This window comes from Carassius auratus, unplaced genomic scaffold (assembly GCF_003368295.1).
Source record: "Carassius auratus strain Wakin unplaced genomic scaffold, ASM336829v1 scaf_tig00216618, whole genome shotgun sequence".
NCBI lineage: Eukaryota > Metazoa > Chordata > Actinopteri > Cypriniformes > Cyprinidae > Carassius > Carassius auratus.
In genome coordinates, this window is record NW_020528664.1 from 313,762 (window position 1) to 422,214 (window position 108,453).

General features: G+C 37.8%; 6 protein-coding genes and 1 long non-coding RNA gene across 8 annotated transcripts; 4 read left to right on the forward strand and 3 right to left on the reverse strand.

Moving 5' to 3' along the window:
• Positions 1–20,525: 20,525 nt before the first annotated feature.
• Positions 20,526–22,133, forward strand: LOC113098701 (GTPase IMAP family member 4-like). The gene is made up of 3 exons (XM_026263728.1): positions 20,526–21,053; positions 21,168–21,233; positions 21,409–22,133. The coding sequence occupies exons 1-3, from the start codon at positions 20,762–20,764 to the stop codon at positions 22,059–22,061; spliced, it is 1,011 nt and encodes a 336-aa protein (XP_026119513.1). The 5' UTR covers positions 20,526–20,761; the 3' UTR covers positions 22,062–22,133.
• Positions 22,134–22,253: 120 nt separating this feature from the next.
• LOC113098697 (myb-like protein X) lies at positions 22,254–31,449 on the forward strand. Its single transcript, XM_026263723.1, has 2 exons — positions 22,254–23,003; positions 29,063–31,449. The coding sequence occupies exons 1-2, from the start codon at positions 22,415–22,417 to the stop codon at positions 30,931–30,933; spliced, it is 2,460 nt and encodes an 819-aa protein (XP_026119508.1). The 5' UTR covers positions 22,254–22,414; the 3' UTR covers positions 30,934–31,449.
• Positions 31,450–48,436: 16,987 nt separating this feature from the next.
• LOC113098719 (GTPase IMAP family member 5-like) lies at positions 48,437–55,875 on the forward strand. Its single transcript, XM_026263757.1, has 4 exons — positions 48,437–48,632; positions 52,344–52,967; positions 53,133–53,946; positions 55,821–55,875. The coding sequence occupies exons 1-4, from the start codon at positions 48,437–48,439 to the stop codon at positions 55,873–55,875; spliced, it is 1,689 nt and encodes a 562-aa protein (XP_026119542.1).
• Positions 55,876–58,736: 2,861 nt separating this feature from the next.
• Positions 58,737–67,973, reverse strand: LOC113098720 (GTPase IMAP family member 8-like). The gene is made up of 6 exons (XM_026263758.1): positions 67,394–67,973; positions 66,571–67,197; positions 65,421–66,184; positions 63,344–63,410; positions 60,426–61,239; positions 58,737–60,164 (listed from the first exon to the last, which is right to left on the reverse strand). The coding sequence occupies exons 1-6, from the start codon at positions 67,941–67,943 to the stop codon at positions 59,372–59,374; spliced, it is 3,615 nt and encodes a 1,204-aa protein (XP_026119543.1). The 5' UTR covers positions 67,944–67,973; the 3' UTR covers positions 58,737–59,371.
• Positions 67,974–68,048: 75 nt separating this feature from the next.
• On the reverse strand, positions 68,049–78,125 carry LOC113098721 (GTPase IMAP family member 7-like). Its single transcript, XM_026263759.1, has 3 exons — positions 77,791–78,125; positions 70,676–71,359; positions 68,049–68,080 (listed from the first exon to the last, which is right to left on the reverse strand). Exons 1-3 carry the CDS (start codon positions 77,804–77,806, stop codon positions 68,049–68,051), a joined length of 732 nt encoding a protein of 243 aa, XP_026119544.1. The 5' UTR covers positions 77,807–78,125.
• Positions 78,126–84,181: 6,056 nt separating this feature from the next.
• Positions 84,182–88,805, reverse strand: LOC113098714 (uncharacterized). Of its 2 annotated transcripts, none has more exons than XR_003289179.1 (4): positions 88,750–88,805; positions 87,674–87,827; positions 87,432–87,501; positions 84,182–84,671 (listed from the first exon to the last, which is right to left on the reverse strand). It is a non-coding gene; the product is annotated as an uncharacterized LOC113098714 (long non-coding RNA). The 2 variants fall into 2 exon arrangements; XR_003289178.1 differs by lacking the exon at positions 88,750–88,805 and adding an exon at positions 88,153–88,731.
• A 10,435-nt stretch (positions 88,806–99,240) lies between these two features.
• On the forward strand, positions 99,241–102,577 carry LOC113098699 (gastrula zinc finger protein XlCGF52.1-like). The gene is made up of 2 exons (XM_026263725.1): positions 99,241–99,371; positions 100,723–102,577. The coding sequence occupies exons 1-2, from the start codon at positions 99,323–99,325 to the stop codon at positions 101,946–101,948; spliced, it is 1,275 nt and encodes a 424-aa protein (XP_026119510.1). The 5' UTR covers positions 99,241–99,322; the 3' UTR covers positions 101,949–102,577.
• Positions 102,578–108,453: the final 5,876 nt, after the last annotated feature.

Here is a 108,453-nt window from a genome sequence, read left to right on the forward strand (position 1 = left end):
TTAATATTCATGTGTTTCCCGGACATGCATGTGGAACTAAGCATTTTATTTCATGCAGGTTAAGTTTCAGCAGGTTTAAGAGAAAAAAAAATATATTTTCAAATATGATTTCATCCCTGCTTAACCGATAATCACAAGATAATGTAATCAAGTAAAATAGTAATGAAGAAAAATAATAACAAAAATAAAACAAGCAATTGTAAAACTTTGGAAATTATTTGAAAATGGAATATTTAAAAATGTTAAAAATAGAAAATGATTTGACATAAAATACAGTGAATACGTAAAATACAGTGCAATCATTTCGGACATTGCACAGTGCTCATTTAATAAATGCACAGGTAAACAGATGAGTTTTAAGTCTAGATTTAAATGTGACTAGTGTTTTAGCACATCTGATCTCTTCTGGAAACTGATTCCAACTGTGGGCAGCATAGTAACTAAAGGCGGACTTCCCTTGTTTTCTGTGGACCCTTGGTATTTCTAATGTACTCGATCTACTAATGATCTGAGTTTTTTGGTCTCTTAGGACCAAAATGTATTTTCGATGCTTCAACAAATTCTAACTGACCCTCTGATGCCACATGGACTACTTGGAAGATGTTTTTCTTACCTTTCTGGACATGGACAGTATACCGTACACACACTTTCTATGGAGAGACAGAAAGCTCTCGGACTAAATCTAAAATATCTTAAACTGTGTTTCGAAAATGAATGGAGGTCTCACGGGTTTGGAACAACATGTAGGTGAGTTATTAATGACATAATTGTAATATTTGGGTGAACTAAGAATTGGCTTACTAGTCAAGCGTGGGGTCCTGAAGATGTTGTCATACAGGAGTTCTGCTCCGACTCTGCTAGGGTGCAGGCCATTAGCCCGAAAAAGCGTAGGATGCTCCCAGAAAAGATTCCAATTATTAACAAAGAGCAGTTTCTGTTCTTTACATCATGACAATAACAATTCACTTTCGTGTCCTCGTCGATACGTGGGTAGTGGTCCTGACACGATTATATTATCACAGCGGGCATTGTACTGCACACTGTTTTAATCAGTCTACTGAACTGCTCCGGGGCTCTCGTCGGCCTTCAGGATTGCTGGTATCTTTACAGAAACACTGAGAACACAAGCACCAGGGAAACATTGAGTGTGCATTTTACCTTTGGCTTAAGTAGTACGTAGGTGTCAGACGATGCAGTCTCTGACAATCACTGCGTCGCGTTCCGTCTTGTGGAGAGGAGCAAAGTGGTTCTGGATGTCGAAGACTGGAGGGGAAGAAGTTGTTGCCCAGGTCCTAGCTTGCGTCCTCTGCTCTGTATGCACCCAGGTGAGTTGTGTCCTAGCCCAGGAGAGATGGACATCTGGAAAGATTGTATCCTGGGTGCACCGGGCCTGTGCAGAGAAACACATGGAGTAGAAGTAGTGGGACTGTTAGCAGCGCACAGTATACTTACTTACGGTATACTTGTGAGCATCAGCCCGGGAGGTTTCCAGCGCGGTTCTCCGCTCTCTCAGCTGGGACTGCCTCACCTCCAGGTCGCGAATCCGCTTCTCTACAGCTTCTAGCTCCAGCTGCACTGAATGAAGCTAAAACGTGTCCTCACCGGCACTCATAGGTAGACATACATCCGCTATTAAGATCGTAACAGTAAGTAAAGCAATGGTAATGTGTGTGGATAGAGTATTATCAATGCACGTGAGATTAGCGGCAACCATGCTGGCAATGCTAATGGGCTATAAGATAATAGCGACTCAGGAAATCAAAATAAAACTAGTAATAACAATGCACTCTTTTTTGTAGAATATGATAGAGGATATATTCACATGTTATAGAAACGACAATGATGGTGTATAATCTATGCATGAATACATGAATTATGAAAGTTCTATTCTCCAGGCCATCTCCATCTCTATTCTCCACCTTATTCTTCTCCCATCTCAATGCCAACAAAAAACTGCAACCCAGCTCCAACAAAGGCAACCTAAATTGAATTCAATTTTTCCACAAGCTCATGTTCGGCTCACCCTCCCCAGAAATCTGCTCATTTGAAAGTCATTTTCAAAAGCTGAAGAGATTTTCTTGTTTTATTAGTTAGAATAATCTTAATATTTTAACCATTTGCAAAAAGTTGAATAATCAACCAGTCTACTGATTAATCAGTGAGTAATCTGTGATTCTGGTTAATCTGGGATAGCCAGTTCACGAGTTCACGCTTACATATATTTAGCTGAGGTATGGTATGCGTGTTTGGTGTGCTGCCTGGGGAAGGGCTGCGAACTTGGGAATGGCCCGAACCTAGAGTACCTCCCCTTCCCCATCTATTTATGAAGTGTACTCGAAGTGAGGAGATGGGGTGGAGGAGAGATGCTGATAAACCATCAATGGAAAGAGATAAGTCAGCAATATTTATACTGTGGTATTGATTACTAGATTGTGGTCCACCTGTGTTGATTAGGCTAAGTATCTGACACACCCCTCCAGTATCTTGTTACGAGAACATCATTTAATCATTCTAATAGTGGTTAGATTATTCAATTAGTAAAATAAATATAGCTGCAAGCAGCGATGGCGGGCTCAAGCCACCAATGCCATCGCCACCCCGGTGGCATCAGGTAAACTGTGCCCAGCGGGCACATGCATTCACAATATCCCTCTGGCAGTGACGTTTTAAAGGATATGGCGGTTAAAGGGTTAATCCGAATCATCTAGACTTTAAAATCACATTCACAGAACAATATATATATATATATTCCCCAAACATATATATATATATATATTTAGTAACACTTTACAATAAGATTTCATTTATAAACATTATGTTAACATGAACAATATTTATATAGCATTAATTTATGTCAGTTAATATTCCAAACTTAAACATTAAAACATTGTTTTATTGTGATTTTTTTCCAAGCACATTTTACCAATTCCAAACCATATCAATCTTAATAACTACCATTATTTTTTATTTAATCATTTATGAGTGCTATACAATATTCCAGGAAAGCTGGAAGAGAAAAACTCCTTATATTCATGTGCAGAATTATTAGGCTGTTTTCTTTTACAGATGAAATGCGCTAAAAAAGAGTTTTAACTCAAACTGTTTTAACTCAAAGTCGAAAATTATGAAATACCCATGAGAAATATCAAACACAAATGCAATACAGAAATGGATAAGTTAAGACTTGACCATTGTACAAAAATGCTGACTGGGTCATGAGGTCCGAAAAGAAGAAGAAAAAAAAACAGGTCAAGAAGAACTGACAAAAATAATTGCAAAATAATTAGGAATTAATGTGAAGATTAATTTTTAGTCAATTCTGCAAGACAGACTTTCAGGAAAGGAGGTGGAATAAAAATGAGCTCCTAAATCTTAATCCCGGATTCTGGAAGATATATTCCTCAAACCATCGGACAAGAGGAGGTGGTGCTGGTCCTTCACGAGTCACTCTAATCTGTTCATAAAGCCTATATATAAAGTCTTAATATATAGTATTTCACAATACTTCATAGTATTCTAATCAAATCATTTTTTGGAATCTTAGATCTCTCAGAACCTGACACCGAGTAATTTTGAGACTCCAGGAAAGTGGCAGTTCTGTAAAATGTTGGCGCTGGAGACTAAATGCTCCCTGATAGTTTCACACCTAATTCACTTAACACACACACACACACACACACATACACACACACACACACACACACACACACACACACATTACCCACAGTGACAGAGGGACAGAGTGACATCAGATGTATGATAGTTTTTTAATTTTCTATCATCCATATAGTGTTGTATAGTCATGAAACTATGCATATTTCCTCAGAATGACTTGTCTTCTATGTGTACATTTTTTTGAAGTGTTTAGAAGCTGCACTTAAAAAAATAAAAGACATTTACTGGTTACTTTTTTACTGTTATTTCAAAAAATCACCACGACAAAACCATTCAAGCTATTCAAAATTCATCCGCACCTGTACTGTAAGATACATTCTTTAAACAGTGGTAAAAGAGGATGTGGTGCTGATCCTTCAAGAGTCACTCAAAACTTATCTGTCCATAAAGCCTATAAAGAATTATTCTTAATATACAGTTCACAATACTTCAGCATGTTGTTCTAATTAAGTGAGGGTCATTTTATCAGTAAAATACATAAAATTCATATTATTTTTCTTTGAAAGATTTCTATAAATGATTTAAATCATACTTGTTTCTACAATAATTATTTAAAAGTGATCCTATAGCTCCATCTGGTGGCCATTATTGGTACTAAGAATTGCCAGCTTGATTTATATGTTATGATAGTTTTAATTTTATGCTGGCTCTTGAAAATGATAAAGCTATGAAACTTACTGTGCTTCCTTCAAATGATGACTTCTAGGTATATAAAAAATTATGAAGAGTTGGAATTAAAAATTTTAAAGATATAGTAAAATAACTATGGTATTTTTTTATGTTACTTTAATAAATCTCTATGGCCACACCATTTAAGGTATCCTAAACCCATTCGCAATTTAACATCTTCAGTATATGGCTTCATGTTAAAAAAGTTCGGTGTGAACTACTTGTGTCTTCTTGGAGGAGAATGAATTCATTTACAGGCTGAGTTTATCATAAATCCACAATAACATTTCTGAGTTCTGTATTAATCAGTGCTGTTGTTTGTTTATTTTTATTTTTTTATTTTTCATAGGAAGATAACTGACCCTTTACTCTCCTTTTTAATAAATGAGCTATTTATAGCTGTATTTATAAACTGCTTACTACTCACTATTAATATTGGGACAAGGTTTTATGAAGCATGAACTGACTATTTACTAATGAGTGCAGTTATTATAAAGTGTTATCAATGCATTTGCTAATGTTAACAAATTAGACATTATTTTACAGTGTTATCAAATCCCTTAAATGATTTGTAAGTGTTTTGTAATGATTTTATTGACCTAAAAGCATTTGTGAAAGTTCTGCTTTCATTACAGCTTAGTCTTGATCTGTGAGCTGAACAGATTTACTGTTACATCCATGAGATTATGTAAATTCAAATAAATATCATGTCACAGGATGTCAGAGGTCAGTATCAAATTAGTTTGAAATTATTATTTGCAGCACAAATAAGGTTTTTTAGGATTTTTAAAAATCCCTAAAACTGTCAGAAAAGGATAAGGCCTAAGATTTCTATGTGAGTGGCTAAATTTGTTTGTTTTTATAACTATAATGCATAAACTATGAAACTATACAAAATGTATAAAAAAGTACAAGTTATTCTTTTCCAATGTTTTTTATTTATTTACATTTTTTTTTTTTTGGGGGGGGGGGATTTACATTTTAAAAAATTAGCCTATGGCAATCATTCTAAACAGCTTGAATAAAACCTGTTAATATTTATTATAGACCACTATAACTGTGTATAATCTAACAAACGAGTTTATTATGAAAATAAAGTGTGTACACCAGATAAATTGGACGATAAAGAAATTGCTAACAATAGTATAATAGAGCATGTTTTAGGTTTTTAGGCGTTTAGATGCAGAAATGGACAAATCAAATGTAAAATCAAATGTAATTGATTTAATTAAATATAGATTAAGTCTTGTTAGAGCAAAATAATAAATAAATACGTACACACATTAAAAAAGCAGCCAAGATGAATGAGTTTAATTTTTTATATAGATTAAAATTGAAGACAGAAGCAGCTGGTATATGCGGTCACTTAATATTAAAGTCCAGTAGATCCACTTCAGATTTATTTCTTAACAGTTTATGTTAACGTGGCTGTTTTCGTTTATATTAGCCAAGCTATTATGTATTTTGAAATAATCTTGTCCGTGATGTCTTCGTTCTTACGACGAAAGGCACAATCCTGCAGCTCGAGAGAGAAATGTTATTCTGCCAGTCGCGCTTTCAAATAGTCTTGCGCACTTAAACGGGTCACAAACACCTGCATTTAGCTCGTGTAGTGTTATAATGGATGTATTGTGTGCATTTATGGCAATAATTTATTTTGAAAAGCTCTTAAACAAGAATAAATTCGTTTGTTTTGAACTTGTGACACTGTGCGCGCTGATCGGAGGCAGTGATTTCATATAGGCAGCCGCGAATATTTCATTTTCACACAAACAGTTCAAAAACATCTTAATTTAGCTCTTGGTGTGCTCTAATTGGTGAATTGTGTGATATCGCTGCAATACTTTATTTTTAATAGCTATAAAACAAGAATAAACTCGTTTTTTTCTGAGCTCATCATTCCACACGCTCCTGCTCAGAGCGGTGATTCATCTCTCGTGTTTCTCACGTATCACTGACCACACATCAATTATTAATGAGCCCTGACCTTATAATAATCATATATGTTGGTTTAGCTTGTCAGTGTGAATTAAATCCAAGTATTTATTTGTATTTTAACCGATTTAAAAGTGAAAGTAAAAGTCCGGGAATTGAACCTGTAGGGGCGCTATTTCTCTCAGACAATGGAAGTCTGAAGCACATATACTCAAACAGAGGGACAGAGTGAGATGAGATGTCTGACAGTTTTTTAATTTTCTGTTATCCATACAGTGTTGTAAAGTCGTGAAACTATGCATATTTCCTCAGAATGACTTTTTCATCTGTATGAAAAAATTATTTGACGTGTTTGGAAGCTGCAATTTAAAAATACAATAATGATTCCCTTTGTAAGGTCATTTAAAAAAATCACCACGGCAAAACCATTCAAGCTATCCAAAATCCATTCACAATTTAAGTTCCTATCAGAAATACTGATGTGTGTTCAGAGTTTTGTGAAATTCTAAGTATGTTATTTGCCTCAAAATCACCTGAGAAGTATTCCAGTTTGACATGTTGCCACGCCAACAATTTTTTAGATATCAATATCCCCCTTGCAGATTTATATCGGCTGTGTTTTAACATTATTCTGATTGAGTTTGAAGCAAATCGAGTAATAATAAGATGCTGAATTCAAATCATTTTGAAAATGACACACTTCCTTCTGCCAGTTGGTGGCGCTATAACTTTGACTCCTAATAGTCACATATATGCGATCGACATCATACAACGAATAATCTGATGAAGTTTGATTAAAATCAGGAAATGTATGTGGACGGTATTAGACACTTCCTGTTTCTCATTTCTCGCCATAATTTCAACGCCTCGCCACGAGCAAACCGTTCGAGATATCAAAAATCCCCTGGCAATTTTTCATCCCCAGTGTCCTGAGATCATGTTGACCAAGTTTGGCGGCAATCGAGAAAAAAACCTATGACAAGTATTTCAAATTCCAGAGCATGCGCTTTTTACATAACTCTAAATAGCTGACTTCCTGATGGGCGGAGCCTATGACATGCAATACGAAAGTTGTTCGGCACGATGAGATCTATATGTGTACTGAGTTTCATATGAAAATGTGCAAGTATGTGTGAGCTATACATCAACATTTCTGACTGTGTTCCAGGGGGCGCCGTAGAGCCCCTGTGCCACGCCCGGGTCCCAGCCTCTGCAGGCTCCTAAAGGCCACAGATTCCAAAGTGTGCGCAAATTTTCAAGAGTTTTTGAGTATGTTAAGGACCCCAAAAGCCCCCACAACTTTGACGAAAAATTTGAATACTAAACCCTAAAATATAGCTGCAAGCAGCGATGGCGGGCTCAAGCCACCAATGCCATCGCCACCCCGGTGGCATCAGGTAAACTGTGCCCAGCGGGCACATGCATTCACAATATCCCTCTGGCAGTGAGGTTTTAAAGGATATGGCAGTTAAAGGGTTAATCCGAATCATCAAGACTTTAAAATCACATTCACAGAACAATATATATAACTTTAGTGACACTTTACAATAATATTTCATTTATAAACATTATGTTAACATGAACAATGTTTATATAGCATTCATTCATGTCAGTTAATATTCCAAACTTAAACATTAAAACATTGTTTTATTGTGATTTTTTTCCAAGCACATTTTACCAATTCCAAACCATATCAATCTTAATAACTACCATTATTTTTTATTTAATCATTTATGAGTGCTATACAATAGTCCAGGAAAGCTGGAAGAGAAAAACTCCTTATATTCATGTGTGCAGAATTATTGGGCATGTTTTCTTTTACAGATGAAATGCGCTAAAAAAAGAGTTTTAACTCTGTAAAGCCTGTGAGAAATATCAAACACAAATGCAATACAGAAATTGATAAGTTAAGACTTGGCCATTGTACAAAAAATGCTGACTGGGTCATGAGGTCAGAAAAGAAGAAGAAAAAAACAGGTCAAGAAGAACTGACAAAAAGAATTGCAAAATAATTAGGAATTAATGTGAAGATTAATTTTTAGTCAATTCTGCAAGACAGACTTTCAGGAAAGGAGGTGGAATAAAAATGAGCTCCTAAATCTTAATCCTGGATTCTGGAAGATATATTCCTCAAACCATCAGACAAGAGGAGGTGGTGCTGGTCCTTCACGAGTCACTCTAATCTGTTCATAAAGCCTATATATAAAGTCTTAATATATAGTATTTCACAATACTTCATGGTATTCTAAATAAATAATTTTTTTGAATCTTAGATCTCTCAGAACCTGACACAGAGTAATTCTGGAGACTCCAGGAAAGTGGCAGTTCTGTAAAATGTTGGCGCTGGAGACTAAATGCTCACTGATAGTTTCACACCTAATTCACTTACACACACACACACACACACATTACCCACAGTGACAGAGGGACAGAGATACATCAGATGTATGATAGTTTTTTTTTAATTTTCTATCATCCATATAGTGTTGTATAGTCATGAAACTATGGTCATGAGACCAGTCATTCTGAGGAAATATGCCTCAGAATGACTGGTCTTCTATGTGTACATTTTTTTTTTTAAAGTGTTTAGAAGCTGCACTTTAAAAAAATAAAAAGACATTTACTGGTTCCTTTTTTACTATTATTTCAAAAAACATCACGGCAAAACCATTCAAGCTATCCAAAATTCATTCACACCTATTCTGTAAGATTAATTCTTTAAACAGTGGTAAAAGAGGATGTGGTGCTGATCCTTCAAGAGTCACTCAAAACGTATCTGTCCATAAAGCCTATAAAGAATTATTCTTAATATACAGTTCAAAATACTTCAGCTTGTTATTCTAATTAAGTGAGGGTCATTTTATCAGTAAAATATATACAATTCATTTTTTTTTGAAAGATTTCTATAAATGATTTAAATCATACTCGTTTCTACAATAATTATTTAAAAGTAATCCTATAGCTCCCTCTGGTGGCCATTATAGGTACTAAGAATTGCAAGCTTGATTTATAAGTTATGATAGTTTAAATTTTATGCTGGCTCTTGAAAGTGATAAAGCTATGAAACTTACTGTGCTTCCTTCAAATGAGGACTTCTACTTATATAAAAAATTATGAAGATTTAGAATGAAAAATTGTAAAGATATATATGTAGTATGAGTAAAAGTAGTATGAGTAGGAGTATGAATTCATTTGCAGGCTTTATCATAAATCCACAATAAAATTTCTGAGTTCTGTATCAATCTGTGTTGTTGTTTGTTTATTTTTATCTTTTATTTTTCATAGGAAGATAACTTACTCTCATTTTTAATAAATGTGCTTATAAACCAAGGACAAGCTATTTATAGCTGTATTTATAAACTGCTTACTACTGACTATTAATATTGGGACAAGGCTTTATAAAGCATGAACTGACTATTTAATAATGAGTGCAGTTATTATAAAGTGTTATCAATGAATTTGCTAATGTTAACAAATTAGACATTATTTTACAGTGTTATCAAATCCTTAAATGACTCATAAGCATTTGTGAAAGTTCTGCTTGCATTACAGCTTAGTATTGATCTGTGAGCTGAACAGATTTACTGTTACATCCATGAGATTATGTAAATTAAAATAAATATAATGTCACAGGATGTCATAGGTCAGTATCAAATGAGTTTGAAATTATTATTTGCAGCACAAATAAGGTTTTTTTAGGATTTTTAAAAATCCCTAAAACTGTCAGAAAAAGGTTAAGGCCTAAGCTATTTCTATGTGAGTGGCTAATTTTATTTTTGTTTTTATAATTGTAATACACAAACTATGAAATTATACAAAATGTATAAAAAGATAAATAAATAAATACGCACACATTAAAAAAGCAGCCAAGTCGAATGAGTTTCCTTTTTTATATAGATTAAAATTGAAGACAGAAGCAAGTGGTAAATGTGGTCACTTTAATATTCAAATCCAGTAGATCCAGTTTATGTTCACGTTTTCGTTTATAGTCGCCAAGCTATTATGTATTTTGAAATAATCTTGTCCGTGATGTGTTCGTTCGTACGACGAAAGGCAGAATCCTGCAGCTCCAGAGATGTTATTCTGCCAGTCGCGCTTTCAAATAGTCTTGCACACTTAAACAGGTCACAAACACCTGCATTTAGCTCTTGTTGTGTTACAATGGGTTTATTGTGTGCATTTGTGGTAATATTTTATTTAAAAAAGCTCTTAAACAAGAATAAATTCGTTTGTTTTGAGCTGGACACTGTACGCGCTGATCGGAGGCGGTGATTTCAGATAGGCAGCCACAAATATTTCATTTTCACACAAACAGTTCAAAAACATCTTAATTTAGCTCTTGGTGTGTTCTAATTGGTTGATTGTGTGATATCGCTGTAATAATTTATTTTTAAAAGCTTTAAAACAGGAATAAATTCGTTTTCTCTGAGCTCTTTACTCCAGACGCTCGTGATCACAGCGGTGATTCATCTCTCCTATTTCTCACGTATCTCTGGCCAGAAATAATTTATCCATGAGCCCTGAACCGGTAATAATCAGATATGTTGGTTTAGCTTGTCAGTGTGAATTAAATCTAAGTATTTGTTTGTATTTTTAACCGATTTAAAAGTGAAAGTAAAAGTCCGGGAATTGAACCTGTAGGGGCGCTATTTCTCTCAGACAATGGAAGTCTGAAGCACATATACTCAAACAGAGGGACAGAGTGAGATGAGATGTTTGACAGTTTTTTAATTTTCTGTTATCCATACAGTGTTGTAAAGTCGTGAAACTATGCATATTTCCTCAGAATGACTTTTTCATCTGTATGAAAAAATTATTTGACGTGTTTGGAAGCTGCAATTTAAAAATACAATAATGATTCCCTTTGTAAGGTCATTTAAAAAAATCACCACGGCAAAACCATTCAAGCTATCCAAAATCCATTCACAATTTAAGTTCCTATCAGAAATACTGATGTGTGTTCAGAGTTTTGTGAAATTCTAAGTATGTTATTTGCCTCAAAATCACCTGAGAAGTATTCCAGTTTGACATGTTGCCACGCCAACAATTTTTTAGATATCAATATCCCCCTTGCAGATTTATATCGGCTGTGTTTTAACATTATTCTGATGAAGTTTGAAGCAAATCGAGTAATAATAAGATGCTGAATTCAAATCATTTTGAAAATGACACACTTCCTTCTGCCAGTTGGTGGCGCTATAACTTTGACTCCTAATAGTCACATATATGCGATCGACATCATACAACGAATAATCTGATGAAGTTTGATTAAAATCAGGAAATGTATGTGGACGGTATTAGACACTTCCTGTTTCTCATTTCTCGCCATAATTTCAACGCCTCGCCACGAGCAAACCGTTCGAGATATCAAAAATCCCCTGGCAATTTTTCATCCCCAGTGTCTTGAGATCATGTTGACCAAGTTTGGCGGCAATCGAGAAAAAAACCTATGACAAGTATTTCAAATTCCAGAGCATGCGCTTTTTACATAACTCTAAATAGCTGACTTCCTGTTGGGTGGAGCCTATGACATGCAATACGAAAGTTGTTCGGCACGATGAGATCTATATGTGTACTGAGTTTCATATGAATATGTGCAAGTATGTGTGAGCTATACATCAACATTTCTGACTGTGTTCCAGGGGGCGCCGTAGAGCCCCTGTGCCACGCCCGGGTCCCAGCCTCTGCAGGCTCCTAAAGGCCACAGATTCCAAAGTGTGCGCAAATTTTCAAGAGTTTTTGAGTATGTTAAGGACCCCAAAAGCCCCCACAACTTTGACGAAAAATTTGAATACTAAACCCTAAATAGCCAACTTCCTGTTGGGCGGAGCCTATGATATGCAATACAAAAGTTGTTTGGATTGATGAGATTTATATGTGTACCGAGTTTCATACGTCTACGAGCAAGAATGTATGATATATGGCCCTCCATATTCCAGGGGGCGCTGTAGAGCCCCTGTGCCACGCCCGTGTATCAGTCTCTGCCCGGCCCTAATGGCCGCAGGTTCCAATCTGTGTGCCAATTTTCAAGACTTTTTAAGCACGTTAAGGGCCCCAAAAGCCCCCGAGACGTTGGAAAAAATAATAATAATAATAATAATAATAATAATAATAATAATAATAAAAAATAATCCTAAGGAAAACAATAGGCCTCTCGCCCTTTGGGCTTGAGCCCTAATAAACAACTTCCTGTTGGGCGGAGCCTATGATATGCAATACAAAAGTTGTTTGGATTGATGAGATTTATATGTGTACCGAGTTTCATACGTCTACGAGCAAGAATGTATGATATATGGCCCTCCATATTCCAGGGGGCGCTGTAGAGCCCCTGTGCCACGCCCGTGTATCAGTCTCTGCCCGGCCCTAATGGCCGCAGGTTCCAATCTGTGTGCCAATTTTCAAGACTTTTTAAGCACGTTAAGGGCCCCAAAAGCCCCCGAGACGTTGGAAAAAAATAATAATAATAATAATAATAATAATAATAAAAAATAATCCTAAGGAAAACAATAGGCCTCTCGCCCTTTGGGCTTGAGCCCTAATAACTTGTTACAGCCATACACTCAGGTTGCTTTGTATCCCCAGGGCACAAAATGTTGTTAATCCAGGCTTGTCTGCAGTTCTCTTTCAATTTTGATTTGAAGGTGTTAAAATGGCATCACGTTCAGGTAAGAATCTAATTAAATACAAATATTTTCAATGATTTATGAAGTATTTATAAAATATTACCCAATAGTAGACAGTTTTTTACTTTTTAGTTTATTAAATTATATTTTATTGATCTCTTGTTTAAAAGGGACATTAAAAACCTGGAAGAAACCAATAATCTACATAAGAGGCTATGTCACATACATTTTTGTACACAAATAATTTTTCAATGCACATCAGATTTGTTCACTGTTCACTGCTTTATTTGTTCATTTTCTCATGACAATTTAAATTTTACCAAATCTGCTCCCAATCTTTTGTGCTAGTTTATTTTTGTGTGTGCTTGTGTTATTACAAACGTTCTGAATTCACAACTTTTCAGTGCACAAATGTAATTTGTTTATAATGTTTAAACAGTCTGTTCTCTCTCTCTCTCTCTCTCTCTCTCTCTCTCTCTCTCTCTCTCTCTCTCTCTCTCTCTCTGTGTGTGTGTGGTGATTTTATTTATTTATTAATTTATTCTATAGCAGATGGAAGGTGTCTGGAATCCAATTGTCCTAACAGAAAGTAAATCACTGGCAGAGATGTTAAGAAACTTTTATGTATTTTCTTTTATGAAACAACATGCGTGAATCTCTGAAACTATGTTGGGGTTTAACAGACTTCCGTATCCTGTAAAACAGGTCTCGTTGCTTCCATATTATTATTTTTTTTGTTCTCTATACAAGGTAATCAGCTAACCAAGCCAGCTGTTGTTATTGTTGCTGTTTTATGCTTTTTATTTACTTGACCTATACGTCACATTTAAAAAGGTCTGTCCCACAAGAACTATATTTTCCCTTTCAGTTGGGACATTTTTGTCATCCAACCTGCCATGAGCGATCTCTCATGGCCTCTAGTGAGATGTAGTCACCCTGTGGCACAGATCATAACCATCAAAAGTTCCTCATATGTGGGGCATGCAGGCTAGGAAGAATGACCAGGTTCTACACCCTCCTCAGCCACATCCCGCTCTTCCTCCAGCACTGTCTGCTGGATCAGATGATGCAAGGGATATCGTGTACTGATCAAGTAACTCGCTCGAGAAAGATCCATACCTATTTTCAAACTCAAACTGGTAACCCCCACAATCCTATTCTCCACCTTACCTCAACACTGCAAAAAGAGATGTGTTCAAAATGACACGTGGTGAGTGTGCTCAGGGACAACACATGTTGTGTCAAATTTAACACAATTTGTGTACTAAGATGGATCATACATTTACTGTGTAATGTAATTTAACACACAAAGTGTCATTTAAACACATTGGGCCCTATAATACACCTGGCGCAATGCGACGCAAGGCGCAGCGCAAGCTAGTTTCAGTCCGCATTTTCCCGTTCAGCGCCACGTTGTTTAATTAGCAAATGCAATTTGTGTTGTGGGGAAGATCAGATGGAATCCACATAGAAGAGGGTGATAACAACGTGAAGGCACTGGACTACCAGTTGAAGCATTTTATATCGACCACAAATATGTTACCTTACATTCTAAGTAAAAGACAACGGCATTCTGGATAGAGATGTAAATGAAGTTGGTGTCGTGAACCCTTGCGCATGCATAGTAAAAGTATAACCTGTGAGGTAAAAAGCATTATAAACCTTATTTTGGGACAAAGTTATCAAACTTGTTCAGTGATTTTTATAATAAATGACTGCGGTTTTCTATACATGCAGTTTTTATGTCCCGGTGACCAGTGAAAGTGCAGTTCTGACTCTCTGCCCATTCATTTAGATAGGAGCCTGGTCTTGTTAGTCTGAAATAGAGCCCGGAGGCGAGTGGCACGACTTGCCTAAAAGGACTTTGGTGTTACTCACACCGTAGAGTAATGGGGAGAAGAAACAAAATTCTTGCCATGTCACCTGCATACACAAGCACTGTGAACACACCTGATGCAGCTAGGCAAACGCTCTACATTAAATTGTTCACTTCTAATCCTCTTTCAGGTGTTTATAAAATGATCTGGTGTGCTAGAAAACTTATTTGGTCATGCTTTCCTGTTTCAGCATCTCTCTGTTTCCTGTTATACGCTCTGCCTTGCTAACACTTTTCACTAACGGCATACTGCTCAATGCACATCTCCACTTTCCAACTAATTAACAATGTACTTGGTAGCTATTTCCATGATTGAGTTTTGCAGCTCTATGCATTTTTAAAGAGTATATCAGCTGTAACTAGTGATGTGTCGTTCGTGAACGAATCGTTCTTTTTGAACGAATCTTTTAGGTGAATGAATCATTATCGTTCACGCTATCCACTGACTCATATTTCTCGTTCAATGAAGTTCCTCCCTCCGCTGCAGCGCGGCGCTATAAGCAGCGCATGCGATGCTCGGTGAACCAGGTAACAAGCATTTCATCCTGACAAAGAATTACTCAACCTCGAGCCAATAGCCTTCGAGTATGAGATGTGACAGAGTATGTGATTTGCTCAATGTAGTGAACGAATATGCCCTTCAATGAACGAGTTTCATATGAGTCTGAAGTAGATCTAGAGATCTTATCGTTCGTGAATGAAATGACTGAACTGGCACACATGTCGTTCGTGCATGAGTTGAATGATACATCTTGTTCGTGAATGAAATGACTGAACTGATACACACATGTCGTTCGTGAATGAAATGAACTGGTACATTATCTCGTTCGTGAACGAAATGAATGAGAGTAAACCGGGTTAATCTGCCATTTAGCATGTCAATCTGGCAAAAATGCAAAGCGCAGTTATAGTTACTGTGCACATACGCTTGTTTTGATATTTAGCAATTCCACGTTTAATCCACGATTTATGAATGTGAATATATAATATACAAACTGTCTGACCAAACAATTAAAATGCTAATTAGGCAAGAAAACCTTGTGTTTTGTTCATCTGAACAACTTAATTAGACTTTATATATTGAATGCGATTATACACACATTTTAATAAAGCCAGATCAGTTTTTGTAACAAGTGAATACGTTCATTGACTTAAGACATAACACATAATACACCCTATTTTGCCACTTGCTGGCTTATTTTGTGTAATACGAAGAAATGGTCACTGAACGAATCAGTGAACGATTCTGAACGAATAATTTTGGTGAACGAACTGAAAATGAACGAATCTCTAGAAAGAATCATAATTTCCACCACTAGCTGTAACATATGGATAGATCTGAGTCCGACAGCATTGTGATTCAAATTACTTGCACATACAAGTTTATGTGCTATAAAAAAAATAAAAAAAAATTCTATCTGTGATTTTGTTCTGTCACTGTCATTCTGTTGCACTGCAGAAGCTTCTGTCACCAAAACACATTTCTTGTATGTGTAAACATATATGGCAATAAAGCTCATTATGATTCTGATTCTGATTCCCCTCAAACCAGGCAAGCCAGAGTGAAAAGAGTGGGATCTGCCACAGTTTAAAAAGACAAGAGGCATGGCATGATTGGCAGACAATAAATAGCTGTTAATAAATTGTTGAATAAATTGACACATTTGATGTGCTCCCATATGAAATATATGCATTGTTTTTATTTCCATAAACATATAAACACATTTATTGTGCAAATCTATCCAAATCTATCCAAAGGATTTAAAAAAATGTGATAAACACAACATGTGTCAGAATGCTGTCAACAGAACCATGTGTGTTGTTTTTTGACACATCTCATTTTGCAGTGAAGGGTTTTGAGCAGCAGGGTTCAGATCCTTGCCCCATTTCCCTCACGAAAAGAGACAAACATGAACACAGATTCTTCGCTGAAAAATTCTTGCAATTAGCACATTCCTCCCCTTCAAGGACTGAACATGCATGCTCCTCCCCCAAGTACGTTACTTGCAAGTCATGTGTCCTCAGGCATTTTAACATGTGATTCAGATACTGGTCATGCTGGAAGCATTCCCCGTAGTGTCTTGTCAGATGACTTGTCAGGGAACCAGGATTACATGTTCATCAAGGTTTTCCCCTAGCGCCATTTACCTGTTTTCCTGCTTTATGCCAGAGATGGGCACTCAAGTTAGTGACTTGGACTAAAACAAACATGCCCCTACCCCAATGCAGCTTTGTCCTCTAGTATTTTTATCTAAAGCCAAACATGCTTTATGCAAGCCCTTTCAGCTCTGTGTGCATTATCTATCTCTCTCCGGACACATACACGCAAACACACATACACACTTCTCCTTTGCCGAGATAATCCACCCACCTCACAAGATGCTGATTAGACAGCATGATAATTGCACAGGTGTAACAATAAAAGGACACTCTAAAATGTACAGTTTTACTGTATTGGGGGTCCGGTGGGGGCGGGGGGAGTTGTCAGTATCTGGTGTGACCACCATTTGCCTCACGCATTGCAACACATCTCCACATAGAGTTGATCTTGTTGTTGTTTGTAGCCTGTGGGATGTTCGTCTACTTCTCTTCAATGGCTGTATGAAGATGCTGGATATTGGCAGGAACTGGAACACACTGTCATATATGCCGATCCAGAGCATCCCAAATATGCTCAATGGGTGACATTTACGGTGAGTATGCTGGCCATGCAAAAACTAGGATATTTTCAGCTTCCAGGAATTGTGTACAGATCCTTGCAACATGAGACCGTGCATTATCATGCTGCAACATGAAGTGATGGTCACAACACTGGGCCTCAGGATCTTGTCACGGTATCTCTGTGCATTCAAAATGCCATCAATAAAATGCACCTGTGTTCGTTGTCTATAACATATGCCTGTCCATACCATGACCCCACTGCCACCATGGGCCACTGACATCAGCAAAGAAATCACCCACACGACGCCATACACGCTGCCTGCCATCTGCCCTGTACAGGGAAAACCAGGATTCATCCGTGAAGAGAACACCTCTCCAAAGTGCCAGATGCTGTCAAATGTGAGCATTTGCCATCTCAAGTCAGTCACAACGACGAACTGCATTCAGGTCGAGACCCTGATGAGGATGATGAGCATCCAGATGAGCTTCCCTAAGACTGTTTTTGACAGTTTGTGCAGAAATTCTTTGGTTATGCAAATGATTATTGTAGCAGCTGTACGGGTGGATGGTCTCAGATGATCTTGGTCGTGAAGATGCTGGATGTGGAGGTCCTGGGCTGGTGGGGTTTCACATGGTCTGCGGTTGTGAGGCCAGTTGGTCTCCAAAGGCATTTCAGAGAATTTGGCAGTCAAATTATCTGAAACGCCTTTGGAGATGGCTTATGGTAGAGAGATGAACATTCAATTCACAGGCAACAGCTCTGGTTTATTGTGGCAATTATCATACCGTGCAATTATCATGCTGTCTAATCAGTATCGGAATATATATATACCAATGCATTATTAACATGGTACATCCATTCTATTCCAAATACAGATGAATAAATCCTTTTCATTTTCAAAATTATTCTTTCCAAATGCACAAGCAAACACCATCAAGTTTACTGGCATTTGTGACTTAATGGTTGGAAAGATAGACTTGTTATCCAAAGGTCATGGATTCTGGTCTCAGTGCAGGAAGGAAATGTAGGTGGTGGGAAAGAATGTACAGCACTCTTTTGCATGCTTGTAACTCACAACTGAGATGACCTTGAGCAAGGAATCAACCCCCTTTTTCAGATGTAGCCTGTGCATCAAAACAGTGTGCTATGATTTTAGTCCATGAACTGGATCTCACTCAGGACGCACATTGTTTGTGGAAGTTTGGCCAGGACTAGTTCAAGAATAAAACACTTTTTTGTCCCATCCATTGCATCACTTATATTTAGAGAATGAATCCGGCATAATTCCTGAAACTTTGCAGCATGTATGTGTCTGAAAAACAAAAGTTTCATTCAAATTCTGAATGGATTATAGTCTTGAAAACACGCAAAACCCGCTTCCTTTATTATCAATAAAAGAATCAGTTCACATCGTTTCCGCACTTAATAATTAGTTATGAGATGATTCACGAGTGTGCAAAACTCTAACTCTTTCAGCAGTGAGTGAATTCTGAAAACTTAAATGTTTCTGATTGACCATTGTGTTGAAGAAATCAACAGATATGTCTTTGATTGGCTACATTGCTCAATACTGCAAAAAAAGGTTAGATAGTTTCCCAGATCTTTTAATTGCATTTGCTTTTATTTGAGAGTATTAAGCACCATCAATTACCCCCATACAACCGGGCATGGATTGACATCTGGGATTCTATGACTGACCCTTGACCCTTTAACCTGTTAGCCGGCACCCCCCATTATGGGACTCACAGCTGAAATTGCTCTAACTAACTTATAATTGTAATAGTTTCCTACTTCAGTGTGTTACAAATATAATTGTGGTGTCTTTAGAAAGAAGACCCTTTGGGCTTCACTTTTTATCAACCAGATTTGCTAATGCCCAAAAATATTAAAAGTTATAGACACTGAAGTGCCTTGAATTTTTTTTTTACCACTCTTAAATATTTTTTTATTTGATATAAAAATACATGAAATGAGTCCTGGAGCAATCTAGAAAAGTAATGGGTTGAAATATAATGAAAAATTTGAATAATATTGAAGGCTTCTACAAACTATTTGGTCAGTGAACATACCACTGCATAGTTTTTTTCAATTATAAAACACTAGACAGAAACTTAGACATCATATAAATGATTTATTTGAGCACTAGAAAATACAATAAGAATAATTTGAGTAAGAAAAATAAGAATAAGAAAACAACAAAAAAAAAGATTTAACTTTGTTTGCCAATTATAGAACATCCTGAGATTGCCAGAGATGCATATTTTACAATGAATTACGATGCAAATAAGTGCTGATGTGGGCTGATTTGCACTCAAACAGATGGTAATCATGCATATACATTCACATTCAACATAAAACACACTCTCACATATATAAAAACTGTTTAAAAATAAAACAAAGAAAGGAAAAGACGATCGCTGTAAGTTCCGCCTCCATCAGCTGACAGGTGCATCAGAGCGCGTCACCAGCTCCCAGGAGGGAGCGCCAAATTCAAATAAACTATCTTCCGCCTATTTTCATTCATTCTTTTTTCCGGTGGATCGCCTCATTCTGTTTGTGACACTGTACGCTGCAAAACCATTCTGTGTTTTAACTACCAAGACGCAGTTTCCGACCGTGAGGTTTAACATTAGAATAAGCTGCCAGGTAAAGTTGCTAATGCTTACATATTTTTAGATGATATGCCATATTTAAGGTCGATGAATGATTGGTCTGAATGTTCTGTCTGATGTAGGCTAATGTATTACCATATAGCTGTCTTCTTCATGAACTGCTTGACTTTGTCTATGGATTTTTTTTTCTGCGACTAAGTGACTGAAAATTTTGTCTAACAATCCTCTTCTGGTTGACTAACGATTACTTGACTATTAGGGGGCAGCCCTAGAAAATAAATTTTGCATGGTAGAAAAATCATTGTCTTTGGAATGTCCCCTTAACATGAAGACCCAACATGTGTTTTTGTGCTCTTTTTCAGTGAGTAATCTGAGAATTCTTCTCGTAGGAAAAAATGAATTAGAAAACAGCCGATTGGAAAACATTATATTGGATACAACAGAATTCCACAGTGAAGATCCATCTTATTTACAGCAGCACAATGTGAGAATCGATGGAAAGGAGGAGAAAAGACACATCACAGTCATCAACACTCACCTGCTCGAGCCAAATCTCTCACATCATCTGATAATCCAGAAAGTGAGAGAGTGTGTGTCTCTGTCTGCTCCAGGACCTCATGTGATCATACTCGTACTGCAGTACAAAGACTTCAGTGAGAACGACAGTCAGAGAGTAAAAACTGTGCTGAACCTCTTCAGTGAGCAGGGCATGAAACACACTATAGTGGTGACTACTGATGAAGAGACACATTGGTACATATTGACTTATAGGAATAATGCTATTCATGATTTAATAAAGGAGTGTGGAGGAAGACATCTTCAGTTTGATACAAGAAACCCGGGATGGCGATCAGAGTTGTTCAGAAAGACAGAGGAGGTTCTCATTGGTAACATGTATGAGGATGGAGTTGATGGATCATCAGTGGATTTAGTCAGAGATGACAATGAAGAGGAGGATTCTGATCTCAGAGAGTGCACAGAAACAGGATGTGATGGAAGAGGTTTGTTAAAGTCTTTTTCTTTTCATGAATGACTTTTGTCCATTAATACTGTGAAAGCAGAAATTGAAGCATATGGTTGGTAAAAAAAAAAATAGTGGCATTTGTTCTCGACAGAAACACTGTTAAAGGCACCGATGGAAAAACTGCGGAAATCATTTCATATGTGGTTTCAGTCACAAGGTAATGAGCAGAAAATCTGCATGTATTTTAAGATAAAAATAACATTACATGCAGAGTTTGGAAGAAATAATATGATAATATAAAACATTATACATATTCTATGATGACGTATAATTGACAATATTAGCTTGAAATTCAATTTAATGTTTTTAATATTTATTTGATCTATCCTTAGCTTCAAGAGAAAGAGAAGATGAAATAAGGATTGTGCTGCTGGGAAAAACTGGAGTCGGGAAAAGTTCAACAGGAAACACCATCTTAGGAAGAAAAGTGCTTAAATCAGACATTTCTGAAACATCTATTACTAAAGTGTGTCATAGAGAGACAGCTGAAATCAACAGCAGACACATTACTGTGATCGACACTCCAGGACTGTTTGATACTGATCTCAGTAATGAAGAAATCCAGAGAGAAATCAGCAACTGCATCTCCATGATCCTGCCTGGACCACATGTGTTCATCATTGTGCTTAATTTAGGACAACGATTCACTCAAGAAGAGAAAACAGCAGTGAAGATCATCCAAGAGACGTTTGGTGAAAACTCTTTAAAGTACACGATGGTGCTCTTCACCAGAGGAGATGATCTGAATGACAAAACCATTGAACAGTATCTGGGAAACCCTGGATCTGCTTTAAAACAGCTGATTGGTGTGTGTGAAAACAGATATCATGTGTTCAATAATAAAGAGACTAGAGACCGAACACAGGTGACTGATCTACTGCAGAAGATAGACAACATGGTGAAGACAAACGGAGGGAGTTACTACTCGTGTAAGATGTTCAGAGAGATGGAGAGAGAAAACAAGAACAACAGAAGAACATACTGATGGAGAAAGTGGAGCAAGTAATCAGAGAAAGAGAAGAACTGATGAACAAACATAAAGAAGAGAAAGAGAGGATGAAGATGAAGATTGAGGAAGAAAGAAAGAATCATGAGAAAGAGAGAAAGAGAAGAGAAGAAGAATTTATTGAGAGAGAAGAACAATATAAAAGAGACATCAAAGAAAGAGAGGAACAAGAGAAAAAGATACGAGAGGAGCTGAAGAGAGAACGAGAGGAATGGGAGAAACAGAAACAACAGGAAAGACAAAGAAGAGAAGAAGAGGAGGATAAATGGAGAAAGAAAGAGCAGGCAACATGGGATGAATGTAACCAGAGACTTATAGAAGAGAGAGAGAGAATGGAAAGAGAGAAGGAAGATCTCCAATACAAACATGAAAAAGAGAAAAAGCGAATGAAGCTGATGATTGATGAGGAAAGAGAGACTCATGACAAAGAAAGGAAGAGAAGAGAAGAGGAATTTAGGGAGAGAGAAGAACGATATAAAACTGAGATGAAAAGAGAACGAGAGGAATGGGAGAGACAGGAACAAGAAGCAAAACGAAAAAGAGATGAAGAGGAGGACAGAAGGAGAAAGATAGAACAGGAAACATGGGATGACTATTATCAGAAACTTAAACGAGAGAGAGAAAGAAGACAGAGAGAAAGAGAAGATCTTCAGTTCAAACATGAACAAGAGAGAGAGAGAATGAAGATGATGGAGAAAGAAAGACAAAATCATGAAAAAGAAAGAAAGAGAAGAGAAGATGAATATATTGAAAGGGAAAAACAATATAAAACAGACATTAAAAACATAGAAGAACAAGAGAGAAAGATAAGAGAGGAGCTGAAGAGTGAACGAGAAGAATGGGAGAAACAGAAACGAGAAAGAGAAGAAAAGGAAGAAGAAAGACAAGTATTTGAGGATCTTTACACAGAAAGTTCTGAGGGTCAGTATACAAACAAATCAAAACAACCAGTTAAATTAGCAAAGAAATGGTTTATACTATGGTCTATCTGAATACTCAATTCGGATTGACTGGCCGGTATGCATTAAAACAGTCTAATGCACAGGTAGTTCAAAGCCAGTTACATTACAGTTTTATATTAATGTGCTGCTTTCATTGACACAAACAAACAAACACACACACACACACACACACACATACACATCACTCACACACAAACACAGAGAGAGAGAGAGAGATTGGAAGATCACGCTGCACAAATTCAGAAACATTCAGGAGCACAGAAGCTTGTTGTCAACTTTGCCTTGTTGTCCTGCAACAATAATTAATAAAGTAGCTCTTATACAGTGGATCACTACATTATATTTCTCAGCAAAAAGGAGGTAAAATCACTGTTTTGACTTGACTTGACTTGACAGACTTTTATTGTCATTCAGTATACAACAAGAACAAAATTTCTTTGCATAGGCCACAGTTTCAGTAAAAAGTGTTTAAGTGTTCAACAGTCTGATGGCTTGGGGAAAAAAACTGTTATAAAACCTGGTGGTCCTACACCGCATGCTGTGGAACCTCTTTCCGGAGGCCAGCAGAATAAACAGACCATAATGGGGGTGAGAGGAGTCGCTACAGATTTTTTGGCCCGAGATGCACAGCGGTTCTCTGCAATGTCCTGAATGGAGGGGAGAGAAGTGCGATGATTCTCTCTGCTGTCCTCACCACTCTTCTCATATCCTTCCAGTCAGAGGCACTACAGCCTCCACACCACACTGAGATACAGCTGGTCAAGATGCTCTCTATAGTGCGTTTGTAAAATATGGTGAGGATAGGTGGGGGCAGATGGGCTCTTCTCATCCTCTGTAGGAAGTACATCCGCTGCTGTGCCCTCTTCACCAGTGATGCAGTGTTTACAGACCAGGTAAAATTGTTTGTCATAAGCACCCCCAGAAACTTTGTACTGCTAACCACCTCCACGGTTATGTTGTTGATGAGTAGTGGAGCATGGTTGGGCTGGTTCTTCCTGAAGAGAACAATGAGTTCTTTGTTCTTGTCGACATTCAGGATCAGGCTGTCATCTCTGCACCAGCCCACCAACTGCTCCACCTCTTCTCTGTAGGCCAGGTCCTTGTCATCCCTGATGAGGCCTACCACTGTTGTGTCATCCGCAAATTTCACGATGTGATTTGTGACATGCCTAGGAACGCAATCATGTGTCATCAGGGTGAACAACAAGGGACTCAGGACACAACCCTGAGGAGAGCCTGTGCTGAGGGTGATGACGCTGGAGGTATTCTGTCCAACCCGTACTGACTGAGGTCTGTCAGTGAGGAAATCAAGCAGCCAGTTCCGCAAGGGGGTGCTGAAGCCCAGAGGTTTCAGTTTGTCTACCAGATGTTGAGGGATGATGGAATTAAAAGCTGAACTGAAGTCCAGAAACAACAGCCTAACATGCGTGTTCTTCTCCTCCAGATGTGCAAGGCTCAAGTGTAAAGCGGAGGAGATGGCATCCTCAGCGGAGCGATTTGGCCGGTAGGCAAACTGAAAGGGGTCAAGCGTGAGAGGGAGTCTATAGAGATGATGTAGTCTTTGACCAGCCTTTCAAAACACTTCATTATGATGGAAGTCAGTGCAATGGGCCGGTAGTCATTTAGAGAGGTGATCCGAGATTTTTTTGGCACTGGGATGATGGTGGTGGTCTTTAGGCATGATGGCACTATGGCTTGGTCTAGCGAGATGTTAAAAATATCCATCAGAACACAAGCCAGCTGGTCTGCACATTCCTTGAGCACTCGCCCCTGTATGTTATCAGGGCCTGACCTTCCGGATGTTTACCCTCCTCAGAGACTTCCGCACATCAGTTATGTCCAGGCAAAGTGTATTTTCTTGTTGATGGGGAACTGCTTTCTCAGCACGGGTGCTGTTTAGTGCCTCAAACCTCGCAAAAAAATATTTAGTTCATCGAGGAGGACAGAGTCAGCTTGACTTTCAAATGGAGGAGTTACCTTGTGATTGGTGATAGCCCGTATGCCTTTCCACATGTTGCTGATGTTGGTAGAGTCATGGAACAAGTCCTGGATTTTTTTACTGTGAGTACGCTTTGCCAGCCTGATGGCACGGTTCAGATTTGCCCTTGCTGTTCTCAGAGCCTCCACGTCACCAGACTTGAAGGCAATGTTCCATGCTTTTAGCATCTTGCGTACTTCTGCAGTCAGCCAGGGTTTCTGATTGGCTCGGGAAATGATGGTCTTCATGACGCTGACGTCCTCTGTGCATTTGCTAATGTAAGCTGACACTGATATGGCGTACTCATCAATGTTCGTATGACTGTTGTAGGTGGCAGCTGTCTTGAACATGTCCCAGTCAGTGCAATCAAAACAGTCCTGGAGTGCCTCCATAGCCCCCTCCGACCATATTCTCAACTTCCTCAATGTAGGTTTCCCTCTGATGAGCAGGGGCTTGTATGCAGGAATAAGCATAACAGATAGATGGTCTGACGAGCCAAGTTGGGGGCGGGGGGCTGCTCTGAATGCACCTTTGATGTTTGTATAGGCCTTGTCCAATATGTTCTGCCCCCTAGTTGCGAATTCCACATGCTGGTGGAAATGTCGGAGAACTATTTACATGTTGGCCTGGTTAAAATCCCCAACAACAATGAAGATGCCCTCAGGATAAGTGGATTTCAGCTCACTGATGGTCTGATAGAGACCAGACATAGCCACCTTAGTGTTAGCACTGGGAGGCATGTACACAGCAGTGATGATAACACAGCTAAACTCTCTGGGTAGGTAGACTGTTCTGCAGATTATAGTCAAAAGCTCAATGTCCGATGAACAATGTATTGAGGCTGTCCTAGCATTTTTACACCAGTTGTTATTAGAGTTCGCGACTCCTGTCGGCACGGAATATAGCTAATCAATGCTAACAACATTATCAGGGATTGATGTGTTTAGCCATGTCTCTGTCAGAATTAAAGCACAGCAGTTCCTAACCTCTTGTTTTGATGTTAATTCCAGCTGCAGATGATCAATTTTTCCATCCAGGGAACGGACATTTGAGAGAAAGATAGATGGCGCTTCTGCCTCCAGTCACACGGCCTCCGCTTTCTCCTCTGTCGGCTTGTATTGGTAGGCGGGTCTGCTAAACTGTCGGCTGCTGGATCTTGCCGGTGTAACACTCCCAGGCTACTTAGACACTCCTGGGATCTTTTGTCTAAGAACCCGAAGTCGCTGTATGGTCATAATTCCAGTAGATGCTGCCGATCATACACTACCTTATGTTGAGTGGCGGCTATTTCCGTCATCTTAGACAAAGTAATTTGGTCAGAAAATCCGAAACTGTCATGAGCCCATGCAGCCGCAGCCAAACAGGGCGCCGCCATTTTTAAACGTTTTAAAATCACTGTCATTAAAATTGTTTAATGCAAAGCTAGACGTGCATCATCCCTTATGTAAACAACACCCTGCTTTTATTGCACTATACTGTGCCTTTTTAAACAGTTTTTGTAGTTGCTATATTGCTGAGGAAATACATAACTCATTGCATATTTAGAATCAGCAGTCACAAGACTCACAACGAATGCCATTTCGGTGAAAGTATATTTTCATATTTTATATTATCAGTAGTTATCGCCGTTAACATGCTGCGCTAACGGGAGACTCTTATCGGGCGATAAAAAAAATATTGCCGTTAATCTATTCTCAAAGGAGGGTTGAGAATTCTGTGAATTCACCACATCAAACGTGACGTGCTAACATGGATGCAGCTGAAGCCGCCGGGTTAGCTTCAGGGAATTTTTTTAAGAAGCTTCTCAATGGAAAACTCGACAAGACGCATGCCTATTTCACACATACTCTGTCTGCAGTACGTATGCAGTCCGTGTTCATTTCGTATGTGGTGCAGAAGCAGCACGGACTCATACTCATTGTGCTTTCACACAGGATGCGTTTGCAGTCCGCTACTCGGTACGGGGACGATCGCTGTACTACTGCAGATGCACCACTCCTGGAATGTACCGACGGACCGCAAACGCATGAACGCTGGAATCCGTTAACATGGGTGCATAAAAAAATACGAAACACATATGCACTGCAGATGGAGTATGTGTGAAACAGTCATAAGGTTGTTTGAACCTTGCGCAATGTGGAATTAGTTTACAGCTTTCTCAAGCACGTTGTGATGTATTTTGGAAACAGGAGATGAGCCATTTTAATCTAGATTAATTCCAAGATTACAGTGAGATTAATCTAGATTTTAAAAAATTAATCTATGCCCACCACTAGTATATATATGTTTGAGTTCTAATTATTAATTAGTTATAATGGTTTCTAATTAGTCCACATCTTTTACCTGTTCTGCCATGAAAATTGAGGCAGAGTAATTGCCAGATGCTAATTTCATTTTGGCCACACTCCCTTGGCTGAGGTGCACAATAAAAGCTGGAGCTTGAATTATTTAATATTATAAATTATTATGTGGTGAGCCAAATGAGGAGGTGTTTGCAATATTGTAGTTACTGCTGGTCCCACCCACTTTCAAGCTGTCAAAATCATCACTTGTTCAGCACAGTTCCAAATGTTTATCATTCAGTACCAAATCTACCTCACTGCTGCTGGGCTCACCAAGAACCAAGACTCCTTCTTTGCCACTGACCTTATCCTGTTGTTTTTTCTCACTGGTCATGTTCTGCTCCAAGTCTCCTTTGTTACAGTTCATCTCACCCAGCTCTAAGTCTTCTTTGTTGTTGCTGGTCCCACATAGCTCCGAGACTCCTCTGTCACAATCAGTCCTGCTCAGCTCCTAGTCCCCTTTTGCCATGTGTCCACCACAGGAACTTTATCCAGGAACTAGGGACTTTGGCCTGGTACTCGGTGTGTTTCCGCCGCAGGAACCGGGGACTAAATAAAGTTCCGGGTAAAAAAATGCCCCCCAGAAAGTCCCTGCTGGCGAGGTAGTACTTCTTCAGAGTTCCGGAACTTTCGGGGGCATGACTTGGGCACTAAACATCCTGATTGGTTGAGTTCATGCAGCATTGGTTTGGTTCAACCACAATTTATTTGGATTATTTTCAAAATATTACTATTATTGTGTCATGAAATGTGATTTATTTATAAAGACAGCGCCTATTTAAAAATGTGTTTCGCCGATCTCGGAGACGGTGAGCTCCACTCGATCAGCAGGAGCTCTGTCCTCATGTATCCGCTGAGAGAAAAAAAGTTCCTGGTACAAATGTTCCAGGTAATTTCGGTGGAAACGTGGCATTTGTTACTACTCGTCCTTCCCAGCTCTAAGTATTCTTCGTCAGTGCCAGTCCTGCCCATCTTCAAGGCTCTTTTTGTCACTATTCCTGTCAAACTACAAGTCTTCCTCATTGTTGCTGGACCTGCCCAACTCCAAGCATCCTTTGATGTTAATGGTCCCACTCAGCTCCAAGAATCCTTCTTCACAATCGGCCCTGCTTAGCTTCAAGTCCCCTTATTCACTGCTTGTCCCACCTAGCTCCAAGAATCCTTCATCACAATCTGCCCTGCTTAGCTTCAAGTCCCCTTATTCACTGCTGGTTCTGCCAAGCTCGAAATCTCCTTCTTTGTCTCTGGACCTGCCCAGCTACAAGTGTCCTTCATTGTTGCGGGTAAATTTCAGTTGGTCCTGCTCAGCCCCATATCTCCATATTCACCGCTGGTCCCACCCAGCTCCAAATATACTTCATCTGTGCTGTTCACACCCAGCTACAAGTCTCCTTTGTCACCATTGCTCACACCCAGCTCCAGTTGCCCTTTGTTGCTCTGGTTTCACCTAGCTCTAAGTCTCCCTTTTCACTGCTGGAAAAGCTCTGGCTTTGCCTCTGCCTTCCAGCTGTACCTTGCCCCCTCACCCCTCTGGCTCTGCCAGACCCCCCATCCCACCCCCAAAGTGACCTGTATAATGGTTAATGTTTGAGAACCTACTAAGTAGACTGATAACATTTTATTAACAGTTTACATTTCCGATTTGAGTTTAGAACTTGTTGCTAAGGATCATATGTAAACTCTTATTGTCATTTTCAGATGATGACGATTCTTCATCAGATTCAGGATGTTTGAGAATCTTACTGTTTGGGAGGACAGGAAGTGGAAAGTCTGCAACAGGAAACACTATCCTTGGAAACTATGAGTTTCACAGTGAAGCCAGTTCACGTTTGGTGACCACTGTTTGTCAGAAGGGAGTTGGTGAAGTTGATGGTCAGTCAGTATCTGTTATTGATACTCCAGGACTCTTTGACACAACACTGACAAAAGAACAAATGCAGGAAGAAATATTGGAATGTGTTTCACTGTCAGCACCTGGACCACATGCCTTCATCATTGTGCTGAGTGTGGAACAAATCACTCCAGAGGAGAAAGACACTTTAGACATGATCAAGATGATCTTTGGCACAAAAGCAGCAGATTTCTGCATTGTTCTCTTCACAAGAGGAGATAATCTGAGAGGACAAACGATAGAGCAATATGTAGAGAAAAGTAAAGATGCTGATCTCAAGAAACTGATCAGTGACTGTGGAAACAGATTCCTGGCTTTTAACAAAACAGAAAATCATGATCAGACACAAGTTACTCATCTGTTAAATATGATAAAAGAGATGAATCAAGGCCAATACTTCACTAATGAGATGTTTTACGCAGCAGAGATCTCCATAGAAAAAATAAGGGAAATGATAATAGAGAATGAAAGACAATATCAGTCTGAAGTTAAAGAATTAAAAGCCATATATGATATGCAATTTAAAAGCATGAAAAAAACACTAAATGAGAAAAAACAAAAGATACATGAGGAAAAACAGAGGCTGAAGAACAAGTTCAGAGAACAAGAGGAAACCTTAAGGAGAGAATTTGAGGAGAAAGAAAAATCAGATCAGGAGAAACAAGAGACGGAGGATCAGAAACGATCAGAAGAAGAGAAACAGCAAAGACATGAATATCATCAGAGAATAGAGAAGATGAAGAAAGAGATTGAAGATCAGAGAATACAGTATGAAAAACAGCAAAAAGAAAGAGAAGAAGAAGAAGATAGAATGAGAGGAGTAGAGTTTAAACAAGATCAAGAAAAAATGAAAAATGATCATGAACACATCATGGTAGAGTTAAGAAAAAAACAGGAAGAGGAAATAAAAAAGAGAGATTTCGCGGAACAAATGAGGAATGAACAAGAAGAGAAAGAGAGAGAGGAATGGGAGAGAAAAATAAAAGAGACTGAAAGTGACAAAGAGACTCAAGAGGAAATTAAACAACAGCAGAGAGAATGGGAAGAAGAGAAGAACAGACAGATGAGAGAACGAGAGGAAGAGGAAAGAGAGTCAAAAGAGAGACACATGAAACAACTGAGAAAAAAACAAGAAGAACTGGAGAAGATAAGGAAGAAATTTGAAAACAACAGAGAAGAAGAAGAACAGATGATAGAGGAGGAGAGAGAGAAACTGAAAAGAGAGACAGAACAGAAGAAAAGAGAATATGAAGAAAAGATAAATGAAATGGAGAGACATTGTGAGCAGCTGGAGCGAGAGAGAAAAGAGGAGTGGAGGAGAAGGAAACGAGAGGATGAAGAGAGACGAGTGGAGAAGAGAAATAAATGGGAGAAAATGATAGAAGATCTGAAACAAGAGCATGAGGAGGAGATCAAGAGAAGAGAAAGAGAGGAGACAGAAAGAATAGTCAGAGAAGAAAGAGAGTGTGATGAAATGAAACAGCAACAGAATGAACAAATAGAGAGGATGAAGAAGAAACATCAAGATGAAGCCAGAAATTTTAATGATTTCAGAGAGAGAAAAGAACAGCACAATCAGGAGCTCAAGGAGAGACTTGAAGAGTTTCAAAAACAACAGAATAAAGTGAAAAGATTAAGAATGGACCTGGAAGATAAATGGTCATGTCATGTCATGTGAAAAATTATTGATCAGCCAAATGAATGGCAACTTGACTTTTGTAGTGAATTTGAAGGGTTATTCGGTCTTTCTCTTTCTTTCTTCATATAATCAAGGTTATTCCCACATGCTCCTGAAGGCTCACTGTCATGCAGATTTTAATCACTTACTGAACATACCAGTTATTATTAAGAGATCATGTAGACCTTGATGAGTGGATTTTAATAGACCTGAATTAAAATGATCATACAAAATACATTTTTTGGTAGATTAAAAAAAATGATGAATTATAGCAGATCATAAAAGATAAAAAAAAAGATAGAAAACTGATGTCAGCTGTTCATGGACTGTAAAGTCTCTCATGCAGTAGATAAAACCTAAGATGCTGATCATAATAATACCATAACTAAAAAGTGTTAAAGGAAGTTGTGATGAGTGGGGCGGGCCGAGGGACGTGGGAACGAGGAGCGAGACCGGTGAGTGTCGCAGGTGTTGCTCGTTCCCACGTCCCTCGGCCCCGCCCCACTCGTCACAGAAGTTTTTATTTACTTTGGGTGTTTTATTCAATTATTTTTGGCATCATTTTATTCTGAACATTATTCTGAAATCTTTCATGTTCTGTTATTTACTGGTGACTAACACTAAAAATAAATTTCCTCATTAACACATACCATGTGCTTCTGTTAGTGCTTCATTACTGAAATGCTGAACAGTAACAAATTAAGATATTTTTTACAAACCATTTACAAAAAAAAAAAAAGTAAAAACTTGAAAGCTTATACTGTGGCAGGATAACTACATTTAATCTATTAAAGTTACCAAAGGCGGACAGAGTCCACGGCTTCATTACTTGAGTAAAAGTACAGATACCCCTTGCTAAATTTTAAAGTACAAGTAAAAGTACTACAGTCGGATGTCGACTTAAGTAAAAGTACTGAAGTACTTGTTTGTAAAAGTACTTGAGTATCAAGAGTACAAGAGTAAATTTTCTAAATATTGCATTACTACTGCCACAGTACTTACATTACATGGAGTTATGAAAAATGTTAATGTTAATACCATGTAACTAAACCCCTGTACAGAGCCTGACTCCACCCACTGACAATATTTGAAAAATGCTGAAAAGTGGGCAGATCACAGCGGAGATAGAGGGGACGAACCAAGGGCGGGGCTGAGCGAGAGCGGTGTGAACCTGAGACCTGCAGTGATGGATTGATTGACAGCTGCCGTCAGAGACGCTAAAATGGAGAGTGACTGTAATGACGCAAGTAGCTTTGCAACAGAGCGATCATTTGAAATAGAGGACTTTTTCTCCCGCTGGCTCAAACTGCGCTTTTAACTCCCGCACCGCGTCGCTTTTCAGCGCGAGCTGTGTGGAGAAGCCCATTTCCACCTCCATTGCATTGGAGAAGCAATCCCATGTAAAATGCAGTTTGCACACTGCAGCTCTAAGCGGGAACTCTCGGTCTTCCAGGCCAAGTGCATGCAACCACTGGCACCCAATTTTAAAGTCTGCTGGTAAACTATGCGGTCCAGCAGGGCTGTTGCAACTAGCAACACACCTCTGTACCATCCTGACAACTGTACTAAATACAGATAAATCTACGCTAACTTGAAGATCTAAATAACTATATAATTGCTATGCTAAATAGATGCTATAATAGTCTATCCTGGTTGTTATCAATACTCGCAATTCCAACTCCTGACTCACTACAGTGATTTTGACGCAACAAGATGGTTTTATACTGCCAGGGGCGTGGTAGCTCGTACCAAGGGGCGTGGTGAGCTGGAAACTGCTTACGTCACCTACCACCGCTTACGTCACTTGCCACCGCAACATCCAATAGGAAAAATCAACTGCAGTAGCCACCGTTCAACCTGAAGAGGGCAGCACTCAGACGTTTTTACACCATATTTTGTAGAATTAAAACACTTTATACTCAAATGTCAAAAAAGGTACTCTAATCAATGAACAGCACTAATAAAGCCCCATTCTTACAGATCATTGACTAAAAAAAGTTGGTTTAGGGTTTAGTTACTCTTTAACATTTCTCACTTGCCCACAATGCAATAGCACAATGGCAACACTCTGACAAACCTCTGTTAGAGTTTTAATGGATTTGTTTTTGCATCCACATTTGAACCTGACTGTGTTAAAGACACTGCATACTCAAGAACATCAAAGCAAATGCTCAGCTTACATTAATGTGTAATATCAGAAAAGAAAATTCAGCATACAATTGTGTCTTCATGTGAGTTTTAGTTTTTTTCATCAATCAAATCAATAAACCTAAACCAGCAAAGAAGGCAATATAGTAATGTTCTTACACACCTCTGAACCTGACCGTGTTATACACACAGCATAGAAGAGAAAATAATAATTAATAATGATTAAAGAAAATCAGCTAATCAGCTGTTTAGATCAGCGTACAAAGAAGGAAAGATAAAATTCAGCTCATTTGAGTGACAGTATTAAGCCCCTTCCTCTCACATTGACGTACTCAGAATTTGTGCTCTGCATTTAACCCATCCGAAATGCACACACACCAAGCAGTGAACACACGAGCACACCCGGAGCAGTGGGCAGCCATTTATGCTGCGGCGCCCGGGGAGCAGTTGGGGGTTCGATGCCTAGCTCAAGGGCACCTAAGTCGAGGTATTGAAGGTGGAGAGAGAACTGTTCATGCACTCCCCCCACCCACAATTCCGTCCGGCCAGAGACTAGAACTCACAACCCTTCAATTGGGAGTCCAACCCTCTAACCATTAGGCCACGACTTCCCCATTAACTGGTTAAGCCCTGTCATGCGATAGTTATGATTTTTCTGAGTTGTAACTTGGAAATGTTTTTGTAATTAATGTTCTCAAATAGAGTCATGAGTTTGTAACCCTACCCCTGACCAGGTCATACACTTTATGACCCAACTGGGATTCTTGTAAGAAAAGAGAAAAGTTCCTTTTTAAAATGTATTCTAAATTTATTGACTGTATTGTCTTCCCATATCAAATTGTAATATCTGCAATTTTATCGTGTGTTAATCAAACTTTAAATGTGTGTTATTCTGCATATGAATATAACTTTATATTTCCATAATTTTTACCTGCCATTCTTGGTATCTATTTAACCGTCTTGTTTGACTGAACCATTCACATATAGGAAATGTATGTAAAATGTATTTATTCTGGAATTACCATCTTGCTGGAATATAACTGCTGAATTCTAACAACACCATAAGTTACGCGAGTGGGTGTTTTCCCAGAGACAAAGGAACTTTTTCCCATTTCAAATCGCGGACATTCATTGGTTGTTCACACGAACAGAGGCTTGAACCAGTGGCTCCATAAGAGAATTGACCCAGGAAGTTCTCGTGGCACTTCATCGGGTACTTGGTCTCAGCACTGTGTCTGAGAGAATGCCTGTTCTCATAGCTCCTTAGGAAGCTTTCATGTCCGTTTATTCTCATATTCGCCTCTCCCTACACGAGGGAGACGAACTCTGAATCATTTAGTTTGGTGAACCTTTGAAACTTCGCACGAGTCTGCCAGCCCCGGAAGACACGAGAGAACACGCCCAGCTCCAAAAGAACGACACGCACACTCATCTTTAACAGCCACAAAAAGACCCACATGCAAGTATTATTTTCTATAGAGATTTAAATGCTGCTTAAAGGTTGTCTTTTCCCTTTTTAAGGTGATCTGATTCCTTGTTGTCTTTCAAAAGGTTACTGTCTTTTGAAAGACTGTTCGTGGTGGAGGTGTTGCAACAATATATAGTGATATTCTCAATGTTACCCAGAAAACACGATACAGGTTTAACTCTTTTGAAATACTTCTGCTAAATGTTACTCTGTCAGACATGCAAAAGAAATCTAATGTATCTCTTGCTCTGGCTACTGTGTATAGTCCACCAGGACCGTATACAGAATTCCTAAAAGAATTTGCAGATTTCCTCTCAGACCTTCTAGTTACAGTTGATAAGGCGCTAATCATGGGAGATTTTAATATTCACGCTGATAATACAAATGATGCATTAGGACTTGCGTTTACTGACCTAATAAACTCTTTTGGAGTGTCACACTGTCAGTCTCTGTTTTCCTGGGTGTTCCCTAGTGAGCTCACTTCTCCTTAGGCACTTCACCATAGGCACTTTAATTCCTCTAGTCTGGTCATGTCTTCACAGTAATTGCACTCCAATTAAATCGCACAGGTGCTGACAATCCTTTGTCATTAGTCTCCCTATATTGAGCTGTCCTTCTCTGTTGTCTGTATGGAGTCCTTACCCTATGTGTCTATGCTCTCGTCTCCCGAGACTTCACCTACCTTCTCGTTCCTCCGAGTTCCTGTTTTCATCCAGTTCCCTTTTTGGTTTTGTTTGTAAATAAACCCATACCTTGCTATTGGATCCTACCCTCTCCTTGTGTTTTTCCCAAACCCAACCGTCACATGGAGTCAAGCAAAATGTCACCGGGCCCACTCATCGTTTTAATCATACACTAGATTTAATTATATCGCATGGAATCGATCTTACTGCTATAGATATTGTACCTCAAAGTGATGATATTACAGACCATTTCCTTGTATCATGCATGCTGCGTATAACCTATATTAACTATATGTCTCAGCGTTACCGTCTGGGCAGAAATATTGTTCCAGCCACCAAAGAAAGATTCGCAAATAACCTGCCTGATCTATCTCAGCTGCTATCTGTACGCAAAAATACACATGAATTAGACGAAATTACTGACAACATGGGCACTATTTTCTCTAATAAATTAGAAACTGTTGCCCCCATCAAATTGAATAAAGTTAGAGAAAAACGTACTGTGCCATGGTATAACAGTAATACCCACTCTCTCAAGAAAGAAACTCGTAGTCTTGAACGCAAATGGAGAAAAACTAACTTAGAAGTTTTTAGAATTGCATGGAAAAACAGTATGTCCAGCTATAGACAGGCTCTAAAAACTGCTAGGGCAGACCATATACACAAACTCATAGAAAATAACCAAAACAATCCAAGGTTTTTATTTAGCACAGTGGCTAAGTTAACAAATTACCAGATGCCACCTGATTCAAATATTCCACCAACGTTAAATAGTAATGACTTTATGAATTTCTTCACTGATAAAATCGATAACATTAGAAATACAATAGCGAATGTAGATTCTACAGCATCTAACACTTCAGTTTCATCCATCGCACCCAAAGATAAACTGCAGTGCTTTACAACCATAGGACAGGAAGAGCTAAATAAACTTATCACTGTATCTAAACCAACAACATGTTTATTACATCTTGTACCCACTAAATTACTGAAAGGAGTTGTTACCTGTAGCCGAAGAACCGCTTCTCAATATCATTAACTCGTCGTTTTCTTTAGGTCACGTCCCAAAACCATTCAAGCTGGCGGTTATCAAACCCTCTTATTAAGAAACCAAAACTAGATCCTAGTGTACTGGCAAATTATAGGCCTATTTCAAATCTTCCATTTATGTCAAAAATTTTAGAAAAAGTTGTGTCTGCTCAATTGAGCACCATCCTGCATAAAAATGATCTGTATGAAGAATTTCAGTCAGGTTTTAGGCCCCACCATAGCACAGAAACTGCACTTGTTAAAATTACAAATTACCTGCTCCTTGCGTCAGACCAAGGCTGCATCTCATTTCTAGTTTTACTTGATCTTAGTGCTGCGTTCGACACCATAGATCATGACATACTCATAGATCGATTACAAAACTATACAGTTATTCAAGGGCAGGCTCTAAGATGGTTTAGATCCTACCTGTCCGATCGCTACCATTTTGTTTACTTAAATGGGGAGTCATCTCATTTATCATCATTAAAATACTGGACTATTGTAATGCACTTCTAGGTGGTTGTCCTGCTTCATCAATAAACAAGCTACAGGTAGTCCAAAATGCAGCGGCTAGAGTCCTTACGAGGTCAAGAAAATATGATCATATTACCCCAATTTTACAGTCTCTGCACTGGCTACCTATTAAGTTCCTTATCAGTTACAAATTATCATTACTTACCTATAAGGCCCTAAATGGTTTAGCTCCTGCGTACCTAACTAGCCTTCTACCACGTTACAATCCATTACGCTCCCTAAGGTCACAAAACACTGGACTTTTGGTAGTTCCTAGGATAGCAAAGTCCACTAAAGGAGGTAGAGCTTTCTCACATTTGGTTCCTAAACTCTGGAATAGCCTTCCTGATAATGTTCGGGGTTCAGACACACTCTCTCTGTTTAAATCTAGATTAAAAACACATCTCTTTTGCCAAGCATTCAAATAATGTATCTTTTTAATTGTGAGTGTAGTTGCATCTGATCAAAGGTGCATTTTTATTCATTAGCTTGGGTTAAACTAATTTTACTTTGTTGGATCATCAGCTATGCTAATGATGTCTCTATTTTGTTTCTATGTTTCGCCATGGGATTTACATCCCGTGGTAACTGGGATTTACCCAAGCTCCAGTCTGGATCCAGAACACCTGAGAAGAGATGATGCTGACCCTCAGAGGACCTCAGATGATGCTAACCCTGAATCAACAACAGAACTAACAAATATTGCTAAATGCAAAAATCCTGTCAAATGTGCACAAACTACTAGCTACTACTAAATATTGTAGAAACATAATTTTCTGTAAAGTTGCTGTGTAACGATTTGTTTTGTAAAAAGCGCTATACAAATAAACTTAAATTGAATTGAATTGAACACACACACACACACTCTCTCTCTCTCTGTCTCTCTCTCTCTCTCACACACACACACACACACACACACACACAATGAAACATGATGCCAAAGTCTTTCTGTATGTTTTAAAAATAAAAATAAAAATATTGATTTTGCTTTAAATCTATGCTGAGGAGCGTGTTTGTTTGTCACAGCATAGACTGTGAAGTTTAAATGAAGTTAATTTATCTTTTAGAAGTATTCTTTCAGAGAAAGACCCTCGATCATATTCAGTCATTAAAGATGGTTCAGGACAGATGGGTTTGCGGACCCAGGCATCCTAGAGATGTAATTTGAGAACTGTGCTTTGCTATGGTCGTAAACCTTTCACATATCTATGGTACTTTCAGACACAGAGCAGGAAAGACATTTTGCAGGTCCTCTGTTTAGCCGTTCCAAAATACCTCCATTTAAAAGCAAAAATAAAATATTAAAATGACCACCTGTACATCTAACGGCTGTAGTTCTACTTTATATATTTTATATTAAAAGTATCCTTACTATCCATATTATATTCTTTATTTAAAACAATATATTTAACTGGCAGTATCCCCCCAACGTGTGTTTTCCATCAGTTGTTTGGCCTTCAGCCTTTTTACGTAGTGCTTTTAATTTACTGTAAGATTGCTTTACACTAGTGTGATTAAAGTTAACTTTTCTTAAAGTTTATAGTTGTATTGTACTGTATCCGCATCCTTCTATCCTGTAGATTGTATGCGTACTGTAAAATAACAAATATACATTTTGCTTAAAGTCAGTAAAATAATTACACCTACAATTTAAAACGTGTTTAAACACATTGTGTGTCACTAAAGCAAGGCACACCTTCTATCGTCTTATTTTTTTAAATAACCTGATGACCAGCATTGTTTCTTCATATAATGTATACTTCTCTCACATGAGTAGAAAACTCTTTCTCTTTTGATGTGTTTGGCAGAAACATAATTTCTACATCAGAATTTTTTTTTAAATGTATGACTGAAGTTTCTGATTAGACAGAAATACTATTTTCAAATTATTTCAAGTTATTTACCCGGCCTGTAAAACTTGGTGTAAATGTTCTTACCTAGAACAGAAAACATACACTCTGACTATTTTGTAGGCATCGTGTAATGTTAAATGGTTAATTAAAAAATTAAAGCACCAGCAGCTGTGATTTTCAAAATGAAAGAAATGTACAAGCTAAGGATGTTTCAACTATTATCATCATTTCATTATGACCCAATTAATTTTCTATGCAAGTGACACAATATACAGTTCTCATACTATTTGTGTAAATAGCTGTGCTAAAACATTTATGACTATTTTTGCATGGCAACAGATTATGTCATGGGTGTTTCAAATCTAAGAATCACAATGTTTTGTAAATGACATTTTTCTTACACATTGAGATTTAGGCGTATCAAGATTTTGGACAGCTATTCACAATTTGTTTGTCGGACCGTATGTTTTTAGGCGATCTTTGTGCGGTATAATCGTAATAGGAATAAATGAAAATTAAGAAATTAAGTTACAGTTTTTCTCTTTGAGATATTTCTTTTAGTGCAACTTTGTGTCTGTCCAAAAAGTGTGATCGCATGAAGCATCGACACAAAAATGAAGTCTAGCTCTTTTACACTTAAAACTATTACAACCTAAACAAATCAAACGGTTCCGCCGAAAGCCGCACACTCGTTTAAGTTTGAGCGTGTTAAAGTTTCCACACTCTTGTTGAGATACATTTTATCCATAACCTTTCGTGTATTCAAGCGACCTAATCACTAAGAAAGAGAGTATAGCAAGAAAACTAACGTTTACAATGCATATAGAATTCAGAATACAATTGTTAAAGTATTTTTTTTTTTAAATGTTGATTTGTAAATTATATTTGTATTACTCCATTAGATTTAGTCGTCGTGTTCAGATAGCAGATGACACAATTCACATTTTGTTTTAAGACTCCTGTAAGTTCATGCTAACTCTTGAATGGGAGAGAGAGCGGGTGAGCACATTCTATTCATTTAAAAAAAATTATTAAACATTTGCCCGAACTTTTTTTATTATTTTGACAAAACACAACACAACAACATTAAAGAATGTTATCAGTTCCTACGGACATCTTCTTTGATTCAAATTAAACAACATCTCTGGTGTACGTGTTTGTGCTAAACATCTTTGTTTCTCCACTTCAGACAGATTTGTTAGATTGTTAGCTACTCTTGTAATACAAACACATTTGAGAACTATGATGTTCTCACTTTTGTAATGGTTATAGAAAAATTTAAACATAACATTTGCATACGGATTATCTGTGAGCAAAACTGACAAAAAAAAATCACTGAATTATGAAATGCAAAAGTGTGTACGGCATTTGGCAAAACAGGATTTTAGCTGTAATGAGCACATAAGACATTGTCAAAAAAATTGTCAATGTGTGACTTGTAAACATGTATAATTTTATTTATTTATTTATTTTTACCAGAGATAGTCGACTGATCTGTTTACACGTTGTTTTGCAATTTTCTGATGAGAGTTTTCTCTGACTGTGGTCAAACATACAGTGCCTGTTCATAGGAATTTTTACAGCATAACTACGGCAAACAAATATTGCCCCTACATCTAGAGCTCTTGTTCATATAGCCGATGACCACGTTCGCATTTTACTCGTCCTACTTATTTGTTTATAATCATACTACTTTTACTTTTAAAACGACACAGTGTGAAATTACGGTCTTCGACAGCACGGGCTCTGAAATGTTGAAGTATATCTTTATCATTTTCACAAAATATCTAAACATTTATCTATCTTAAAATATTAGTTATTACGTGTTTACAAAGTTGTCATGTCCGACTTTTTCATTTTAAGAAAATTTGATGTAGTTCATCGGTTTTTTTTTTACATTTTATAACATATTTCACCAAACCTTAAGGCCTGAAAATAGGGTTAGCATCAGTCCACATTTCACCCGTTAGCCAGAAAATGCAAGCGAGCCGAGATTTCATTACTGAGATAATCTACATGATGTGAAACTAGCTCACAGTAACATTAGAGTTTTGGGTTCTAGTTTATGTTGAATAGTGTTTTGTCACTGTTCCACATGTTTAACGCAGCATTACTCCATTGTGAAGAACAACCATTCACGATATATATACACTGGCTAAAATGTTTTGAAATCACTTGAACCCTACCTGTTCGAAAAAATACAGTCTCTGACTGTGTCATTTTCAGTCTTGGTAAAGTTTAAATCCCTGCCGCAAAGATGCTCCTCTGTCGGTCACGGACTATGGAAAGTGAAACATAAATCTATAGGGGTTGGATTTATTCACAAACTTTAGAATATTAATTTGAAGCATCCTCTTTTTCAGATTCTTACAGCTTTATAATAATAGGCTGTATATTAACTTATTGGGAGAAAACTGCTAGTTCAATATGAAATCAGACATTTCAGCTCCCCATAGTATATAGTCAAAATGGCATAATCTACAACACCCTGTGAATATTCAAATATGAGATTGGTAGTCGAATCAGGCTCCTTGAATCAAAGTATCGATTCATCGACTATTTGCGGTCACTTCTATCATAGACAGTGTTCAATAATCGAAGCTGTCTAATCAAGGTCAAATCAGAATATTAATTGTAAAAATTGTTTCTCACAGCTGTCAAAACAATCTATATTTTTTTTTTGCTGTGATTTATGAATAAATCTTTTTTTTGTTTTTACATCCGCCCCTCTTGTTTGTTCACAAATCGCACCCTGTATATGCGCACACACAACTTGACCACTATGTAGAAAAATTAGGAAACTAATGATTATATCCTGTGTGTGCACAATTTATTTATTTTTTTCCCCCTGCATGCCATGTGTGGGACTGAAAAAAAATCTAAAGAAATTTCTGCCACTAGTTTTTTTTTTTTTTTTTTTTTTTTTTCTGTAGTTGTCCTGCAGTGAGCAAATGTTAGAGCTTATTAACACCAGTGTTAAGTCCTACCACTTCAAATAATGACTCTTTTGTGCCCAAAGACTTTGTGGTCATTGGAGACTGATGGTGAGAGACATTTGAAAGATCCAGCACAAGGTAAACAACAATAATCAGTTTTTTCTGCTGCTCGGGTTGCTTATGTGATGAAGAAAGTCGATTTGATGAAGCATAAAAATATCAGTGTTGTCGGAGTTAATTATACACAATTTTTTAACCCAAATGCTGGGTTCAGCTGAGTTACAGTCCGTTTTCAAGCTTTTTGCGTCCTCTATAGGAGAGAGTCACCAGTTTGGTGCACTTCTCCAGCAAAATAAAGGTTTGTATTCATTTTTTAAAATTCTTTACTGTGCTTAAATTGTATTGTTTTACGCAATGCAACCTATAAACGAGATGCCAGTCAGATGGGTTTGCAGCGATTGTTTCGCATGATGGAACTGCCTATTGCCTTGCATAGCATAATTGGATTTTAATTGTTATAATACTTTCTTATATTAAGTTTAATTTAACTGGATGTTAAAATGTTCTTTTATCTCCCTTTATCACTGTTTGCCTTTTGTTGCTGTTGCCTCTAGGTCACCGCCCACTTTTTCTTTTTACCTCTAGTAATTATGTGTGTGATTTTTATTTTAAGCCATCAAGATAATAATTTTTAACCCTTGTGGATTGTTCAAATTCACTACCCTTTCGAGTTGTTCGGGATGAAAACATCCACTCAATTAAACTGCTGTAAAAATGTATCAGATTCATATTTTTTTTTCCTTTTTTTTTTGTTGCATAAATCTGTTAATCAACCTCAGTCCTGATCAAAACTACCAAATGTTTTTTAAAAAATCCAAGATTTTAACTCTTTAATTGCCAAGTTCATAAATGATGTCACTGATTTGGGGGGGGGGGGGGGGGACACACAAAATGACTTATTTTAAATATAAAAAGTGATTGTGGACTGGATATGTTTTACCTTTTATAACAGTCTTGGGCATGTCAAAGATTAGTAGCAACACTTTGATGCATTGTTAGTTTTTGTGCAGCATTAGATTTACATTGTGAAGGGTGGGACCAACTGGGCCAGATCAGGCAAAATATTACATATATAAACAAGTTGCATATTATTTCTGTGATTTTTAATGAAATAAGGATTTTAAATAATGAAAATGACTTTATATCTGCTTATTCATCAGAACACTTAAAGAAGAAACCACATCTTCCCTATCTCATTTCTGTTTTAAAGAAAGAAAATGAATGGATACAAGCAGTTTCATTTCAACAAACGCAAAATCACTTTTTCAAACCTCTGATGATAAGTGTTTGTCTTTCAGAGTTATTCTTTTGAATTTTTATTTTAAGGCCTATGTGTTAAAATGGCATCAGGTAAGAAAATATTTACATACATCAACATTTTCTTATTGATTTATTACGTATTTATGAAATATTAGCGAACAGTAGGCAACTTGGTTTACTTTTTTTGATAATTAAATGACATTTCACTGCGCTCTTATATTTACAATTAAAAGTGGCACTGAACACCAAGATCTGTTGAAACTTTTTAACTAAACTTCTGGGTGAGGCTTCCTCTTTTAATCTGCAATTCTTTACACTTATCTTTGTTGATTTGTGGAAATAGTCTATTTATCAGAGGTGGACGAAAAAAAAAAAACTTTACTTCTCTACATTCCAAAGCATAATGTCATACTTTTTACTGCACTAAATTTCATAAATTAAAGTTGTTGTTGTTGTTTTTACCTTTAATACTTTAGAACATTCAAAAATGTATTTTTTTTAAATTACTTTTACTTGTGTAAAAGTGAGGAAGTAATAGATTTCTAATGTAATTAAGTATTAAATTATATTTAATATGAAACGTAGTGCAGTAAAACGTACAATATTATGTTTTGAATTAAAGTTTTCTAAAGAAAAGCACTCTGTTGAAAATTACTAACCGTGTAAATTACTGACACTTTAAAAGTATTTTACTGCAGAGTAAAAATACTTTACTACTATCCACCTCTGCTATTATTAATATTTCTATTGCCGCTTTAGATCATTACATATGATCTGAAGTGTAATTTTGACACTGTAGATTTTCTGAATATAGGGAAAGTCATAATTATTTTTTTTTGTTGTTGATTTGTGTATCTTCAGTACACTGTTCTGTACTCAGCTCATATGAATTAGTAATTGCAAACACAAAAATTTTGCACAAATTGCTGCTAGTTTATAATGGCTAAACCATCTGTTTTCAATCTATGCCTGTGATTTATTTACTAGTGGTGGCATGTAGAAGTCCAGAAGCTGATTGTCCTTACAGTAAGAAAAGAAATCACTGGCAGTGATATTATGATGAGTCAACTTGAAACATTTGTTCATTCCTTTTATAAAGCAACTGCAAATCTCTTTAATTATATACTGTACAAGTTATGTTATGTAAATAATATTATCATTGCATTTTGTATTCTGAAACCATTTGCATTAGATTTGTGAAAATGTATATTTTTGCATGTCCATAGTTAAGAAAACATTTGTGATTATCATGATTATTAAAAGATGAGGTCCAAGGTCATGGTAGGTTAAAAAACAGTTTTTCAAAGTGAATTAGTTTTGGGGGGCTTTTTGCATTTATATTATTATAGAACGGTATATACTGATAGGGAATTGGTTTGTGAGAGTTAGGGGAATAGGGTTGGGACATGACCACAGGGCAACCTAAGTTTTTAAATGAAAAGTGCAGGTTGGGTTATAAGTAGCTTTGATCATTTATTGCCTTCATGTTGTGTGATGCTAAACTCACATTACTATTTTATAAATAAAGGCCCAATCCCATTGCTACCCCTTAACCCTTCCTGTTTCAAACACACAAACACATATCAGAGATCGCATTGCTCACACATCCAGAAGCAAAGAAACTTGCCAATGCTGTCCTGCGACTTCTATTAGTAACAGTTTAAATACTGAATCGCTACATTATATTTTCCAGCAACGAGAGGATAAAATCTCTGTTTTTGAAATAAACTCACTCATTGTAAAGCGGGACACTCAGATGCGTGTAAAGGCCCTTAGTTTGAAGTGTGATCTCGAAAATCTTCGTTTAAAGGGCTATCTGGGCCTTCCCCCTACCCTTCCAATCAAAAGAGAATCATGACACCACTACCCCTGCACGTGAATCCGCCAAAAGGAGGGGTAGGGGAAAGGGGAAGGGCTAAAGGGTAGAAATGGGACTGGGCTTAACTATACGAGTCATAATGAAGAACTAAACTAGACAGAAGTGAAAGTAATCAGTAACTGTGGACATAGGAACAAAAGAAAACCATATCTAGGACCAAGGAAAAAAAGCAACATACAAACGAAAACTTAAGCAACATGATTATATATGCTCTGTTCTATTCAACACTTATTATTGTAATGCATATGTAAAATTGAAATAACAAAATCATCAATCTGTGTTCTGTACATTAAAAAAAGTCTAATGGCGCTTTTCCAACTGGTAAATGGCACGGTTTGGCTTACTTTTTGTGGGGTTTTCCACTGTGCACAGTACTAAAAGCTGTTACTTTTTTCATACTTCCCTGGTTGAGGTTTCAAGCAAGCCATACCGATATTAAAATGTGACATGTAAACAATGCAGATCACTTTTTGACCACCACAAGCAACTTGTATCATGGTCAGCAGATGAGGAGGCAGTGCAGCTGTAATGATCAGTCTATAAACCCACCCACTTTGAATCAGTACTAAACTGAAGTGGAAAAGTAAACTGAGCAACAGTAAAGTCTGTTTCACACTAAGCGCGATGAGAAAAAATGAAGCGAATCGCAGACGAATGTTGCTTTCACACAGAGTGCTAAACGATTGATTGCCTCATGCTAATTCACGTCTGCATGCTAGGTGGCACTGGCAAACAATACATTTTTCCTCAGATAAGTATCTCACATGTTGATTTTGCATCCTCCACTGTCCTATATATACACAGCACTAAATTAATCAGTCTCTCCAGGCATTTAGCTGTCCATCCATGGTTTATGGTTTAAAAACAAACAGATGATTACTACTGGTGACACTGTCAACACAATTTAGGTGGCATGTCCACCAAAGCATTTTTCCCCAGAGGCTAACATATGTTTTTAATTGTTCTCTATGGGAATGACATTTTTTTTTTATATGGCAGGAACAGGCCAAGGTGTAGATTTTCGATTTTTTCGCTCATCACTGTCATCACTCTTTTGGCAGCGGGGTTACAATGGCAGAGGGGTGGGGCTAAAACCACACCAACCAACTGCCATACCCTGCTTGTACTATGACTGAACAATGTAGAAATTAATATTGCTTGTCTCCAAGTATGTCTTTACCAGATGGAACTCCCGCAATACCTCGATTGGTGTCACAAACACAAATAAATAAATATTTATAAAAAAACTATTGCTTTTATAGCCTAAAACTGTTACCGCATGCCTGGCAAGGTATCCCAAAAAGTAACATAGCAACAAAAGTCTAGTAAGTTGCTTTGAACTAAAAAACACCTATAAAATATCCACATAGTTTGAACTTGCTGCTTGCTCACAAATACTATCTTCAAAGAAGCTTTGCGTTCATATATTTTAACTCAAATCATTATTTTTTTATCTAATTAGATTGGATTAGATTAGATTCAACTTAATTGTCATTTCACATGTAATGCGCATGTAAGCAGGATAATGTACATCCAGCCAGTTGTTATCACAGAATATCCCTTACTTACACAACATTTTAATTATTTAAATTGATTTTCATTGGTCATCTTTAAAAAAAAAAACTCTCTAGCAGCAACAAACACTGCATCTGGATGGAGAGAGTTCATATCATGCAACTGTTTTAGTGGCAACTTAGTGTTGGCTTTTGTTTGTATGTAAACTGCCATGATTTAAAGACTTCCCTAAAGAATTCCCTTGGTACGTAAAAAGGTCTGAATTTAACAAATAAACTCTGGTTTGGAACAGCAGAGACTGTTAATGCTAAAAAGACAGAGTTTGTGCACCAAGAGTTGTTGATATAGATACATAATCCTCCTGATTTTCATGTGTCAACCGTCCACTTTCACGCACAACATCAAATGGAGTATAATTTGAAGGCTATGCGTTCGACTGTACACATACAAAAAACTAACTAACTAGGCATAGTTCATAGATTACACTAACATAAGCCTGCTTTTAGCCTTACCCTGGGAGTGGTTCACTTTCCACATATGGTATTGCACCATGATCCTGTTACATTATGAGTGCTCTGTGTGCTTAGAAAAAGCTGTAAATTATAACAACATAATGTAATTAATTATTATTATTATTATGTTGCTAGTACACAGTCATTATCACCCTTCACTGGATGTATTTCAGAGGTAGTAATATTGTAACAAATTATTTTTAAATTACATTAATTAGCAATATATAATTTATTACATTTTGGAAGTAACTTGCTCTGTTTTTAATTGTATCACTTCAATTAGTATGGGGAGAAAATGTCCGTACTAAGATGGTGATATTTAAAATCCCTATCTTTGTGGGGACATTTTTTTGACACAGTTTGTACAGTAAAAAGCCATTACGCCTCTTTTTCAGCGAAACAACTGAGGATTGTTCTGCTGGGGAAGAATGGATCAGAAAACAGCAGAGTGGAAAATACTATACTGGGTGCAGAAGGATTTCGCAGTGAATCTGCAACTAATTCACAGCAGCACAGTAAGAGAATCAGTGGAGCTGTGGAGGGGAGACACATCACAGTCATCAACACTCCTCACCTCCTCCAGCCGAATCTCCCATACCATCTGACAATCCAGAGAGTGAGAGAGTGTGTGTCTCTGGCTGCTCCAGGACCTCATGTGATCGCACTCATTCTGCAGAGTAAGGACTTCAACAAGGAGGACAGACAGAGAGTGAACACTGTGCTGAACCTCTTCAGTGAGCAAGCCATGAAATGCACTACAGTGCTGACTACTGATGAAGAGACACGCGGCTCAATATTCACTAGGAATAACGCCATTCATAATGTAATAAAGGAGTGTGGAGGAAGACATTTTAGGTTTGATACAATAAACCCTGGATGGCGCTCAGAGATGTTCAGAAGGATGGAGAAGATGCTCAAGGAAAAACACGGAGAATATCTAATCTGCAACATGTATGAAGAAGGAGGTGATGGATTTCATTTTTTTTCTAATTCCCTATTTTTGAATAAGGAATTAAGACATTGACATGGTTGCCTTCAGTTTACTAAATAATAAAATATTGCAATCTAATCATACTGTATCATATAATGTATTTGTTGTTGCTAAGAAAATGTACATTTGGTACCAAAGCTGATCTGAGTCTGCTGTCTCCATTGTTTTCAGTGAGGACTACTGGAAAAACAAAGCTAAACATTGTGCTGTGTGGAAATAATTCAACACTCAAGAGCATAGTGTCTAGAATGTTTAGAGGGACAGTAATTAAACCAATGAATAAACTTCTACCACAGAAAGAGATGAGCAGAGTGTGTCAGAAGAGAGAGGGAACGATTCATGGACGGCAGATCAGTGTCCTGGAGCTTCCAGCTCTGTCACAGCTCTCAGAGCAGGAAGTGATGCAGGAGACTTACCGCTGTCTGTTTCTCTGTGATCCTGGAGTTCACCATTTCATCCTTGTTACTCCTGTCTGTCCACTTACAAAAGAAGACAAAGCAGAAATGGAGAATATTAAAAGAATATTTAATTCTAATGAGCACTTCATGGTGCTTTTCATTGCTGAACTCGCTGTTGACCAAACTGTGATAGATTATGTAGAATCCATAGAATCTCAGAAGGCTGTGAGTCTGTATGGGAGTTGGTACGATGTGATGGGTTTAAAGGACCAGAGAAGCTCCCAACAGATCTCAGACCTGTTTGATTGTATAGAGAGCATGAAGACTGAACCCTATTCTCTGCAGACATATATGAGAGCTCCAGAAAAGAAAGTCAGACATGAGCTAGAGGAGAAGCTGAGAGTGAGAGACAATGAAATCAAAGAATTACAGATGAAGATCAAGACGCTGGGTAAGTGTTATTTACATTACAGTTCATCAATAAATACAATTTTTACATATAAGCTACTAAAAAATGGGATTAAATGTATAATGTTAAACTTTTTTCTGAGCTACATAGTTGAATCTTTTGCAAATAGTGACTGGTCAGTAATCTCTAGTGTAACACCTCCCTTTTTTTTAAGATGTTACTCTGAGGTAGTTCAACAGAAATTCGACCGGTACTGAAAGATAAAACCACTTCACCAAACAAATATAATTTTTTTCCCGTATCTTATTCCCACAAGTACATACACTCTCTCTCTCTCTCTCACACACACACACACACACACACACACACACACAAACACACACACACACACATATATATATATATATATATATATATATATATATACAGGTATCATGATCCAGTCTTTGAACTGCCGTTAATTCACCACACACACTTTCACACTGCACAGTACACCCTGGAGAACATTTCCCATGATCCATTGCACGAATCACAAGTTCACCTGATAACAGTCATACCATGCACTTGTGAACAATTACACACACACACACACAAACAGCACAATCATCAGACACACTCTATAAGCATTGGACTTCTAACACACTGCCAAGTATTGTTCTGCACATATCCCTCTCCTAGCAATAGCTGAGATACCAAACCATTCTTTGTTTGTTTTCTTTCTTGTATTGTTTTATAGTTTTGATAGTCTTGTTTCAGTTTATAGTTTTGATAGTCTTGTTTCAATTTCCAGTTTTCATAGTCTTGTTTCAATTTATAGTTTTCATAGTCTTATCTTAGTTTATAGTTTTCATAGTTTAGTCTTTTTCCTGCCTTGCCCTTTTTCTCATGTTTTGACCCTTTGCTCTGGATTCTCTACCCCTCTTGCTAAGCCCTTTGGGTATTGTTCGTTCATCGAAGACCCACACTTGCCCTAGAAATATTCTCTTTGCCCTCTGTATATCTGTTTGCCAGTGCTTGACCCATGCCTTTTATGACCACGTCTCTGTTCAATAAAAGCTTCAATATGGATCCACACATGTCACGTCTCATCGGCTCCAATGTTACAGAAGGTGCATACATACAGGTGGACACAAATTCACAAATAAACAAGCATACAAACACTCTTTGTCTCTGTGCAGATGAGTCAACATAATAAACTTATCATCAATGTCCAGACTTTAGATGAGCTGAAATGATGATGGTGATGAGATGAGATGAGTATAAATCCACAAGGTTATTTGATAGCGATGCAATGATATAATCCAGTAATAAAATGAGTGAGAGGTGAAGATAGTCAATGGCATTCAGTGATTCACTGACCTTAACGCTGCGTTGATTAAGGACACATGCCATAGCCTCGCTTGCTGCCGGCAGCCTGGGATGTGGAGGGGTGGCTGCCATCCACCATGAAGGGGAGGAACAAGGAGCAGAGGGACTGGAGGGGCAGAGGATTATCAGGCCATCCACTAGGTGGCAGAGGAGTATCGGGCCATCCACTAAGGTCTATCCAGTGTCACTGCCAGGCATCATGGAAGAGTTTACCCAGTTTGGTGGAGGGCCGAGCAGCAGTGTGTCTGGGAAGTGGAACAAGATTTTTTTACTCTAAGCTCTTTCGTCTCTGTCTTTCATCATTCTTCTATCTCATTTTTTCTAGCCTTGTTTGTCTGTCTTTACCCCCAAGTATGCCATGACCCCTGTGATCAGCTCCCCTGGTGTGGGTGGCAGGGTGTGGAATAGAGAGAGGACTCAGATGCAGAGTAGTAAAATGAGAATCTGTATTCTCGCCACAAAACACAAAATAGCATAAACAATAATTAAATGTTGCTAAGTTGAACAGAGATCCCAGAGCTGGCCGGCACACTGCGGACCACTCGAGATGTCTCCATACTATGGGTCCTTGAACATTAGAACAGTGGATAAGACACTGAAGCTTGGACAACGCACAAAACATGGGCAAGGGCAAAACAATCTACTCACGGTGACAGACAGAAAGGCAGAGACATTTAAGGGAGTGGGGGAATAAGTGACAGATGGAAGAATCAGCTTGTGATTCATGCACCACCGCTAAGATAAGCGCTGATTGCCCAGACCATGAGCTACCGAACATGACAGGACAACACAGACTGCTGGGGAAGCCAAGATGACACCCTGCACCGTGACAGTACCCTCCACCTCAGGAACGCATCCTGGCATCCCCGGAAGATTCACCACGATGCTGATGAAACTGATTGATGAGAGCGCAATCCAGAATATTGTGAGCCGGAATCCAGAATCTCTCCTCCGGACCATAACCCTCCCAGTCCACCAGATATTTGTGACCACTGGTTGTTGGCGAGTGCCTGGAAGACTGCCGGGGAGTTGGAAAGCCCAAACAGCATAACTAAATATTCAAAATGCCCCATATAGATGTTAAAAGCGGTCTTCCATTCATCCCTCTCCCTAATCTGAACCAAGTGATAAGCACTGCGGAGGTCCAACATTGCAAAGATGGTTCCCCCCTGTAAGAGCTCGAAGGACGATTACATCAATGGCAAAGTATAACAATTCTTTACCATAATGTCATTCAACCCCGGTAGTCAATACAGCAGTGATCCATCTTTCTTCTCAATGAATAGGAAGAGACTTGCCCCAGCTGGAGAGGAGGAGGGGTGAATAATGCTTGCTACCAGAGAATCGTGTATATACCTCTTTATGGCCTCCCTCTCTGGACCAGACAGAGTGTAAAGTTGGTGTGACCCTATAACACTGGAGCGGTGGGCAAGTGAATAAGGAGAAATCAAATCTCCTCAGAATGATTAACAACGAAATTTAATGTAGCAAACTTGGTGGCGTGGGTAATCCAAATAGGTTCAGCCAACGCAATGGCCGAAATGTTGCCAATCTGGAATCAATGAAGTCACCATCTGCTCCAGAGTCGATTAATGCTGAAACTTTTTAAACAGCTCCCCCAAACTGTAATGAAACCTGAAATTCTGAACAACCACCAGGTGGCAGTTGAGTGGTAGTGACACTTACCATGGCCTCTACCTTGTGTTATAAGCGTCACCCCACCACAGGGCACGCCGCTACCATATGACCCACCTCACCGCAGTAGAGACAGAGTTGATTGGCCAAGTGAGGGCATCACTCTCCTATGGTCAGCGGTGCTCTCCCGACTTGCATAGGCTCATCCTCCAGGAGGATGGGTGCTGAGACAGCATGTCACATGCTGCTCCAAACTCAGCCCCGGTGAGGTGCTCATGGAGAATCCCCCTTCTTCAGTACTGGGAATGGAGGGAATTACATTCATTGACCCAAATGGTGAAGACTGATAAGCCCATCCTAGCCAGAAACAGCTCCAGAGAACAGATCTAGTCCTTCACATGGTCAGCCAGGCTTTGGAGGAAGTTACTGAAATGACCAACATGAGTTGGGCTCACCCAAGTATGGAGCGGGGAGATTAAGACGCGGTTAGCTGGTATTATGTTGTGTGGTGTGTAGTGAGCGCACTGATGCCTTTGCCCTGTGGCTGCCATGGCATCATCCAAGTGGATGCTGCACACTGGTGATGTTTGAGGAGAGGATTATAATTATAAAATTATTATCTGAATAAATTACTATACACTGATAAAAAAAAAGCATGAAAATTAAAACGCACAATTTGCATGTGAGGATCTAAGGGTCCTTCAATGTGAACGCAGTATTATTTCATAACATGTTTATTTTTTGTTCCAGAGGGTGTGAGGCTGAATCTGGTGGTGTGTGGGAGTAACAGAGAATTAATATCCTTCATATCAAACCTGATCCTGAAGCAGAGCGAGAGCAGATCAGAGCTGAGCTCAGAGTGTGTGAGGAGAGACGTGGAGCTTGATGGACGTCTGGTCAGTCTGGTGGAGCTTCCAGCTCTGTTCAACACTCAGCTCTCAGAGGAGGAAGTGATGCGTCAGACTCACCGCTGTGTGTCTCTCTGTCATCCTGGAGTTCATGTGTTCATCCTCATCATTCCTGATGCTCCACTTAATAATGAAGACAGAGCAGAAATAGAGGAGATCCAGAGGATCTTCAGCTCTAGAGTCAACAAACACATCATGATCCTCATAAAGCAGGATTCAGATCATCAGACAGCAGAACTCAATGAAGAAACACAGTCTGTCATTGAGAGATTTGGAGGACGACATAATTTCATTGGTCCAAACACACAAGCATCTGTGTTGTTGGAGAAATTAAAGCAGATGGTTGAAGAAAATAGTGGTGATTATTTCTCCACAGACACATTGATGGACGAAAAGATGGAAAATCTGCAGAAATTTGAAATAAGGAGAGCAATTCATTCATTAGAGAAGTGGTTTCAGTCCCAAGGTAATGATCATGATTCATGATTGCTAAAGTCTTTGCAGAGATCAGAAGAAACCATATGACTAGCATATGGTGTTTTGGTATAAATTACACACATAGCATTCTCTGATTATGTAGATAATTGACAATCTTCACTTCAAATGTATTTTTTCTTTGATTTATCTTTAGATTCAAAAGAAAGAGAAGATGAACTAACGATTGTGCTGCTGGGAAAAACTGGAGTTGGGAAGAGTTCAACAGGAAACACCATTTTAGGAAGAAAAGTGTTTGAATCAGACATTTCTCAAACATCTATTACTAAAGTGTGTCATAGAGAGACAGCTGAAATCAACAGCAGACACATTACTGTGATCGACACTCCAGGACTGTTTGATACTGAACTCAGTAATAAGGAAATCCAGAGAGAAATCAGCAACTGCATCTCCATGATCCTGCCTGGACCACATGTGTTTCTCTTACTGATCCCAGTGGGACGATTCACTCAAGAGGAGGAAAAATCACTGAAGATCATCCAAGAGATGTTTGGTGAAAACTCTTTAAAGTACACCATAGTGCTCTTCACCAGAGGAGACTTTCTAAAGAACAAAATCATTGAACAGTATCTGGGGGAACCTGGATCTACCCTTAAAAACCTGACTGAAGCATGTGGAAACAGATTCCATGTGTTCAATAATGAGACTAGAGACCGAACACAGGTGACTGATCTACTGCAGAAGATAGACAACATGGTGAAAGAGAACGGAGGGAGTTACTACTCATGTAAGATGTTCAGAGAGATGGAGAGAGAAAAACAAGAACAACAGAAGAGCATATTGATGGAGAAAGTGAGGCAAATAATCAGAGAAACAGAAGAACTGATGAACAAACATAAAGAAGAGAAAGAGAGGATGAAGATGAAGATTGAGGAAGAAAGACAGAATCATGAGAAAGTGAGAAAGATAAGAGAAAAAGAATATAAAAGAGACATTAAAGAAAGAGAGGAGCAAGAGAGAAAGATGAAAGAGGAGATGAAGAGAGAACAAGAGGAATGGGAGAAACAGAAACAACAGGAAAGACAAAGAAGAGAAGAAGAGGAGGAGAAATGGAGAAAGAAAGAAAAGGCCATGTTAGATGAATATTATCAGAGACTTAAACAAGAGATAGAGAGAATAAAGGTGATGGTGGAGAAAGAAAGACAGAATCATGATCAAGACAGAAAGAGACTTGAAGAAGAGCATGAAAGAAAGAGAAAGAAAGAAAAGGAAATATGGGATGAATATTACCAGAAACTTGAAAAAGAAATCGAGAGAATGAACATGACAATGGAGGAAGAAAGGGAGAATCATGATAAAGAGAGAACAAGGAGAGGAACAGTATAAAAAAGATACATGAAGGTCACTGAGGAACAAGAGAGAAAGATTGGAGAGGAGCCGAAGAGAGAACGAGAGGAATGGGAGAAAGAGAAGCAAAAGGAAAAAAAAATAAATAGGAGAAGAAATGCAGATAGAAATTAAAGCTGCAAGCAGCTAAAATGGGCCCTCGCACCCGGGCTCACCACCAGCGAGCTGGTTTAAATTTGCATTTAAAGTCATAAATATATGTGAAATATGTCAAAGTCATTTATATGTGTCAATCTTCCTGTTGCCAGCTATCATTATAATGGAATATTTGCCTTCAGATGTGTTCAGGCCAGGACTCTTATCGAACATGTGAAGTTTGGGGCAGATTGGACATTGTATGTCTGAGTTATAGCAACTTCATTTTTCATGGCGAATCATCAAAATTCGCCAGGCTGTCACGGACACACCCTTCGACGAAAACTCAAGATCTTCGCAATTTAACATCGCAAAGGCCTTTAGATTAGGCATACCAAATTTGGTGTTGATCTGAATAAATCTCTAGGAGGAGTTGGTTAAAGTACAATGCACGGAAATGACAAAAATTACACAAAATTTGCTCATAATATTAAAAATAACCAACTTCCTGTTGGGTTTAGAATTTTGCTCCAAGAGACTTTTTTGTAGGTATTGGTGTGTTACATATGTGTGCCAATTTTCATGCATGTATGTGAAACATAGCTGGAAGGCTGTTGATTTTCTTGGTATAGGTGGCGCTGTCGACCCATTTTGCCACACCGTCTTCTGAATCCTATATCAGACGAAAATTGTCACCAGGTTTGACGCGTGTGCAAAGTTTTGCAAAAATGTGATTCATTTGGGAGCAGAAGAAGAAGAAGAAGAAGAATAGACAAAGCAGATACAAGAGGGTCCTCGCACCATTGATGCTCGGGCCCTAATAACAGGCAATAAGGGATTACAATAATCAGAGACTTGATGGGAAAAAGAAGATCTTCAGAGTTCAAGCATGAAGATGAGAGAGTCTAGATGAAACACAAATACACTTGAGAAATGCACTTAAGTTGCTTTTTTATGCACTTTACATTTTTAATTGTACTGTCTCATTTTAGAACAACTTAACATATGTTCAAGTGAAAAGGATGACCTATGATCATTTTTGACTGTCAGCTACCTGCAAAAATCCATACCAATCGTTTTTCAGGTTGTGTCCTTTGCTGGAGCAGCTGAGAGAGGTGCACTATCATTACACTGTATGCCTCTAGAGGCGAATCACTGACACTTTGTGTTGTTTGTTTTAACACGTGAAGCTGTGCACTGCAGAGGCCTGGACACTAAAGATGCAGATTTAACAAAAAACAAAGTAACTGTATGTATACTTTATACTAGAGTGCATGTCTTCATATCATTATAAGTCATTGATTTCTTGAATAGATGCTGCATAAGTGGAGAAGAGCAGTATGTTTGCTGTCAAGGCTGAGAAAAATTTTCAGCAAAATGTTGTTGTTGTTGTTTTGTTTAGTTTTTTGCAATTTTTAAGCAAATCCGGCTGCAGTGTTGAACCCATTCCCAAATGAGATTCTTATTATTAACCTGTCTTCTTGTGCATTTCTCTAACATGGGCAGCCAGCCTTTTCAAGAATTTGGATGAATTAGTCTAATTGTACAGCTGCAGTGTTCTAGAAATAGAAAATTGGAACGACCAACTTATTTTGTGATGACTGAAAGTCATCATCTGCAACCTTGTGTTTCAGGGTTTCAGTCACCTTAGAGTGGCCTGTCATCTTGCAATTTCAGTGAAAATTATAGAGGAATGCTGCCATTTAAATAGGTTCTGTCATGTAATTCAGGAAATTAGCATCAGTTGCCAGATTAACACCAATAACCGATCAAAGTTATTCTTCAGATATCTCATTTAAGTTTTTATACTGTGCTTCAGAATACATTCAATTGATAAAATATCCTTAAAAAAACTGCCCTTCTACTCATGTTAGGATCATTTCAAATAGGACTAAGCGGTGACTTTGATGTTTTAACATTTTCATACAATAAATAAAAAAGAAATCAAATATTTGGCTAACACTTTATAATAACTGCACACTATTAATCAATAATTAAGCATTAGTAAACACATAATTCATAATTTATAAAACATTAATAGACAGTAATAAGCAGTTTCTAAATACAGATATAAATGCTTTGTTCTTGATTTAAAAGCATATCTATAATGTGTTTAATAATTGTATTTTCATACTTTATTCATGATCAATTTATCATTTCTCAATGAAGTATAGCAATATTTACAAACCAGTTATTTAGGAGTTGCCAACGATTCATAAGATCACAAGAAATGTAGTAAATTCAGGTAGTTATAAAGCATTTAGTAGTGGTCAGTTAACTATTTATGTGAGCTCATCTAAAGAGAGGACTAGTTATGCCTTGTAAAGCATTTATAAAGGATACTTAAAGGCTCAGTTATCTTCTAAACAAAAAACAGAAACAAACACAACACAGTGATACAGAACATATAAATATTAACAGCCTTTAAATCTCATTTGTAAAAGCTTTACAAGGCATAAATAGTCCTCACTTTATATGATCTCACAAAAATAGTTAACTAACAACTACATATGTTTTATAACTACCTGAATGAACCCTGACTTACAGTAGAAATACATGTTAATAAACCATTTATTAACACTATAAGTAACTATTACTATATGTCTGAATAAAAAGATGTATGAATGCACATTTAAATAGTTTATTAATCATTTACTTACAATTTCTAAGTGATCTTATGAACCACTGACAACTCCTTAATAACTGGTGTGTAAATAATGCTATACTTAATTTAGAAATGATACATTTTCTAAAATACATTATAGATATGCTTTTAAATCAGGTATAAAGCATTTATATCTGTATTTCTAAACTGCTTATAAATGTCTATTAATGCTTTATAAATGATCAATTAAATGTTTCCTAATGCTTAACTAATGATTAATAGCATGCAGTTAATGTAAAGTGTTACCAATATTTGTTTAAAAACTTAACAAAAGCCTTCATCCCACGGTGTTAAATACTGAAATACTGAGTTGACAATGGTCCAATGGTCCAACTACAGCAACTGATTAAATAAATTTATTGTATTTTGGAGATTTCTTTTTTTTTTTATAAAGCTTTGAACATCAAAACCTGGATTAGAATTTTTTATGTTATTATAAACTAAAGGTGCTATCTGAAAGTTTTTAAACAGAAAATAGTGTTTTTTACTTGCCATCTTCTTGGTAAAGTAAACACATTTTCACTCAAATGAATCTAAATGGCATTTTGGAACCAAAGTCTTCTTCATTTGCAAGGCTTTATTTAACAGACATGGTCAAAATAGCCGAGGGTCAACAACAATAGCAGATATAGCACAGGCAAGATGAAGGAGTAACAACCTGAGCTGATTTTTTAGTGAGGAAAATTTTTAATAGTGAACAATATTTCTCTACAAACTGCTAAATGGTTTGTAAAATGCAGTATTTGGTTACAGTTCAGAATTTCAGTGATATAGGACTAACATCATCACATGATCTGGGTTAATGAGTAATTTTTTATTTAGTCACCAGAAAATACAGTGTAATTTCAGAATAATGTTCAGATTACAGTAATCATGTAACAGATAATACAACACCCAAAGTAAATAAATGCTTTCTTTAAAACTCTCTCGTTACTGTTAGTTGTAATTTAAAAGTGTCATTGTGATCACTGTTAGATTGAATCCAAAGTCAGAAATATTAGATCCACTTTATGCAAATATCAAGCAAAAAATATGTCGGTCTCGGTTTTCATAAAGTGGGGCAATAACAATTGTGCAAGTACAGTCTGGCACTTCTGTTTTACAGTCTGTAAGTAAGTTTTCATATTTAAAGAATTTGCCACTGATGATATAAACGCAAGTTTTGAGCAGTGTAGAGTAGCACTTGTTAATTGTAATTTCTACAATCACAAATGCAGATATGGTTTTATGTTTACAGCATGATATGCAATGTAAGGCTTAAAAAGACAGAATAAGTCAGAATAAGTATTGTATTAGATGTATATTTTGCCTCTGTAAATCTAATTCCATATTCTCTTTTTTTTTCTAATTTATACATTCACATACACTAATTCACTTTGCACTACATGGTTAATACTTTTTATATATTTTATTATTACTATTACTCTTTTTCTTTCTGTAAATACATATGTGCACTATTTGTAAGCAGCCCAGCTGCAACTGCTTTGGCAATACAAATGTACAGTTTTTGTCATGCCAATAAAGCTCACCTAAATTGAAAATTGAAATTGAAATAAGTCATTATAATCAGTAACTATGTCCCCACTGGATGCAGCAAATGCCTCCTTAATAATGGGTTTTATTGATTTACACACCCTTGAGGTATTCAGCCAATCACAAAGCACTGGATAGCTGGCCAATCAGAGCACACCTTGCTTTTCAGAACAATGAGCTTTGTAAAAAATGTATGCTTGTCAGAAGACAGGACATAGAGGAAAAATAATAATGTTCAGTATTTTGAAAATAATGAATTAGGGTCAAACACTACCAGACATTTAAGTTGTACCGATCACAACAAACTCATGCAGAAACATGCGCCTTGTGGTTGAGACGCATGAGAAATGAAAACGTTGTAAAATCGGCTGAATATATCAAACATGTTAGATATCCTTCGACTGGATGGAATCCAGAAAAAAAAGGGTGTCTGTAACCATCATACACACTTTCCCTGGTATGTAAGTCAACGTAACACATTTTTGAAAATAAGATTGATGCTCGTGCTAACAACTAATTTTTGGCCTGAAGAGTCTGTCTGAAACATGTTTAGTGAGTCAGCCCTCTTTTTCACCAGGGAGGTCAAATATTTCCCTGGCTTACTGTCCAAGTTTAAATCCCCTCACACATTCAGTTTCCATTTTAAAACTATCGGTTGATTGATCATTTATCGGTCAGTATGTTGCAACCTTGTTATCAGTTTTGGTAAAATGGGTTGACCTTTGCTCCTCTATATACAGTATATTAAACATATTTCACATGACATGACAGGACCATTTATCTTTCAGTTCATTTCTTAACCTTTTCATTTCATATAGTTGTTCAAGTCTTTCCTTGAGCTCCTGAACTTGTTGTTCTTTTCCCTTTCTTAAATGTATCAAATCTTTTTCTTGTTTTCTGGCTTCATCTTGATGTTTCTTCATCACCTTCTCTATTTGTTCTTCATATTTCTGTTTCATTTCATCACACTCTCTTTCTTTTCTGTCTATTCTTTCTCTCTCCTCTCTTTCTCTTCTCTTGATCTCCTCCTCATGCTCTTGTTTCAGATCTTCTATCATTTTCTCCCATCTCTTTCTCTTCTCCACGCGTCTCTCTTCATCCTCTCGTTTCCTTCTCCTCCACTCCTCTTTTCTCTCTTGCTCCAGCTGCTTATAATGTCTCTCCATTTCATTTATATTCTCTTTATATTCTCTTTCTCTCTGTTCTTTCTCCCTCTTCAGTTTCTCTCTCTCCTCCTCTATCATCTGTTCTTCTTCTTCTCTGTTGTTTTCAAATTTCTTCTTTATCTTCTCCAGTTCTTCTTCTTTTTTTCTCAGTTGTTTCTTGTGTCTCTCTTTTGTCTCTCTTTCCTCTTCCTCTTGTTCTCTCATCTGTCTGTTCTTCTCTTCTTCCCATTCTCTCTGCTGTTGTTTAATTTCCTCTTGAGCCTCTTTGTCACTTTCAGTCTCTTTTATTTTTCTCTCCCATTCCTCTCTCTCTTTCTCTTCTTGTTCCGTCCTCATTTGTTCCTCGAAATCTCTCTTTTTTATTTCCTCTTCCTGTTTTTTTCTTAACATTGTCATGATGTTTTCATGATCATTTTTCATATTTTCTTGATCTTGTTTATATTCTTCTTCTCTCTTTCCAACTTCTTCTTCTTTTTCTTTTATCTGTTTTTCATACTGTATTCTCTGATTTTCCATCTCTCTCTTCATCTCCTCTATTATTTGATCATATTCAGCTCTTTGTTTTTTTTCCTCTTCTTCTGATCGTTTCTGATCCTCCATCATCTCTAGTTTCTCCTGATCTGATTTTTCTTTCTCCTCAAACTCTCTCCTGAGTGTTTCCTCTTGTTCTCTGAACTTGTTCTTCAGTCTCTCACTTTCCTCATCTTTCCTTTGTTTCTTCTCTTCCAGTCTCTCTCCAATGTTTCTAATTTCCATGTCATATTTGGCTTTAAATTTTTCAATTTGAAACAGATTTTTTCTTTTATTCTCTTCTAGCATTTCCATTCTCTGTTCAGTGGAGATCACTCCCTTTTCAAACATCTCATTAGTGAAATATTGGCCCTGATTGGACTTAATCTCTTCTATCATATTTAACAGATGAATAACTTGTGTCTGATCTTGTGCTTCTTTGTTGTTAAAAACCAGGAATCTGTTTCCACAATCTCTCATCAGTGTCTTGAGTTCAGCATTTTTACATTTGTCTGCATATTGCTCTATTGTTTGTCCTTTCAGATGATCTCCTCTTGTGAGGAGAACAATGCAGAAATCTGCTGCTTTTGAGCCAAAGATCATCTTGATCATGTCTAAAGTGTCTCCCTCCTCTGCAGTGATTTTTCCCACACTCAGCACAATGATGAAGGCATGTGGTCCAGGTGCTGACAGTGAAAAACACTTCATTATTTCTTCCTGCACTTGTTCTTTTGTCAGTGTTGTGTCAAAGAGTCCTGGAGTATCAATAACAGATACTGACTGACCATCAACTTCACCAACTCCCTTCTGACAAACAGTGGTCACCAAACGGGAACTGGCTTCACTGTGAAACTCATCCTTTCTGAGGATAGTGTTTCCTGTTGCAGACTTTCCACTTCCTGTCCTCCCAAACAGCAAGATTCTCAAACATGATGAATCTTCATCATCTGAAAATGACAAAATAAATGAGATATTAGGAATTGATGAGTGTTAAATGAGTGGTAAGTATTTGCAGAAGTAAATCTGTGTGTGTTGGTAAAACTGTATTACATTTCCTGTTTTTTTTTATAGTAATAAATAAATAAATACATTTATAGATTAAAATTGTATATATAAAAAAGCAAATCTTCTCTGCCCCATTAAGGTGTAACATAGCTGTAACACATCAGTGCATCTCGTCTGCAATACAACGAGCTGCTGCACACTAATTCAAGACCTTTTTAAGCCAATAGGTTCTCACATGCTCCAGAGCCACCTCTTGGTTATTATATTGAGCTATTTCTCATATTTTGTTGATGAGCTTAAGTGGCCAAGCACACACAAAATAATGTAAAAATTGCCATCCTGACGAGTATCCTCATGAGCACAATCGGTTTTGTCGTAAGTAAATGTAAATGTTTAGAAAGAAAACGCATGTGTATAAGTATTGAGTCCATGCATTAGGACTTGTGAGAGCAAAGTAGCGTAAGGGGCCTTTTTGCATGCACAAGCTCTTTATTTCAAACATAGATTTGCAGCAAGCACGCTCATTATAGATTTTTCATAGATGTACACTAAAGGTCACAATACAATACAATTCACAATAAAATACAAAATGGAGTCTTCCAAGTTCTTCCACTTCTTTAAAAGTGGAAAATAAAGGAAATATTGGGTCCATTCAATCGTGAGACATATAGAGGAAGGAGAGTTCCCCCTCCTTCTTAAAACAACTATTTCAAGTGATTTTGCTATGAATGGAAGGATAGAGATCTTTAGCTCTCTATAAGTTAAGTGTTTAATGTAGTTTTTTTACACTAGCCTGCTTGAATGCAGTGGGAAAAGTGCTTGCAGTGGGGAAAATGTTGATGATGTGTGTCAATGCTGGTAAGAGTGTAGGAGAGATTGTTTAGAGAAGGTGTGAGGGGGAGTGGTCTAGTGGGCATGTTGTAGGATGGCTGGAGAGGAGAAGTTTAGATACTTCTGCCTCTGTAAGGGGACAGAAGGAGAAGAGGGAAGTTTTAGGTGTGGATGTGGTTGGTTTGATAACTTGTGTGTGTGGAACTGAGAACTGACTGCTGATTGTTCTAGTTTTGTTTGTGAAGAATGTGGGGAAATCATCAGCTGTTATAAAGTGGTGGGAGGTGGTGGAAGGGGACAAAGTAGAGAACAGAATGTTTTGAAGAGGGAAGAGCCATTTTCTCTCTGCTGCCCTGAGTTTAGACTGATGCTAACAAAGAACATTGGATAACCAGGGGTTAGAAGGGGCAGCTCATACTGGCCTAGAGAAGAGAGGACATAAATCATCTAGACAAGAAGTTAGAGCATAAAATGTTAGTTGCTGCATTTACATCAAGAGATGAGATTTTGAAGGTGAGCAAAGAAAGGTAGACACAACAGAGGAAAGATGGGAGCGTGAAAGGGTGTAGGTTTAATCTGAAAGTAACAGGTAGAAGGGTTGGTGGCACACAGGTAGGAAAATGTAGGTTACATATAATGAAGAAATAGTAAGAGATGTGTAGGGGTTTGTTGTCTGCAATACAATCGTGTGTGTAAATTAAGTCAGGCTGGTTGCCTGAATTGTGAGTGCTTGTAGGGGTAAGCATTAGATATCAACTTAAACTGGAAGTGAATGGAATTCTGCTACACAAGGATTGTCCAGATGAATGTTTAAGTCACCAAAGACTAAAAATGGACAGCCATCCTCCGGGAATGAGGACAGCAGCCCATCCAGCTCCTCTAGGACAGTTCCTAGTTGACCAGTAGGACACCATGCTGGAAAATGGATCCCAGGCGGCCATGGTAGAGTAGGGGGCTCTAGAGGACATGACAGAACAGGTAGCTCAGGGAGCAATGGCAGATTAGACAGTTCAGGAGGCCACGGCAAAGCAGGGAACTCAGAACCACTCAGTCTGGCCACTTCAGCTGAGAATTGGAGGCCCTCCATAGGCCAAACTCTGGGACTGGAACCCTCTCTGGTCTAAAGTCGGGGACAGAAGCCCTCAATGGGCTAAACTCGGGCATAGGAGCCCTCACTGGGCTTAACTCTGGGACAAGAACCCTTACTGGGCTTACCTTGGGGACAGGAGCCCTCACTGGGATTAACTTGGGGAATGGAGCATGTGGAAGCCAGTGTAAGGACCTGAGAACTAGTGAGATATGCTCAGATTTTTCTGGTTCTAGTCAGAATCCTGGCAGCAGCATTCCGAATGAGCTGCAGCTGTCTAATGGTCTTCTTTGGGAAGGCCGGTGAGGAGACCATTGCAATAGTCAACTCTGCTGGTGATAAAGGCATGAACAAGTTTCTCCAAGTCTTGACTGGAAACAAAACATCTAATTCTTGCTATGTTTTTTTTTAGATGATGGTATGCTGATTTAGTTACTGCTTACTGTGACTACTGAAACTAAGGTCTGTCTCTAGAATCACATCAAGATTCCTGACTTTAGTTGTTAGACCCCTAGAGTCAATGTATGCATTCACCTTGAGAACTTCATCTTTATTTCCAAATGCAATGACTTCAGTTTTCTGCTTGTTTAACTGAAGAAAGCTTTGGCACATCCAACTGTTAATTTCGTCAATGCAATAGCAGAGGGAGTGAACAACAGGTAGGCTTGTGTGAGCCGCAGCCAGTGGGCTTAATATCAGGGCGGCTGGCAGGCTTAACTGTTGAACAGCAGGTGGGCTTGTGGGAGCCATAGCCACTGGGCTGAAGAGAGCTGCAGCCAGCAGGTTTGAATGTGGAACTGCCAGCGGAAGGGTTCCAGATCAGGTTCGGTGGCTCTCCAGACACTGGATGAGCGCTTCCTTCGAGTCAGGGTTGGTGGTGTCTGAGAACTCCATTCGTAGATGGTACGTCATCCCGAGCCGGAAAAGAGTAAAAAAATGTTTCCCCATCAAGGGAGCTGGCGAGGGCGAGCGGCAGGAATGCTATCACATGGATGATAGGGTCGGGGCTCGCCTGAGCCATGGCAATGAACCTTGATCATTCTTCCATTTGGGTGGTGAGAAACGGATGGGAAAAAAAGTGATTTCAAACAATCACTTCTTATTCTGCAGGATCTATCTGCCACTTTTGACACTTAATCATCAGATGCTTCTGTCTACACACTCCTCACCAGGCATCACAGGGATTCCACTAAGCTGGTTTTAAACCTATCTTACTGGTATCCAAAATGCGTCATCTGGTCTCTGGGGTTCCTCAAGGATCAGTCCTTGGACCCCTCTCCTCTTCTACATATACACTACATCACTGGGTTCCATCATACCTTATACAGGCACATGTCCTCTCCTAACATTGCTATGCTAATGACATGCAGCTATTCTTATTATTCTTATTTATTTATTTTGCACATTGATTTCAAAATTAGCTGGTTATGGTTTTGACTTACTGTTTATGTGTTGAACCTCAGGAGTTTCCATATTAAGTTCATTAAATTTATGCATTTCAGTCTCCTCTTCTTCTCTTCTTTGTCTTTCCTGTTGTTTCTGTTTCTCCCATTCCTTTCGTTCTCTCTTCAGATCCTCTCGTATCTTTCTCTCTTGTGCCTCTATATATTTAATATCTATTTTATATTGATCTTCAGCATTTATATATTCCTGTTCTCTTCTCTTTGTCTCTTTGTCATGATTTTGTCTTTCTTTCTCCATCATTTTCTTCATTCTTTTTCTCTCTTCTTCATATTTGATCTGAAGATCTTTTTTCTCTCTGTATCTTCTTTCTCTCTCTCGTTTCAGTTTCTGATAATATTCATCCCATGTTTCCTTTTCTATCTTTCTTCTTCTCTCATCCACTTCTTCTCTTCTATTTCTTTCTTCTTCATGATTTCGTCTTTCTTCATCCATCATCATCTTCATTCTCTCTTTCTCTTCTTTGTATTTGGACAGAAAAACCTCTTTTTCTCTTTGCATTCTCTCTTCTACCAATTTAATTTTCTGATTACATTCATCCCATGTTGCCTGCTCTTTCTTTCTCCATTTATCATCCTCTTCTTCTCTTCTTTGTCTTTCCTGTTGTTTCTGTTTCTCCCATTCCTCTCTTTCTCTCTTCAGCTCCTCTCGTATCTTTTTCTCTTGTTCTTCTCTTTCTTTGATGTCTCTTTTATATCGTTCTTCTCTCTCAATAAATTCTTCTTCTATTCTCTTTCTCTCTTTCTCATGATTCTGTCTTTTTTCCTCTATCTTCATCTTCATCTTATTTTTCTCTTCTTCATGTTTGTTTATCAGTTCTTCTCTTTCTCTGTTCACTTGCTCCACTTTCTCCATCAATATGCTCTTCTGTTGTTCTTGTAGTTCTCTCTCCATCACTCTGAACATCTTACACGAGTAGTAACTCCCTCCGTTTGTCTTCACCATGTTGTCTATCTTCTGCAGTAGATCAGTCACCTGTGTTCGGTCTCTAGTCTCTTTATTATTGAACACATGATATCTGTTTTCACACACACCAATCAGCTGTTTTAAAGCAGATCCAGATTTCCCCAGATACTGTTCAATGGTTTTGTCATTCAGATCATCTCCTCTGGTGAAGAGCACCATCGTGTACTTTAAAGAGTTTTCACCAAACGTCTCTTGGATGATCTTCACTGATTTTTCCTCCTCTTGAGTGAATCGTTGTCCTAAATTAAGCACAATGATGAACACATGTGGTCCAGGCAGGATCATGGGGATGCAGTTTCTCATTTCTCTCTGGGTTTCTTCATTACTGAGTTCAGTATCAAACAGTCCTGGAGTGTCGATCACAGTAATGTGTCTGCTGTTGATTTCAGCTGTCTTTTTCTGACACTCTTTAGTAATAGACTCATGAGCTGCTTCAGCTTTAAACATGACACTTCCTAAGATGGTGTTTCCAGTTGAACTCTTGCCAACTCCAGTTTTTCCCAGCAACACAATCCTTAGTTCATATTCTTTGTCTCTTGAATCTAAAGATGAATCAAATTAAAATTAAAAACAATATTAAATTTCAAGTGGAAGTTGTCAAGTATCCAGTTCGTCATATTATATATATTAGAATATTATGTGTAATTTATACTAAAGCTTTGTGTCCTGATCATAATTTTTTTTTCCGAATTATGCATATAACATTGTTTTCTATCAAATTAAATTTAAACTTAAATTAAATGTATTAAATTTATGCACTTAGCAGACGCTTTAATCCAAAGCGACTTACAGTGCATTCAGGCTATCAATTTTTGCATATCATGTGTTTCCAGGGAATCGAACCCCCAACCTTGTGCTTGACAGTGCAGTGCTCTACCACTTGAGCTACAGAAACACACCTGTGCAGACTTTAGCAATTTATCATTACCTTGTGATTGAAACCATGTTTCTAAAGGATACATTCTCCTTTTAATTTCTTCGAATTTCAGTACTTTTTCCATCTGTGTCTCCATCAATGTGTCTGTGGAGAAATAATCACCACTATTTTCTTCAACCATCTGCTTTAATTTCTCCATCAACACAGATACTTGTGTGTTTGGACCAATGAAATGATGTCGTCCTCCAAATCTCTCAATGACAGACTGTGTTTCTTCATTTAGTTCTGCAGTCTGATGATCTGAATCCTGCTTTATGAGGATCATGATGTGTTTGTTGATTCTTGAGCTGAATATCCTCTGGATCCTCTCAGTTTCTGATTTGTTTTCATCAGTAATTGGAGCATCAGGAATGATGAAGATGAACACATGAACTCCAGGATGACAGAGAGACACACAGCGGTGAGTCTGACGCATCACTTCCTCCTCTGAGAGCTGAGTGTTGAACAGAGCTGGAAGCTCCACCAGACTTATCAGACGTCCATCAAGCTCCACGTCTCTCCTCACACACTCTGAGCTCAGCTCTGATCTGCTCTCGCTCTGCTTCAGGATCAGGTTTGATATGAAGGATATTAATTCTCTGTTACTCCCACACACAACCAGATTCAGCTTCACACCCTCTGAAAAACAAAGGAATAAACTAGTTTAACAATGTGATTTTAAATTTGATCAGTGCTGCATTTGTATCATGTTGGAATAATGGTAATCATCACTGCACAGTAATTTACTAGTTTTCAACTAGTAAAATCCTTTCACGTCTTTTATGCCTATTTATAAAAGTATTCTTTATTCAGAGAAATATATGAATCCACTCACCCAGTGTCTTGATCTTATTCTGTAACTCTTTGACTTCATTATCTCTCATTCTCAGTTGCTCCTCTAGTTCATGTCTGACTCTCTTCTCTGGAGCGCTTATGTGCATCTGAAGAGAGTAGGGTTCAGTCTTCATGCTGTCAATACGATCAAACAGGTCTGATATTTTTTCTGAGATTCGCTGGTCCTTTAACCCCATCACACTGTACCAGCTCCCATAGAGACTGTTATAGACTCTGACACTTTGGTCAAGTTCGGTAATGAAAAGCACCATGAAGTGCTCATTAGAGTTAAGTATTCCTTTAATCTTCTCCATTTCTGCTCTGTCTTCATTATTAAGTGGACAGACAGGAGAAACGAGGATGAAAAGATGAACTCCAGGATCACAAAGAGACAGACAGTGGAGAGTTTCCCGCAACACTTCCTCCTCTGAGAGCCGAGTGAGAGCTGGAAGCTCTATAACACTGATCTGCCGTCCATGAATCTTGCCCTCTTTCTTCACACACACTTTACTCATCTCTTTCTGAGATTTAATTGTTATCCCTCTAAACATTTTAGACACAGAGTTCTTGAGTGTTGGATTATATCCACACAGCACAATGTTCAGCTTTGTTTTTACAGTAGTTGTCACTGAAATCAAGATTTAGAGACAGTAGACTCAGATCAGTTTTGGTACCAAATGAACACTTCCTTAACAACAAAAATATTAGGTAACACTTTATATTAACTTTCATCAATGAATCATTAGCAAACAGTATATAATACTTAACATATTATTAGTTCATATATATTCACATATCTACAATTAATGTGCTTGTTAATGTATTAAACATTAACAAATAATTAAAATCTAATGTAAATTAAATAAAAAAGATCATCAAACTTCTACTTTATATGATCATGCAAATTGTGAAAATCTACAAATTATTTAAATAGATTTCATACAATTATTTAAAGCTTCTGTTAATGCACAACACCTCTGCTGCGGTTGAGGAATTATATATGAGTATGGTTAGGGTCAGTTAAGGTCAATTCCGTTCATACAAATCAAAACTTTTAGCTGAAATATCCACAGAATAATAATTAATCAAATAAAATATGAGCGTGCAGTTCAATCAGATGCACATGAAAGTTGTGTTCGTTACTATAGCAATTGCAGAGTATTCTTTCATAATCATCCTAGGTCCAATTTGTGTAATATCAAAATAAAGTGATGCATGATAAAGACATCCAGCACTCTGATGCTGATGCTGTTGATTCCCAAAATAACAATTGTGTAATTATTGTCAGTTAAATATACTAAAAACAAACTTTTAGGAGTTATGAATATCAGTCCCTCCATGATTTAGCGATTGCTGAATTTATCACAAAATCAAGCAAATGCCACAATTTTTGCAAAAGCTTGCAAATTTTCGTAATGGCCGGAGATTTCTGGCAGTCATTGCTAAGCGCATTCAGTCAAACATGGTTGTTTCTCAGTTCCAAAAATGGAATTAACAGCCTTGTATTCTCATCATGACCGATTGACAAGAGCTAGATTGGATAAACAAACTGAAAGCAGAAAACCGAAAGTGGAACAAATCTGTGCTACTCGTTTGGGCTACACAGCGCAGACTGTTTATCTGCTTAGGCCGAAGCCCGTTATATACTGCGTTACTGTTATACACAGCCTGGGAGATACAGTGAAGAAAGCAGTAGAATTCACCACAGAATCAATAATATCTCTGTGAAATCTTGTGAGAAGCTTTCAAATTCGGTGCTGAATTTCTTTAAAGCTGATATCAGAACAAACACCATTGATGTGGAAACCAGGAAAACATTGCTAAATAAACACAAATCACCACCACTATTTACCTTGGATTTAACATAGTAAAACTACAGGAACAACTTGTGGCAGAAATGGTTTAAGTGATTTTAAATTCTTCACGCAACGTTTCCCAACACTTCAAAGCTTTAAGTATTACCAAATTTGAAAGTTATTTTTAATGTGAAAATATTTGTTCATCCTTCATAGGTTGCCCCCATCTATAAAACTAAAGTTTCATAATGTAGGTATCACGGAATCACCAGCGCCACCAGCCAAACCCACCTTCCTACACCCATTCACAATCACATGATTACTAATTGCGAACACCTGAATCCACATACCGCATCATTCAATACACTTACCAGGGTCATTCATCAGCTAGTCTCAAGGTTACAAGCTACTCAAAGTAGATCCCTTGCCAACCTGTCAGCCTGTCGATCCCGGAATCTTCAGCTATCTATTGCTTATCTGGTGAAAATCAGATAAACCCTCTAGGACAAGTCTGGAAAATTATGTTTTTTCATAGATTTTAAAATATTGGTGATCATGAGCCAAGGAATCAGAATAATTTTGTGTAAACTTTATTTTTATTTATTTTAAGTTGCTAATACAAAGAGGTTGCTAGTATAAAAATATATAAAGGGTTTGAGTAAGAGGCTCAAACTTGCAATGGTTAATGCTGAAACTCTTCTCTAACTGTATACTAACTTTCATAACCTTCCCACAAGGGGTTATATAGGCTACCAAAGAATTTATGAGGAGAAGAAGAAAAATACCTTATGTGCTTGGCCCCTAAATATAGCTGCAAGCAGCAATTAACAACAGAAATAGAATGAGGATATAAGCATGGCAGGGAGGATCAGACCAAAGACAAAGAGAAATTTGGTGAAAACTGGACGAACAGATTAGGAGGAGTTTGAAAAAGTATGTATTCAATGGAAATAAAAATGGCGTACAGGAAGTTCAGCTGATTATGGAGCAATGGATCATTTTGGAGAATTCTAAATGGTAGGAAAATGTTCATGATGGAAAATGACACATGATGCAGTCGAATCGGCTTAAGTGGGAATCAGAGGGAAAAACATATTTTGTTTCTAGCCCTTCTAGTGACACTAGAGTGATTGAGTTAGAGACTCCAAATTTGATATGGTTACACCTGAGCCTGTCCTCTGTATGTGTCCCCAATTTCATAACTTTCGTGCTAGCAGTTCGATGGGCTGCCGTAGACTTCTACAGTCAAGTTAAGTCAAGTCAAATTTATGAAGTCTGTATCCAGATGCATACTTTGTCTTTTTGTTTAAAAATATCTTATTTGTTAATTTAGTTTAGTTTGTTTGTTTATTTGTTTATTTCTCATTTATAAAAATATTAGAAGCTTTGTTAAAACAGATTACAAAATTGCAAATTAACCATTAAACGACATCATTCATAGGAAAACTCTTAGAGGCATTATTCTAAAAAAAAGAATTTTGACAAACCTCCTCCATCATTTGCTGTTTGTGTGCTTTCATTGGGTTCAGAATCATCTTTGTCGTCTCCTCTGATTGAACCTCCTGATCTGCTCATATCTCCATCCACTGATGATCCATCATCCTCATGCATGTCACAGATGAGAAATTCTTTGTGCTCTTTCTTGAGTATCTCCTCTATTCTTCTGAACAACTCAGATCGCCATCCTGGGTTTGTTGTATCAAAGTGTAGATTTCCTCCTCCACACTCCTTTATTAAATCATGAATAACCTTATTCCATATCACAGAAGTCATTTTGGATGTGCGCGGCTCTTCATCAGTCGTCAGCACTATAGTGTGTTTCATGGCCTGGTAACTGAAGTGGTTCAGCACACATTTCACTCTGTGTTTGTCATTCTCACTGAAGTCTTTATACTGCAGTACAAGTACAAACACATGAGGTCCTGGAGCAGACAGAGACACACACTCTCTCACTCCCTGAGTGATCCGATGCTGCGAGAGATTTGGCTCGAGCAGGTGAGTGTTGATGACTGTGATGTGTCTCCCCTCCACCTCTCCACTGATTTTCATACTGTGCTGCTGAAAATAGAATGGAGCTTCTCTGTTAAACGCTTCTGTACCCACTGTAATGTTTCCCACTCGGCTGTTTTCTGATCCATTCTTTCCAATCAGCACAATCCTCAGATCATCCACTGAAAAAGTGTATGGACAGAAACAAAGAAAAAACACACACATTCAGTTTTTATGTTTTATAGGGACATTCTATAGATGTGATGATATTAAAGTGAACCTTATGTTGTGGAGACCACACAGACATACATTCTTCATAGGTGTAATGGTTTTTCTACTGAACAAACTGTACTTTATATTTCCCCTAAGCCAGGGGTTTTCAACTTGTGGGACACCTTTAAATGGAAAAACTTCTGCATGTAATAACCTAGAACACTGTCTAAGACTTGATGGCTGTTCTGTCAATTCTTCGTCATCAGTTAGGAACTCAGGTGTGTTGTTTGATAGCAATATTTCCTTTGAAAAACATGTTTATAGCTTTTGTAAAACCACATTTTTAAATATTAAAAGTATATCAAAATGATGACCTATGCTCTCAATGTCAAATGCAGAAATGTTAATCCATGCATTTATGACCTCAAGGTTAGATTATTGTAATGCTTTATTGGGTGGTTGTTCTGCACGCTTGGTAAACAAACTACAGCTAGTCCAAAATGCAGCAGCAAGAGTTCTTACTAGAACCAGGAAGTATGACCATATTAGCCCTGTCCTGTCAACACTTCACTAGCTCCCTATCAAACATCGTATAGATTTTAAAATATTGCTTATTACTTATAAAGCCCTGAATGGTTTAGCACCTCAGTGTTTGAATTAACTTGTTACGCTCCACTCGCATTTGGTTTTCATTGATCTGTGCACATTGGAGTACTGAGCACGTGTTGGTTGTTGTGCTCATTATCTTCTCTCTGTCTCTAGTTTACTTACTCTGCTCGCAGGTTGCTGTGATTGGCCGATTAAGGCATTAAGGTGCCGCTTGAGAGTCAATTGAAGGCTACCCAGCTGGTTAAATAGTGGCGTGTTCATTCATGCTTTTTCTCCGGAGCGAATCGAGCTCTTTGTAGCTAAATGAGTTTTCTGTAATGAAGGGAGTTTTTGTGTACATTTCTGTCCGTGAATTGAGCTGTGTGCTATATGCTTTGTTTTTTTGTTTTTTTTGTTGTGCTCTAACATGGGCGAGATTAGTTTGATGTGTTGTTTACCTTCTCATTTGCTCAGAGATATTGGTTAAAAAGTGACATTTTGGGAAGAGAACGCAGGTTAGTATATCGCGATATACACTGCACCCATACAAGATGATTGTTTAGACACACCAGGTAAGAAGTGAGCGCCATCCCTTGTATTTCTGCTTTTGTTAGGTAGTTTAGTTAGGGTGCCGGATGCACCGAAGATTTCGGTTTCTGTTCTACATCTTTGTTTTGGTTAGATTAGGTTTAGATTAAGGATTGTTTTGTTCTTTCCTTTGGCGCCGCGTTTGTTCTTTATCCATTTATTGTTTTTGTTTTTTGTTTTTTTGCTTACATTATCACATTGTACAAAGCTCAGCTTGTACACATGTTGTTTTGACTGGGTCCAGTGGCCTTTCGGCTTGTTGTGAATGTCTTTCATGTCTGTCATTCTTCCACCATACCCCCACCTTCAGAAGTATGTTAATATATAAATGTTGCGGTACATGCCCTAGACCTTTTCAAGTTCGTAACAGAGCTCTTGTTACATTATAGCTATCTCTTTAACATGGCTTACACATAACACACTAATATATTTCTAATATTCAAATCTGTTAAAGGATTGTTAGGCTGCAACCGGATCCGGGGAAACTTCCCATAGCACACAATGTACTTGTTACATCATTAGAAGAATGGTGTAACGATACAAACTTCCTAATCATCGGGAAGAAGGAGGCGGGAACCGGCGCACAATCAAAATACTTTAATAATTCAAAAATAAACAAAACAGCGCGTCAGCCCCTCACGGTGACTGACGCGCACAAATAAAAGCCAAAACATAAAATATTGTCCAGGCCTGGTCCTCTCTCGTCCTTCACTATAGTCGCTCCAGTTTTATATCCTTCCATCTCCTACGTGGGACTCGATACTGGCGGTGTGGCGCAGGTGTAGCTCATCTCCAATCACTACACCTGGCCTCACTCCTCGTTCCCACGCCTCTCGGCCCCGCCCCACTCGCCACAAATGGTATCTAGGATTATATTAGTCTGTTATTAGTCCATTCTTATTCTGAGGTCACCATAGCCACTGGATGCAGTCCATGTCCAGATGGCGGATCAACACCTAGAGATGACCTCTACAGTCCTGAATGTCAGCGGAGACCAGGACAACTAGATGAGTCCCAGAGAAAGTTCCCCAGCGAACACCTTGTCTCGGACAGAACCAGATGAGTCCTCTGCACAATCTGACTTTGTTGCATCCTAGAATTAAACTGCTGGTTTCGTCTGGCTAGAGGAGAACGACACACTATTTCCCCCTTTAATACTGTAAAGCTGCTTTGACACAATTTGTAAACAGTAAACAGTGTTGAGCAAGTTACTCTGAAAATGTAATCAAACTACTGATTACTGATTACTCCTTTTTAAATTGGTAGTTAGTTACATTACCAGTTACATTATTATTATTTTTAATCTGGAACTTCCCTTCAAAGTACTGTATACAGAGTTACTGTGTGATTTTACTAATATAATGTATAAATTAGTGTAGCGGTGTAGAAACACACCTGCTACATAAACGCCAATGAGATATCAGCTATGACAGACCAGAATTTTATTTATTTATTTATTTATTTATGATAACTTATGTCAACCATTTCCATATTATGAAGAAATTATACGTTCATTAGACTTGTGATTTAGCCAGAAAGCTTTATAAAATATATAGTTCAGTCATGAAACTCTAGATAGCGCTAGCTTTCTGGGTGTTAACAAAACTGATGATATTCAGAGAGTTGGCAAAAGCTGATTGGTTCATGCTGCATATGCAGCCAATGACTGCAAGGCATTCACTTGAGATTCCTGCAGTGCGCTTTCAGTTATCTTAAACCCTTCATCTTCCCCAGCTCCACCTGTATAGATCTGCTATGGGGTTATTTTATATGCTATTTGTTCAGCAGCAGTATGTCTTAAATACTTAAATACAGCACCGTATCTCTGTATGCATTGGCCATAACAGGTTCCTGTACTTGCTTGCAACAGCAGCAGTAATCTACAACTCAGAAATTAAGCAGCACCACAGCAGATCTGTTCCACCAAGACCAAATTAACCAAAGAGTTGTCATCATTGAACTGGTTTTATTTGATGTAAAAAGGGCATCTTGGACATTTTGAGAGGACAGGGCAGGACGTAGCCAGAATATTTTCATAGTGGTGGTCCATCTGGTGTTGCAGAATCTGTTTTAAGGGGAGTTTGAGCAGGAAATAAGTAGACTCAGCACAGCCTTTAAGTAATTTCCTTGATCTGGTTGCCATGAAAACCTTACGTGCTTACTGTTGCTCTATATTGTCATAAAATGAATACTTGAATGCAATGAGAGGGGTACTATTATAGAAAAGCTAAAATGTTATTTAAATGGTAACTAAATAAACAACTGCTCATCCCCAGAAAATGATTTGTTAAATCAGTCATCTGGTTCATGCTGGTTCAAGCTGGAGTTGGTCCATTAACAAGTCTGTCTTTGATAATTGTTTAAAAGACTTGATGCTTGTTAGTTCGTGTCATAACGATAGTGAAACAGAAATATGTTGTTCCATTAAACTTTTGTATTGCATCATGAACAATAATCTGCAAGAGTCTTAAATTTCTGGATTTTTTTTTAAAATAGTGTTTTAGATTCTGCTGCGAGAGTCTTCAAAGATTGCCTCTGAGTGTGGGAGCCATTGCCCATCATTTGCACTTCCTGTCATGGCAACCACTATCCTGTGTGTGTAGGCAGCACACAATTCTCCAGATCCTCCTGAAACAACAGTGCCACTGCTGCTCCCTCCAAGGTGGTGGATTCCTTGCGATTGCCTTTCATGGCCATGGAAGCTGTCCCTGAACTCTCTGCCTGATGTTACCTCTCTGTGCTCTCTATTCCAGTTTTGCTTGCTCCAGCATGGTGGTCTTTTGCTTGGCCTGATTCACCATGGTGGTTTACAGTTCCACCTAATCCAGCAAACCTATCACGTCATCACAATTTCCCCATCCAGCCAGGCACATCAGGCCGTCCCAAGCCCTGGGCACGAATTTAGCCTAATGCATTTCACATAGACTGCTAGTTTCACTTTCACTTTCACTTTAAATAAAATTGTGTATGCTTGTCACTTTTAAATAAATGTTGTTGACAGTGCATTCCCCTGTAATATATATATACACACAATTTGGATTTAATCCAAATTATGCATATGCTAAGTGAGCAATCAAGATCATGCAACAGAAGAGCCCTCTCTCTCTCTTTTCTTACCAGCAAGTAACTAGGAAGTTTAGCTCTATTTACGTGGTCAATTTTAAATATTTTGAAAAAATATTTGTAAATGCATTTGGCTCAAATTGAGGACGTTGAATTCAAATCATTTTATCAGAGTGTAATAATCTGGTAAACTATGATAATAATATGTATTTGAAGCAAAAATGTTGCAGCATATTGAATTGCAATAATTGAATAAAAGGCAGTTTTTGCATTTTAATGCATTGTATTTTCAAGGATTGCATTTTGCAAAAAGTAAACATTGCACAGAAGTTAACATTATTTTTAGATCATTATTATTATTAGCAGTATTGGGCGTAACACATTACAAGTAATGTGAGTCACGTAATCAGATTATTTTTTCAAGCAACTTACTTTTACATTTTCAAGAAAATATCTGAGTTACTTTTTCAAAAAAGTAACGCCAGTTACTTTGTTTTGCCATTTATTGACTGAAAAGTCTCCTGTCCCCATATCGGGAGAAATCGGCAGTACAGAAGCATTGTGGGCTGTGTGAACATGATGTATTTCTAGAGTAAACGTGAATTAAATTTATTCATTCTTAATATTTTTGTATTAAAGCAATACTGTAATAATGCATTGCTTTCAAAAGTAACTTTTCCCAACACTGATTATTAGATTATCCCAAAGTCCATTTTGTTTAAAAACATCACCTACAATATTTAACGGTCCATTTGGACCATTTGATTTAAGACAGCCACTTTTAAAAATGCAGTGGTTCAAATTCAGCTGAATATTCAACTTTATAAATCTGGGAACTGCAGGAATAGCAGAAGTGAACAGACTGCTATTCTAATACCAAAGGTGGAATTTTTAAGTATGAGATTTAAATGAAGGGTTTGAGCTACTACAATCACGTGTACATTTTCTTCACAAATAAATGTGCATACTTTAACCGCGCAGTAGCCTATATGAATGCAAACTGAACATTTGAACATACCCTATATCCTACTTTTCTTATGTTAAAAGATAGTAGGCTATCACATTTTAAATTTAAAATCACTGACAGAAACAGCCGGCTCTCGTGCCATTTCTTTTGCATTTAAGTAAACTTGTGTATAGCCTACTTTTCCTGGCTTTAACCCTAGCCAAAAAGCCATGTGTGTACTGTGCCACGCAGTAGACTTTATATGCGCATTTATGGTGAAATCAGTATATTTGCATTCTACTCAGCGCGTGGGAACTCGTCTCGCTCTGCATCTGCACCAACGCTTCGCCAAACCGCTTCCGCCTGCAGGGGGATGCTTTACCTGCAGAGGGGGGCACCGCATACGCACTGCAAACCCGTTTATTTCCATTCAGTGGCCCACTTTTATTGTTTGTTTGTTTGTTTACCGAGAGGGACAATAATGGCGTTGCAGAGGGACACAACACATTGTGAAGTAAACTACAAAAGATATCCCGATCAAGGAGTGAGTTTGTGTTGATGCGTTTGCGTCACTATAAACTCAAATTAAAATTAATTCTGCATTTTGATTCTTCTTATTAACATTAATTACTAAAACTGAAACTCAAAATAAAATATATAAAAACAAACTAAAGCTAACAAAATTACTAATGAACTGAAATGTAGCAATTTTGAAAAAGACGAAGATAAATAAATGAAAATAATAGCGTTGGTCTAGATAACCGATTTGATGTGTCTATTGCAAATTTTTATATTTATAAATATGTATGTGAGATCTAGCCTTTTACAGGTTATTAGTTTGTTCCTGGTATTCAAGAATGCATTTAAACAATCATTTAATAAAAAGAAGTAGACCGTTGCCAGAAATTACTGAGGAGACGTTGATGCATAATGCTTCCTTGATTCCTGAACCTGATGCTATCGCAAAACCAACGACTTGAAATCAAAATCAAAAAGAAAAATAATGAAAGGCGAGAACTTCCTCGAGGTCTTGCCCTTTAATCGGACCGCGACTTCAGCCGAGGGAGCTTTTTCTCGTAGCGTTATAAAATACATTTTTACATGGTCACAAAAACTAGGAGACTGTATTCTTCCAGTCAATTTCACTATATTTAAAAGTAAACTATTGCCTACTGTTGGCCAGTGTTTCATAAATGATTGAGAAAGGATTCTTACCTGAACCTGACGCCATCTCAACACCTTCACCTTGAAATCAAAATCGAAAGAAAACCAGTCACAGAAGAGAGACCCTCACGTGCCCCACCTCCAGAGGCTGAAGAAGAGAAAAAAACATTTGATTGAATCAAGTATGCAGCTTGTAATTATGTATTCTAGTTCTGTCCGTAAAGTCCATTATTATTTTATTTTCCTCTTTTAAACCAGAAGTGAAAAACGGAAGACGCAGGTTCTTCTTTAGCTGTTTTGACCAGTGGTTCGTGAGGTAAAGAAGATGACACGCGAACAAAATGCTGAGTTTTGACACCTGTTTAATTCTACCCCAATCCCAAGTAGTCTAACATTTAAGCAACATGCAAAATGCCCATTCTAGTGTAAAAACAGGAGAATGGGCAAATACATGCCATCCAATCAAATCAGCTCATCTTTTGCAGACAAAACTGACTGCCTTCATACAAGCAGCGTGAATATGAGTACTATTCTGCTTTAGCAAATCGAACAGCTGTTCAACGTATCTTTTAATGCAAATATATATATATATATATATATATATATATATATATATATATATATATATATATATATATGGTAATTTAGTAATTGGTAGTCTGACTTCCAGGTTGTTCCAGCCTTGATGCCTATTTTTCCCACACAGCACATGTGGGTCTTTCTTCATAAATGAAACAATATAGCTGATTTTATAACTTAGGAAGGGAATTATATCTCCTGCGAGAGGATTTTGCAGTGTGTACATGAAAAAACATAAGTTTTCTAAAGCATGCGCTCCCTAAAAAGCTGTCACACGTCTTAGCTGACCGCGATCTCACCAAGTTTCTTTATAATCAATGAATCTCTCTATACTGCACAATTAATCTTTCACTTACATCGTTATAATAAGATGGTTCTCAAGCTTGCAGAACTGAGAACTGGACACAAACTCCAGCGTTTATGCGTTGACTCGATCTTAACTTAAACGCCTCTTATTGGTCATTGCATTCAATAAATCAACAGAAATCTCTGTGATTGGCTGCAGTGCTCAACGCTGTAAAAACATGTTGTAAATTGAAATGTTACGCTCTCCTGAGTGCAAAAACAATTACACTCTGGGTAGTTTGCCAGATCTGTATTATTATTACATCTTCAACTGAAGGTGTTCACTCCTGTAAAACCAGGCCTGAAGGGATTATATTTGGAGGTCCTTGGCATCAAACTGTTGGGAAGCCCGTTCTCTATCTCTCATAGCTAAACACAAAGACATAGCAGCTTTATCAATAAAATAGTTTAAGGAAAGCTAGTCATACACAAACAATTCACATTCACATCCACTATCTTCAGCTATCTCTTGAAAGGTCAAATTGAGCTTTAATCCAGTTAAACTTCAGCTGTCATGCATGGCTTCGGGTTGGTTCCTGAGGTGCTGGTCTTGGTGACTGTCACATCATCTGTGCTCTGTTGATGCATCAGTCACTGTCTGGATGTACTCTTGCAAGTCTGTAAGTGCCCGCCTGTCTGAACATGTCCTGCGGTGCTGAGATAGCATCGTCTGGCTATACTGTGATCTGCTCTTGAACCGGTTTGCCAAGTTGAAGCAGTGGTTGCTTGCTGGATGAGCATAACAGAGATGTTGATGGATCTGCATCCGCTCGGTAGCAGGTTATCCTGTGCAGTGTGCAGAGAGAGTCCTGGGGGAAAACAACAACACAAAGAGTGTGCAGTTTATCTCAGAAGCACGTGAAAAGTTGTGTTCGCTGCTATTACAACAATTTCAGAATCATAATCGGTTCAATCGATCAATATTCAAGTGATACATGATTAAGACAGCCAGTGCTCTGATGATGCTGAAGTGGATCCAAACTGTAATTGTCTGTTGAACAAACTAACTGCTGTTGTCAAATGGAAACCTACAGACAACGTCTCTTTGGGTTAAAGTGTTTACAGATGAATTTATCTGTATTTCAGCTGATGAGATACTGTAAAATAACCTGATCTATGATGATTTTAAACCAGTGAACCACATAAACATTTGGAAAGCAACGTTTTCTTTAAAAAAAAAAAAGAGCTTTGTGTAACAGGTATGGAAAGTAATGTTCATTTCATATGTAGAATTACACAAAAACTGTTCAAGATGTATACCTGGATATGTCTGTCTGTGTGTGCACTTTCCCCGTTAAATTTCTGATGGCAAAATTGGTCTCAATTTCCTGTCTTTGCACCTCCTCTTCCCTTTCGGCGCTGTCTGTACATGGGAGAGGTGGGTTTTCATTGGCTCTGATCAATCCAATTTCATCTTTGCTTTAAAAATCACTTTTATACTTGTATACTCTATTTAAGTCATATATTATTTTACATGCATATTTGATTATTTCTATATTTTCACTTAGTTAAATCAGTTTTCTGTGGATCAATGCACTTGAAGCACATGCTAATTGTGTTGCACTTGACATTCATTTAACAGAAAAGACAGGGGCGAAAACACAGTGTAAAAGACTTGTGTACTGTAATTTGTTTTTTAGATTAAGTACCGTAATCACGACTGTGCTGAAATCTTCTAGTTTCCCACTAAAACCTGCCATGTCTTTGCTTAACATACTCTCACGTGGAAACACTGAAGAGAAAGCTCTGACTTATCCTATGTGATCCCTGTATACTTTACAGAATAATGTAGAAGTAAACGAATGAAGTAATTAAGATATATGAATGAGAAATATTGTTTAAAAACGTGCTTGACGGCTGAACGATATTTAACTGATGATACACTTCAGTTTTAGTTCAAGCATATTAATAACATTGTTAAGTTCATTTGTACAACAACTTGTTTTTTATTTTCATCCTGTAACCTACTGTAATTGTTACAGGTCTCTCCACTAGTGTTGATGACGTTGATGAGGTTTCTGACAGATATAAGTTTTGCCTTTGTCTTACTGAATGTGGTACCCCTTCAGCTTTATTATGTTAGTTGGCTCTTTTGATTACTGCCAGTTTAAGTTCTAACTGTTTAAGTTTAAGTTCAGTTTAAGTTCTAAAATGAAAAATAATATTTTAATGTGTAAATAAGGGGTGGAATCATAGTGATGATGATTTGCTCCCAACACAGAAGTGCAGTGTGAGAGTTTAATGTCCTGTTTCTGTATAAATGAAAAGGGAAGTCAGGACAAAGTGGTTATGAAGATATTTAGAAAGGAACTGTACGTGTGTATCACCAAATACAAGAGTAGTGTAGAAACACTATTATTAAACAACTGAAAGCGAAGCAACCTCGGGTCTTGTGAATTGGATAAGGAAAGAAGAGAGTGTTGGCGTCATTGGAAATCATGGACAGTTTGTCGAAACTGTTGAACAATAGCGCTCACACACAGAGTGATTTGAATATTCCCTGCATGTGAACCCTTCAGAAGAGTTGTGTCTACTTCCTCAGTATGACGAGCGCGATACCTTTCACTCCGCTGCACGAGGCTGAATCCAGCTTCTTATTCACATGCATTTGGCTAAAAAATGCATTTCTATATAAAAACTGTAATTAGTAGTATCTTCCCACTATACTTTCTGATATCATCTCATAAAAGATGATCTTGTGTTGTAACCAGTGTGGAGTCTAGCTTGGAAGGGGGGTCTCATAATAACAGTGATGTTAGATGACCTTTCGGATGTGTTTAATTATAAAACCCTTTTTAATCTATTATAACATTAAAGTAATTTCATGTTTTATCTAAACATTAAGACAGCCCCTCCAATTCTAGCCAAATTAAAGATACTTTTTGTGTGAATTTGCATGTTATAATGTAAGCATCATTAATGACTTGTGTTTAATGAAAAAAAAAAGATTGATTAGTCGTATGATGCTTTTTTTTAAAGATCATTATTTTGTGTAATGAAAATGGTGACATGCTTTAACCTCCTACGACCTGGCGTCCACATATGTGGACATCACATTTTTAGTTGTGTGCACCATAAAACTTAATTCTGTGTAACTGGAACCTGTTGTACACAAACATGGACACTTACACTGCCATCCGGTGGGGTCAGAAGAGAAAAACACTTTACACAGAAATTCCAAGATGGCGGCGAACACATCTGAAAAGTCAGGCAGCCACACCAGACCAAAACGTCCACAAGGTAAAAAATCTAATAAAATTTAATTGTTGATTCTTGTTAAGTTATGCATAATGGTGTTGTATGATTAATATGGCATGAAAATTTGACAAATTTTTGTAACAGTAAAGATTTACTATTTCGCTAAACTTGAAGTACACATATGTGGACAGTGGGACTTAACTTTGTTGAAAATGTAAAAATGTTAGCAAAAAATTTAACTGTGAAAACATAGTTTGTGAATAATTTGTTAGAAAACATCAATTTACAATAATTTACAACAGTATAAATTGACATTGCACATGTGATAAATTACTTTACATTGATTTTTAGTCTTTGAAAATGTAAAAATGTTAGCAAAAATGTAGTCTGGGAAGAATTAGTTAGAAAACATCATTTTACAATAGTTTACAACAGTATAAATTGACATTGCATGTGTGAAATAACTTTACATTGATGTTTAGTCATTGAAAATGTAAAAATGTTAGCAAAATTGTAGTTTGGGAAGAATTTGATAGAAAATATAAATTTACAATAGTTTACAACAGTATAAATCGACATTGCATGTGTGAAATAAATTTACATTGATTTTTATTTGTTGAAAATGTAAAAATGTTAGCCAAAGTGTAGTTTGGGAAGAATTTGATAGAAAATATAAATTTACAATAGTTTGCAACAGTATAAATTGAAGTTGCATGTGTGATAAATAACTCTACATTGATTTTTTATTCGCTGAAAATGTAAAAACTTTAGCAAAAAATTTAGTTTGGGAAGAATTTTTAGAAAACATCAATTTACAATAGTTTACAACAGTACAAATTGACGTTGCATGTATGATAAATAACTTTACATTGAATTTTATTTTATTTTTCTCCTGATATCATTTTCAGGGTGTATTCCTCTTTCAAAGGCACTGGAATTAGTTTTGGAGTCAATTGCTGGGGACAACTCAGAGGTAGAGGACTTGTCTGACATTGACGACCCCGTAGAGGATGTTGATTACCATCCTCCACAACAGGAGCCAAGCAGCAGTGAGGAGGAGAGTAGTGGGGATGAAGACCCCACTCCACAGTCCACTGAGGCCAGCCGGGGACGTAAACGTCTCCGTGGTGAAACTTATGGTTATCGTTCAGACCATAGCATTGCCATTTTGCGCACTCCCAGACGTCAGACGTCAGACTCAGCAGCTTGAGTCTGATGGCTCAAATGATGACCCTGAAGAGCCAACACCAGGACCAAGCTTTCAAAGACAACCAATGCAAGGATGAGGAGTGCGCTGGAGGGCTGCTCAATTGACCCCAAACCTAGCCAGTTTGAGCCTGAGGAGTAAACTGAGCTCGACAGAGAAGGCTGGACCCCACTGGACTATGTAAACCAGTATATTGATAAAGATTTAATGAAACTGATTGTATACTGCTCCAATGCTACAGTACTAGCTAGGAGTGGGTACCCACTCAACACATCAGTTGGGCTGTTATGTGATATGACAGCTTGTTTCTTACAAATGGTGTTTTTCCAGATCCATGTTCACAAGCTGAAACATTTATATATGCAACAGTAACAATAAAAAATGTTCAGGTACAGTACCCAGGATTTAAATAAAAGAGATTTGCACTTTGTTACACAATGGTGTCTTGATTGTTTTCTGTGAATACAGACCAAGTGTCCACATACACTCAAAAAAAAAAGTTGTTGAATGAACTTAAAAAAATTTGAGTAAACTTTTCCACGAAATTGAATTACATTTTCCAAACAATATCGAATTAGTTTGAAATTATTTGTTGTAATCTTGTTGTGTAAACTTAAATTATTTTAGTCAAGACAACAAGAAGAAAATTGGTCCATTCTACTAGATAATGTTTAGCCATGCCTAATAGAGAAAGTTGTGTCAGGTTAACTACTCTGAATTTTGTCATGCCTACTATATAAAATAATGCTATGTTAACTACATTCAATTTGGTCATGTCTACTATATCTAACAATGCAATGTCAACTACAAACATTTTTGTACTGCATACAAGAAACAATTTAAATCATTACACTTTTCTAACTTGATTCTACAGTTACTTCCAAATGAAAGTGAAATAATTGTGTTCTATTACATTAAAACCTTTTTACTGTATACCTATAGTCTACTGTGAAGAAAGTCAATATGTTAAAAGTCAATCCATTTAGTAAAAATCTGTATTTAAAACATGAGCACATTTAACCTTGAGTGTCTTCTTGCTTAAAACTGCAAATATGGCAATTAAACATGCTCATTAAGTTACAAAAATGACAATTCAAATAAAACATGAGCATATAAGAATATAACAAAATGTTATTTTATTTTGTTTTCTTAAACATGATATTAAATGTGATTGAGAGACGTAATCACCTCTGCTCATCGTGCAAAAATTCAGATACAACAAAATCACATGAGCATACAAAGAAATAAAACAGCATTCACAAAGGGATCCTCAAACACAGCACACCTAAGTGAAGAGTTTTGTTTTCTGCGCCTGTGCTTTGGCAGACAATTTACACAAGTTCAGCTCGAGAATCATTTTTTGGAGCACCTTAAAAGTGTAGTGGATCTCCTGTGGATGAGTAAGATTTAAAGAGTATATTAGTCCAAGTAGCATGGCTGTAGCCAATGCTACATTACCTAAACCAGAAAGCACCTCCACATCTTCCAGCACAATGCAGATATCTTCGGGGTCTTCTGTTGCATCAGCAAATTCATGCTTTACATCACAGAATCCCTAAAAGGTCTTATTTATGTCCGCTTCGGTTCTTGCAGGGTCATCATCCTTTAAAAAAAAAAAAAAAAAAAAAAGTTATTTTTGATGAACAACTCTACTTCCACAGCACATTCATACATTCACGAGCCATCTAAAACAATGCTATTGCGTTCGGTCACCAGATCACAACCCAACTCAACACCTTTGGCAGACTGTTTTCCACTTTATAATGTAAAATAATACAGTGCCTTTGTCAATATCACAACAATGAATAACTATGCTTCCTTAAAATCTCTAACTATCACTCAGTGACTGTTTGAAATTTTTAATTAATTTAAATGACATTAACAAATTACATTTATAAAATACCAGATATTCTCAAGAGCCATTGATACTTCGGTAACACTTTAGAATGATGTCCATTAGTTAATGTTAGTTAATTCATTAAGTAACATGAACAAACAATGAACAATACATTACTGTTCCTCCATTGATTTAAAACATAAGAACTTGAAATGTATTGCCAACAGTTATGATTTTTTGTTGTTGTTGTCTTGCAGCCATACAAAGCAAAAGTCATTTTATCATATTTTGTATTTTGAACCCGTGAAGCCTGGAATTAAACTGCTGTTTTCATCAGGCCAGAGGAGAACTGGCACCCAGATTAAGTAAAGTTTCTCCCAAAGTTTATTTTTCATTTCTGTCACTAATTAAAGGGATAGTTCACTTTCAAATTAAATTTAGGTATGTTTTAGCTTACCTCAAGGGCATCCAAGATGTAGTTGTTTTTTGTTTCCGTAGTAGTTTACATTTTGATATTTTTAGGTCAAACTGTTCTTGTCTGTGACTAATATAATGGAGGTCTATGGTCACCACCTCAAAGAGCATGAACAGAGAAGTCCGAATTAAACAATTCCCACCGTAAGTACACATTGATGACCTAAGACACGAAACAAACGGTTTATGTAAGAAAATGAACCGTTTATTTTGGTTTTATCTCCTGTACACAACCACGTCCAACTGATCTGAGTGCACGAGTACTTCCTGACGTGACGTGCGCACGCGCTCTGGCTTAGTCTGCGCAAGCGCGAAAAGCGCCGGAAGCGATCTCTCGCGTGTGTACATCACTCATTGTTTATGGTTTACCACACAATACACCACCAATCTGCATTGTCTGAAATATAATGCAGTAACTGTAATTATTAATTTGTTTATAATGCACCCTATAATCGTTGCAATTATAATAAACAACACATTATTCACTATTGACAGTGTGCCATTGGGTCCCTCTGGCATTGGACGTTGCCTCCAGTTTATACGTGGCATACTAAACACAATGTGCAAAACGCTGCGGCTCAACAGCGGAGAAAACTCAGGATCTTCAGTCAGGCAGGTGTGATGCGATACAGTCAATGTCCTCGTCGTCTTGTAGTTGTTCCATTCGTGACAACATACGCTCTCCACTTCTGTCGGCATCTCACAACACTTGCTACTAAAACACCACCAATTTTTAAGAGATCTCTGTCTCTCTGAGGCTTGAAGACGTGCTGCCGCAGCGGATGCTTCCATGATCGCTCCTGAGTACTTTATCTGTGTATTCTGGTTTAAATATGGCTGTGACAAATTCAACGTTGTCTGTTGATGTATTGAAATCATCTTCCATTGCAATTTCCTGTACGTATAAATATGTTTAAATCTTCACAGTGTAAGGTAACACTTCAGAAATCTCTGTGTAAACCATAGACAGTAAGTGTAAACCATGAGTGTGCTTTCCGTGCTTGCGCAGACTAAGCCAGAGCGTGCACACGTCACACAACAGGAAGTACTCGCGCCCTCACATCAGTTGGACGTGGTTGTGTACAAAAGGTAAAAACGATATAAATACTGTTTGGTTTCTTACACAAACCGCTCGTTTTGTGTCTTAGGTCATCAATGTGTACTTACGGTGGGAATTGTTTAATTTGGACTTCTCTGTTCATGCTCTTTGAGGTGGTGACCATAGACCTCCATTATATTAGTCACAGACAAGAACAGTTTGACCTAAAAATATGAAAATGGGAAATACTGCGGAAACAAAGACACCTACATCTTGGAAGTCCTTGAGGTAAGCTAAAACATACCAAAATTTAATTTGAAAGTGAACCATCCCTTTAAGTTTTGGTTCCTTGCCACTGCCACCTTTGGCGAATAGGGATGCTTGACTGATTGCATAGACACTATTGGAAGAGAGTTGAACTGGATGATGACATCACTGAATAATCAATGAACTGACTTTTTCTTAAAAAACAAAACAAAAACTGTCTGTTTGTTATTGTCCTCTTGCATTACCGACAAACTATTTTTCCTGTTTAATTATGCTGCTTTGACAATGTGTATTGTGAAAAGTGCTATATAAATAAAGGTGAATCGAATTGACTATTAAGAACTGTGCTTATCAAACAGGATGATATCACGTAAACCTAAACCAGTGGCTGTGTGGAGTACAAAGGTTTAAAGAGAAGTTAGCATCAGTCATTTAATTCATATCGGAGCTTTACAATTTACTCAATATTTTAAAATTAAAAAATGTACATTAACTCTTTACCCATCAGCAGTTTTGATGGGGAATGTCTTTTGATATTCAAACATACAAACGTGTGTGTATATATATATATATATATATATATATATATATATATATATATATATATATATATATATATATATATATATAAGAAAGTGTCTCTGCTTTTAAATTGAAAAAATTTTAGGCACAGTTCATGTCACGTCTTTTGCAAGGTCAAGTTTGTTATTACTTTTGATAACTGTTTGTAACGAAAAAGAACTCACCAAATACTCCATCATATTCATCTTCATTCAGGTAGATTCATAGCCCCTTGAGAATGCACTCTTGCTTGGTCTCCATGGTGGCATTATAAGAAAACAGACAAAACATTTTTTCAGGTTTCTGATATTCATACATGACACCCTCCAATACACATCTCTGAGCCATTATGAATTACAGAGCACTATATCAATAGCTTGTATTAAAAAGCAATTTATAAAAAAACTGAAAAAAATAAAAATACTACCTGAGACATTGGCAGCATCACATCTTGAATCTTTTTTCTAAACACTCCACCCTTTTTGGTAAACACTTTTAGCAGATCATCAGAGAACAGATCCAGTTTGGACATGAATTTTGGAGTGTAAAGGAAGGGTTGTGATCCGATGAAATTCATTTATCTGAAGACATAAGTTACAGAGGTCTTGTTTATGGGCAATTCAGCAAAGACAAAAAAGGTTAAAATGCTACAAAGAAAACAAAATATTTAATACAGGGTCAGGGTGACAACTTATTTATGACAGAAATCATTTTCGATTATTCCTCTTGATATATTAATCGCAAGTAACAGAATAACATTAACTTACACATACAAGCGCTTGGAGAAACAAAACGTTATTAGCTGACTACACAGACATAATGTCGGTCCATGATCATAACCTAGCTAGCAGAAGAAATGCAAAAACTCCACTTACAATTACTGAAGCAGCGAAATGTAATACTTACGTCGCTAAAACATTATTTGTTGTTTAAGACGAGAGACTCCGTGAACGCGGTGAATTCAGTCACGAGCACGTGACTTTAACAAGCGTGACTAATCTAAAGCCTTGGATTGGCTGCTGTGCGCTTTGATTGGCATCTCAATCGTTTTAACAATGACGAGCAATAAATTATAAATTATAGATGAGGAAGACCTAAAATATAAATTTGAAACTTTGTCACCCTAACAACAGCTGAATGCAGAGTAAGAATTTAAAATCCTAGGGGACAATTTGGCAATTTCTAATTATCAGTCGTGTCTTATGGCCCTGGTTTTATACATTAATTCATGGTACTGAAGGGTGTTCTGTTCTCTCTTGTTCCGCGATTCTTCATTTTAACGTTTTGATACTTTTAGGAAAAAAAGAAAGTCTGCACCACGTGCTGAATCCAGAAACCTAACATCAGCTACAAATGACACACTTAAGAGCTATATTCATACAGTGCTTATAGAAAAATAACTTTCTGGTATGCAACAAGATATTAAGAAAGCATATTTTAATTAGTTTGTTAATTAAATAAAATTAGATGGACGGTGATAGACAAGAAAAAAAGGCCACTTACCCAACTCACATGTTCGCTGCTGAGCAATCCATCTGCATCCGTTTCCGTTGATGACGTGCATCCGGTTAAGATGAACAAAAAATATTCTTGTTGACTCAATTTAAAAAAATGTTGTAAACCTAATTTTTTTTAAATTACATTGTTTCTGTTAAATATAATTAAGTTGACACCATTTTTACAAAGAGTTATGTTGTATGTGCTCATGTTAATTAATTAAATTGAACAAAGAGCAAAAATCATTTTTTTGAGTGTATGTGGACATCATTTTTTTCAAAAAGAGCTTCATGTTCAAAGATAATTTCTTGTTATTATATTTATTGGTTCCTCCTAACCCCAAATAGCTAGAAGAAATCTAAAATGCATGCCAAACCAATGTTCGGGTCTTAGGAGGTTAATGTTCAAAAAACACATTGTTTTTTTAAATACTGTACATTATTGTAGGTCATTTAAGTCCCGCCTCTCTCAAATGCGTTTTCTACAAAGTCCCTCCTTCTGACAAGAGCAGTGTGCTCTGATTGGCCAACTGACCACGTGCACTGTGATTGGCCGAACACCGCAAGCACTCATCAGAAATGTAATGCCCCTTTCCAAAATCGCGAGTTTTATCTTTCAAAATAAATGTAAAGGCAGTTAATAACACATGACAAACACAGTGATGAATCTCGTATGTGTTTGAAGTGCACAAGCCACAGACGGTGTGACCATCTTTCACTCACACGCGCAAACACATGATTACATGACGTAAAACTCCACATTTGAACAGTCAACAGCAAATACTTAAACTATAAAGAAAACATACTTACAGTAGCTGATTCAGAAGCCAGATTGTCAGAGCAGGGTCAGAATTGACCCATTTTGTTTTAGAAATAGCCTTTGCACAGCCAGCGTTATAAGCTACTCTTCTAGGTGCACAAAACTGTCATCCATAAATGCCTTGCACAGATCCGAACATCTGGGTTCTGCTGTTCTGTTGTAAATCTTAAAGGGGGGGGGGGGGGGTGAAATGCTATTTCATGCATACTGAGTTTTTTACACTGTTAAAGAGTTGGATTCCCATGCTAAATATGGACAAAGTTTCAAAAATTAAGTTGTACGTTTGAAGGAGTATTTCTGTTCCCAAAATACTCCTTCCGGTTTGTCACAAGTTTCGGAAAGTTTTTTTCGAGTATGGCTCTGTGTGACGTTAGATGGAGCAGAATTTCCTTATATGGGTCCTGAGGCACTTCTGCCGGAAGAGCACGCGCTCCCGTATAGCAGAGCACTGAGAGCACAACAGACTTCACTGATCAGAGCGAGAGCGTCGCGAAAAGTCACAAAAGGAGGAGTGTTTTTGGTTGCCAGGGCAAGACAACCCTGCACAGATTACCAAAAGAGAAACAGCATTAAGGGACCAGTGGATGGAGTTTATTTTTACAGAGCATCAACGGAGTTGTGCAAGTGTTTGTGTTTGTTCCCTGCATTTCGAAGATGCTTGTTTTACAAACAAGGCCCAGTTTGACGCCGGATTTGCACATCGTTTATTTCTTAAGGATGATGCAATCCCAAGGAAAAAGGGTCACGATCGTGTGTTGGAACCGCAGGCGGTGAGTAAAACTGCTTCAAACATCTCTGCCTCCTTGTTAGTGTGTCCGCCTCCCATGCCGGAGACCCGGGTTCGAGCCCCGCTCGGAGCGAGTCGTTGCTTTCCACATCATGATGTAGACATGTGGGGGGTGTTTCAAAGAGGGGATTTAGCCCGATCTGGATCAGCCTTCTCTTTTAGATAGAATAAATCATTTTGTGGGAGACTTTTAACTGTGAAGATCTTATACATGCACAAAAAGCTTCATAACACACTCAAGAAAAGGAACAATAGAAATCACATCATATGACCCCTTTAAATAATCTACAAATCATGCAATACTGTCCCGCCAAATAAGAAGTGTTTTGAGGGCTTAGCTAAACTGGCCAATTAGAGACGATTACTGATCATTCTGATGCTTTATTAAACCATTCTTTCATTTCACTAATCAATCTTTTTTTTTTTTAACACAATAAGTATCTAATGATATATATACACATTATAACATGCCAATTCACACACAAATTATAAATTTGGCCAGAATTGCAGGTGCCTGTCTTAATATCCAAGAAGGTTTAGAAAAAACTTAAAAACCCACACGGTTCCTACATTGAGGATGAAAAGCGTCACATGTTTTAAGGTGGAGAGGACAGCATCACTAAGAAGCAGTGAATAAGAAGCTGGATTCAGCCTCGTGCAGCGGAGTGAAAGGTATCGCGCTCGTCATACTGAGGAAGTAGACACAACTCTCCAAAAGGGTTCACATGCAGGGAATATTCAAATCACTCTTTGTGTGAGCGCTATTGTTCAACAGTTTCGACAAACTTTCCAAGATTTCCAATGACGCCAGCACTCTCTTCTTTCCTTATCAATCCCAGCAAACATGTCCGTGCTGGCAGTGTGGGCAGAGCAAACCCACACGAAACCCACTTGGGCCCCCTGTGGTTTACCCATGGGAGGCCCGTATCAGTGTGGTCATTTGGGCCCTATAGGGATTTTCTGTTTTCTGTAAATGTTTGTATTTATATAGGCTACTTAAAAAAGAGGCCTAGTCCTGGTTTAAGATAAGCCCCGTTTGTGAAACCATTCCTTCCAGTTTTTAATCTAATCAACAGGGCATGAACAAATATGGAAACTTTATGTCATATATTTTTATTATTAGTGAAACCATAGTTAACAGAGCATGAAGAGACACGTTTCATAGGTCAAAGATGTTTTTCAGAGAACTCGTTCATGTATGTTAGACACATACGAAAAGAAAACAGATACCACTTCTTATTCCTTCTCTTTCTTTGCACTGAGTAATTTACTTACAGTACACAACTAGTTTGTATTTCTGCAAGACAGGGCAGCTCACTTCTTCTGAACACGCAAAATGTACATTTATTATTTATTAGTATATTTGCTTGCCTCTCTGTGACATACTGTATTATGATGCAGCTAAATTCTAGAAACTGTTTTCATTGATATATTTGACTGTTTGTTGTCAGACAACGTGATGAATATGAAAAAGATGACTGAAACGCGACGCATTAAGACTAACCAGCCCTCCTAGATGTTAATCTGGACAAAAATCCTGATTTATAATCATGTCGTCATCGTCTGATAAACTCAAACAGGCTGTAGACAAGATAAAGACAATAGTTGTGTTGTGATCTCGGATATATTTGCATGTAAAATTAGAGAATAAACATATCTGTGTTTGAAAGCGCAGCTCCTCTCAGCCGCGCGCAGAACAGAAGACGCAGAGAGAGAGAAGTGTGCGCGCGCGCTGGGAAAGAGAGACCGCGCGCTCGTGCGGAAGTCAGCTTCAGATGCATGCGTTTTAGGGGGGCCCTTGGCTACCAATGGCCTAATGGGTAAGTTGGTCAAACCCAGCAAACACTGTAACGTAAGTTTGTAAAAGTGGTAATATTACGGGTGTCCCCGACTTAGGATTTAACGAATTGGAATTTTCTAATCTTGTCGCATATATTCGAATGATCGTATGTTTGGGGGGCGGGGCAAAAGTCGAATCATGCTTGTGGGCGGGGCAAAACACAATAACAAGAGTCAAGTCAGACATTCGACTAACATTAATTACTGACGTAAACGCACAGGTAAAATGTGAAACGGACGCCTCGCAGATACAAAAATTATTTTCTGATTGAAAGATAGTTAACATTAAACATCAGCGATACCAAAGAGTATAGAAGCCCAAGAGGCGAAACTCTGTTGTCTTATGGGTAACAGTCTGAAATCGTTATACAACCAAACTGAAGAAGATGAGCAAGTGGTCAAAACGCAAGCAGTGTTCTGCAATAAATTGCAAAAATGTACCAGTCCACCAGAAGCGATCTGCCATTTCATTAAAGGATGCACAGAGGTAATAACTCAATTAAGTGGAAATATTTTAATGATGTCGTGATTCAACTTGAATGTTGAACGTGAATGACAGCATTGTTAGCGTTGGTAAATCTGCATGAATGTTAGGCTAGTGCATCTCTATCAAGTTTGCCTTATAAACTAATGATTGACGTATTATTAGATCGCATTTATTTTGTAACAGAAGTTAATGCTATGATCTTCAATGATGTGTCGGACAGTCACGGTCTATCAGCAATTACAAAGGTGCATTTGAGCAGTAGCATCAAATGTACTGTGGAAAATGACAACTAGAGTAAAGAGGCAATAGGTCTGAGATCAGTGCATTTTTTCAAAATGTTCATACTATATTATCTCCAGTCACACCCAAGTGCATGGACATTAATAATGTTACCAATTACCAGACAAATATGCATATAGCCTAGTCTCTGCATTTCTGCATAAAGCGCAGTACTACTTTCTTGTTCAATATAATTTGAAAACATTTATTCATCACGTTTCATATATATACATTGCAGGTGTGCCAGGAGGGTCCAAAATCTAAGGAATGTATTCCTTCATGGCATCCCTTTGGATCAGCTGCATCGGACCTACAGGGTGTGTGCAGTGCCCATTTCCACAGCAGCCAGTTCAAAAGACCATCTGATGGCCAGAGTTATTTTTTGTTCATTTGCTAGATTATACACATATTTTGACTAATGCTTCCATTCTATGTCAATGCCTCTTCTCTCACAAAAAGAAAACAAATACAAACTTCTCATACACAAATGCACACACAATAGATGGTGGTGTCTGATTAATTATGGAGATCTTATGGCACCACTTACATTTTAGTACTGTTTATAGTTCATGTGTGCACTTGCTAGATTGCACATCTTTTTTTTTTTTACCTTTCCGTCTGTAATAGGACATTCACAGATGTGTGTGCACTTTCACTGAAGATGTTGAAAAACAAGTTGTTCATATTTTTGTGAAATTCTATGTAAAAGATGAACTGTCTTTAGAAATGCTCATTTGTAATTTTATTTCTTTATTTATTTTTCCAAATCATATATGTATGGTGATGTTCACTAATGTCAAAATCAACATTTGAATAAATCTTATTACTGTGTGTCTGCCTATATATATTATTTCATGAATATCTGTTATTCATATAACAAGGAAAATGCATAATAGAACATAAATATTGATAGATTAAAGGTTTGCAGTACTTTTATAATTGTATCTTTGCAAACCGTGAGTGGTAGGCTAATGAAGCCGATTCGGTGGGGGACATACCCTTAAGAAAAAGTACTGTAGGAATCTTATAGTATTTTGGGACAAAATATTATAATAATCTTATAGGAATACTAGGCCTATAGTTATTCGGCATATACTACAGAAGTACGATAAGACTACTATAGAAAAACTATAGCAGCTTAAAAATATTATAGAGGTATTACAGAACATCACAGAAGTATGTTCTGTTCTGTAATACCTCTATAATATCCTAGAGCCGCTATAGTATTTCTATAGTAGTCTTATAGTACTTCTATAATAATATTTTGTCCCAAAATACTATTTTCCTAAGGGTAATTAGGCCATGCATAACCGACACATAGACGTATATTTTCTGTCATTTAACGTCGGTCTTTCTCATTAACGTATTTTAAATTGTTTTCATATTTAGATATGACGGCCAGAAAAAATTAAGATATGTTAAGTTTTTGTTAAGTTTCTCAGTGCCATTGACCCTCATTATTTCTCGGCGTTTTGCTTCAGTTTTCAGTCCATAATGGCAGCCGCGCCGTCACGTCATGGGGGCAACTGTTGCTATGTGTCAGTTTGAGTCTTGTTTAAGTTTTAAATGTCTGTTGCCAAGATGCTCCTCTGTAAACGAAACGCGCTGCAAATCCATCACAACACATGCAAATTAAGAAACGCTGCAAATCCAACTACAAATAGCACTGACCACAATGGAAATGTTTCAAGGAGACCCCAAAAAATGTGGGACTCAGCTTGGATTTGCTTATCATGCAGTCAGTGGAGTTGGAATGGCTTGGTATTAGTCCAGGGTGCACTGTGTAGTGAGAGTCTGTGTAGTGGATGATGACCTGGTGGTGAATAAACGGAGGTTCAGTGATTATGACAGGCACAAACTGATAAAAAGTGACAGTAAAAACTTTTACATTGTTAGACAAAAAACATGTTTAATAAAAATGCTGCTCTTTTAAAAGCTCTTTCAAAATTACCTGAAAAAAATATATTGCTGTTTCCAAAAATGAAGAAGCACAACTGTGTTTGAGATGATAGAAAAAAAAAAAAACTAAATTTTTGAATAGTTTATTTTGGATTGTATGAGCAATGGCTACTGAAAACTTAATAGTAAAAAAACACACACATATTTACACACTATATATAATTATAGGTCCATGAAATGTCTTAAATTTGGGAATACTCTTTACATTTCTCAACAAAGATTTTTATCTTCACCCCACACATGACTGGCTGTCTGTCTGCATCGGTGCCTGTTTCGTCCTTATTGTCCGGTGATGTGATGTTTTATAGTTCTTTTGTCATTTTAATTTGAATTTGGGTCCGTTATTGTTTAATATAATGATTCATGATATTTTCTCTCAAGTTAAGCAAAACATTGGAAAATCTTTATATGCAGATGATGGGGCTTTGTGGATTAGAGGTCGTAATATAACATATATTAATAAAAAAATGCAAGAAGCAATAGTTGAAGTGGGCTAATAAATCGGGGTTTAAATTATCTGTAGCAAAAACACAGGTTATTTGTTTTTCAAGGGGCCATAAAGTCACACCTCTATCTTTAAAATTATATGGGAATCCTCTGGAGCAAGTCAAATCAGTAAGGTTTCTTGGGGTTTGGTTTGATGAAAAATTGACATGGAAAGTTCATTTGGATAAAATTAAGGATAAATGTAAAAAGATTATTAATATTCTTCGGTGTTTGTCAGGACAGGAATGGGGAGCAAGTAGAACATCTCTACAAAATATATACTGGGCACTCATGAGGTCTGTCTTTGACTACGGATGTATAGCTTATATGTCGGCAACAGAATCAAATCTCAAACAATTAGATGTATTGCAAGCTCAAGCCCTAAGAATCTGCAGTGGATCATTTAAAACATCCCCAGTGTCATCAATGCAGGTGGAAATGGGAGAAATGCCTTTAGGCATCAGGCGAATGAAGTTGATGTTGATATATTGGGTTAATATACAGGGACAAAATGTTTCACATCCTGTCAAAAGTGTATTGAAAGAGTGCTGGGAACATAATGAAACAAACTTTGTACGTTTTGGGTGGATAGGTGATGCAAAGGCTAGGAATATAGGTTTATGTCATTTACAGTACAGCAATACAGTATCAATATCCTCCATCCCTCCATGGTTATTCCCCTCCCCTGCTGTTGACCTCAATATAAAGCGGGAAATAAATAATAAATCTAAACAATTACCATATAGTGAGGAATTATTTTGAGATGCATTTCCAAGATTCAGTGTTTTTATTTACAGATGGATCAAAAGATCTGCAGGGGCAGCTGTATATATTCCAACATATGATTTTTATATCAAGAAAAGTTACCAATCATTTATCAGTTTATACAACAGAGTTATTAGCAATATTATTGGCCTTGCAGTGGTTAGAGGAGAAAGAAATAATGTACACAGTTATTGCATCTGATAGTTATTCTGCACTGGAAAGTATAAAATCTGGCAGGTCATCTTTTAGAATGGACATAATTAATGAAATTTTCCATAAGATATATAATTTGAAGGTTAAAGGCAAAGAAACACAATTCATTTGGGTTCCTGCTCATGTTGGTGTGGAAGGAAATGAGAAGGTGGATATTCTGGCAAAACAAACTCTAAAATTAAAACAGATAGATCTACAAGTTCCATTAAGCAAAATGGAAGCTAAAGCATATATTAGGAAATATCCGTACTCAGTATGGCAGATACATTGGGATGATACTGAATTAGGCAGACACTTACATAATATACAAAATCATGTTGGTTCTGGGAGGAGGGAGAGCAGGAATCGTAGAGAAGAAAGTATTATAACTCGTATGAGAATAGGTCATACAGGACTTAATAGTACACTATATAAGATTGGAAAGCATCCAACTGGGGAATGCATATACTGTTGTCAACAAGAAACAGTTGAGCATGTACTTTTTCATTGTGTGAAATATAATAATGAGAGACATCACCTTATTCAGTCACTTAAGATAGCAAAACATCATGACTTTACATTGCCAGGTTTATTAGGGAAAAAAGATAGCAAGTTGTATGATTATATTATTACATTTTTGAAAGTAAGTAAATTATACAAAAGAATATAATTTGTTTTGATTGTTTGTTTGTTTTGTATTTTTTTCCAGTTTGTTTATTTGTTTTGATAGTTTTTTTGTTTATTTATAAGCTATATACAAATAATATCCTTATCCATACTCCATTCCAGTCGGTGGCGGTAATGCACCAATAAGTTAGGTTGCCAACCGCCAATAAACACCAAAGAAGAAGAAGAAGAAGAATTTGGCGCTTATTTTTTGATTTCGCCTCGCGTCGCGACGATGACGTCATCACCTGCGCGCTCACAACAGTCAGCTTCAAGTCTCGTGAGGAAAGCAGTTCGCAGTACTCCGCGTGTTTTACATTGTAAAGCAAACTTAACAGTTTATTTAAGCAACATTCAAAGAGGTAATTTCTGATTTGTTTTCTTTTTGTGTCTGCTGAGTGCTTTCTAAAACATTTCTCACAGCAGGCGACGGGCATGTGTGAGAAAATGATCAGATCGGAGAGATTTTGCGTCTGTAGTGATAACGACTAGTACTGCTCTTTATTATTAAATGTTTTATAGTTTGTCAGTTTTTGGATATACTGGAAATATAATCGTATTATTTTTTAATAGAGCAGTTTTTTTTGTCCTTCAGCAAATAATCAGTTTCTATGAGCAAACAGTGAAATGATCTTCTGCTGATCCTGAATGGCTTGTCATTAATATTATCAGCTGATGAAAATCCTCTTTATTTCATGATAATAGATACTGTTTTCACCTCATTCATTATACTGATGACTTCAGATCTGTTGACACATTGAGATCATTGTATTGCTTTTTAATAGACTTAAGCAAAGTACATGATCATCTATTGTGACATTATTTAAGTTTATTTGTTAGCGTTTATTAGTCTTTTTTAGTTTATTAGTTTATTAGTGATAAAACATGTTTCATATAAAACATAAAACACTCAAATTATTGGGTTATTTGTTTCGTAATTTTAAATGTTTTTTTTTCTAGATTTAACATTTCGTTGTTTTTATTCTTTACATTGTTTATATTTGGTTTGGTATATAATATTTTCTAGTATAAAAAGTAACTGATTTATTGATTTTGACCGATCAGCTCCTCCTACAAGTCACACCTACAGTGAAGATCCTCCTACAACAGTCACGCCTGCAGTGAAGCTCCTCCTACAACAGTCACGCCTGCAGTGAAGCTCCTCCTACAACAGTCACGCCTGCAGTGAAGCTCCTCCTACAACAGTCACGCCTGCAGTGAAGCTCCTCCCACAACAGTCACGCCTGCAGTGAAGCTCCTCCCACAACAGTCACGCCTGCAGTGAAGCTCATCCTACAACAGTCACACCTCCTACTACAATCACACCTGCAGTGAAGCTCCTCCCACAACAGTCACACCTGCAGTGAAGCTCATCCTACAACAGACACGCATGCAGTGAAGTTCCTCCTACAACAGTCACACCTGCAGTGAAGCTCCTCCCACAAAAGTCACACCTGCAGTGAAGCTCTTCCCACAACAGTCACACCTGCAGTGAAGCTCCTCCCACAACAGTCACACCTGCAATGAAGGTCCTCCTACAACAGTCTCACCTGCAGTGAAGCTCCTCCCACAACAGTCACACCTGCAATGAAGGTCCTCCCACAAAAGTCATACCTGCATTGAAGCTCCTCCCACAAGTCACAACTGCAGTGAAGCTCCTCCCACAAAAGTGAAACCTCCTACTACAATCACACCTGCAGTGAAGCTCCTCCCACAACAGTCACACCTGTAGTGAAGCTCCTCCCACAACAGTCACGCCTGCAGTGAAGCTCCTCCTACAACAGTCACACCTCCTACTACAATCACACCTGTAGTGAAGCTCCTCCCACAACAGTCACACCTGCAGTGAAGGTCCTCCCACAACAGTCACACCTGCAGTGAAGCTCCTCCCACAACAGTCACAACTGCAGTGAAGCTCCTCCCACAAAAGTGACACCTGCAGTGAAGCTCATCCTACAACAATCACACCTGCAGTGAAGCTCCTCCTAAAACAGTCTCACCTGCAGTGAAGCTCCTCCTACAACAGTCTCACCTGCAGTGAAGCTCCTCCTACAGTGAAGCTCCTCCTACAACAGTCACACCTCCTACTACCATCACACCTTCAGTGAAGCTCCTCCCACAAGTCACACCTGCAGTGAAGTTCCTCCCACAACTAGCACACCTTCAGTGAAGCTCCTCCCACTATAGTTCATCAATAAATGCTGGAATATTCCCATCAGTCTACAAGTGAAGAGGAGCATCAAATCATCAGGAAGAAGTGAAATCTTCAGAGACAGAGTTTATTGAAGAACAGAGAGAACATGAGAGATCCAGAACCCTGCAGAATGAACCACACTGAAGAACAAACAGGTTGGTTTTATTATTCATCCTTCATAAGGCTAAAGAACAATAAGGTTATAAAGCTTGACGCAGTTTTACATTGGTTTCAGTATAGTGATGGGGACACTATATTGTTATAAAGCACTGTCCTTTGGATGAGACATTAAACAGAGGTCTAGGGTTGTGCCGATAGATGATAGTATTGTGTATAGACGATAGTCAGAGATATCGTCACAAGTAGGGTTAGGTAATGTTATAATTTTATTGGTTCCGATTCTACTTATCGATTCCGATTCTTTAGATTCTAGCATTCTAGATTAATTGTAGAGGTTTGATAGAACTGGCAGGAAGACCTGCCAAGAGAGCCCTGTAATAGTACAGTCTGGCCAGAGAAAGAGTTGTGCAGTGGCTCAGTGGTTCATGTAGGTTGTCTGCAAACCGGAAGGTTGGTGGTTCAATCCCTGGCTCCACCAAGTGTCAAGGTGTCCATGAGCAAGACACCTAACCCCAGCCGTCTTGCATCATCAATCAAAACTGGACTGGACTGCCCAATGGGTGAATTTGTCCAAAAATTGTTTCACACCTGATCTTTTTCGAAGGGCATCCTGGGATTTTTAATGACCACAGAGAGTCAGGACCTCAGTTTATTTTATTTTTTAAAATAATTTTCTCATACTGAAAAATAGCATGAATGTAAATTTACACCCTTGCCTCATTTACTATACACTGATTTTTGAATACGGAAATTAGCCCCACCTCCATTCAGTCACACAGCAGCCAGCCATGAGCCAGGACCTCCTGATCCATGAACTAAACCGTAATAAACGCGCTGCAATGGCAAGTGGAAATATTGGTTTAATTAAACTATATGTGTTTGAACAACAAATATGATGGTATGCTCAACGTAAGCTAAGAGACTGATGGCTATCTTCGTGAGGTAACATTATCCCTGAAACAAACCAGCGCAAAAATATAATGACAGATAAAACTATGTTTTTACTGGCGGATAACTACAGTGGATATTGTATCATTCATTCAAATTACATAATTGACAACGTTGTATCCTCAAAATGCCTTAAAGACTCAAACGCAGCCGAGTTTGTGATTCTTATCCACACAGCGAAAGCTTCAAGTAGTTTGTGAGATTTTTGATTTGTTGTAATATAAAAAATTAATAGATCCGTGCAATAATATAGTTGGAGCAGTAAATAAGAAGTCTTTCTATAAACTTGTGGAGTTGATTTCATATACTTAATATTTCTCACTACGGAAACATGGGATTTGTGCCTATCATGTTTTAAACAAGAGGAAGATCAATGTACCTCATTCATGGAAAGAATCTGTGATTTACTGAACATGAAACATTTTACTTTAATTTCAGAGTTGACAGAAGAATATAAGGAGAATGAAGAAATGCCTGAAGAGGAGGAAAAATATCATGTCAAAACAGGAGAAAAACCTTTGGATCACTTTCAAACCAAACAGAAAGATTTAAAGCAAATAAGAGACAAGAAATCATTCACCTGCCCTCAGTGTGGAGAGAGCTTGACAAATGAACAGAGTCTCCAGATTCACATGAGAGTTCATGCAGGAGAGAAATTGTTCACATGTGATCAATGTGGAAATTTTTTTTTGTGGGCTTCAGCCCTGAAGAGTCACCTGAGAGTTCATTCAAAGGAGAAACCACATTCATGTCCAATATGTGGAAATAGTTTTTCACTACTGAATAATTTAAAAGCTCATCAGAAGATACACACTGGTGTGAGAGATCATATGTGCTTTGAGTGTGAGAAGACTTTTATTACAGCTGGACATTTGAAATGGCACGAGAGGATCCACACTGGAGAGAAACCTTACAAGTGTTCACACTGCGACAAGAGATTCAGTCAGACAGGAGACCTGAAAACACATGAGAGGATTCACACCAGAGAGAGACCTTACATGTGTAATCAGTGTGGTATGAGTTTCAAACTAAAAGCTCAACTTAAGGTGCACATGGGAGTTCACACTGGAGAGAAACCGTTCACATGTGATCAGTGCGGGACGAGTTTTGCACAATCAGCAAAGCTGAAGAGACACATGAGGATCCACACTGGAGAGAAACTGCATGAATGTGATCAATGCGGAAAAACATTTTTGTGGGATTCAGGCCTGAGGAGTCACCTGAATGCCCATTTAAAGGAGAAACCACATTCATGTTCTTTGTGTGGAAAGAGATTTTCACATCTGCAGAATTTAAAACAACATCAAAAGAGACACATGGCTATAAAAGAATATATGTGCTTTGAGTGTGAGAAGACATTTTTTTCCTTTCCAGAACTAAAACAGCACAAGAGGATCCACACTGGAGAGAAACCATACAAGTGTTCACAATGTGACAAGAGATTCAGTCACTCAGAAACACTGAAAAGACACGAGAAGATCCACACTGGAGAGAAACCTTACACATGTGATCATTGTGGGAAGACTTTTAGACATGAAGATCAACTTAAGATGCACATAAGGGTTCATACGGGAGAGAAACCATATCACTGCACTGCATGTGAGAAGAGTTTCGCTCGATCAAGTTCTTTACACAAGCATACGAAAAAAAATCACAGTAAATAGATTATCTTCAGATCTACCATTCTCAGGTCTGACACCACATCATCACCAGACGTGACACAATAATGTGTTGATCTATCCATTTGCTTCTGTACAAATCAGTCCTAATCAGCATAACAATTGACAGAGAAAATAAACATCATCTCTTAATTTCTAAACTGCAAATGTATCACGTTTAGTTTGTTTGCTCCTCTATGAAGGGAAGGTGTTTTTATTTTATTTTATTTGTACAGCGCAGGATGCAATGCAGTGGGAAAAACTGATTTCCAGAGTTATGAGGTTTTCGTTTGTGAGATGTTTGGTTTCAGTGGGAACAGCATACATTAATATTCATGGTTTCCCGGACATGTATGTGGAACTGAGCATTTTATATTTCATGCAGGTTAGTTTCAGCAGGTTTAACAGAACATTTCAAAAACAACTACACTCACCTAAAGGATTATTAGGAACACCATACTAATACTGTGTTTGACCCCCTTTTGCTTACAGGACTTTCTTAATTTTGCGAGGCATTGATTCAACCAGGTGCTGAAAGCATTCTTTAAAGATGTTGGCCCATATTGATAGGATAGCATCTTGCAGTTGATGGAGATTTGTGGGATGCACATTCAGGGCACGAAGCTGGGTTGAGATCTGGTGACTGCGGGGGCCATTTTAGTACAGTAAAATCAATGTCATGTTCAAGAAACCAATTTAAAATTATTCGAGCTTTGTGACATGGTGCATTATCCTGCTGGAAGTAGCCATCAGACGATGGGTACATGGTGGTCATAAAGGGATGGACATGCTCAGGTAGACCATGGCATTTAAACGATGCCCAATTGGCACTAAGGGGCCTAAAGTGTGCCAAGAAACAGAAGGCAAGTGGTAGAAACAGAAGGCAACAAGTCACAAGCATAAGACGTAGAAACAGGACTGAATGCATCACTATTACTGGAGAACATGAGAATGGTTTCTGTGTGTATTGTGGGGAAAGCAAAACAGTAGAGCATGTAATATACAATTGTAAAAAAATAAAAAATACTATTCCCGCTGGTCTCTGGAACTGCCAGTCTGCTGTTAACAAAGCAGAATTTATTTTTTCTATTGCTACTAATTCTGGTCTCAACCTCATTGCCCTGAGACTTGGAACAAACCTGCCACTCCCGCAGCCCTTACAGGTCTCCTTATCTCAAATTAATGGAAATTTGATCTTTCATCACATGCAATTACTATTAGCCACCCTGTTAAAATCTACTTTGTGGTCGTTAACCATCCCCCAGGTCAACTGGGAAACTTCCTGGAGGAGTTGGATGTGTTATTATCAAACTTTCCTGAGGATGGTTCTCTTCTAGTATTGCTCAGTGACTTCAACATCTACCTAGAAAAACCCCAGGCTGCTGATGTCAACACTCTGCTCGCCTCATTTGATCTCAAGCGAGCATCTACAGTGACTCATAAATCGGGCAACCAACTGGACCTCATCTACACATGCTGTATCTCCATGGACAACACTTTAGTTGCTCCACTGTAGACCTCAGACCATTTCCTCATAACTTCTAACCTCATACTTACTCCTGAAACAGCACACAATCCTCCACAGGTCACCTTTCAATGCAACCTATGCTCACTCACTCCCTCCCTCTCGCCTAACCTCTATGGTTTCATCCTCACTTTCTTCACTCTCAGTTTTCAGCACTGGACACGAACAGTGTTACTGACACTCTTTGCTCCACTTTAACATCTTGCTTGATTTGCTCCTTTTGCCCACTGTCGTCTAGACCAGCACACACCACCCCATCTGCCCCCTGGATGTCCGATGTTCTCAGTGAACATCGCTCTAAACTCAGGGCTGCAGAGAGGAAATTACATATATCTAGAAACTCTTACCAACCTCAGTGTGTATCAGTCAGTCCTCTTTTTCTGAATGTCTTCACTGTTAAAACATCATACTACCACAACAAAATTCACAACTTTTCTGATTCTTGCACACTTTTCAAAACTTTCTCTTCTCTTCTTTGTCCTCCTCCCCCTCCTCCTCCATCAACTCTTACAGCAGATGACTTTGCAGTTTTCTACACACATAAGACAAGAACCATCAGTGACCAATTCTTCACACCGCAGACTGATGATAACTTCATAAAGACTAATCGCACTCCCTCTCCTCCTTCACTCTCAGAGATGGTCTTTTCCAAACTTATCTTTCCAATCATATTACTACTTGTCCACTTTATATGATCACCTCTTTCAGGCCATTTCTTCTTCAGTCATACCTTCACTTACTCACATTATCAACACGTTTAAACAGGCCCTGGGTAAGCCCACTGCTTAAGAAACCATCTCTAAATCCAGCACTTTTAGAAAACTACAGACTGGTATCCTTCTTCCATTCATTGCAAAGACTTGAGTGAGTTGTGTTCAACCAATTCTCTGTTCCATGCCCAGAAGAACCTCCTGGACATCAACCAATCTGGCTTCAAAAGTGGCCAATCAACTGAGACTGCACTGCTATTGGTTACTGAACCCCTACGACTAACAAGAACTGCTTCCAAATCCTCAGTACTCATCTTGCTGGATCTGTCTGCTGCTTTTGACACAGTTAACCACCAGATTATCCTGTCCACCCTCAGAAAGATGGGCATCTCTGGAACTGGATTGCTGTGGTTTAAGTCCTACCTCTCAGGTAGATCCTTCAGGGTGTCTTGGAGGTGTAAGGTTTCTAAGTCACAACTTCTTCTCAACTTCTACTGGGGTTCCTCAAGGCTCAGTGCTTGGACCAATTCTCTTCTCTATCTACATGACATCATTAGGATCTGTCATTCAGAAGCATGGCTTTTCTTATCACTGCTACGCTGATGACACCCAACTCTACTTCTCATTCCAGCCAGATGACCCGACGGTAGCTGCTCGCATTTCAGCCTTTCTGAGTGACATTTCTAGCTGGATGAATGACCATCACCTTCAACTCAACCTTACTAAGACAGAACTCCTGTTGGTTCCAGCTAACCCATCGTTTCATCACAACTACTCTATACAGCTGGGTTTGTAAACTATAACAAGAACGGCCAGAAACCTAGGAGATGGATTGATCATCAGTTAAGCTTCACAGACCTTATTTCTACAATGACCCGGTCCTGAAGATTTCCTCATACAACATTAGGATCCTTCCTGTCAGAGCAAGTCACACAACTTCTTGCCCAAGCTCTTGTTCTCTCCAGACTATTGTAATGCTCTCCTGGCGGGTCTTCCTGCATGTACTATCAAGCCTCTGCAACTGATCCAGAATGCAGCAGCGAGGGCTGTCTTCAATGAGGCAAAAAAGCTCACATTACTCCTCTCCTCATCAGGTTACACTGGCTACCAGTAGACGCTTGCATCAAATACAAGGTACTGAGGCTTGTTTACAAGATGACCACTGGCGCAGTACCAATATACCTAAACTCACTAGTTCAAACTTATGCACCGTCCAGAAGCTTGCTTTCTGCAAGTGAATGGTGCCTTGTGGTGCCATCCCAAAGAGGTTCAAAATCACTCACTGACCTTTTCCTTGACTGTGCCCAGCTGGTGGAATGACCTCCCAATCTCAATTTGAACAGCTGAGTATTTACTCATTTTCAAGAAACATCTAAAGACATCTTTTTCACCAGCACTTGACCAACTTATACTAGCACTTACATTTTCCATTCCATTCTATTCTATTATTGGAAAAAAATCATAGCTACGTGTTCAGTGCTAGACTAACTGAGACTTGTCATGGCACTTGTATACTGTTGTTGTTCTCTCCTTGGTCTGATTGCTTCTGTTGTTCACATTTGTAAGTCGCTATGGATAAAAGCGTCTGCTAAACGACTAAATGTAGGATATGACAAATAATTTTTTTTATTAATAATATTCTTAAATAGAGCAAGGCAAATTAAGAAATGGGTACTTGTTAGGATATGAGTTTAATAAAGATGGTATTTTCTGGTATGATATATGTACTTTTGCTTGAGTACGGCTTTCAGGTGCTTTATACACCACTGGATCCAGGTCAGAGAAACAAAATGTGCAGAGGGTTGAATCATAGGGACTATGATTGAAAATCAGAGCATTTAAACCTATACAATTATTTTGCAGCAGTATTGGTAGTTTTACCTTATGGAATTGCACAAGTCTGTCAACAGCCTCCGTTGGACTGATCTTAGTCTTCTTCCTCCCTGGAGCAGGAGCCATTAATCAAGAAAGAAATAATGTGCAAGGACCAGAAATTGTCAAATCAACACTATAATCAACTTTTTAACTTTGATAAATTAACACCATAAAAACAACATTGGATATTTTGTTGTGTAGAATGCACGTAAAGCTGCTTATGAGACATTCATCAGATTACCAAGCAGATGTTTCCCAAATCTTTAGCAGAGGTCTTACAGATCTACTGCAGTCTTCTTCTTGTGCCGAATCTCCAGTTCCTCCAGAACACTTCCATGGTATCCTGAAATCCTTATCAGGCTACATCATCCCTGTTTGATTTGAAATCCTCTCGCTTTACCCTGTACTATAATTTATTAATCAGCAGCCTATATCCCACCCTATCTTTATTAAACTCATATCCTAACAAGTATCCAATTCTTATTTACCTTGCCCTTTTTAAGAATGTTAATTATTTTCGTATGCTGTACTGTTTCTTTCTCCCCACAAAACACACAGAAACCATTCTCACGTGCTCCGGTAATAGTGATGCATTCAGTCCATCAGCAATGCATTCAGTAATGGCGATGGCCGTTCTGTTATTGATTGTTATCAGAACAGACTGCGTTGTCAGACCAATCTCCGCAGTTCAGTAGCACGCAAAGGAGGAGTTTGGAAAAATGAATCATCAAACAAGTCATTTTGGAGTTATTGAGCAAAACAGGAAAAATAAATGCATATTTTCAGACAATGAAAGTGTTTTTGACCTTGAATGCATGTCAACTTGTTGTTGGGGACTCCCAAAACCAAAATATGAACCTTTCATTACCCATAATAGGGGCACTTTAATTAGTTTCTGGTCATATAATTAGAATATCATCAAAAAGAGTTACTCCACTAATTCCATTCAAAAAGTGAAACTTGTATATTATATTCATTCATTACACACAGACTGATATTTAGTATGTTTATTTCTTTTAATTTTGATGATTTTAACTGACAACTATTTGGAAATCCCAAATTCATTATCTTAGAAAATTAGAATATTACTTAAGATTAATACAAAGAAAGGATTTTTAGAAATCTTGGCCAACTAAAAAGTATGAAAATGAAAAGTATGAGCATCTACAGCACTCAATACTTAGTTGGGGCACCTTTTGCCTGAATTACTGCAGCAATGCTGCGTGGCATGGAGTCGATCAGTCTGTGGCACTGCTCAGGTGTTATGAGAGCCCAGGTTGCTCTGATAGTGGCCTTCAGCTCTTCTGCATTCTTGGGTCTGGCATATCGCATCTTCCTCTTCACAATACCCCATAGATTTTCTATAGGGTTAAGGTCAGGCGAGTTTGCTGGCCAATTAAGAACAGGGATACCATGGTCCTTAAACCAGGTACTGGTACTGGAAATCTGCATTTCATAAAGTTGGTCAGCAGCAAGAAGCATGAAGTGCTCTAAAACTTCCTGGTATACGGCTGCGTTGGACTCAGTGGACCAACACCAGCAGATAACATGGCACCCCAAACCATCACTGAATTTGGAAACTTTACTCTGGACCTCAAGCAACGTGGATTGTGTGCCTCTCCTCTCTTCCTACAGACTCTGGGACCCTCATTTCCAAAGGAAATGCAAAATTTACTTTCATCAGAGAACATAAGTTTGGCCCACTCAGCAGCAGTCCAGTCCTTTTTGAAGCGAGACGCTTCTGACGCTGTCTGTTGTTCAAGAGTGGCTTGACACAAGGAATGCGAAGCTGAAACCCATGTCTTGCATACGTCTGTGTGTAGTGGTTCTTGAAGCACTGACTCCAGCTGCAGTCCACTCTTTGTGAATCTCCCCCACATTTTTGAATGGGTTTTGAATGGGTTTTATATTATATAAAGGAATATAATATACAAGTTTAATTTTTTTGAATGGAATTAGTGAAATAAATCAACTTTTTGATTATATTCTAATTATATGACCAGCACCTGTAAATGGTTTAGTTCTTTATGAGTTATAACATTAACTTGTGATTATCTGTTAAGCATGAATTAATGCATATTTGTGCACCTGTATGGTAAAGTGTTACCCATAAGGACATTAAACTGTTGTGAAGTTTAGGCATAAGCCTGTGGAACTCTGAAAATAGTAGTTTTTTATGTTCTGCAAACCTGCTGAAACTAACTTACGTGAAATAAAATGCTCAGTTCCACATGCATGTCCGGGAAACCATGAATATTAATTTACTGTAAGCTGTTCCCACTGAAACCAAAAATCTCAAATCTAAAACCTTATAACTCTGGAAATAAGTTTTTCCCACTGCACTGCCATTGGCCGATCTCAGGATCAAAACTGAATACCATTGGCCACGTTAATGATCAAT

Excerpts from the sequence above, each read along its gene's own strand:
- LOC113098701 (XM_026263728.1), top strand. The coding sequence starts at position 20,762 with ATGAAACACACTATAGTGGTGACTACTGATGAAGAGACACATTGGTAC. Across the intron at positions 21,054-21,167 it reads AACAGGATGTGATGGAAGAG|AAACACTGTTAAAGGCACCG; the intron begins GTTTGTTAAAGT and ends TGTTCTCGACAG. Across the intron at positions 21,234-21,408 it reads TATGTGGTTTCAGTCACAAG|CTTCAAGAGAAAGAGAAGAT; the intron begins GTAATGAGCAGA and ends ATCTATCCTTAG.
- LOC113098699 (XM_026263725.1), top strand. The coding sequence starts at position 99,323 with ATGAGAGATCCAGAACCCTGCAGAATGAACCACACTGAAGAACAAACA. Across the intron at positions 99,372-100,722 it reads CCACACTGAAGAACAAACAG|AGTTGACAGAAGAATATAAG; the intron begins GTTGGTTTTATT and ends CTTTAATTTCAG.
- LOC113098697 (XM_026263723.1), top strand. The coding sequence starts at position 22,415 with ATGGAAAGAGAGAAGGAAGATCTCCAATACAAACATGAAAAAGAGAAA. Across the intron at positions 23,004-29,062 it reads TTACACAGAAAGTTCTGAGG|ATGATGACGATTCTTCATCA; the intron begins GTCAGTATACAA and ends TGTCATTTTCAG.
- LOC113098721 (XM_026263759.1), bottom strand. Across the intron at positions 68,081-70,675 it reads AACAGCAAATGATGGAGGAG|GAAGTGTTCATTTGGTACCA; the intron begins GTTTGTCAAAAT and ends TTTGTTGTTAAG.
- LOC113098719 (XM_026263757.1), top strand. The coding sequence starts at position 48,437 with ATGGGTTTAAAGGACCAGAGAAGCTCCCAACAGATCTCAGACCTGTTT. Across the intron at positions 48,633-52,343 it reads GATGAAGATCAAGACGCTGG|AGGGTGTGAGGCTGAATCTG; the intron begins GTAAGTGTTATT and ends TTTTTGTTCCAG. Across the intron at positions 52,968-53,132 it reads GAAGTGGTTTCAGTCCCAAG|ATTCAAAAGAAAGAGAAGAT; the intron begins GTAATGATCATG and ends ATTTATCTTTAG.
- LOC113098720 (XM_026263758.1), bottom strand. The coding sequence starts at position 67,943 with ATGTTTAGAGGGATAACAATTAAATCTCAGAAAGAGATGAGTAAAGTG. Across the intron at positions 67,198-67,393 it reads GAATAAGATCAAGACACTGG|AGGGTGTGAAGCTGAATCTG; the intron begins GTGAGTGGATTC and ends TTTGTTTTTCAG. Across the intron at positions 63,411-65,420 it reads AAAAAAGACAGAATCATGAG|GTCCTTACACTGGCTTCCAC; the intron begins AAAGAGAGAAAG and ends ACTAGTTCTCAG.